General features: G+C 41.8%; 6 protein-coding genes and 2 long non-coding RNA genes across 17 annotated transcripts; 3 read left to right on the top strand and 5 right to left on the bottom strand.

The window, feature by feature from the left end:
• Positions 1 to 7,387: 7,387 nt before the first annotated feature.
• On the top strand, positions 7,388 to 10,461 carry LOC115165783 (uncharacterized). The gene is made up of 3 exons (XR_003870239.1): positions 7,388 to 7,676; positions 8,696 to 9,078; positions 9,413 to 10,461. It is a non-coding gene; the product is annotated as an uncharacterized LOC115165783 (long non-coding RNA).
• A 557-nt stretch (positions 10,462 to 11,018) lies between these two features.
• Positions 11,019 to 29,986, bottom strand: LOC115165780 (N-fatty-acyl-amino acid synthase/hydrolase PM20D1.2). The gene is made up of 13 exons (XM_029719138.1): positions 29,682 to 29,986; positions 29,471 to 29,557; positions 26,383 to 26,618; positions 26,076 to 26,162; positions 24,233 to 24,366; positions 17,573 to 17,692; positions 16,603 to 16,678; positions 16,404 to 16,465; positions 16,162 to 16,240; positions 15,318 to 15,389; positions 14,662 to 14,827; positions 14,415 to 14,514; positions 11,019 to 12,296 (listed from the first exon to the last, which is right to left on the bottom strand). Exons 1-13 carry the CDS (start codon positions 29,899 to 29,901, stop codon positions 12,167 to 12,169), a joined length of 1,569 nt encoding a protein of 522 aa, XP_029574998.1. The 5' UTR covers positions 29,902 to 29,986; the 3' UTR covers positions 11,019 to 12,166.
• Positions 29,987 to 30,100: 114 nt separating this feature from the next.
• lemd1 (LEM domain containing 1) lies at positions 30,101 to 49,658 on the bottom strand. 7 transcript variants are annotated; one of them, XM_029719143.1, is made up of 10 exons: positions 49,583 to 49,658; positions 36,356 to 36,461; positions 36,143 to 36,265; positions 34,435 to 34,499; positions 34,082 to 34,156; positions 32,308 to 32,403; positions 32,075 to 32,170; positions 31,815 to 31,904; positions 31,263 to 31,327; positions 30,101 to 30,943 (listed from the first exon to the last, which is right to left on the bottom strand). In XM_029719143.1, exons 1-10 carry the CDS (start codon positions 49,586 to 49,588, stop codon positions 30,664 to 30,666), a joined length of 1,002 nt encoding a protein of 333 aa, XP_029575003.1. In that variant the 5' UTR covers positions 49,589 to 49,658; the 3' UTR covers positions 30,101 to 30,663. The 7 variants fall into 7 exon arrangements, with proteins under 7 accessions (XP_029575003.1, XP_029575004.1, XP_029574999.1 ...); XM_029719144.1 differs by lacking the exon at positions 49,583 to 49,658 and adding an exon at positions 41,624 to 41,734; XM_029719139.1 differs by lacking the exon at positions 49,583 to 49,658 and adding an exon at positions 41,031 to 41,425.
• Positions 49,659 to 67,955: 18,297 nt separating this feature from the next.
• On the top strand, positions 67,956 to 71,799 carry mfsd4ab (major facilitator superfamily domain containing 4Ab). The gene is made up of 10 exons (XM_029719134.1): positions 67,956 to 68,325; positions 69,018 to 69,216; positions 69,315 to 69,563; positions 69,749 to 69,911; positions 70,111 to 70,226; positions 70,327 to 70,500; positions 70,678 to 70,825; positions 71,010 to 71,080; positions 71,160 to 71,280; positions 71,393 to 71,799. The coding sequence occupies exons 1-10, from the start codon at positions 68,096 to 68,098 to the stop codon at positions 71,485 to 71,487; spliced, it is 1,566 nt and encodes a 521-aa protein (XP_029574994.1). The 5' UTR covers positions 67,956 to 68,095; the 3' UTR covers positions 71,488 to 71,799.
• Positions 71,800 to 71,933: 134 nt separating this feature from the next.
• On the bottom strand, positions 71,934 to 80,076 carry LOC115165779 (acidic mammalian chitinase). Of its 2 annotated transcripts, XM_029719136.1 has the most exons (11): positions 80,027 to 80,076; positions 79,900 to 79,929; positions 79,183 to 79,384; positions 79,012 to 79,068; positions 77,974 to 78,139; positions 77,698 to 77,822; positions 77,391 to 77,514; positions 77,091 to 77,276; positions 74,350 to 74,469; positions 72,620 to 72,761; positions 71,934 to 72,485 (listed from the first exon to the last, which is right to left on the bottom strand). In XM_029719136.1, the coding sequence occupies exons 1-11, from the start codon at positions 80,049 to 80,051 to the stop codon at positions 72,178 to 72,180; spliced, it is 1,485 nt and encodes a 494-aa protein (XP_029574996.1). In that variant the 5' UTR covers positions 80,052 to 80,076; the 3' UTR covers positions 71,934 to 72,177. The 2 variants fall into 2 exon arrangements, with proteins under 2 accessions (XP_029574996.1, XP_029574995.1); XM_029719135.1 differs by lacking the exon at positions 80,027 to 80,076 and having other exon boundaries at positions 79,900 to 79,963.
• A 10,225-nt stretch (positions 80,077 to 90,301) lies between these two features.
• Positions 90,302 to 93,895, top strand: LOC115165776 (cell division control protein 42 homolog). 3 transcript variants are annotated; one of them, XM_029719133.1, is made up of 6 exons: positions 90,302 to 90,433; positions 90,889 to 91,019; positions 91,205 to 91,277; positions 91,380 to 91,489; positions 91,682 to 91,879; positions 92,128 to 92,551. In XM_029719133.1, exons 2-6 carry the CDS (start codon positions 90,915 to 90,917, stop codon positions 92,209 to 92,211), a joined length of 570 nt encoding a protein of 189 aa, XP_029574993.1. In that variant the 5' UTR covers positions 90,302 to 90,433; positions 90,889 to 90,914; the 3' UTR covers positions 92,212 to 92,551. The 3 variants fall into 3 exon arrangements, with proteins under 3 accessions (XP_029574993.1, XP_029574991.1, XP_029574992.1); XM_029719131.1 differs by lacking the exon at positions 92,128 to 92,551 and adding an exon at positions 92,583 to 93,895 and having other exon boundaries at positions 90,316 to 90,433; XM_029719132.1 differs by lacking the exons at positions 90,302 to 90,433; positions 92,128 to 92,551 and adding exons at positions 90,505 to 90,527; positions 92,583 to 93,895.
• A 2,096-nt stretch (positions 93,896 to 95,991) lies between these two features.
• Positions 95,992 to 120,394, bottom strand: LOC115165773 (F-box only protein 44). The gene is made up of 6 exons (XM_029719128.1): positions 119,669 to 120,394; positions 111,272 to 111,533; positions 111,045 to 111,162; positions 105,448 to 105,543; positions 105,213 to 105,348; positions 95,992 to 96,351 (listed from the first exon to the last, which is right to left on the bottom strand). Exons 1-6 carry the CDS (start codon positions 120,065 to 120,067, stop codon positions 96,205 to 96,207), a joined length of 1,158 nt encoding a protein of 385 aa, XP_029574988.1. The 5' UTR covers positions 120,068 to 120,394; the 3' UTR covers positions 95,992 to 96,204.
• LOC115165775 (uncharacterized) lies at positions 117,845 to 119,661 on the bottom strand. The gene is made up of 2 exons (XR_003870238.1): positions 118,314 to 119,661; positions 117,845 to 118,091 (listed from the first exon to the last, which is right to left on the bottom strand). It is a non-coding gene; the product is annotated as an uncharacterized LOC115165775 (long non-coding RNA).
• Positions 120,395 to 133,584: the final 13,190 nt, after the last annotated feature.

The raw sequence follows: 133,584 nt of genomic DNA, 5'->3' as shown, positions 1-133,584 counted from the left end.
GCCACACACACAATTGTCTCTAAGGTCCCTCAGTCGAGCATTTCAGTGAATTTCAAACACAGATTCAACCACAAAGACCAGGGAGGTTTTCCAATGCCTTGCAAAGAAGGGCAACTATTGGTAGATGGGTAAAACACGTAAAAGCAGACATTGCATATCCGTTTGAGCATGGTGAAGTTATTCATTACACTTCAGATGGTGTATCAATACACCCAGTCACTACAAAGATACAGGCGTCCTTCCTAACTCAGTTGCTGGAGAGTAAGGAAACCGCTCAGGAATTTCACCATGAGGTCAATTGTGACTTTAAAACAGTTACAGAGTTCAATGGCCATGATAGGAGAAAACTGAGGATGGATCAACATCGTAATTTCTACACAATACTAACCTAAATGACAGAGTGAAAAGAAGGAATTATATTCCAAAACATACATCCTGTTTGCAATAATACACAAACGTAAAACTGGGAAAAAAAGAGGCAAAGAAATTAACTTTATGTCCTGAATACAAAGTGTTATGTTTAGGGCAAATCCAACACAACACACCACTAAGTACCACTATTCATATTTTCAAGCATAGTGGTGGCTGCATCATGTTATGGGTATGCTTGTCATCGGCAAGGACTAGGGAGTTTTTTAGGATAAAAATAAATGGAATAGACCTAAGCACAGACAAAATCCTAGAGAAAAACCTGGTTGAGTCTGCTTTCCAACAGACACTGGGAGACAAATTCAATTTTTCTGGAGGATAATAATCTAAAACACAAGGCCAAATATACACTGGAGTTGCTTACAAAGACGACATTGAATGTCAGGCCTACATTTACATTACATTTTAGTCATTTAGCAGACGCTCTTATCCAGAGCGACTTACAGTAGTGAATGCATACATTTCATTTTCATACCATGCTCTACCAACTGAGCTACAGGGAAGGCACGAGGCCTAGTTACAGTTTTGACTTAAATCGGCTTAAATCTATTGCAAAACTTGAAAATGGCTGTCTAGCAATGATAAACAACCATCTGGACAGAGCTTGAAGAATGTATTGACTCAGGGGTTTGAATACTTTCTAATCAAGAGATATATTTTTTACAAATGTTACAATTTTTCTTACACTTTGAAATGACAGTTTTTTGTGTTGATAACATAAAATACAAATACATTTTAATTCCCCCTTGTAACACAACAAAATGTGGGAAATATCAAAGGGTGTGAATACTTTCTGAAGGCACTGTAAATATCTAATTGATTGTCTATTTAGTACATAGAGCTCTGATTAGGTTGTGTCATGCTATCACAAGTGTTGCTACATGAATAAAGTGTTTGTTTTTCAATCTCAAGAATTGTAGTACATTTAGTATACATTGTTTACATTTACATTAATTTATTAAAATCTAGTTGCAGATTTGCATACATGTGTGGCATGATGACAACAAAATAGTTGGCTAAAGCAGAGGCAGACTGACATCCAGGTTGAACCAGTGTGAATGGTTGTAAGTTATCTTGAAATGTAGTCAACTTCCTGTCTTTAAAGGTCGAGCAAACAGGTCACACTCAGTAGAATCCTCACACAGTATACACCCAACTGGCAGTAGACTCTCCAGGCATTGTCATGTTTTGCATTTACTGCGTTGTTCTGTTTTCTTGTCCTCAATGAATCAGTACACCCCTGTACAAGATAACATTGAGTGTATTATCGTATTATTGAGTGTTAAACCAAGGACAAACTTTTACAGTTTCAACAAAAGAAGAAAAGAAAATCTTAAAACCAATACGGGCATTTTTATGACTAGTTTATCTTGTCATGTGTTATGACTGTCCTGTGAGGATCTGAAAGGGTCAGATCAGCTTGGCAATGGATGACAGTAACCAGGCCCTCGCTCACCCATAGAGGGGGGAGGGAGCTGCTGGGGGGGTTGACAGTTCACACCCTGTTGTAAATTACAGGAGAAAGATACTTTCTCTCCCCCTCCAGTATCTAACCCAAGGAATATTCTTTGCTTCACAGAGGTTTTCCTGCCGAAACTCTAACACATCAAAAGTGAATACTGGAACAATAATTCTAACATAAGAATGTAGTGAATGGTTAGTGTGGAGCTATAGAAAACTAATGTCATATTGTTTTTCATTTTGTGATGTCATTATAAACTGTATGGATGAAATACTGTAACTTGGAAAGTATATCCCCTTTATATGTCAAGTTTCCATCCAATACGTTGTGCATATGATATGAAAAATTATGAAAGTATTTTTGTTAAGATAGGAATGTGATTTTAGGAAGCATAAGAGATAACTTCCAATCATATCCTTTGCACATTAAGTAGCCACGCCAGGAGTGAGGTCAGAAGAGCGTGTCAGCCTAATGGAACTGTCCTTTTTGACCAGAGTGCTTAAAAGGACTGGCTAAGAATTAACATTTCAGACCAGGAAAGACGGGCAGTTGCAGCCCACATCTAAAGTGGTTTAAACGCTGAATCTCAGAGACCAGGAAATGGGAGGTGGGAGCTGCACATTTGAAATGGTTAGAACTTTGAACCTCAACACAAGGTGAAGAAATAAACTCACCTTCCTTTAGACCAGAACATTACCAGGTTGCAGCTGTGCGTGTAAAGTGGTCTGAATCCTGAACACTGAATAATCAACACGAGCTGTAGGCAAGAAGCTCACCTCCCAGACAATCACTGGTATGGATGATTAGCTGTCCTAAGTCAGATATCGAGAATAGCGAATCTCACTTCTATACAACTACGCTCATCATACTACGCTCATCCTGTCTGGCTATCTTCCAGAGTGAACAACAGTAGAACAGACGGTGCGGACCCTTCCGGACAATCAGAGCCTTACAAGCGTGCCGCTGAAAGGCCAACCCACGTCGTTCCTAAGAAGGCCTGGTTCCAACAGAGATAAACGGTGAACAAAGGCCCTCACATGTAAATACATTCATGATTTCTTATTCCAAACAGGCGGCGGTTCGTGTGCAAAGTATATAATTAATGAGAGAATAGTTTTGAAAATGTATCCAAGATAAGTGTCCATTTTTCTCTCTCTCCCCACCCCACGCATATCCAATGCCTTTGTTGCCAGGCAGTCCACTCAGTAACTTAGCTCCTATTATCTGCCCAGTGACAGGAGAATGCTCAAACCACTTTCTAAAGGCTTTAGACAGCCAATGGAAGCCTTAGGAAGTGCATTGTAACCCCACAGATACTGTAGTTTCGAAAGGGACTTGAAAGAAGAACTACAATTCTCAGATCCTCCACTTCCTGGTTGACTTTTTCTCAGGTTTTTGCCTGCCATATGAGTTCTGTTATACTCACAGACACCATTCAAACAGTTTTAGAAACTTCAGAGTGTTTTCTATCCAAATCTACGAATAATATGCATATTCTCGTTTCTGGGCCAGAGTAGTAACAAGATTACATTTACATTTTACATTTTAGTCATTTAGCAGACACTCTTATCCAGAGCGACTTACAGTAGTGAATGCATACATTTCATAAATTCTTTCTCCGTACTGGTCCCCCGTGGGAATCAAACCCACAACCCTGGCGTTGCAAACACCATGCTCTACCAACTGAGCCACACGGGACCCGTTTTTCATCCGGCCGTGAAAATACTGCCCCCTATCCTCAACAGGTATAAGCACCTTTTCTGCAGTTCTACATATTTTTACATAGAGTGTAGCGAACACTTAGCAATTTTGCCATGAGGCCGAGAATTTGTTGTGTGTGCAATTTCACAGCTAATTCCCGGCAATTCTACCCATTTTGCCATGGAGTGGAGAGAAAAGGTTTTCAGTTTCACAGCTAATTGCCTGCAATTCTACAAATTTGCCATGACTTATGCCATGTTAAGGATATCTGAGTGACTAATAAAATCAATGGGGGCCCCCTGGAGGTCAGGGCCCCTGTGCATGTGCCCTGCATGCCCACTCGGTATTCGGCCATGATTACTACAAGTTTAGATAGCTGGCTAGACTAACTTCCCAATCTGAAAATGTTTAGCTGACATGGAAAAGGAATACCTAGTCAGTTGTACAACTGAAATGTGTCTTAATTGATTGACATAACAGAAAAATTGCTGATGCACAAACAAATTTCAAACCTTGTGTGTTCAACTATTCTAACTCTCAACAGTAAATTGACACCCTGACTGAGTCAGGTGGTTTATTTTAGATACTAATCATCCAAGGTAGGTAGACCATAAAGATGTGTCTCAATCTCTGGTACAGTTCAGACATTTCACTTAAGGCTATGACCTGACAAAAAATGGTATTTAGCCTTCGGCCCAGGCTTATCAGAGCGGTATAAAGGGTGAGATGTGTTCTCCTCCAGACACGGATCTAGCCTTTCACAGAGGAAGAGGTAGGACTTGGGCTCTATGTTTTCATCATTACAATATAGTTCTACTATTACCATTCATTCAGCTAGGTTTACAATTCTAAACTATAACCTTTTGGGTACTATCATAGCAAAATATATATTGCCTATGCTCCACTGATTTGAAGCTGGCCAGTGCAATCAGAAAAACTTTAGCCACAATATACAAACACATTTTTACCACCATGCTTCGTTTAATGAAAAAAAAGTCTTAATTTTTCCAGGTTCAACTTTGATTTTGAAAGGAGAGGCCGTGCAACTGCAAACCCATCATCGTCAAACTAACACTCCTTGCTGATAAGTCAAATTCTGACAATGAAATATTGTGATCAATTTAACATAATCGTGTATGGTGTTACTATGACACCATACTGTAGATTCCTCAATGACTGCATACAATGAAGCTTGTTTGGTTTTTCTAGTGAACAAATGTTTTGTTCCTGTTTTAGGCCTGTCTCTCTTGATGTGCCTTCAAATGGGTAAGTTTTGTGCTTATTATACTATTGAACGTCAATTCAAACCTTGTCTGTACAATACCTATACCAAAAATGTACTGTTTGTTGTTGGTTACATTCATAGTTTGAATAACATGGCCCAGTACAATCATACATGTATTCTTTAACCTTGTTCTGACGGAATGCCCGATACTAGTATTTTAATTCCTCAAGTGTCATCAACAAAACTAGTGTGCTATTTCCCAGTGCATGGTCTCAGTACAGACCAGGCACTGGGAAATACCTGCCTGGCAACGTGGACCCCAACCTCTGCACTCGTCCTTCTCAATCCTCAGCCACAACAACCAGCTGGTCACCTATGAGTGGAAAAATAATGTTCTCTACACGTCTTTCAATGGGCTCAAGACCCAGTGAGTTTTACATGCTGAGCTATATGTCTATGATCTCTTAGGGCCTTCAACAGCAATCCTTGCATTTACAATAATTGTTACATACAGTCACATTTCTCTTTAATTTATTTAAATGCATGACAATGGGTGTGTTAATTAATTCATCTCTCTTGTCTTGGACAGAAATCCTGCTCTGAAGACGCTATTGGCAGTTGGAACTTTGGAACCACCCAGTAAGTATTGTTGTCAGGAAGCAATGATTAAGTTTGACATGTTTCAGGAGATGTTACAGCAGAAAGAGAACATTTCTTCAATATCTACTGTTAAACCCTGGAGCACGAGGGAGCCCCCCAGAGGACAAGAATAGGTTCACATCGCTGTGCGGGGTCAGTTTGGCATTCACAGCCACAGTAGTAATAATCACACATATCTGGAAAGCATTATATTTGGATCCTGAGTAGCAGTATTTAATGGGTCCTCCATAATGATTATGTTCACCCTTATCTGATTCAGCACAACATTGTCATGATATTATTTAATGGATAAAAAAACATGAGCTGGCGCACACCCAGAATAGTAGTTTGTGTGGAGGTGCTGACTAACGGTGAATAAACTATAAACTATCAAAATAAAGAAAGTCGCATACTCCATGTATAATCTCTCAGCAATTTAATGGGTATTTACCAACGTTTCGGCATCACTGTGCCTTCCTCAGGGTAATGTCATGAGTACTTGAACCAGGTTATGTAGACACAGTGCAATTAGTGTAACCAATGACAGTAGTGAGGGGTGTGTCATAATGATTAAGTTAATTAAAATGAATTAGTGAAACTGTTAAAAAATAGTATATGGCATATTAAATATATTACGCTATTGTTATCATATAGAAACATAATGGAATATTGTACATCATATTAGCATCAACATACATTATTGTTTCATTCAATTTCACATAATAATTTCGTATTTAATTTTTGTTACATGTAATCTTTTGGTTCAACCTTAATATATAATGAACATCATCAACAGAGGGAACATATTAGGTGTACGCTAATAAGCTGGAAAAAATGTTTTTCAATGTATAAGACTTGTTCATAAAGGAAAATGTGTTCATAAGAAGGCCCTGAGATCAAAGTCCCTATTCAGACCACTAGGGGTCAATGTTTTTAGATAGGATATCCAGTAAGCCTCCCTTTGTAGTAGTAGGATCTCGATGTTACCTCCTCTCCTTGGTAGAGCAACATGCTCAATGCCTGTGTATTTGAGGGAGGAGATGGGATGGTTAGCTTCAACAAAGTGAGCTGCTACTGGAGAGTCAATGTTCTTACACCTGATTGAGCTGCGGTGTTCAGCTATGCGTTGTTTTAATTGTCTTTTCGTTTGTCCTACATAGGCTTTTCCACATGAACAGGTGATGAGATAGATTACTCCCTTGGTCTTGCATGAGATGATACCTCTAACAGGGATCTTTCGACCTCTATGTGGGTGTCTGAAGAAAGACGTTTTTATAGTGTTATTGCACTGTGCACATGAGCCACATTTGTAGTTCCCATTTGGGATAGGTGTCAAGAGTGTCTGAGTGGGCTCAGGGGGCATGTCAGATCTCAACAAACTATCTCCAAAATTGCAACCACGCTTATAGACCACCAGTGGGGGTTCCTTGAAGAGGTGTGCAATTTTTTTTGTCTGATTGCAGAATATGCCAGTGCTTTTTCAGGATTGCTTTCATTTTCTCTGAACCCTTGGTGTACTTAGTGCAAAAGACAGTTGCTTTGTTTTTCTTTTTGGTTGAGTTTTTAGTAATTCCGCTCTTGGTTTTTGAGATACTTTCATCACTGTAGCATCAAGAGTTTTGTCCTTGTAGCCTCTCATTTTGAATTTATGTCTTTTTTTAGCGCTGCTGTCAAAATCTGACTGGTGGCCACAGATTCGATTTAACCCTGCATAACTGGCTATATGGTAGACCATTCTAGGTATTGCGATCTGTTTATTTTTCTCTCATCAGTCTGCATGGTGAATTTGACGTATTCAGAGCTCTCGTTTAGTAGAGTTTGGAATTCATTTAGTTCCTGCTGACTTCCTTCCCAGAGCACAAAGACATCATCTGTGTATCTCTTCCATAGAAATATTTTAGAAAGTAAGGGGTGTGTCTCTGTTTTATAAAGGAATGCTTCTTCAAATTGTCCCACATACAGGTTAGCATAGTTGGGGGGAAAAGGGGAGCCCATGGCTACACCCCGAATTTGAAGAAAAGAGTCTGACTCAAAGACAAAGTAGTTATGGGATAATACCAGTTCAGTAAGTTGTAAGACGCAATCATTGGATGGAGCAAGGGTAGAGTCTCTCAGCAAGCCTCCAGTGTGTGGGATGTTAGTGTACAAGCTCTCCACATCAAAAGTGGCCAGCAGGGTGCCCTCTGGTATCCTTCCTAAACCCTCTATCAATGAGATCATGTGAGTAGTGTCTTTGACATAAGATGGGAGATTCTCAACCATCGGTTTAATGTGGTAATCCACAAATGTAGAAATGTTGGATGGCACAGAGTCGATTGCTGCTAGGAGGAGACTCTTGTTCGTGTAATTTAGCGACTGTATAGAAAGTTGGTATCTTGGGAAATTTCACACATAGAAATTCAACTTATTTTTATTGATTTGTCCTGATTCCAAACAGCTTTCCACTGTGGATGAGATATTATGCTGGAATTCCAGGGTTGGGTCACAATTCAGTTCGCGATAGAAGTCACCTTTAGATAGTTGTCGGCGACATTCATTCACATAGTCACATTTGTTTTGTATACAAATTCCTCCTCCTTTGTCACATTTTTTATGATAATCAAAGGATCTGACTTTAAGTCCTTAAGAGCCATTCTCTCGTCTCCACTCAGATTATCATAGGATTTGTGTTTCTGGTTGTCTTTCAGTAAGTCACCTACATCATTTTCAACAATCCTACAGAAGGTTTCTATGGATGCATTACATTTGGGGGGAGGTACAAATGAACTTTTTGCTTTAAATGTTGTTCTCTCAGATGATGATGTTCATTATATATTAAGGTTGAACCAAAAGATTACATGTCACAAAAATTAAATACAAAATTGTGAAATTAAATGAAACAATAATGTATGTTGATGCTAATATGATGTACAATATTCCATTATGTTTCTATATGATAACAATAGCGTAATATATTTAATACGCCATATACTCTTTAACAGTTTCACTAATTCATTTTAATTAACTTAATCATTATGACACACTCCTCACTATTGTCATTGGTTACACTAATTGCACTGTGTCTACATAACCTGGTTCAAGTGTTCATGACATTACCCTGAGGAAGGCACAGTGATGCCGAAACGTTGGTAAATACCTATTAAATTGCTGGGAGATTATACATGGAGTGTCTGACTTTATTTTGATAGCTTATATTATTTCATAACATTAACAAAATACACTGTCCCATTTGGTTCCAGCAGTTGCTCGAGGCATTTGAGAAGGAGGGTGCTGACATCAGGAGACCAAGGCTGCTGGTCACAGCTGCAGTGGCTGCTGGGAATGGAAACACTGACAACGCTTATGAGATTGCAGAGGTTGAAAGTGAGTTCAAAGGTTAAAACAGAACTCAAAAAGGCAGTACAGAGACAAAGTGGAGTCGCAATTCAACGGCTCAGACACAGAACGTATGTGGCAGTGTCTACAGACAATCACGGACTACAAGGGGAAAACCAGCTACATCGGGGACACCGACGTCTTGCTTCTGGACAAGTTAAACACCTTCGCCGGCCTTGAGGATAACACAGTGCCACCGACGCGGCCCGCTACCAAGGACTATGGGCTCTCCTTCTTCTTGGCCGACGTGAGTAAGACATTTAAGCGTGTTAACCCTCGCAAGGCTGACGGCCCAGACGGCATCCCAAGCTGTCTGGGCCGTGACCAATAAAATGTGATTTGTTTTGATTTACACACCACAACAGCCCTCTGTACTGCGGTGCTTCAGATTGAGAGGAAGGGGAGCTCAAGTACTACAATGTTGTAAAACACCTGATAAACTTTACTTTTTTTTTTTTTAACACAATACATTAATGCACATTTTCAGTATACTCAGGACCAATTCAAAACAACAGGTATTCTGCATGCCAGGATCAGCTTTCCAACACACATACAGTATGTTTATTTTTCTCTTCCACCAGATCTGCACTTTCTTGCAAGGAGCAACTGTCCAGTTGATTGAGGATCAGATGGTTCCCTAGACCCCACCAAAGGAAATTAGTGGGTGGGATTTGACAACAGGGAAAACTTTGAGACAAAGGTATCAACAGTGCAAAAAGGACTCTTTCAGTTGATGGCTGTAAATTCTAGCAATGGAATGTCTGTTGCTCATTTAAACCATAATGTCTTTGTTATTGGTTACATGGTGATTGGTTGATGGCTATATGGTTTCAGGAAATAAAATATTTTGTCATTTTATAGGCATGCTATCTTAAAGTGAACAAGTTTGTAGGGGCCTTTATCTGGGCTCTGGATGACTAGCCTCTGATGGGCGTTCTCTTCTGGCCTCAGATAAGCAGCCATTACTAGAATACAGAGGTAAAAGTCTCATAAGAGAAGCTTTAGTTAGTATAACAAAGACAAAGGGTGCGTTTGAGTGTTAAGGCGAAAGCAAACGACTGTAGGCGAAAGTTTAGGAGTGAAGTCGGGGGAGGTGCAGCTACGACAGCCGAAAGTCAGACACTGTGGTTTTCCAACAGCAAGGCTCAAATTAATAGGGCAGTGTTGCCATTGTTTCTAAACGTTTTTCTTTCTAATATCAAAATAAACATGGTTCCAACCCCCATATCACACACTCACAAACTGAAATCATGTCTGTTCATTGTACAAGAAATGACTGAGAGGCTCATATCACATTCATTTGTATATAGGCTATCCTCTGTATAGCCTACATGAAGTTGGTTCCTTTTTCAGTCATGTCTTTGGTCACATTCGCGTGGGTCAAACAAAAACACCCTAATTCCTTGACAAAAGTAATCCGCTCGAACGCACCCATTGTATCATTCCATGCTTGACAATAACACATCTTGTGTATGACAAATTTGCCACCCCTTCCTCCCACGACCACTTCACCACCCCTGTGCCTACGTTAGTTTAGATTTGACAATATGTACACCAATTACAATGGAATAACAATTATTGTGATATTCAAAAGTGAGCTAAAATAAAGTACTTGTGCAATGTTTGTATGTAATATTTGTTGCTGCTGATTGTGATTTGCCTTTCGTTTGAAATGTTTGTTGTTACGCCATTAACTCCAACTGTAAAGTAGGCTACTACTTAGTAGTAAGTATATAGTCTACAATAGGTGAATAAGAACACAATATTGTGAGGCTACTTGTTAATAATGTGGCATGGATTTAGACCTACTGTCTGAACACGGTTCCCTAACCGGGATTCCTTGGGACGTCCCTACCCTGAACCCTACCACAGGGTTTCCCAAACTCAGTCCTCGGGACCCCAAGGGGTGCACGTTTTATTTTTTGCCCTAGAACAACACAACTGATTAAAATATTCAACTAATCATCAAGCTTTGATCATTTGAATAAGCCGTGTCGTGTTAGAGCAAAAACCAAAACGTGCACCCCGAGGACAGAGTTTCAGAAACGCTGCAACCACTACCCTAACCATTTTAAATGTCAACTTCAGTTGGGTAGAGATGTCCCAAGGATCCCGGATAGCAAGGACTGTCTGAACACTTAATCATGTCTGACTACATTGTTCGGACACATCAACTGGAAACAAAGATTGCCGTCACCACAGTGCATCTTGTTTATTATCCATTATGTTCACTACACCCCCACATCAACAATATCTTTAGCGTCATTGGCACAGTACCTCTGACACTAGGCAGCAGTATTTCAAGAAAAATAGATTATCCTCTGTTTCAGATAACTGTGAAAGTATTGCACCTCAATTAACCTGTGTTTAATATTCATAATTAAAATAAAAAAATGCTCTCAAATACCTCATAGAAATGAGCAAGTAAAATAGCATGCAAAATTACAGCATATATTATGGCCCTTCTCCTTTTAAAAGCTCCCGATTTCAATCTTCATACCATTAATGTGCATTGAAAATAATTGATTTACATATCTTTATAATTTAATATTCATTTACAGATGCCATTCCACAGGGAGGAAATTTGGCCAGCAAATATCAGATAATACCTCTCTCACATGCATGCTGCATACACTTCATCAATCACCTACTTCAAGATTCATGTTGCCAATGACCAGTAACAAAATAATAGTAACATATCAAATAGATTTTGTACCAATTAAAACAGCTTTTCTATGGCCATACCAACATCTAACTCCATATCTCTAATGCAATACTGTCACCAGGGTAGGAAGTTCTTTTCTTTAAAAAAATGTAACCCAGATCAAAATCTCTGTATTATTTCTGTTCCTCGTAAGACTTTGACCCCTTTTGATGTCTTAGTAACATTGAATTGCTGTACTCATTGATAATACAATCCGATTGTCTTCATTCAAACTATAGCATTGATAGATGCTAATGTGCACATGGTTTGTTGCTTATCATATAGTATCACCACGAGACAACTGTGCTTCTTCCAAAATATAGGAGGGACCAAACCTGACAGGGTAAACATAATGTAACAACACAGTGTAATCTGGATTATGAATGTAAGAGGCTGCGTTTACACAGGCAGCCCAATTCTGAGATTCTAATTTGTCTTTTGACTAATCAAATCAAAACTTTTCACATCAGATATTTTTCAGATCTGATTGTCAAAAGACCAACAAGTGAAACAAATATAAGAATTGGGCTGCCTGTGTACACACAGCCAGAGTGGCATACACTTGCAGCAATGGAGAAGTGAACCACCAAAGCACAACCACCGCCCACAGTACCCATAATGCCCTACAACTTTAGAGCTCATGACCAGCACTGTGGGGAGAAGGGAGGTCCTTGATGTCACAGTTCTGGATTAGATTAAAGTAAAAAACCACCAGTTCCTCGTAGTTCTTCTTAGAAATCCTCTCGTTAATACCATGGAACCTGGAAATGTAGAGGGAAAAGATAGAAAGATAGTAGCCAAACTACATTAAGTTGAGACGTTCTCATTTGTTGAATGCAGTATAGTGCATTGTTTAACCCTCCTTGTCGGCACAGTGTGTGTATAGGGCTGACTTACATGTTATGGTTCCACCGTGTCATATGGCTAGATCATAAGACTGTGGAGTATTAGTCTCATGATCAACAAAAGAACAGGGCCTTGTGTTCAACAATCTTATGACTACATCGTTATGACTACATTCAAAACCGTGTTTCTGGACAAACTAAAACACCTTCTTCGCCCGCTTTGAGGACAACACAGTGCCACCGACGCTGCCCGCTACCAAGGACTGTGGGCTCTCCTTCTCCATGGCAGACATGAATAAGACATTTAAGCGTGTTAACCCTCGCAAGGTTGCAGAGCAAGACGGCATCCCTAGCCGCATCCTCAGAGGATGCGCAGACCAGCTGGCTGGAGTGTTTACGTACATATTCAATCTCTCCCTATCCCAGTCCGCTGTCCCCACTTGCTTCAAGATGTCCACCATTGTTCCTGTACCCAAGAAAGTAAAAGGTAACTGAACTAAATGACTATTGCGCCATAACACTCACTTCTGTCATCATGAAGTGCTTTGAGAGGCTAGTTAAGGATCATATCACCTGACACTCTAGACTCACTTCAATTTGCTTAACGCCCCAATAGATCCACAGTTCTTCGCCATCGCACTGCACCATCTCATCTGGACAAGAACAATACCTATGTAAGAATGCTGTTCATTGACTACAGCTCAGCATTCAACATCATAGTACCCTCCACGCTCATCATTAAGCTCGAGGCCCTGGGTCTGAACCCCGCCCTGTGCAACTGGGTCCTGGACTTCCTGACGGGCCGCTCCCAGGTGGTGAAGGTAGGAAACAACACCTCTACTATGCTGATCCTCAATACAGGGGCCCCAACAAGGGTGCGTGCTCAGCCCCCTCCTGTACTTCCTGTTTACCCATGACGGCGTGGCCACGCACGCCTCCAACTCAATCATCAAGTTTGCAGACGAAACAACAGTAGTAGGCCTGATTACCAACAATGCCGAGACAGCCTACAGGGAGGTGATGGCCCTGGAAGACTGGTGCCAGGAAAATAACCTCTCACCCAACGTCAACAAAACAAAAGGAGCTGATCGTGTACTTCAGGAAACAGCAGAGGGAGCACACCCCTATCCACAGACGGGACCGCAGTGGGGAAGGTGGAAAGCTTCAAGTTCCTTGGTGTACACATCACTAACAAACTGAAATGGCCCACCCACACAGACAGTGTGGTGAAGAAGGCACAACAGCGCCTCTTCAACCTCAGGATGCTGAAGAAATTTGATGCACAATTGAGAGCATCCTGTCAGGCTATATCACCGCCTGGTACGGCAACTGCACCACCCACAACTGCAGGGCTCTCCAGAGGGTGGTGCGGTCTGCCCAACGCATCACAGAGGGCAAACTACCTGTCCTCCAGGACACCTAGAGCACCCGATGTCACAGGAAAGCCAAAAAGATCATCAAGGACAACAACCACCTGAGCCACGGCCTGTTCACCCTGCTATCATCCAGAAGGCGAGGTCAGTACAGGTGCATCAAAGCTGGGACCAAGAGACTTAAAAAAACAGACTTTATTAGCCATCATTAGACGGCGTTGACCCGGTTACACAAACCCTGCACCTTAAAGGCTGCTGCCCTATATACATAGACATGGAATCACCGGTCACTTTAATAATGGAACACTAGTCACTTCAATAATGTTTACATACTGCTTTACTCATCTCATATGTATACACTGTATTTTAGTCAATGCCATTCTGACATTGCTCGATCTAATATTTCTATATTTCTTAATTCCATTCTTTTAGATGTATGTGTATTGTTGTGAATCGTTGTTAGATACTACTGCACTGTTGGAGCTAAATACATTATGATTTGAACACAAGCATTTCGCTACACCCGCAACAACATCTGCTAAATATGATTATGTGACCAATAAAATGTGATTTGTTTTTAGCTGGAGAGAGCGCTTCTATACAGAATATTTCCTTGTGGGTGTTATGGCTCACAGTACTTCTTTTACAGTGTGTGTCCTACCTCTGGGCATCCCCTGGTCTGAACCATGTAGGAGCAAAGCGATAGATGTCCTTGGCCAGGTCAGTGTAGTGACGGCTGTCTGTGTTCCCGATGCAGATACCTGCACATTGGAATATGATAGTTGGTCGACATAAAAATGCTAAAACATTGCCTGAACAACCCATTTCATAAGCAGAAAACATTTTCAACATCATGGTGGGCAAACCAAACTAATACCCTTCCCTCTCCACGTACTCCCATTTCTTACCAGGGGCAACAGTAACTTGTGGGAACTGGTCCAGCACAGTCTTCTTGATGATCTGGAACCCAAAGGATGTTTCATCGTAGGAGCTGACAGGCAGCGGGTCAAAGCCATCCACTAGCTCCATCTTCACCCTCTCATCTCCCACTGTGGACTGGATCAACTCCAAAACCTGACAAGAGGACAAATACACTATCATTGTGAAAACTGAACAGTTTCCTTCAACTGTACTTCAAAGTTGCCAGCATGACTAAATTAAATACATTTTCAATGTTTTACTTTTGTAAGAGGGCCATATGATTCTAGCTAATATAATAGATAAGTAACATGAGTTTTTAATATAGCATGTGGTTGAACCATATAGATAGCAGTAGATTTGCAATGCCGCAGCACCATTCATTAGACCAGGGATCACCAACTAGATTCAGCCGCAGGACAATTTTCTTTGAGCAGATGGTCAGGAACATAATTACAAATAATTTGTAGACTGCAAATTGCCTGCAAACAGATATCATATTTGACTAAAACAATAATTAAAAATATTTTTTGCTCAGAAAACTTTGGGTGCCAAATAAAAATCACCCATTGGCCAATTTGGTCCGTGGGCCACCAGTTGAGGAACCTGGCTTTAGACAGAGCTTGCAGTAAATACTAATCCCCACCTCTTGTAGTGACTGTGCGGAATGTATCCGCAGATTCACATAGGCCTCAGCTTGGGAAGGAAGAATGTTAACCTGTGAAGAAAGAAACATCTGTATGTAATTAAAGGACTCCCCCAGAGGAAGTTGCCGCCACTATTTCAATGTAATTTCCTGTCCTAGAGGTGTAATACACATTTAGGTTCCACAACTAAAGTATGACAAAGGCTACTTATACATATTCACAAATTGGGTGTGGGAATTTCCACTTGGAGTTTTTAAACATCCACCAATAGGGCACCGACAGCAGTATAGTTAGCATGCTAACATTATCTAGCTAGCTAACGTTATCCGTTGTTGCCGTTTATTTTTTTACTACACCGTATTCAAAAGATTAGCTAGCTGGCTCTAGGGCTGGTTCTGGAGCTGGATTTGTCATAAGCACTGATTTAGGGAAAACTTTGCCGCAGATGGAAACCACTGGACGTGAATCCACCATAGAAATAGAAAAGAATAAGATGAAGCTCAGGTAATACGGATAACTATTGAAAGATAGCTGATATGCATTTTTCTATATTTGGAATGGAAATGATGCAACTTTTGGTAGGCTGCTGACAGGCTTTGGCTGCGGTACAGAAAAGCCAAGTCAGACAGTGTTCAAGGTTCTCACAGGGGAAGTGAAATGATAGGCTACTGAAAATGACATGTAACTATAAGTTCCTTTGCAGGTGCCTTTTCATTATCTGGCTAGACACTTGTGGTTTCTGGCCATTGTCTTCCAGCTCCGAAAAGTGGATTTCTACTAGTGCGGGCATTTAACAGATAACTTCATGCACGATATATAATTTATCATGACTAGATATTGTACCTTAACTCCTGAGTTGAACATAGTGATTGCAGTTGTCGTTCTCACAAAAGCATTTGTATCAGGTCTTCTTTCCATTACTCTGTAACGCAAATAAAAGCTGTTTAATTAGGTTTCATAATTAAATCAACACCATAAATTCCCACTACATAAGGTATCTGTATATTTTATAGGAGTATAAATTTGCATGTTATTCAAATAATCAAAGATGGAACAAGCCAGTGAAATTCAGAGTGGAAAATTACCTTCCAAGGAGTGGGGAGAACAGCCACATATTCGACATGACAAATTTGAGTGGGAGCCTAAACTGTGAGAAAGAAAGTGATAAAAAAAAATGTTTTTAATTACTGACAAATAGATGTTGTAATTTGATGGAACTTTCCCTTTATCACTCTATAGCACTCATAGGATGTCTGAGGCCTGAGGTTAGAAACACAGCATTACCTTGTGAGCCAGGTGTTCAAAGGTCCCACGTTCAGGGCCTTCACCAAACAACCTGGGCATTGGGTTCTCCTCCAACCTGACGAAACAGATCACGTGTGCTTAGACTTAGAGAATGTGGGCTTAGCTTCAAAGGTTCCTCCCTTTACTGAGTTTCCTAATATTATTAACGGAAAAGGTCCTAAGAGGGAACTTGGACCTTGTAAAATGTTGTCTCATGCTCTATATACTGAGTATATCAAACATTAGGAACACCTTCCTAATATTAAGTTGATCCCCCCCTTTGCTCTCAGAAGAGCCTCAATTCATAGAGGCATTGTCTCTACAATGTGTTGAAAGCGTTCCACAGGGATGCTGGACCATGTTGACTCCAATGCTTCCCACAGTTGTGTGAAGTTAGCTGGATGTCCTTTGGGTGGTGGACCATTCTTGATATGGGAAATTGTTGAGCGTGAAAAACCCAACAGTTCTTGACACAAACCGGTGCACCTGGCACCTACTACCATAACCCGTTCAAAGGGACTTAAATATTTATTTAACCTGACATCAATAAGGGATAAAAGCTTTAACCTGGAATTGCCTGGTTGCATATATATATATATACATACACACACACACACACACACACACACACATATATATATAAATAAAATACATACATACATACATACATACATACATACATACATACATATATATATATATAAATAAAATACACTTACATATTACCACATTATAAAATTGATACTTTGACTCCAACTAACAATTTGTAAAAAAATTTTAAAAAAAAAATCTAGGTAGCGCTATTGGGCTGCAGTTTTCACTAAAACGGTGGTATTTTTCATCCTATAGCTTGTTCTCCATCTTCTTTTGAATAGCAAGCCAACCTCAGCACCTAAGTACTGTGATAATGTATCTGGAGGTCCCTGACAATTCCCAGCCGTAGCTGTGACGATTCACTAACCCCTCTTACCTTTTGACTGCTCCTGCCAGGATGCCTATGCTGCTCTCCCTGGGAGGCATGGAGGAATGACCCGGGGCCTTGGAAACGCTCAGCTTCACCGTGGCTAGCCCCTTCTCACTGATCCCAATCCTGACATATACACACACACACACACACACACACACAGGCAAAGCAAATAAAAATCAAATATTATGTCACATGTGCCGAATACAACAGGTGTAGACCTTACAGTGAAATGCTTACTTACAGTTGAAGTCGGAAGTTCACATAAACAAGTTTTAATGACTTCAACCTGTGTGTTTCAACCCCTCCACACATTTATTGTTTACAAACTATAGTTTTGGCAAGTCGGTTAGGACATCTACTTTGTGCATGACAAGTCATTTTTCCAACAATTGTTTACAGACAGATTATTTCACTGTATCACAATTCCAGTGGGTCAGAAGTTTACATACACTAAGTTGACTGTGCCTTTAAACAGCTTGGAAAATTCCATAAAATGATGTCATGGCTTTAGAAGCTTCTGATAGGCTAATTGGCATCATTTGAGTCAATTGGAGGTGTACCTGTGGATGTATTTCAAGGCCTACCTTAAAACTCAGTGCCTCTTTGCTTGACATGGGAAAATCAAAAGAAATCAGCCAAGACCTCAGAATTTTTTTTTTTAGACCTCCACAAGGCAGGTTCATCCTTGGGAGCAATTTCCAAACACCTGAAGGTACCACGTTCATCTGTACAAACAATAGTACGCAAGTATAAACACCATGGGACCACGCAGCCGTCATACCGCTCAGGAAGGAGACGCGTTCTGTCTCCTAGAGATGAACGTACCTTGGTGCGAAAAGTGCAAATCAATCCCAGAACAACAGCAAAGGACCCTGTGAAGATGCTGGAGGAAACAGGTACAAAAGTATCTATATGCACAGTAAAACGAGTCCATATATCGACATAACCTGAAAGGCCGCTCAGCAAGGAAGAAGCCACTGCTCCAAACCCACCATAAAAAAGCCAGACTACGGTTTGCAACTGCATATGGGGAAAAAGATCGTACTTTTTGGAGAAATGTCCTCTGGTCTGATGAAACAATAATAGAACTGTTTGGCCATAATGACCATCATGTTTGGAGGAAAAAAGGGGAGGCTTGCAAGCTGAAGAACACCACCCCAACCATGAAGCACGGGGGTGGCAGCATCATGTTGTGGGGGTGCTTTGCTGCAGGAGGGACTGGTGCACTTCACAAAATAGATTGCATCATGAGGAAGGACACTTATGTGGATATATTGAAGCAACATCTCAAGACATCAGTCAGGAAGTTAAAGCTTGGTCGCAAATGGGTCTTCCAAATGGACAATAACCCAGGGCATACTTCCAAAGTTGTGGCAAAATGGCTTAAGGACAACAAAGTCAAGGTATTGGAGTGGCCATCACAAAGCCCTGACCTCAATCCCATTGAAAATTTGTCGGCAGAACTGAAAAAGCGTGTGAGCAAGGAGGCCTACAAACCTGACTCAGTTACAGCAGCTCTGTCAGGAGGAATGGGCCAAAATTCACCCAATTTATTGTGGGAAGCTTGTGGAAGGCTACCTGAAACATGTGACCCAAGTCAAACAATTTAAAGGCAGTGCTAACAAAATACTCAGAGTGTATGTAAACTTCTGACCCACTGGGAATGTGAAAAAAGTAATTAAAGCTGAAATAAATCATTCTCTCTGCTATTATTCTGACATTTCACATTCTTAAAATAAAGTGGTGATCCTAACTGACCTATGACAGGGACATTTTACTAGGATTAAATGTCAGGAATTGTGAAAAACTGAGTTTAAATGTATTTGGCTAAGGTGTATAAACTTCCGACTTCAAATGTACAAGCATTTGAAAAAGGAACACAAAATAACAATAACGAGGCTATATACAGGGGGTACCGGTACCGAGTCAATGTGTAGGGGCACAAGTTAGTCGAGGAAATTTGTACATGTCAGTAGGGGTAAAGTGACTATTCATAGATAAACAGCAAGTTGCAGCAGTGTAAAAATAAAGAGAGGGTGGGGGGAAATCAATGCAAACAGTCTGGGTGGCCATTTGATTAATCGTTCAGCAGTCCTATGGCTTGGGGGTAGAAGCTGTTGAGGACCCTTTTGGACCCAGACTTGGCGCTCCAATACTGCTTGCCGTGTCTATGACTTGGGTGACTGGAGTCTTTGACAATTTTTGGGGCCTTTTTCTATAGATCCTGGATGACAGGAAGCTTGGCCCCAGTGACGTAATGGGACGTACGCACTACACTCTGTAGCGCCTTGCGGTCATATGCCGAGCAGCTGTCATACCAGGCGTTGATGCAACCGGTCAGGATGCTCTCGATGGTGTAGCTGTAGAACGTTTTAAGAATCTGAGGACCTATGCCAAATCTTTTCAGTCTCCTGAGGGGGAAAAGTCATTGTTGTGCCCTCTACATGACTGTCTTGATGTGTTTGGACCATGATAGTTTGTTGTTGATGTGGACACCAAGGAACTTGAAACTCACGACCCGCTCCACTACAGCCCCGTCGATGAGAATGGGGGAGTGGTCGGCCCTCCTTTTCCTATAGTCCACAATCAGCTCCTTTTTCTTGCTCGCATTGAGGGAAAGGTTGTTGTCCTGGCACCACACTACCAGGTCTCTGACCTCCCTATAGGCTGTCTCATCATTGTCGGTAAACAGGCCTACCACTGTTGTGTCGTCAGCAAACTTAATGACGGTGTTGGAGTCATGAACTACAAAAATCTCTGAAACTGGTAACACTTATCTCCCTCACTAGCTTTAAGCACCAGCTGTCAGAGCAGCTCACAGATCACTGCACCTGTACATAGCCCATCTATAATTTAGCCCAAACTACTACCTCTTCCCCTACTGTATTTATTTATTTTGCTCCTTTGCACCATATTATTTATATTTGAACTTTGAACTTTCTTCAAACTACAAATCTACCATTCCAGTGTTTTTCTTGCTATACTTTATTTACTTTGCCACCATGGCATTTTTTTGCCTTTACCTCCCTTATCTCACATCATTTGCTCACATTGTATATAGTCTTATTTTTTTTCTACTGTATTATTGACTGTATGTTGTTTACTCCATGTGTAACTCTGTGTTGTTGTATGTTGTCAAACTGCTTTGCTTTATCTTGGCCAGGTCGCAGTTGTAAATGAGAACTTGTTCTCAACTTGCCTACCTGGTTAAATAAAGGTGAAATAAATAAATAAATAAAATAAAATAAAATGCTTGGCCACGCAGTTGTGGGTGAACAGGGAGTACAGGAGTAGACTAAGCACGCACCCATGAGGGGCCCCTGTGTTGAGGATCAACGTGGCAGATATGCTGTTGCCTACCCTTACCACCTGGGGGCGGTCCATCAGGAAGTCCAGGATCCAGTTGCAGAGGGAGGATTCTAATCCCAGGGTCCTTAGCTTAGTGATGAGCTTCCTGGGCACTATGGTGTTGAATGCTGAGCTGTAGTCAATGAACAGCATTCTCACATAGGTGTTCCTTTTGTCCAGGTGGGAAAGGGCAGTGTGGAGTGTGACAGATTGCGGCATCTGTGGATCTGTTCAGGCGGTATGCAAATTGGAGTGGGTCTAGGGTTTCTAGGATGATGGTGTTGATGTCAGCCAAGACATGGGGCGGCAGGTAGCCTAGTGGTTAGAACGTTGGGCCAGTAACCGAAAGGGTGCTGGATCGAATCCCCGAGCTGACAAGGTAAAAATATTTTGTTCTGCCCCTGAACAAGGCAGTTAACCCACTGTTCCCAGGTACACCATCATTGTAAATAAGAATTTGTTCTTAACTGATTCGCCTAGTAAAGTAAAAAGGTTAAAAAAAAAATTTAAAAAAAAGGCCAGCATTTCAAAGCACTTCATGACTGCCGACGTGAGTGCTACGGGGCGGTAGTCATTTTGGCAGGTAACCTTTGCTTTCATGGGCACAGGGACTATGGTGGTCTGCTTGAAACATGTAGGTATTACAGACTAGATCAGGGAGAGGTTGAAAATGTCAGTGAAGACACTTTCCAGTTGGTCCGCGCATGCCCTGAGTACACGTCCTGGTAATCCATCTGGCCCCTCGGCCTTGTGAATTTTCTGTCAGGAGGATCGGGCCAAAATCCACCCAACTTACTGTGGGAAGCTTGTGGAAGGCTACCCAAAATGTTTGACCCAAGTTAAACAATTTAAAGGCAGTTGCTAGCCTTGAAGCAAGCATAAAAGGCATTTAGCCCTTCTGGTAGGCTGGCGTCACTGGGCAGCTCGCGGCTGGTTTTCCCTTTGTAGTCTAATAGTTTGCAAGCCTGGCCACATCCGTAGCGCGTCAGAGTCGGTGTAGTAGGATTCAGTCGTAGTCCTGTACTGACGCTTTGCCTATTTGATGGTTTATTTGAGGGCATAGCGGGATTTCTTATAAGCATCCGGATTAGTGTCCCGCTCCTTGAAAGCGGCAGCTCTAGATGTTGCCTGTGGCTTCTGGTTGGGATATGCATGTATGGTCACTGCAGGGACGATGTCGTCGATGCATTTAAGCCTGTGACTGAGGTGGTATTCTCCTCAATGTCATTGGGTGAATCTCAGAACATATTCCAGTCTATGCTAGCATAACAGTCCTGTAGCGTAGCATTCGCATCATCTGACCACTTCCGTATTGAGTGAGTCATTGGTACGTCCTGCTTGAAATTTTGCTTGTAAGCAGGAATCAGGAAGATAGAATTATGGTCAGATTTGCCAAATGGAGGGTGAGGGAAAGCTTTGTATGCATCTCTGTGTGTGGAAAGGTGGTCTAGAATTTTTTTCCCCCTCCTCTGGTTGCATATGTAACATGCTGGTAGAAATTAGGTGAAACAGATTTAAGTTTGCCTGCATTAAAGTCCCATGGCCACTAGGAGAGCCTCTTCTGGATGAGCATTTTCTTGTTTGCTTATGGCCTTATACAGCTCGTTGAGTGCAGTCTTAGTGCCAGCATCGGTTTGTGGTAAATAGATGGCTACGAAAAATATAGATAAACTCTCTTGGTAGATAGTGTGGTCTACAGCTTATCATGAGGTACTCTACCTCAGGCGAGCAATACCTCAAGACTTCTTTAATATTAGACATCGCGCATGAGCTGTTTTTGACAAATAGACAAACACCACCACCCATCGTCTTACCAGACATAGCTGTTCTGTCCTGCCGATGCATGAAAAATCCAGTCAACTGTATATTATCCATGTCGTCGTTCTGCCACCACTCGGTGAAACATAAGATATTACCGTTTTAAATGTCCCGTTGGTAGGATAGTCTCAAATGGAGCTCATCCAGTTTATTCTCCAGTGATTGCACTTGGCAGGCATATACACTTTTAATATACTGTGATAGCAATCTATGACGTAAACCATATTTAAGTTGTGTTTTATATCATATTGTACAACAGCTGATGAAACTAACACTGTAAAAGTGTAAAACTTTGATCAGTAACCAGGTTTCCACCCAACCATTTCATGCAGATGAACTACGTGACGCAAGGAAAAAAATCATGACCTGGTTGATGGAAACAGCTGGTACAATTTTATAAATGTGGACAGACAATTTATTCGTTCGACATAGTGGGATCTTTTTGTGTGCGGAAAATTAATTAGACGAGAATTGACACAAATATTGATAATAAGCATCATATCGAAGTAAACTTGGAGTCACGAGACGATATGTTGTGTGTTCCTTCCACTACGACTCGGGAAAGCATGCAGTTTATTAGGCTACAGATGAAAGAAGTTATGATGAACTTCACAGGGTGGTGAAAGTGCACAGTGATGATCTTGATGCTCCTTTCCAAGAAATATTGAGGATCTTATTCTAGTGACATGATGATCAATGCTTGGCTTCCATTTGACAATTAAAAATGATCTTGCTCTCATCCATAATCATCTCATCATGTAGGTAGCCTACCCCGCAATCTATCTGCAAGCCGTTGGCTAGAGTGGTCACATTTGCTATATAAACGCAACAGTTTGTGACAAAACCATCAATAGAGACCCATTTAACGTGTATTTTTTTATTCAGTAATTTAACCGCAAAAGTTGTGTCATCACACATAGCCTTTTATCCACAATAAGTCCGGTTGATGGAAACATCTCTGGTGGGAAAATGTGTATATTGTTGTATGCACATTTTTAAATAGTCGCATGAAAATCTGTCGCCAATTGGATGGAAACCAAGCTAATGTTATTTTCTGATAGTTGCTGGTTGAAAATACAATTTACGCAGGACCTTGTAATCAGCAGGTTTTGCATGGGTGGAGTTTTGGCTTGCCTGTTGACGTCACCAGGCAGTATAAGTTAATAGACCAATAAAAGAGAGTTCCAAACCTCTCTGCCAACAACAGAGTGTTTTCAGGTTACATATCCCTCCCATTAGGCCCTTCCAATTACACCCCTCACTCAGACCACTCCCAGACAGTCCTAACTAAATTCTTGCTTAAGAAATTATTTTTTGCTAAAAATCTATTTAGATTTTTGACAATTTTAATGGAAACTATTATAATGGTACTTAATTGTTACCCAGAAATGAGTTCATACTGAGATAAAAATGGCTACATTGGGCCTTTAATTGGGGCAGTGGTTATAATCACTTAGAAAGACACTAAATGTGAGAGAAGAGTGAATGAATGCTTACAGAGCAGCAGGCCCCTCCAGACCACTGATGACTCCATCCAGCACAGCCAGACCCTCATCCAGAACAAACGCCAGCTGTACCCCTTTCTTCTTCAGCACCCTCACTATGTTCATTGCCCCCTGGAAGCCACTCACCTACAGTAGACAGACAAAATCCTGTTTCTGATTTCTGTCCCTTTTCAGTTAGTGAAATACAGTTGAAGTCAGAAGTTCACATACACCTTAGCCAAATACATTTAAACTCAGTTTTTCACAATTCCTGACATTTAATCCAAGTAATTATTCCCTGTTTTAGGTCAGTTAGGGATCACCACTTTATTTTAAGAATGTGAAATGTCAGAATAATAGTAGAGATAATTATTTATTTCAGCTTTTATATCTTTCATCACATTCCCAGCGGGTCAGAAGTTTACATGCTACCAAAATACTGAGTGTACTGCCTTTAAATTGTTTAACTTGGGTCAAACATTTCGGGTAGCCTTCCACAAGCTTCCCACAATAAGTTGGGTGAATTTTGGCCCAATCCTCCTGACAGAGCTAGTGTAACCGAGTCAGGTTTATAGGTCTCCTTGCTCACACATGCTTTTCAGTTCTGCCCACAAACTTTCTATGGGATAGAGGTCAGGGCTTTGTGATGGCCACTCCAATACCTTGACATTGTTGTCCTTAAGCCATTTTGCCACAACTTTGGAAGTATGCTTGGGGTCATTGTCCATTTGGAAGACCCATTTGCGACCAAGCTTTAACATCCTGACTGATGTCTTGAGATGTTGCTTCAATATATCCATATCATTTTCCTCCCTCATGATGCCATCTATTTTGTGAAGTGCACCAGTCCCTCCTGCAGCAAAGCACCCCCACAACATGATGCTGCCACCTCTGTGCTTCACAGCTGGGATGCTGTTCTTCAGCTTGCAAGCCTCCCCCTTTTTCCTCCAAACATAACGATGGTCATTATGGCCAAACAGTCCTATTTTTGTTTCATCAGACCAGAGGACATTTCTCCAAAAAGTACAATCTTGTCCCCATGTGCACTTGCAAACCGTAGTCTGGCTTTTTTATGGCTGTTTTGGAGCAGTGGCTCCTTCCTTGCTGAGCGGCCTTTCAGTTTATGTCGATATAGGACTTGTTTTACTGTGGATATAGATACTTTTGTACCCGTTTCCTCCAGCATCGTCACAAGGTCCTTTGCTGTTGTTCTGGGATCGATTTGCACTTTTCGCACCAAAGTACGTTCATCTCAAGTAGACAGAACGCGTCTCCTTCCTGAGCGGTATGACGGCTGCGTGGTCCCATGGTATTTATACATGCGTACTATTGTTTGTACAGATGAACGTGGTACCTTCAGGCATTTGGAAATTGCTCCCAAGGATGAACCAGACTTTTTTTCTGAGTTCTTGGCTGATTTCTTTTGATTTTCCCATGCTGTCAAGCAAAGAGGCACTGAGTTTGAAGGTAGGCCTTGAAATACATCCACAGGTACACCTCCAATTGACTCAAATTATGTCAATTAGCCTATCAGAAGCTTCTAAAGCCATGACATCATTTTCTGGAATTTTCCAAGCTGTTTAAAGGCACAGTCAACTTAGTGTATGTAAACTTCTGACCCACTGGAATTGTGATACAGGAATTGTGATAAGTGAAATAATCTGTCTGCAAACAATTGTTGGAAAAATGACTTGTGTCATGCACAAAGTAGATGTCCTAACCGACTTGCCAAAACTATAGTTTGTTAATTAACAAGACATTTGTGGAGTGGTTGAAAAACGAGTTTTAATGACTCCAACCTAAATGTATGTAAACTTCCGACTTCAACTGTAAATACCTGTACCAACTTCACAAACCTCCTCATCATGACCCAGACCAATGAAGAATCCCCTTCGCGGTGAATAACCTCTTATCAACAGGTACTCCAGCGCCTGGAGAATTCCCTACAGTGAAAATATTGTCTGGTTAAATTCTCACAATGTGAAATCGTATTATTGGGTGAGAAAAACAGCAACCACATTGTTGATTAAGCAATGCTCTTGGGCCTCTAGCTCATAAAGATAAATCTATGTTTGGTATGTTTTATCTCTACAATCTGGTCCTTGTTCTTAGAACACCCAGGTTCCATGAACATATACCCACAGTCAACCCTCACGGCCTCACCATGACAGACTGCTTGTTATCGATGGTCCCTCTCCCGTAGATGAATCCATTTATCTCCTTTGCAGAGAATGGTGGGGCCTCCCATCCGTCTCTCTCCTCAGCAGGAACCACATCTATGTGGGCCAGCAGCATGTAGGGGACGAGGGCCAGGTCAGAGCCCGGCACCCAGAACAGGTGGCTGTAGTTGGCCACAACCTCATGCTGGACCAGGTGGGAAGAAAACACTGTAGGGAAAGCTGGCAGAGGGAAAAAAAAAATCTGTTAAGTGTTAGGAAATGCATGATACCACCCTTACGAAAAGAAATTGCACTCAGAGTGCAAATACTGCATCCAAAATACCACAGTCGACTGCAGTTACTGCACTTTTACTGCAGTTTCAAAACTGAAATCTTTTTTTTTAAGGGCATTTCTAATAAGCTTTTAAAATAGTGGATTTGACGTAAACTCAGATGCATTTCTGCTTGAGTATCAGAAAGCAGTGTCGAAATGCTAATTGGTAACTTTATGTGCTCAAAGCCCAAAGGCCGGCAGATGGCGATATTGAGTCGTTTCATCTTATGGTCTAAAGGGAATGCATGCAGCAGGCTATACACTAGTATCCCCCGTGGGGGATATACCATCTACTGCATCTGGCCATCTTGATGTAATGTATCACTAGCCACTTTAAACAATGCCACTTTTATATGTTTACATGTCCTACATTACTCATCTCATATGTATATACTGTACTCTATACCATCTACTGCATCTTGCCTATGCCGTTCTATACCATCACTCATTCATATATTTTTGTTATGTACATATTCATTCATTTACACTTGTGTATAAGGTAACTGTTGTGAAATTGTTAGGTTAGATTACTCGTTGGATATTACTGCACGGTCGGAACTAGAAGCACAAGCATTTCTCTACACTCGCATTAACATCTGCTAACCATGTGTATGTGACATAACATTTGATTTGGACTTTTTGTTGTTGTTGTACATTCTCCATTCAGGCTGCAAAGGCATCAATTTCCTCCTTAACTCATTTAATAGCGAGAAGGCAGAATTTCTTTGGGAAAGTATGCATACTTTCTTGATGAAACAACATTTTCCACTCCCATGGTAGTGGCTAATGCTACTTCCTGATGTTTAGCCAGGGTCGTGTCTAGACGGGACACAGCTTGTCAAAATTGACTTCAAAAGTTATTATTTTTACATTTTAGCTAACCGTCAGTTAAGAATAAATTCTTATTTACAATGACGGCCTACCCCGGCCAAACCGGACGACACTGGGCCAATTGTGCACCGCCCTATGGGACTCCCAATCCCAGCTGGTTGTGATATAGCCTGGAATCGAACTAGGGCCTGTAATGACGCTTTTTGCACTGAGATGCAGTGCCTTAGACCGCTGCGCCACTCGGGAGCCTAATTACCGTGACTAAGCGGTCACGTGGAATTAGACTGCCTTCATGACTAGTCACCACCGGTGTGACGGTAATATGGTCACCGTAACAGCCCTAGTCCACATACACATATGTCATGCTGCTGCTCCAGTTTCAACTGTTCTGCCTGCGGCTATGGAACCCTGACCGGTTCACCAGACCTGCTGTTTTGGACCCTCTCTCCCCCTCCCTCTACCACACAGGGGCGGCAGCGTAGCCTAGTGGTTAGAGCGTTGGACTAGTAACCGAAAGGTTGCAAGATCAAATCCCCGAGCTGACAAGGATACAAATCTGTCGTTCTGCCCCTGAACAAGGCAGTTAACTAACTGTTCCTAGGCCGTCATTGTAAATAAGAATTTGTTCTTAACTGACTTGCCTAATAAAATAAATAAACATCTCAACCTCAATGCTCAGCTATGAAAAGCCAACTGACATTTACTCCTGAGGTGCTGACCTGGTGCACCCTCTACAACCACTGTGATTATTATTATTTGACCCTGCTGGTCATCTATGAATGTTTGAACATCTTGAAGAACGATCTGGCCTTAATGACCATGTACTCTCATAATCTCCACCCAGCACAGCCAGAAGAGGACTGGCCACCCCTCAGAGCCTGGTTCCTCTCTAGGTTTGTTCCTAAGTTCCTGCCTTTCTAAGGAGTTTTAGCCACCATGCTTCTACACCTGCATTGCTTTCTATTTTAGGCTGGGTTTCTCTATAAGCACTTTGTGACATCTGCTGATGTAACAACGGCTTCATAAATACATTTGATTGATTTATAATGTTAGCTAAATGTAGTAATAAATAAATAGGCTACATTTATTTAAATGGACAATTCTGTGAACTGTCTTGTGCAAGTTTTAAATTGACACAATACCCATTAGTAAAGGTATCAGCTAGATATGACATGCAGGAACTTGCAGAGATTTGTAGTTTTGACATGATGTCTAAATTGATACCAATTAGCATTTTTTAATCTGAGAGTAAATAGAGCCGAATATATTGATATAAGAGAGAGAGATGTACATGGTTATCAAAACCTCAAGCCAAGGTAAGCCTACACAAAACACAGCCCTTATTTTTAAGTGTTTCTAAAATCCCTTATGGGAAAATGTTTGACTACTAGGTTTTATGGGTATTATGACACCTCCACTGTGGGATTCTACTCAGAGATGTGGTGAGGCTACAACTCAAATTACATACTAGTCATGAAAAACATGCTGTTACTTGCTGTATAACTGATGATAAATATAAATGTGCGCAATTGTTTTGCATGGAATAATAATACATTTGTAGTTCTGTGTTCTTCATGAGGAGATGACATTCCAAATAGTTAACATATGTAATATTTCCTTGAAAACGGCAGGCAGTTAATGCTTTCTGCGGAGCTGGGGGACTCCATGCCCCCCAGCAGGCAAATCGAATGCTCTCTTATTGTGACGTTTTATTGAGAACGACCAGCGCCATGCATTCCTTTCGTACAGTAAAATGAAAGGGATCCTTATCGCCATTTGCCGGCCTTGTGCTCAGTGGGCTAATGGGCCTTGTGGGCTAGTGTACTCAGTGAAAACATTTCCTACAGTAACCGGTTATAATATAACCGCCTATGCAGCATGTACCTGCTCCTAAACCAAGTATAACAGTAGGTATCCGGTAGCTTACCTTTCCTCAGGAGGCCGTCGAACTCGCGCAATGCGGTGGTGTTGAGCTGCGTCTCCGTGGTTGACACGGTGGGAATCCGGATTGCGTCTGCGTACAAAAAAAGCAGGCGGCGTTGAGCAAATATGGTGTCCACATTATAGCGATTATTCATTCACACAGCATAGGTTGACAAATCTGCTCAGCTTGATGATCGAATTAGTCCGGATCTCACCTCTGAAATTCGCTAGAAGCTCCTCTCTCTGGTGCTGGTTTATATCAGACGCAATATTGTTCGTCTTCTCCCAGTGTGCAAGTTGAAGTCCTGCATTCACATCAAACGTTAGTGTCCTTACAGTGGCTGCAACGAAAAAGCCTAATATAACTAATAACAAGCTAAACGACACAATTTTCACAAACTTGAGAATGTTCAATTTTGCACTGCGTTCGGTCATTTTTTAATTCGACAGTGCACAGCGTGTTGTTGTGAAGAGTGCAAGCTGCTCGTGACGTGTTCTGCTAATTTGATCTATGAATGATCGTTTGAGCGCCACCTTTTGGGCTGGAAATAGGTCACCAGATACTCATTTACCTTATGCACCGTCATGCACTTCCAATCAAATTGCCATGTAGAAAATAAGTGCTAAGACAGAACATGTCAAATGCTCTTTATTCAAATTAACTCAGACAACTACACAATAAGTAGCTCTTGAAAAATCAACAAAAAAACTTGCATGTTTCATATTACACTGAAATCCCTGACATTTTGTCTTGACCACATCTTTGGTGAGCTCCACATAATGCTTGACTTGTTTTTGATAACAAGGCCACGAACAAAACCAACAGTGTAACTTATACTGTAACTCCATGAATTTGTCATTGAGACATACTTTTATTAAATACAAAAACTCCATTTAGTTACAAATTTCATACACGTTTTTATTATTTAAAAAAAATGTAGGCCTAGTCACTTGTTTTCTGCACTTGCACTGATCCTGTATGCATTTGAACAGCACAGTAGGTTTCACTGTAACACTTTCGAACCAACAGGATTGTCCAAAGGAGAATGACACCAGAGCCATATATAGAGATTTAAAAAAAGGCTTTGAATGATGGTAACAAAATGATGTTCCACACAACAACTGTAAACCAATGTGTGGAGTATTGAGGAGGAGCAGGGGAATTATGCCTCCCTAGAGAACGAGCAGAGGAATATCCTAGGGATCAGCCTGGAGGGACAGCCCCTCAGTCTCCGTCTCCATGCTGAGGTTGTCCAGCAAAGCCACAAAGGGATTGGCCAAGCTATCCTCCATGGAAGCATAGATGAGGTAGAGGAGGCAGGCCACGATGAAGAAGACCAGGATCTGGACCCACAGAGGAACCAGGCGAGGCTCCACTGCCCATCGCTGTAGGGTCATGGGACTAGCAGGGAGGTCTGGGTATTTAAACTGGACCGGACGCCCCGCTGCACCCTTGATAGGCCTCCGACGTGTGGCACTGGAATAAAGGGGGGAATTAGCAACATCGTCGTACCCAAATACTATAGGTACATGGAATATAAGTAGACTTAGATAGGATGTAAACCAGAATTCTCTAACCCTGGTCCTAAAGAGCTGCTGGGGCTGATGCGTTTTGTTTTAGTACTGTATATGAAGGAACCAATAGATTGCAGAATAACCCAGACAGGGTACCTTTCAATTAAAATACCGGTAGCAACTGACTGCTTAACCAGGTTTGGACAAAGCCTGATGTGACTGCAGGCTTCCTTAATTTATAGTCTACTGTGTAGTGTATTTTTATGAGAGACTGGACTTACACAATGCCAGTTGGTGTGGGTTCTGTCTCTGGGAACATCTCCATCAGAACATCTGTGACTGGCTCCTAAAGACCAGACAAACAGAAGCACATATCAGAGACTGACACACACCAAAATAGATGAGAGGAAAGAGAAGTGTCCACACCAGTGTCCGCCCTCACCACCTTAAAACAGGTCAGGTGGAATGCCAAAAATAGGTAATTAAAAAAGTTAGGGGAAACAGGAAAGTCAGATAAAGACACTTGTGGTTATTGTGCTAGCTAGACCATAAGATTAAAGACCTCAAGTGAAAGTACAGTCAACTAATGTATCAACCTTTTCTTAGTAAAACATTAATTTAGGTATGAATGAGCACTAATTAAACCACTGGCTTGGTTATATACATGAAGACCCACCTAATTAAACTCACATACTGACAGTCAATTTATAAACAGAGTAATAGAGTGAGCCCTGCAGATCTGCATGTAGACATGAAAGCACAAGTATATGAACTGTTGAAAGAGCATAAAGAAAGAATCTAAAAGACTTGGGTAAACAAGCTAATGTATGTGCCTTGATTTGCCGTTTGAAAAGGGATGTCTTAGGGGTGATGAATAGGGATCTGTTTGTCATCGTATACTTGTCCACTGTCGCCGCTTCCTGCTAAAATAGGTGAGAAACAACGCAAATGAAATGTTACATCCTCGTTTCCCTCTCAGCCCTGTACACCCACACAATGTTTACCACAGCCCAGTGAATCACATAAACCCTATAACCACCAACACCAGCCTGTCACTGATAAGATTATTGAACTGTTTGTGAGTACTACTGACCCAGTAGGGCCTGGGGCAAGGTCCTTGATTACTACTCCTGTTGTTCCCTCTCTTGATTTCTGGTCCACTACTGGAGAGAGGGATCCGACTCTCAAACTGTAGTTCCAGAGGAAAAGGTAAATACAGCATATCACTCCCTCATCACTCCAGTGGAGATTGATAGAATTGCATATTTTACATAGTAAATATGATCATTAAGACTAGATACCAAAACCAGTTCAAAACAAACTTCCCTCCTCCACCATCTGAGTAATGCTGAAGCTCTGAGAGAACGAAGAGGAGGAGTCAACATCACAACCGCCTCTCAGAGACACAGACTGGGGCGACACCTGCAGGGGTTAGGACAGAACTTAAAAAGAAATATACACCAACAGCTTGCTTGAGATCCCTTAGAAGATACTCTCCATAAGTGAAAGAAACCCACCAAAATCCTTACACCATCTTTGGAGTGAGAAAAGAGTGCCCAGACTCATTCACATTTTATACTGAACAAAAATCTAAACGCAAAATGTAAAGTGTTTGTCCTATGTTTCATGAGCTAAAATTAAATATCCCAGAAATGTTCCATATGCACAAAAATCTTATTTCTCTCAAATTTTGTGTACAAATTTATTTACTTCCCTGTTAGTGAGCATTTCTCCTTTGCCAAGATAATCCATCCACCTGACTGGTATGGCATATCAAGAAGCGGATTAAACAGCATGATCATTACACAGGTGTACCTTGTGCTGGGGAAAATAAATGGCCACTCTTAAATGTGAAGTTTTGTCACACAACACAATGCCACAGATGTCTCAAGTTGAAGGAGTGTGCAATTGGCATGCTGACTGCAGGAATGTCCACCAAAGCTATTGCCAGAGAATTGAATGTTAATTTCTCTACCATAAGCCGCCTCCTTCATTTTAGAGAATTTGGCAGTACGTCCAACCGGCTTCACAACCGTAGACCACGTGTAACCACGCCAACCTAGGACCTCCACTTCCGGCTTCTTCACCTGCAGGATCGTCTGAGACTAGCCACCCAGACAACTGATGAAACTGAGGAGTTTTTCTGTCTGTAATAAAGCCCTTTTGTGGGGAAAACTCATTCTGATTGGCTGGGCCTGGCTCCCCAGTGAGTGGGCCTGGCTCCCAAGTGGGTGGGCCTATGCCCTCCCATGGCTGCTCCCCTGCCCAGGACTACTCTCTGTTTATTATCTATGCATAGTCACTAACTCTACCTACATGTACATATTACCTCGACTAACCGGTGCCCCTGCACATTGACTCTGTACCGGTAGCCCGTATATAGCCTCGCTATTGTTATTTTACTGCTGACGTTTAATTATATTGTTACTTTTGTTTTGTTTTTTACTTAAGAATATTTAAGAAAAATAAGTGTTAAAGCATCATTGGTTAAGGGCTTGTAAGTATTTCACCTGTTGTATTCGGCACGTGACAAAGAAAATTGTATTTCATTTTAATGAATTTATTTCAATTGACTGATTTCCTTATATGAACTTTAACTCAGTAAAACCGTTGAAATTGTTGCATGTTGCGTTTATATTTTTTTGTTCAGTATATATTAAATGAATTGCTAGCAGAAGGGGAGAGATCCCCTGCCCATTGAAGAGGAATGTCCTTAAAAAGTAAGTCGTTATGAAAGTGTTACAGTGGGAGGACGTTAGGTGAGTGTAGTGGTATATCCCTAAATATGTGGGCAGTCCTAGTACAGAGGATGTTCTGCTCAGCACATGCCCAGGGGTAACAGGTGAGGGGGAAGCTGCTGCCCCCACTCTGTTGTGGCAGACAACTCAGCCACATTCCCATGATACCATGCATTCCTCCTGGGATCGAATTCAAAGCGGCCCGGATCTCTTCGAAACAGCTGCCAGGGTGGCACCATTATCATCCCATTACACAAAAGCATTACCCTCATGAAATAATTCCATCACCCATTTTAAAACATTGAATTTGTGAATAAATAATACATAATGGTGCTGGTGGTATAATGAATAGGCAGATTTACCATTCTGGACAAAGGCATAAAACACTGATGATAGTGATAGTCCGTGTTTTTATTATTCCATGAGTGCGGTACCATCTATTAAAAGTAAGAAATAACTTAGCTGAGAACCACTCCTAAAATATAACATCTTTACATTGAGAGTTTTCATTATTAGATCCATGTCAAGAGATAACAATTACTGCCACCAGATGGCACTGCAGGCAATGTTCTCTCCTTTCATATCTTGAGGAACATGACATACTGTAACTGCAAAGGACATTTACTATTCTTAAAGAAAGGAATGAGAGGCTGAACATAGGTACTGATCTTTGCTTTGATCACAGGTCTTAATACCAGAGTATGAATGCACTCACCCGCATGTCAACGTGCAGGTTTTCCTCCATTAATGACACTGTCTCGTGGCTTCCTTGTTGTGAACCTGCAAAATCAGAGGCAGAAACCCATTCGATTAGATTGATTGCTGGTATATCAGCACAGTAGGAGGTAAATTTATTTATCAACACATATACATTACCAGTCAAAAGTTGACACATCTACTCATTCAAGGGTTTTTATTTATTTTACGATATTATAGAATAATAGTGAAGACATCAAAACTATGAACTAACACATATGGAATAATGTAGGAACCAAAAAAAAAAAAAAAAAAAAGTGTTAAACAAATCAAAATACATTTTATATTCTTCAAGGTAGCCACCCTCTGCCTTGATGACAGCTTTGCACTCTTGGCGTTCTCTCAACCAACTTCATGAGGTAGTCACCTGGAATGCATTTCAATTAACAGGTGTGCCTTGTTAAAAGTTCAAATGTGGGATTTATTTCCCTTAATGCGTTTGAGCCAATCAGTTGTGATAAGGTAGGGGTGGAATAAAGAAGATTTGGTAAAAGACGAAGTCCATATTATGGCAAGAACAGCTCAAATAAGCAAAGAGAAACAACAGTCCATCATTACTTTAAGACATGAAGGTCAGACAATCCTGAAAATGTCAAGTACTTTGAAAAAGTTTCTTCAAGTGCAGTTGCAAAACCCATCAAGTGCTATGATGAAACTGGCTCTCATGAGGGCCGCCACATGAATGGAAGACGCAGAGTTACCTCTGCTGCAGAGGATACGTTCATTAGAGTTACCAGCCTAAGAAATTGCAGCCCAAATAAATGCCTCACAGAGATCAAGTAACAGACACATGTCAACATCAACTGTTCAGAGGAGACTGTGTGAATCAGGCCTTCATGGTAGAATTGCAGCAAAGAAACCACTACTAAAGGACATCAATAAGAAAATATTTAATTGGGCTAAAAAACACTAGCAATGGACATTAGACCGGTGGAAATCTGTCCTTTGGTCTGATGAGTCCAAATTTGAGATTTTTGGTTCCATCCGCCGTGTCTTTGTGAGACGCAGAGTAGTTGAACGGATGATCTCCGCATGTGTGGTTCCCACCGTGAAGCATGAGAAGGTGTGATGTGTGGGGGGTGCTTTGCTGGTGACACTGTCAGTGATTTATTTAGAATTCAAGGCACACTTAACCAGCATGGCTACCATAGCATTCTGCAGCGATATCCCATCTGGTTTGCGCTTAGTGAGACTATCATTTGTTTTTCAACAGGACAATGACCCAACACACCTCCAGGCTGTGTAAGGGCTATTTGACCAAGAAGGACAGCGAAGGAGTGCCACATCAGATCACCCGACCTCAACCTAACTGAGATGGTTTGGGATGAGTTGAAGGAAACGCAGCCAGCGAGTGCTCAGCATATGTGGGAACTCCTTCAAGACAATTGGAAAAGCTGGTTGAGAGAATGCCAAGAGTGTGCAAAGCTGTCATTTAACACTTTTTTGGTTACTACATGATTCCAAATGTGTTATTTCATAGTTTGTCTTCACTATTATTCTACAATGTAGAAAATTGTAAAAATAAGGAAAAATCTTTGAATGAGTAGGTGTGTCCAAAGTACTATATATATATATATATATATATATATATATACACACACACACACACACACACTTCACCCTGATCCCAAAGTTGACATTAGAAAGTTACATCTTAATGATCATACCCGGCTCTTCCTCCCCTTCACTGTCTGAGTACTGGTCTGCATCCCCTGTGCCACCGTTCTGCCTGGGCTGGGCAGGTTTTAGTAGCCGCTGCAACTTCCTCTCATATATAGACCTAGTGGTGGCTATCACACAAATATTAGATGAGAATACATTGTATAATAATATAGATAAATAGACCGTCTGTAAACAGAGTAGCCTGGGAATAATCTCACCGACAATGGGTCCAGCTTCCACTCCATATTTGAGCAGTGTGGTCTTGAGCTTGTCATCTGTCAGTACACTGGGGTCTAACATCTCTGGATCTTTCTCCTCCTCTTCCTGTGGGGACAGGAAATTACCATGTATGATGAAAACACATCACACAACTTTTACCATAACTGAGAACGGTCTCTTAAACTAGACAGGGTAAAACACAGTCATGTTGATCATGATAGAAACATACATGTATCATGTCTACTATAATGACAATTGAATGCTGAATCAAACATCATGATAAGCTAGCTGTTACAGCAGAACATCAATATAACGGCAAGTTGTACAAAGTGGTTTAATAGCGGTTCAAATTCCACACCCATTACAGCTTCTATAGAAGACACCCTGTTTGTCTACAATTCAACTTATCCATAATGCTTGGTTCTAGCCTTTATTGAAAAATACTTCAGTGTTCATATATATTAATTGACAGACTAGCAGACTAGCTGACAGTACTGTAAGTTGCAAAGACGACAATCAGGTACAGCAGCAGCAGCCTTTGAAAGCATCAAGCATGTGTTCGACCAGAGAAAGCAGCTGAGAAGACATCTGAGAACACAACCCCGGGTGTCGCTAGTTACCAGAGCCAAAGTCACCATTACAGCTAAACCAAATCAAATCGCATTTGTCAAATGTGCTGAAAACAACAGGTGTACACCTTACCGTGAAATGCTTACTTACAAGCCCTTATCCAACAATGCAGTTAAGAAAATATTTACTAAATAAACAGAAAAAAGTAACATAATAAAATAACAATAATATACCGAGTCAATGTGAATGGGGTACAGGTTAGTCAAGGTAATATGTACATGTAGGTAAGGGTAAAGTGACTACGGATAGATAATAAACAGCAGTGTAAAAAAAAAAGGGGGGGGGGGGGCAATGCAAATAGTCCAGGTATCCATTTGATTAGTTGTTCAGCAGATTTATGGCTTGGGGGTAGAAGCTGTTAAGGAGCCTTTTCGACCTAGACTTGACGCTCTGGTACCACTTGCCGTGCGATAGCAGAGAGAACAGGCTATGACTTGGGTGGCTGGAGTCTGACAATTCTTTGGGGCTTCCTCTGACACGCCTAGTATAGAGGTCCTGGATGGCAGGAAGCTTGGCCCCAGTGATGTACTGGGCCGTATGATAGTGCTGCGTGGGTTGACTCATAACCCGCCAGTCCCCGCAGGCTGGGTTTAGGGTCATTAAATATTGTGTGGCTGTAGGGCGGGCGGGTGGCTGGCTGGCAGGTGGAATAAAGAGAAACAATACCTTTAAAAAAAACAAATGTATAATTATTGTGCAATTTACATAATGTACATTGAGGTTTTTCTTTCATTATTTTAGGCTATCTGGAATTAGTGCATAACCCTAAACTTTAGGGCTTAACTGTATGCTCGCCAAATTGCCTACACAGCTAATCCCCAAATGATGCTTTTGGGAATGGGAAGAAAACGTTAACATCAATCCACGGAGGCAAAAAGAATAAGATAAATGCTGCGAAAGGAGAGCTGAAAATAAAGAGAAGGGAGGGCCAGACAAGTAATGTTAGGAAAAGATTTGGTGAAGTGGTAAGAGGATGATAGCAGTGCCAGCTGTTATGTGACCCGATTCAGGAAACTAGGCGTATGTCACAAGTCACAACTTCACAGGAGAGCTGTTTGAATGTAAAAAAATATTTTTATGTGATGATTGTGAGGTGCTTTACAAATTTGACAGTCACAAGACTGGACTTCAAATAGGCCTATGGCATGTCAGGGGAACTGTAGCCTACTGTTGAGATGGGTTAAATGAAAACTGAAATCTGGACGACTAACCAGAGTAACCTACTGTTAATAATACTAGTCCTGTGTGAATCCACATCCCTGTGTTTTGAGACAAAATGTCTGAGTTTTACAGGTGTTGCTCGCGGTTTGAGCAAGGAAGCAAGACCTGAGTGGATAAATTGAACAAAGTGCTACGCATAGCCTATATATGAATGACGTACATGTAACAACTTTCACTGTGAATGCTTTTGTTTATATGTTTTGTGCGAATGAATTGAACATCGCCAAATGCATCAAAAACAAATGTTGTGCCTGTTTAATGCAACCCTTGCTGTTAATAGATCGCAAAGCAGCATACAACTGAGCTACACGTTTGGAACAAGTTCACTTTCTCATCCATAGCCTAAAAATGCATATCAAGTGCAAGTTAACTGTTAAACGCATCTGAAGGCTGGGGGGCATTTAGGAAGTCTTCTACTGCGGATCGGTAAAATATCCTAATGATTATGATCACACTTCCTCAATTCAAATATTATGGCGACACTATAATAAAGATGGTTTGGTATGGTTTAGAAACTTGGGAACCAAGCTCGAGTTATCAGTGTATCCTGTTATCGGCTGGACTTGTTGAAATATCTTCACACCTAGAAAAATTCAGTCAAAACGGTCAATTCTAAAAACAATAATTACAGGGGGCATATCCCGTCTGAATTGTCCTCAGGAATAAGGGATATAACGGTAATAAATACATAACCAACGTTCTCTAGTAAAAACTAGTCCTGTGCAAATTGGGCTATAGTCTTAAGCAATAAGGCACGAGGGGGTGTGGTATATGGCCAATATACCACGGCTAAGGGCTATTCTTAGGCACGACGAGTGCCTGGACACAGCCCTTAGCCGTGATATATTGGCCATATACCACAAACCACCGAGGTGCCTTATTGCTACTGGTTACCAACGTAATTAGAGCAGTAAAAATAACATGTTTCATCATACCTGTGGTATACGGTCTGATATACCACAGCTGTCAGCCAATCAGCATTCAGGACTGGTAGCACACAGTTTATAATTAATAATAACTCCTGCAAAATTAAGCATTTTTTGCAGTAAAATAATACACCAAATGTCAGCAAAATTTGGATTTGGGAACAGGAGTGGAGAAATATGATTGATTGATTTCTTCATCTTGAGAGAATGCAATGCTCAGTTAGATACGATCTGTAGAGGTGCTGTCTTCATCATAAAAGCATAATAAAAGTTGATAGTATTTCAACCACATAAAATATGCATTGCTTTATTGTATTTTCATCCCAGTCCATAAACGTCTTTGCTCCGCAAAAGATGACAGAGAAAACTTTACCGATGTCAACTACTATAGATTGATAGAATGAATTCTTCAATCTATTACATTATTATTTTGTGCAAGGGTATATTTAGTCGTCAAGGGCAACATATAATGACAAAAGAAAAGCTACAAGTATCTCATTATAGACAAGTTGACTAACAAATAGCCTAACAAAATGTTGTAAATTATAAGCAGAAACATATCTAAATCGGGCAAAACAAAATCCTGCACCCTCTGTCAAAAAAATCGTTCCGCAGTCTTTGACTGAAGCCTATAGCACATTTTCTATATTTGCGGGTTAGGGCCTCAGATTTTCACTTATCACATATAGTCGTGCGGTTCCGGATGGGTTATTAGAAATTGCGGGCCGGTGAACAAACAGCTGACCCGAGCACCACTACAGTAAGCACTTCCCTCTGTACCGCCTTACAGTCGGATGCCGAGCAGTTGCCATACCAGGCGGTGATGCAACCAGTCAGGATGCTCTCGATGGTGCCTATTTCTACAACGTATCTTCTTACAATCTGATTTGAAACCTAACCTCAACCACACTGCTAACCTTATGCCTAATCTTAAATTAAGACCAAAAAGCTAATTCTTGTTGAAAGCTTTAGTTAAGTGTGAAACCACACTGAATGATGGCATGGCATTGGTGACCCAGTTCTGGAAGACCCCCCCTTCATGGGCCCCTCCCTGCTACCTTCACCCTCCCCTGCCCCCCTCTGCAGACCAGCCAGCCAGTATAGCTGACCTTGCAGAGATCAGGGTATTAGTTGATATGGGGTTACAACAGCTGCATGCAACCTTGTGTCCTTCCTTTACTATAGGCAGTCACCCTGGGACAGTATCAAGAACATGTTTAACTTAGTTTACCAGAAGATCTGACCCCATAGACATAGTAAACACTGCATGCTAAAATGTTAGTATGGTATAAAGTACAGTAAAGTATAGTATTAGTTTATAGTTGACTACCTCTGCTAAGCTAAAACCATTTGAACGTCCCCTGGTGAGCAAATGACTGAATAAGGGAGGGACACATAACATTATACAACGGGTGGGTCTAATCCTGGATGCTGATAAAACCGAATAAATTACTTATGATCAGAGTTTATATGAGATCGATTCCTATTCCCAAATAGATTAGGAGGACTGGGTATAGAAAGCTCAATTGATCTAGATCAGAACACATATGTTGCCTTGATCCAGTATACTTTATAAAGCGTTTCACTCGAGCTACTTGATCCAAATAATTAGCTAGCCATCCGATTGACATGATATGGCATTACCATGGCATTTTTTTGCCTTTACCTCCCTTATCTCACATCATTTGCTCACATTGTATATAGTCTTATTTTTTTCTACTGTATTATTGACTGTATGTTGTTTACTCCATGTGTAACTCTGTGTTGTTGTATGTTGTCGAACTGCTTTGCTTTATCTTGGCCAGGTCGCAATTGTAAATGAGAACTTGGTCTCAACTTGCCTACCTGGTTAAATAAAGGTGAAATAAAATAAATAAATAAAAATATCTCTACTTACAAAGTCCTGACTGTCCTGTACTTCCACAACATCGTCATCTTCCTCATCACTAGAGAAATCTGCAGCACTTTTCTGAACGATATGTTTCAAATATAGTTCCACATAAACTTGCTTCTTGCTCTCCACCGCAGGCAGGGTGACGTTGTGGGCTATTAACTCCGACTTCAGTCTCGGCTTGGAGAACTGAGCGGGGTCTTCTACAAACACGGGCATGTCACGCGGGGCCGACCAATACACCAAAGCAAGCAATATGCCAACTTGTTTAGCAAGCTAGCTATTCAAGTAAAGAGACGGTCCAATGCCAATGAACCAGCAATCGTTGCTAGCTAGCTACGGCGTCACTCAGCCGGAGAAACAGGTGCTGCCTGGTAGAGGGCAGAGGGCACGAGTTACTTGATTTGCCAGGCAACAGTCAAGCAAGCAGCTGCAACTGTAGGAGCTACAGTAAGTTAGCTAACTAAGCTAATTGAATCAGACAAGTCATGATTCCTTAGCTACGTCAGTGGCATTTCACTTTAATAATATTAACTGACATTAGTTGTTGATACCGTTTTTATGCATTATTTAGCGCTCATACCCTTTAAAATAGTTACCTTTGTTTGGCTGGTACTGCAGTGAAGGCAAGGTTCGGTTGTCGGCTGTTTTTCTGATTTGGCGCCAAATGACTTTTGTGTCGCTTCTTGATTAAATGCTTTTTCAAATCACACTTTGACTAAATACTTTTCTACATTTACATGTGAGGCTGGCTGGGGCATCATTTGGGGAAGCAACAGGTAGATTTTTCTACTTTACCAGGTTTGTCATATATATATATATATATATATATATATATATATATATATAAGTCGGAAGTTTACCTACACTTTAGTCAAATACATTTAAACTCAGTTTCACAATTTCTGACATTTAATTTTTGTAAAAAATCCCTGTTTTAGGTCAGTTAGGATCACCACATTATTTTCAGAATGTGAAATGTAAGAATAATAGAGAGAATGAATTATTTCAGCATTTATTTCTTTCATCACATTCCCAGCGGGTCAGAAGTTTACATACGCTCAGTATTTGGTAGCATTGCCTTTAAATTGTTTAACTTGGGTCAAACGTTTCAGGTAGCCTTCCACAAGCTTCCGACAATACGTTGGGTGAATTTTGGCCCATTCCTCCTGACAGAGCTGGTGTAACCGAGTCAGGTTTTTAGTCCTCCTTGCTCGCACAGGCTTTTTCAGTTCTGCCCACAAATTTTCTATGGGTTGAGGTCAAGGCTTTGGGATGGCCACTCCAATACCTTGACTTTGTTGTCCTTAAGCTATTTTGCCACAACTTTGGAAGTATGCTTGAGGTCATTGTCCATTTGGAAGACACATTTGTGACCAAGCTTAACCTTCCTGACTGATGTCTTGAGATGTTGCTTCAATATATCCACATAATTGTCCTTCCACATGATGCCATCTATTTTGTGAAGTGCACCAGTCCCTCCTGCAGCAATACACCTCCACAACATGATGCTGCCACTCCCGTGCTTCACGGTTGGGATGGTGTTCTTCGGCTTGCAAGCCTCCCCCTTTTCCTCCAAACATAACAATGGTCATTAAGGCCAAACAGTTCTGTTTTTGTTTCATCAGACCAGAGAACATTTCTCCAAAAAAGTATGATCTTTGTCCCCATGTGCAGTTGCAAACCGTAGTCTGGCTTTTTTATGGCAGCCTTTCAGGTTATGTCAATATAGGACTCGTTTTACTGTGGATATAGATGCTTTTGTACCTGTTTCCTCCAGCATCTTCACAAGGTCCTTTGCTGTTTGTTATTCTGGGATTGATTTGCACTTTTCGCACCAAAGTACGTTCATTTCTAGGAGACAGAATGCATCTCCTTCCTGAGCGGTATGATGGCTGCATGGTCCCATGGTATTTATACATGCGTACCATTGTTTGTACAGATGAAGGTGGTACCTTCAGGCGTTTGGAAATTGCTCACAAGGATGAACCAGACTTGTCTACAATTTTTTTCTGAGGTCTTGGCTGATTTCTTTTGATTTTCCCATGATGTCAAGCAAAGAGGCACTGAGTTTGAAGGTAGGCCTTGAAATACATTCACAGGTACAATTGACTCGAATTATGTCAATTAACCTATCAGAAGCTTCTAAAGCCATGACATAATTTTGGGGAATTTTCCAAGCTGTTTAAAGGCACAGTCAACTTAGTGTATGTAAACTTCTGACCCACTGGAATTGTGATACAGTGAATTTTAAGTGAAATAATCTGTTTGTAAACAATTGTTGGAAAAATGACTTGTGTCATGCACAAAGTAGATGTCCTAACCAACTTGCCAAAACTATAGTTTTTTAACAAGAAATTTGTGGAGTGGTTGAAAAATGAGTTTTAATGACTCCAACCTAAGTGTATGTAAACTTCCAACTTCAACTGTATGTGTGTATATATATGTGTGTGTATATATTGTATGTATGTATTTGTATGTGTGTTTGTGTGTGTATATATACATATATGTGTGTATATATATACATACATACATACATATATATATATATACATATAGTGTGTGTGTATATATATATATGTGTGTGTGTGTGTGTGTGTGTGTGTGTGTGTATGTATGTATATCTATGTGTATGTGTGTATATATATGTGTGTGTGTATATGTATATATTTGTATATATATATATGTATATATATATTATGTATGTATGTATTTGTATGTGTGTTTGTGTGTGTATATATATATGTGTGTGTGTGTGTGTGTGTGTGTATGTATATATATATATATATACGTACGTACATACATACATAGATACATACATACATACATACATACATACATACATACATACATATATATTATATATATTATGTATGTATGTATGTATTTGTATGTGTGTTTGTGTGTGTATATATATATATATATGTGTGTGTGTGTGTATGTGTGTGTGTGTGTGTGTATGTATATATATATATATACGTACGTACATACATACATACATACATACATACATACATATATATTATATATATTATGTATGTATGTATGTATTTGTATGTGTGTTTGTGTGTGTATATATATATGTGTGTGTGTGTGTATGTATGTATGTATATATATATATATGTACGTATGTACATACATACATACATACATACATACATACATACATATATATATACATATATATAGTGTGTGTGTGTATATATATATGTGTGTGTGTGTGTGTGTGTGTGTGTATATGTATGTATATCTATGTGTATGTGTGTATATATATGTGTGTGTGTATATGTATATATTTGTATATATATATATTATGTATGTATGTATTTGTATGTGTGTTTGTGTGTGTATATATATATATATGTGTGTGTGTGTGTATGTATATATATATATATATATACGTACGTACATACATACATACATACATACATACATACATACATACATACATACATACATATATATATAGTGTGTGTGTATATATATATGTGTGTGTGTGTGTGTATGTATATCTATGTGTATGTGTGTATATATATATGTGTGTGTATATGTATATATTTGTATATATATATATATATATATATATATATATATACTCACACATTATATATATATGTTATAGATGTTTCATTGTCAGGATAAACCTAAACATGCCCATACAGTACCTATGAGGAGGTCCACAGGTGATGTAACCTACCTCTGGCCCCGTCGTTTTCCATATCCTCCGGACCCTTCATAGTTATCCATTTTTCCTGCCATCTTCTGTCATTTAGGCTGGCATAAAGAATGCAAGACATTGGAAGAATGTGGAAGCTTGAGCATACAGTCATGCTTGCAGAAGAAAAGAGAGGATGCTTACTTGTTTACCGGCTTCGAAAGGTAGGCCTAAGCTATGCCCTATAGTATAGTATAGGACTTGAGTAACAAATATCCTGTTACCAGTTTGCCTACCTGTATGTAGGCTATGTGTCTGGGTTTGGTTTGTTTCCCATGAAGTCAAAGTGTTGGGCTTGGGTCCTCGTTTTGTTACAATTGTCTTACATTATTACACCCAGTGGCTACAGCAGCCATTCCCATCTTCCTGGCAGTTTTCTCAGAGACAGGTTTTATTTACTCCTTGAAAAGGTGGATGATGTGAGTATAACAGCTGTTTAAAAAGGATACACATGCCAAACAAGGTGACTGAGGCAGATTTACTGGCATGTGGACATAGACAGTGATAGAGTACAAACCTCATTGCATTTGCTCCAGGCAGGGAGGAGTGCCAGGTTTTTAAACAGTGCTCTAGGCATCTAGGCAGATGTAGATAGGGGACTGAGCAGCTGGAGGGAGGATAAGGATCTGACAGGATACTACATCCTATCTCCAACACAAAGCATAGAAGGTGTTTCTGCTTTAGGCTATCACTAAATGATGGACAGCTGATTTGATACATTTTCTGACAAAAAATATTTTTTGTCTATTTAAAATGTTATATGAAGATCCTATTGTTGATTTGGAGACCAGATTTTGTGATATCGATGGTTATTTTTTATTTTATTTAACCTTTATTTAACTAGGCAAGTCAGTTAAGAACAAATTCTTATTTTACAATGATGGCCTACCCCCGGCCAAACCCTCCACTCATCCGGACAACGCTGGGCCAATTGTGCGCCGCCCTATGAATCAATAAATAATAGATGTACAATAATTAAAGAGGCTATGACTATATGCAAGTGATAGAGGCAAAATGATATTCCTTCCTCATGGTCTATGTTTAGAATACAGTCGGTGCCCTGGTTGCGTTTCCACTCTGTACACAATGGCTTTAAACCCTACATGACATACCAGAGAGAAATCACATAGGAATAGAAAGCCATAGAACACAGGCGTGACTAAATGATCAGGGAAAACAACAAACTTCTGAATCATCCCAATGTGCTTCTTTTGTTTATTAGCCTCCACAATGTTATGCAGCAATATGTCGAGACAGATTATTTTAATATCAAAAGCTGGAAAAAGAGTAATTATAACAAGGGCAGGTTGCAGGTTGCACTGGTCAGGATTTAAAACTCATATCCCTTTCAATAATTGACCAAAGAAACTGTACTGTTAGTATTCAAGGCCTCGGAGGAAATAAATTATAGTATCTCATTATTCTTTTATTTTTCCAACTGATTCCTCGGTGAATGAACAAGACTTGTGTTTTTGACGGAGGAAACTCAAATATTAGGCTATATGTACAGTGATCCCTATTCAATGCATCATTCTAAAATATCTATCTGCAAGCCATTTAATACCCAATTACAGAAATACTCTTTCCAAATCTTTCAATCAATGTCTAAAGGGAAAAGGTAAAGCGTTAATCAAAAGGGTGTTTGTGGTTTTAAAGGGAAGCAGTGAATACAAGACAGATTACGTAAACAGTCATTTCTATTCAGTGGCAGGCCTCTTCCTGACGTTTGGAACCACAGACAAAGGATTGGAGAATGACCTCAGCATTGATTCATTCATGACTGAGACACAGAGAACTAAGCAGTTTTGGGTAATTAACTAAATCTTTGTGCAAGCAGAGGCAATATTTGGGATTGGGAACTGGACGATAAGCTTTAGTTGTATGGACAGAACAGTCTGCCCATTTAAGATATGCTATTTTTAGAGACTCAGCCTTGTTCAATCAAAACTGGTAGCCTAACAGTGTTTCCAGGATAAGTCCAAAACACACAACTCTCACACCTCAAGAATATTTTTTAATCAAAAACAATGCAATAGAAAGGATTTTTCTTCTGTTGCAAACCAATTCCCTTTACAGCATACCCAAAGCTATAGAGAAAGACATCCAAAAACGTTATTTAACAAAGGGGCCAACTGTACCTACCATTAGTGCAATGTCTTCTGTGCAGCCCTTCTGACTGAAATACATAAATCACTGTTAAAGGTCCAATGCAGCCATTTTTATCTTAATATCAAATCATTTCTGGGTAACAATTATGTACCTTACTGTGATTGTTTTTGTTTAAAATGTTCAAAAAGTAAAAAAAAAATGTGCTTCTTAGTAAAGAGCAATTTCTCAACCAAGAATTTTGCTAGGACTCTCTGGGAGTGGTCTGGTGGGGAGGGGGAAACTGAACACTAGCTGTTTTTGACAGAGAGGTTTGGAACTCTTTCTTATTGGCCTATGTACTAATTCACCGCCTGCTGATGTCACCAGGAAGGCCACAAGAACAGGTGGAAATTCAGGCTCTATTTTCTAAATGTTCTTACACTAAAATGGCATTATCATAATTTTCACAATTTCATAGTGTGGAAATATATATAAAACACAGGGAAATCATGTTTTTGACTACATTGGGCCTTTAACTCAATCACTGTTAACTCTCCCCTTCTCTTTATTGGTCTGTACCAGTCAGACACTTCCCCTGTTCACTTTATTCAGGTCATTCAAGCTGGCCATCTCTGCTGAGGAAAAAGTACAAACATAAAATGCCTGGATGCTGTAGTCTAGCTCAGGGAAGAAAATGGGGAACTGAGGAGGACAGAGGCAGTATTTGTTGAAATTGTATCGAGAGCAAAGCTGAGGTATTTGAGGCACAGGGGGGCCAGGTATTTGTCAGTCAGTGTTCAGGGTTTCTGGTGCTTTCTGTGTCTCCAACTCAAACAACAAAAGCCCCATTGAGGCAAGCTTTTTTTTCTCTGAACTCGAGCACAAAGCTTCCTGTACGGCTGTGACTGTCCACTGCAGAACAGGGCTTCTGCTCTGCAGTGGACAGTTATTCAGACAAAACACAAAGAGGGTAGGACGATTATAGACTGCCAACCAATTTTGTTCTTAAACCTGCACTTTGTCCATGTGGGGTTTGTAGACTGAGTATATTAAAACATTAAGAACACCTGCTCTTTCCATGACATAAACTGACCAGGTGAATCCAGGTGAAAACTATGATCCCGTATTGATGTCACTGGTAAATCCACTTCAATCCTTGTAGATGAAGGGGAGGAGACAGGTTAAAGAAGGATTTTTAAGCCTTTAGACAATTGAGACATGAATTGTGTATGTGTGCCATTCAGAGGGTGAATGGACAAGACAAAAGGTTGAAGTGCCTTTGAACGGGGTATGGTATTAGATGCCAGGCGCACCGGTTTGTGTCAAGAACTGCAATGCTGCTGGGTTTTTCATTTTCAGTTTCAATTTCCTGTATGTATCAAGAATGGTCCACCACCCAAAGGACATCCAGCCAACTTGACACAACTGTGGGAAGCATTGGAGTCAACATGGGCCAGCATCCCTGTGGAACGCTTTCGACACCTTGTGGAGTCCATGCCCTGACAAATTGAGGCTGTTCTGAGGATAAAAGGAGGTGCAACTTAATATTAGGAAGGTGTTCCTAATGTTTGGTACACTCAGTGTATATGGCTGTATTATAGGTGCAAAAGAGCCAGGCCATCTTCAGACCGAAAGTGTTCAGAGGACAGGTCAAAATACAATAGAACTAAGGCTACACTACAGTACATTCAGAGCTTGATTTGCACTGTCCTTTGTACCTGGAATTAATGCTTTAGATATGAAGGCCCTACAGTACCTAAAATATATGACAATGTTCTAGTAACTTACTGTACCATCTTGCCTGCCATTGTACTATTGTCCCATCTCATTATTATTCTGTTCTAATAGTCTCCCAGCCAGCCAGGGTGATCATTCATTTGTCCGGCAGACATTAGATGGCTATTATTGGTGAGAATATTCCCTGCTCACTTTTTTGGAAGGCAGTGAGCTCTCACACCCCTAATAAGTCTCCTTTCCCCAGACACCCAATTCAAACCCTGGGATGACAGCCCCTCTGGCCCCCTCCCTCCTTCAGATCCCATAACGCCAGGGAGCCTACTGATGCATGTCCAGGCATAAATTAGCAAGGCCTCTGCTCTGCTCTGCTGTGAGTCAGACACTGGCCAGACGATAAGGTGAATCTCAGGGAAGCACAGCCAGGAGGATTAGCACTAATCCCAAACATCCTACAACGTTTCATCTCCACTGGGAGCCAATTGAAGTCATTGTCACACTGTCAGACACACCAGAAGTGTGTGTCAGTGTGCATGTAATATATGTCTGTGTGGAATGTAATCACACATACTGTGGAGTAATGGACAAAACAAAATGAAGATAAAAAGAGATTCTAAGTGCAGAGGTTCTGGGTTGCCCTTCACTATTACAGTGCAGGATACGATACATTCCATTATTTGCAGTTGTGTTTTAAACTCCATCTCACAGAGGTATTTGCTTGTTTCCCTAATACACAGGAATAAGGGACAGCAATCAAATGTCTAGCGAGTCACATTGCAACCCACTATTCATTCAATACACATGCACCTACTACTGTCAGACTACACAGTCACTATCACAGACCAAACACTGCATTCTGTAAGCAGAAGAACAACAGTAAGATCTTCTTATTTGAAGCTGCTTTTTTCTTACAACCAGATAACAATTACCAAAACATGGACAAGTAGCTTTCACACACTAGCCCTAAGCCCACAGTTTACTGATGGGCAGATTTATTCGATGTAATAAATCTTTCACTTACCTCCATTTCCTCATCTTCTGGCTATGTCCTCGCTGGAGCGAGTAGGCTATGGCATCCCCTCAGCCTGATACTGTAGAGAGACAATGGGTAGTGGGGGGGAGGAGTTAATGTGTAAGCAGGAGGCGAGAGAGGAGTGGAGAGACCGAGGGAGTAAAGCAGAATGAAAATTGAAAGAGAGAGAGAGACCTTTGGAGGATCAATTGCTGACAATACTCACAAATTCACAAATCTGACGAAATGCTGCTGGAATGGCAATTTTAGAAACCCCAGTTGCCATGATGGAGAATAATCAAGCAAAAATTCCTCTTCTCGTGGGGAAATGAAAGGGGAAAAACACAAGGACTGGGAGAGAGAATGTGTCCTGGCTTTTAACAAGTCCTTATTTTAGGGGGTTTCTTTGAATGAGAGTTCTTAAGATTCCGAGTTGGCAGTGTGCCCATGTGTGTTGGATGGAGAGGATAAAAGAGAGGGTTGAGGTAGGGGGGTGTCTATTGTGTCCCCTTCCTTTCAACCATAGCACTCCAGTTGATCCTTGCAGGCAGTGGGCGGCTGCTGATTATTCTCAAAGAATCTTAGTTATCAACCTCCAGATTGGAAAGTTTTGTACATTTTGTTTAATCTGTTAGATTATAACTGCCGAAATTGAGATGATCTTCGACATCTTCTCCCAGCATAGAAAATGAGTGGATTTACAGGGAAGAAAAGAGCAGGCAATCCAAACATGTCAGAGAAGCACTGGGACTCAAATCAATGCAGGAAAATCCTCATTCCTCAAAGAGCTTTTTCACTATTCTTTGTTCAGGCCTTCTTTCTTCCTTCTTTGTCCTCTTAAACAGTCCATCACTGGCAGAGGAAGAATGCAGTTTGCAGTGTGCAGGGATGAAGCCAGCAGGTGCTGTGCCCCTCTCTGAGCCACATTCACACTCTCTCTCTCAGCTTTCTCCTCCCTCCTCTTCCATCCGCTTCCCCTGTTAACACATTCCCCTTTGAGAAAGCGGGGTGAAGGGAAGGGGGGAGAATATGAGCTACTGTATACGTAAGTAGAAGGGGAGAGAAATAAAGGGCAAGAAACCAGAGGGAAGAAGAAATGTGTGTGAATTGTTGAAGATTGAATTAGTAAAAAGGTTTAGGTCACGATGTCCCATGAGGCTCAGTTGGTAGAGCATGGCGCTTGCAATGCCAGGGTTGTGGGTTCGACGTCCACATTGCGACTAGTAAGAAAAAAAAATGAACATGGATGCACTCGCTCTGGGTAAGGGTGTTTGCTAAATAACTAACATGTAAAATGTCACGACATCTTGATCAGCTCTGTAATACAAGACTGATGAGGAAAAGGAGAAGAGAGTGTGTTGGAGAATGGTTAGATGGTGGGGAGAAATTAATCTGCATCCCTCCTCTTCTCCCCAGCTCCCTGTACATTCAGATCACAGCTTGTACCGCATCAGTGCTTCAAGAAAAGCCCAGTTTCACTGTCTCCCTGCCGCTGCCAGCCCCAGACCCAACTCTATTCTGTTTCTCCTTCTCCCTTTCCATCAAATAGACACACAGGCTCAGTTCATTACTATTCACCAGGTCTCACTAAGACATGCTTCACTGCCCCACTCACTACCACTGGGTGCAGGGGAGGGGAGGGGAGGAGGGAAGGTAGAGACATAGATAAATCTTACAATGAAGGAGAATAAATCACAATAGACTATCCAGATGTGTGTAAAAAAAACACTTACTAGACTGTTATGTGCTATGCATCAGCTGGTGGTTTGTTTTTCTGTTGTGTGACAGCATATATCCAGGTAAACAACAAGGCTAGTTTTATTCTAATCCGCACCACCCCTAATATCCCTGAGTCTTGCAACAAATGCAGTGAACTAATGGAGCTTTCTGCTGTTTAGATTGAATCTCCATTACTAACGCACAATACAGATGTATACAGTTCATTCAGAAAGTATTCAGACCCCTTCCCCTTTTCCACATTTTGTTACGTTACAGCCTCACTCTAAAATTGATTAAACAAAACATTTTTCCTCATCAATTTACACACAATACCCCAGAATGTCAAAGTGAAAACAGGTTTTTAGAAATTTTAGCAAATTTATTGAAAATAAATAACAGATTACTTATGTAAATAAGATTTCAGACCCTTTGTTATGAGACTTGAAATTGAGCTCAGGTGCATCCTGTTTCCATTGATCATCCTTGAGATGTTTCTACAACTTGATTGGAGTCCACCTGTGGTAAATTAAATTGATTGGACATGATTTGGAAAGGCACACACCTGTCTATATAAGGTCCCACGGTTGACAGTGCAGGTCAGAGCAAAAACCAAGACATGAGGTCGAAGGAATCGTCCGTAGAGCTCCGAGACAGGATTGTGTTGAGACAAAGATCTGGGGAAGGGTACCAAAATATTTCTGCAGCATTGGAAGGTCCCCAAGAACACAGTGGCCTCCATCGTTCTTAAATGGAAGAAGTTTGGGACCACCAAGACTATTCCTAGAGCTGGCAGCCCAGCCAAACTGAGTAATCGGGGGAGGAGGGCCTTAGTCAGGGAGATGACCAAGAACCCGATGGTCACTCTGACAGAGCTCCAGAGTTCCTCTGTGGAGAGGGGAGAACCTTCCAGAAGGACAACCATCTCTGCAGCACTCCACCAATCAGGCCTTTTATGGTAGAGTAGCCAGACGGAAGCCACTAATCAGTAAAAGGCACATGACAGCCCACTTGCAGTTTGCCAAAAAGCACCTAAAGGACTCTCAGATCATAAGAAACAAGATTTTCTGGTCTGATGAAACCAAGATTGAACTCTTTGGCATGAATGCCGCTTTGGCATGAGTGCCGCTTTTGATACCATCGATCACCACATTCTTTTGGAGAGATTGGAAACCCAAATTGGTCTACATGGACAAGTTCTGGCCTGGTTTAGATCTTATCTGTCGGAAAGATATCAGTTTGTCTCTGTGAATGGTTTGTCCTCTGACAAATCAATTGTAAATTTCGGTGTTCCTCAAGGTTCCGTTTTAGGACCACTATTGTTTTCACTATATATTTTACCTCTTGGGGATGTCATTCGAAAACATAATGTTAAATTTCACTGCTATGCGGATGACACACAGCTGTACATTTCAATGAAACATGGTGAAGCTCCAAAATTGCCCTCGCTAGAAGCCTGTGTTTCAGACATAAGGAAGTGGATGGCTGCAAACTTTCTACTTTTAAACTCGGGCAAAACAGAGATGCTTGTTCTAGGTCCCAAGAAACAAAGAGATCTTCTGTTCAATCTGACAATTAATCTGGATGGTTGTACAGTCGTCTCAAATAAAACTGTGAAGGACCTCGGTGTTACTCTGGACCCTGATCTCTCTTTTGAAGAACATATCAAGACTGTTTCAAGGACAGCTTTTTTCCATCTACGTAACATTGCAAAAATCAGAAACTTTCTGTCCAAAAATGACGCAGAAAAATTAATCCATGCTTTTGTTACTTCTAGGCTGGACTACTGCAATGCTCTACTCTCCGGCTACCCGGATAAAGCACTAAACAAACTTCAGTTAGTGCTAAATACGGCTGCTAGAATCCTGACTAGAACCAAAAAGTTTGATCATTTTACTCCAGTGCTAGCCTCCCTACACTGGCTTCCTGTTAAGGCAAGGGCCGATTTCAAGGTTTTACTGCTAAGCTACAAAGCATTACATGGGCTTGCTCCTACCTATCTTTCCGATTTGGTCCTGCCGTACATACCTACACGTACGCTACGGTCACAAGACGCAGGCCTCCTAATTGTCCCTAGAATTTCTAAGCAAACGGCTGGAGGTAGGGCTTTCTCCTATAGAGCTCCATTTTTATGGAATAGTCTGCCTACCCATGTGAGAGACGCAGACTCAGTCTCAACCTTTAAGTCTTTACTGAAGACTTATCTCTTCAGTAGGTCCTATGATTAAGTGTAGTCTGGCCCAGGAGTGTGAAGGTGAACGGAAAGGCTGGAGCAACGAACCGCCCTTGCTGTCTCTGCCTTGCCGGTTCCCCTCTTTCCACTGGGATTCTCTGCCTCTAACCCTATTACAGGGGCTGAGTCACTGACTTACTGGTGTTCTTCCTGCCGTCCATGGGAGGGGTGCGTCACTTGAGTGGGTTGAGTCACTGACGTGGTCTTCCTGTCTGGGTTGGCGCCCCCCCTTGGGTTGTGTCATGGCGGAGATTTTTGTGGGCTATACTCGGCCTTGTCTTCGGACGGTAAGTTGGTGGTTGTAGACATCCCTCTAGTGGTGTGGGGGCTGTGCTTTGGCAAAGTGGGTGGGGTTATATCCTGCCTGTTTGGCCCTGTCCGGGGGTATCATCGGATGGGGCCACAGTCTTCTGATCCCTCCTGTCTCAGCCTCCAGTATTTATGCTGCAGTAGTTTATGTGCCGGGGGGCTAGGGTCAGTCTGTTTCATCTGGAGTATTCTCTTGTCTTATCCGGTGTCCTGTGTGAATTTAAATATGCTCTCTCTAATTCTCTCTTTCTCTCTTTCTTTCTTTCTCTCGGAGGACCTGAGCCCTAGGACCATGCCTCGGGACTACCTGGCATGATGACTCCCTGCTGTCCCCAGTCCACCTGGCCATGCTGCTGCTCCAGTTTCAACTGTTCTGCCTGCGGCTACGGAACCCTGACCTGTTCACCGGACGTGCTTGTTGCACCCTCGACAACTACAATGATTATTATTATTTGACCATGCTGGTCATTTATGAACATTTTAACATCTTGACCATGTTCTGTTATAATATCCACCCGGCACAGCCAGAAGAGGACTGGCCACCCCTCATAGCCTGGTTCCTCTCTAGGTTTCTTCCTAGGTTTTTGGCCTTTCTAGGGAGTTTTTCCTAGGGAGTTTTTCCTAGCCACCGTGCCTCTTTCACATGCATTGCTTGCTGTTTGGGGTTTTAGGCTGGGTTTCTGTACAGCACTTTGAGATTTCAGCTGATATACGAAGGGCTATATAAATACATTTGATTTGATTTGATTTGAATGCCAAGTGTAACGTCTGGAGGAAACCTGGCACCATCCCTACAGTGAAGCATGGTGGTGGCAGCATAATGCTGTGGGGATGTTTTCAGCAGCAGTGACTAGGAGACTAGTCAGGATCGAGGGAAAGATGAATGGAGCAAAGTACAGAGAGATCCTTGATGAAAACCTGCTCCAGAGAGCTCAGGACCTCAGACTGGGGCGAAGGTTCACCTTCCAACAGGACAACGACCCTAAGCACACAGCCAAGACAATGCAGGAGTGGCTTTGGGACAAGTTTCTGAATGTCCTTGAGTTTTCCAGACAGAGGCCGGACTTGAACCCGATCGAACATCTCTAGAGAGACTTTAAAATAGCTGTACAGCAATGCTCCCCATTCACCCGACAGAGCTTGAGAGAATCAGCAGAGAAGAATGGGAGAAACTCCTCAAATACAGATGTGCCAAGCTTGTAGAGTCACACCCAAGAAGACTCGATGCTGTAATCACTGCCAAAGGTGCTTCAACAAAGTACTGAGTAAAGGGTCTGAATACTTATGTAAATGTGATTTTTCAGTTGTATAGTTTTATACATCCCATTTTTGCTTTGTCATTATGGGGTATTGCATGTAGATTGATGAGAAAAAACAATTTTATATATTTTAAGATACGGCTGTAACGTAACAAAATGTGGAAAAAGTTAAGGGGTCTGAATACTTTGCGAATGCCCTGTATGTTCATCCATGGAAATTGTTAAAATGCTTATGCCTTTTGTGCATGATATGCATACATTATTCACACATCAATTTAGCCTAGTGTCACATCCAAACTAGAGTTCACTATAGCTGACCCAATGATACGACTGTTGCTTTCAACCACATAAAACATCTGGGTTTTCAGCCATGAACTCACCTCCAACGTGAGCACTTAAAAGATACTGGAAAAAATACCTTTGATATAAAAGTTTGTCAAGGACAATTTTAATGTTGTGGCTCTTCACAATAATCTAAAAGTATGTCTTAAAGAGGATCTTGATATGATAATGGACTTACACTGAGTATACAAAATATTAAGAACTCCTGCTCTTTCTATGACAGACTGACGAGGTGAATCCAGGTGAAAGCTATTGTCCCTTATTGATGTCACTTGTTAAATCCACTTCAATCAGTGTAGATAAATGGGAGGAGACAGGTTAAAGAAAGCTTGAGACAATTGAGACATGTATTGTGTATGTGTGCCATTCAGAGGGTGAATGTTCAAGACAAAAAAATGTATGTGCCTTTGGCCGGTGTATGGTAGTAGGTGCCAGGCTCACCGGTGTGTCAAGAACTACAACGATGATGTGGTTTTCACGCTCAACAGTTTCCTTGTGTATCAAGAATGGTCCACCACCAAAAGGACATCTAGTCAACTTGACACAACTGTTGGAAACGTTGGAGTCAACATGGGCCAGCATCCCTGTGGAACACTTTCAACACCCTGTAGAGTCCATGCCCTGACGAAGTGAGCCTGTTCTGAGGGCGAAAGGTGGGGGTGCAACTCAATATTAGGAAGGTGTTCCTAGTGTTTGGTATACTCCGTGTATGATGCAGCAGTGACTAGGCTGCCTAATCTTAACTGCTTTTTTTGGGGTTCATTCGTGTCCTTTGTGACATCAGTTGTTCCAGTTTTACTGTTGTTCAATTAGGTGAAATCTTACTCTAAGAAATTGTTGATTACGATTTCTATGAGCAACGTTGAAGAGTTAATGGAATGGCACCACAGAATAGCCATTACTGCTGTTGTAAACCTGTTCCATGGTTTCATACAGTTCGCTTATAGACTGTAGAGGGGAAACTAGCTGCTGCATTGTATTGTTTTTGTCTTTAACATTGGTTTGCTGACGCTGTTCCTGTCTCGTTCTATGTCCGTCTTTATTAAATGTTTTACTCCCCGTACCTGCTTCATCTCTCCAGCGTCAAACCATGTGACAGAATGCATCAGCCATCACACGAAGCATCGGGGAGTACTGGCGTTCTGGTTGGTATGGTGGCATCGGCTCTGGGTCGCCACCGATGGAACCAGGGGTGCCTAGCCAGCTTATCGGGCTTCCACGCCCTAGCTGGCTCGAGAGGTTTCCTTGCCCCAGTTGGCTCGGATGGCGCCCAGTCAGCTCTTGTTCGCCCAGCCGGTCCAGGAGTTTTTTTTGTTTGTTTGTTTTGTTGGTGACGTCGGGGTGGATTCTGCCGCCGATGAAACCGGGGGTGCCTAAACCAGCCCGTCGGGCTTTCACGCCCTGGCTGGCTCGAAAGGTTTCCTTGCCTCAGTTGGCTCGGCGGCTCCCCATCCCACGTCACAAACCACCGGATCTTTGGGATCCCTCTCTGCAGCGGGATCAACAGGTGTCTTGCCTCAGCCGGATCCTCGGTCTTCCATGCCTCACCCGGCTCGCCAGGCTCTCATGCTCCTGCCGGTTCATCGGGCTTCCACGCCCCAACCGGCTTGCCCAGCGCCCATGTCTCGGCTGGTTCGCCCAGGTGGTACGCTGGGTGGCGCCCCAAGAGGGGGAGGTACTGTCACGTCTGCTTCCGCTCTTCCCTCCCCCTGGCGCTTGAGGGCGCTAGGTTGCCCTGCATCACGCACTCCTGCCATCCATCACGCACACCTGCCTTTCCTCGTCACGCGCATCAGCATTATTGGACTCACCTGGACTCACTTATCACCTGTTCATTTCCTCCCCTACATTTGTCAGTTCCCCAGCTCTGTTCCCCACTGCTGCCTTGTATTGTTTTTGTCTCTAACATTGGTTTGCTGATGCTGTTGCTGTCTCGTTCTATGTCCGTCTTTTTTAAATGTTTTACTCCCCGTACCTGCTTCATCTCTCCAGCGTCAAACCATGTGACAGCTTGGGTGATCAGAGCTGCTTCACTGAACTTTAATCTAGTATAAGGATATCGTGGGAGGACTTTTCAAGGAATTATGCTTCATGCTCATTTGACCACAGCCATTTTCTAGTGTAAGTGACACTTCTCACATTCAACCACATTTTGACCCCCATCCCTGAGACTGATACATTAGTTGACTTGTTTCTATGAAACATGGTTACAAAAACGGCTCATATTAGTCTTTTGGATAATTAATTTTTCATCGTGTTGTTATTTTAAGTCTGTCATTGTAATTCACCAGAAATTAGTCTTATTGAACCCCTAGGATTCATTCATTGCAACCGCCATGGTCCTGTAAAGATGGAGAACTTGCAGGCATTTGTTGCTGCCACTTAAGAACCTGATTAAATTAGCTTCTACCTAGCATTCAGAATTAGGAAAATATTTTACCAGACTTTTCAATAAAATAGATTTTCAGTTTTTTTCCTGAGTGGTAATGCTATTTTGCTCTGCAGTGCTAACATTATGCTAATGCTCAGCTGACTGTCTTCTGCATTCAACATATCCTTGGCTCTATTTTTGGCCATAGAGAGGGGTAGCATGGGGGCATCTCTGTCCGAGGGGGGGGGGGGACTTTCAAATATGACTTTCAAGCCCTCCAAAGCACCGAAGGGTGAGTGAAAGATTCTCCATTGCTAGAAGCGTGAAGAGTCCATTTCAATTCCAGAGCCCATTTAGAAACTAAATTGAACATGGACATTTATGGCTTATCGTTATAGCTCTCTGGACAATCTGAACATTACCTCAGAATGGAGCCCTGTCTGGTTGGGACAACAAATCTTTAGTCTTATAACTTGTTTACTCTTTAAAAATCATTGGCACTCTTCTCTTTAGGCATTTTAGTCAATTCTAATTTCAAAGTAGGCCTACATTAAAATGTACTTTTAGATAATATAGCTAGTGCTATTGACATTTATCTTAAGGGATTGTAGGGCTGGTGTGAGTTATATCAGTATAAATGTCTCTTGATTAAAAAAAGGTGAGGCAACCTGTTCTCCTTCTTATTACAGTGACAGCTTCAACAGCAAAACAATCTGCAGTCCCTCCCCCTTACTGCAGCCAGTTTTACTAGAACCCTGGGGGAAATACAAGAGAGACCCGCAGCCTGCAGCAAAAACAGAGTGAGGAAGAATAGGGGGCCGGGAGTGAAAAAGGGAAGCTAGCAGATTCAGATTCCATACACAGTTTGACCTCGCACTGTCTTAGGCCTCTGATTAAGTGTTGGCTAAATGTCAGACTATGGAGATGAGACGGAGAGGAGTTGAGAGGCCTGAGACGCTTCTCTCTAGTTTATGCCCGGCTACTGACGTTGATGTGGCCAGCATACTAAATGTCAGAAGGCTTCAACAGAAAAACATGTGTTTGTGTGTGTGCGTGTGTGTGCATGAGTGAATGTGTGCCTATATGCGACACACCGAGACAAAAGAGGTGACAGAGAGAAAAAATATTAGAGGTTGATTCATGGGCATTAATCCTGCAGAGAAAATGAAAAACTGTCTGCCAGAACTCAGTTTGTTTTCATTTAATATGATCGATAACGTATGGATCAAGATACGTGACAAAGTTTGTCTGCTATTCAGAGTGTAAAAGTGTTCATCTCAGAAATATTCAGTATTAGACATCTGACTTGCAGGATTAATCAGCATATTTTCTCTTCACTAAATCTATTTACAGAACATCTACTATGGCTAAATAAATCATTCTGTGTCATAATCTTATTTCATTTCTACATTCTGTCGCCAACCTTATGAAAAAGGGCCATCTTTATGTTGATATTGCCATAATTGGCATTTAATTTCATTGGATACAATTACTGAGCAGTAAATGTAATTTCATGTTGACAAAACGCAACCACCCAACCATCCAATGATGGGATTTATAAATCAATTATCTGGGCTCCCGAAAGGACTGATCTCTATAATATACAGTGTAAACAACTTTTGGAAAGCTCATATTCTAAGCCATTAAAAAAGTATGGTTCACAGACCTAATTGAATCTGAACAACGCTTTAAGTTAACTGGAACAGAGTATGGAAAATATGAGTTTCAAGTTTTAATGTCACGTGCACAAGTATAGTAAAATTCCTTTCTTGCTAATTTAAGACACAACAATGCAATAATCAATAACAATGTATTACTAGAAAAAAACACAGAAGTAATATGAAATACACAAAGTAAGTAAGTATGCATACTATATAAAGGAAAAATTTTTTTTAAATCAGTTCCGATACCATATTTACATATGCAGGGATACTGGAGTTGTGGAGGTCAATATGTATAGGGGTAAGGTGACTATGCAACAGGATATGAGATAAACAGAGTAGCAGCTGCTTGTATGTGTGCGGGTGTGTAGAGTCAGTATAAATGTATGCACGAAAAAAGTATGACAATGTATGCACACAGTACTGTAAGTCGCTCTGGATAAGAGCATCTGCTAAATGACCAAAAAGACAAATGTGTGTGCATATTATGTGTGAGTGAGCAGATGATGGAGTGACAGTGTGTGTGTAGGCCCTGTCAGTGTGCATAGAGACAGTGCAAATACTGAAATAAAAGGTCAATAAAGATACAAGGCTAACTCAGTCTGTGTAGCTATTTTGTTAACTATTTATCAGTTGTATTGCTTGAGGATAGAAGCTGTTCAAGAGCCAGTTTGTCGCACACTTGATGTACTGGTACCTCTTGCCGTGCGGTAGCAGAGAAAATAGTCTATGGCTTGGGTGGTTGGAGCCTATGATGATTTTCCAGGCCTTCTTTTCACACCGCCTGATATAGAGGTCCTGGATGGCAGGGAGCTTGTTCCCAGTGATGTACTGGGCGGTCCGCACAACCCCGTGTAGCTCCATGTGATCGAGGGTGGTGCTATTGCCATACCTAGGAGTGATGTTCGTGACTTCTTCACGACTGTGCGTGTGTGTTTGGACTATTTTAAGTCTTTAGTGATTTGGACACAGAGGACAGTTTTTTTTATTTTTAGTGGCAGTCTACAGGTACATGTTTCATAAAAGTATAATTTGAAATGGATAATGTATCCCCAACAACAAATGGGGTCCAATTTTTTTTTAAGGTCAACTGTAAAGGAAAGCAACGTGTGTGCACCATCTAGTGTTTAAAGTCAACAACCTCAACCCAACTATAATCAGAGCGTTAGTAAGCAAGTGGTACTTCATTAGACGTGATATTTTGATGATGTAGTTGTGGATTATAACTCTGGGATATAATAAAAACAATATACAGTATTAACACTTTAAAAAATATATATATATATATATATATATTATAATAGTAGTATGTAACAAATAGTGATTGTGATAGTGAGACCAGGTTTCTTAACCAAATATTTGAGAGATTGAGTAAAAAAGAATACTTTGTTTGCAATAGACACCAATTCTTATAATTCTGCTTGTGACAACTTTGGCAGAACCAGTTCTACCAACCATGGAAAACCACCATCTTCAGCCTCATTCAAATTACAATGCAGTTGAAATTTAACAACTGCCTTACAAATCTCTGCAAGGATGTTAGTTTGTTGACATTGTTAGTTGACAATTACCTAAAAAGTTACTTGTGTGTTGGTGTAACCTTGAAAGAGGAAGTGTGCCGGCTGATTGTTGTTAATCAATGCCTTTTATATCATGAAGCAAGATGCACACCCTACAGAATGAAACACCATAACTGGTTACGTTCCTGTTCAGGAATAGGTGAAACTGGCCTACATTCATGGATTATTTGTTATTTCTCAGGGGCCATGACTCAACCAGCATCTCCGCTCCAAGGAATAGACTTGGCAAATCAGTTACACATATGAACCCAGCAAGTTGTTCAATTTTGGGCACAGTTTATCCACTTGCACACACATGGAACTACATTGCCTACGGAATATATTCAGACCCCATGACTTTTTCCACATTTTGTTACATTACAGCCGTATTCTAAAATAGATTAAATAAATAAAAATCCTCAGCAATCTACACACAATACCCCATAATGACAAAGCAAAAACAGGTTTGTAGACATTTTTGCAAATGTATAAAAAATAAATAAATAGAAATCACTTATTTACATACAGTTGAAGTCGGAAGTTTGCATACACTTAGGTTGGAGTCATTGAAACTCGTTTTTCAACCACTCCACAAATTTCTTGTTAACTATAGTTTTGGCAAGTTGGTTAGGACATCTACTTTGTGCATGACACAAGTAATTTTTCCAACAATTGTTTACAGACAGATTATTTCACCTACAATTCACTGTATCACAATTCCAGTGGGTCAGAAGTTTACATACAGTGAGGGAAAAAGTATTTGATCCCCTGCTGATTTTGTTTGCCCACTGACAAAGAAATGATCAGTCTATAATTTTAATGGTAGGTTTATTTGAACAGAGAGAGACAGAATAACAACAAAAAAATCCAGAAAAACGCATGTGAAAAATGTTATAAATTGATTTGCATATTAATGAGGGAAATAATTATTTGACCCCCTCTCAATCAGAAAGATTTCTGGCTCCCAGGTGTCTTTTATACAGGTAACGAGCTGAGATTAGGAGCACACTCTTAAAGGGAGTGCTCCTAATCTCAGCTTGTTATCTGTATAAAAGACACCTGTCCACAGAAGCAATCAATCAATCAGATTCCAAACTCTCCACCATGGCCAAGACCAAAGAGCTCTCCAAGGATGTCAGGGAAAGATTGTAGACCTACACAAGGCTGGAATGGGCTACAAGACTATCGCCAAGCAACTTGGTGAGAAGGTGACAACAGTTGGTGCGATTATTTGCAAATGGAAGAAACACAAAAGAACTGTCAATCTCCCTCGGCCTGCGGCTCCATGCAAGATCTCACCTCGTGGAGTTGCAATGATCATGAGAACGGTGAGGAATCAGCCCAGAACTACACCGGAGGATCTTGTCAATGATCTCAAGGCAGCTGGGACCATAGTCACCAAGAAAACAATTGGTAACACACTACGCCGTGAAGGACTGAAATCCTGCAGCGCCCGCAAGATCCCCCTGCTCAAGAATAGATATACATGCCCGTCTGAAGTTTGCCACTGAACATCTGAATGATTCAGCGGACAACTGGGTGAAAGTGTTGTGGTCAGATGAGACCAAAATGGAGCTCTTTGGCATCAACTCAACTCGCCGTGTTTGGAGGAGGAGGAATGCTGCCTATGACCCCAAGAACACTATCTCCACTGTCAAACATGGAGGTGGAAACATTATGCTTTGGGGGTGTTTTTCTGCTAAGGAGACAGGACAACTTCACCGCATCAAAGGGACGATGGACGGGGCCATGTACCGTCAAATCTTGGGTGAGAACCTCCTTCCCTCAGCCAGGGCATTGAAAATGGGTCGTGGATGGGTATTCCAGCATGACAATGACCCAAAAAACATGGCCAAGGCAACAAAGGAGTGGCTCATGAAGAAGCACATTAAGGTCCTAGAGTGGCCTAGCCAGTCTCCAGACCTTAATCCCATAGAAAATCTGTGGATGGAGCTGAAGGTTCGAGTTCCCAAACATCAGCCTCGAAACCTTAATGACTTGGAGAAGATCTGCAAAGAGGAATGGGACAAAATCCCTCCTGAGATGTGTGCAAAACTGGTGGCCATCTACAAGAAACGTCTGACCTCTGTGATTGCCAACAAGGGTTTTGCCACCAAGTACTAAGTCATGTTTTGCAGAGGGTTCAAATACTTATTTCCCTCATTAAAATGCAAATCAATTTATAACATTTTCGACATGCGTTTTTCTGGATTTTTTTGTTCTTCTGTCTCTCACTGTTCAAATAAACCTACCATTAAAATTATAGACTGATCATTTCTTTGTCAGTGGGTAAATGTACAAAATCAGCAGGGGATCAAATACCTTTTCCCCTCACTGTACACTAAGGTGACTGCCTTTAAACAGCTTGGAAAAGTCCAGAAAATGATGTCATGGCATTAGAAGCTTCTGATAGGCTAATTGACATCATTTGAGTCAATTGGAGGTGTACCTATGGATGTATTTGAGGCCTACCTTCAAACTCAGTGCCTCTTTGCTTGACATCATGGGAAAATTAAAAGAAATCAGCCAAGAATTCAGAAAAAAAATTGTAGACGTCCACAAGTTTGGTTCATCCTTGGGAGCAATTTCCAAATGCCTGAAGGTACAACGTTCATCTGTACAAACAATAGTACGCAAGTCTAAACACCATGGGACCACGCAGCCATCATACCGCTCAGGAAGGAGACGCGTTCTGTCTCCTAGAGATGAATGTACTTTGGTGCGAAAGTGCAAATCAGTCCCAGAACAACAGCAAAGGACCCTGTGAAGATGCTGGAGGAAACGGGTACAAAAGTATCTATATCCACAGTAAAACAAGTCCTATATCGACATAACCTGAAAGGCTGCTCAGCAAGGAAGAAACCACTGCTCCAAAACCGCCATAAAAAAGCCAGGCTACGGTTTGCAACTGCACATGGGGACAAAGAACGTACATTTTGGAGAAATGTCCTCTGGTCTGATGAAACAAAAATGGAACTGTTTGGCCTTAATGACCATCGTTATGTTTGGAGGAAAAAAGGGGGAGGCTTGCAAGCCGAAGAACACCATCCCAACCGTGAAGCATGGGGGTGGCATCATCATGTTGTGGTGCTTTGCTGCAGGAGGGACTGGTGCACTTCACTAACTAGATCGCAAATGGATCTTCCAAATGGACAATGGCCCCAAGCATACTTCCAAAGTTGTGGCAAAATGGTTTAAGGACAACAATGTCAAGGTATTGGAGTGGCCATCACAAAGCCCTGACCTCTATCCCATAGAAAGTTTGTGGGCAGAACTGAAAAAGCAAGGAGGCCTACAAACCGGACTCAGTTACAGCAGCTCTGTCAGGAGGATTGGGCCAAAATTCACCCAACTTATTGTGGGAAGGTTGTGGAAGGCTACCTGAAATGTTTGACCCAAGTTAAACAATTTAAAGGCAATGCTACCAAATACTAATTAAGTGTATGTAAACTTCTGACCCACTGGGAATGTGATTAAATAAATAAAAGCTGAAATAAATCATTCTCTCTACTATTATTCTGAATAAATAAAAGTGGTGATCCTAACTGACCAAAGACAGGTATTTTTTATTAGGATTAAATGTCAGGAATTGTGAAAAACTGAGTTTAAATGTATTTGGCTAAGGTGTATGTAAACTTCCAACTTCAACTGTATGTATTCAGACCTTTTGCTATGAGACTCCAAATTGAGCTCAGGTGCATCCTGTTTCCATTGATATGTGGTAAATTCAATTAATTGGACATGATTTGGAAAGGCACACACCTGTCTATATAAGGACCCACAGTTGACAGTGCATGTCAGGGCAATAACCAAGACACGAGGTTGAAGGAATTGACCGTAGAGCTCCGTACCAAAAAATGTCTGCAGCATTGAATGTCCCGAAGAACACAGTGTCCTCCATCATTTTTAAATGGAAGATGTTTGGAACCACCAAGACTATTCCTAGAGCTGGCCGCCCGGCCAAACTGAGCAATCGAGGGAGAAGGGCCTTGGTCAGGGAGGTGACCAAGAACCCGATGGTCACTCTGACAGAGCACCAGAGTTCCTCTGTGGAGAGGGGAGAACCTTCCAGAAGGACTACCATCTCTGCCCACTTTTTTTTGTATCCATTTTAGAATAAGGTTGTAACATAACAAAATATGGAAAAAGTTTAGGGGTATGGAAACTTTCCAAAGGCACTGTATTTAGCCTTTCACAAGGATATGGTTTCAGAGCTGGTCATGGGTGCACCTCAGCCACGCTCAAGGTCCTAAACGATATTGTAACCGCCATCGATAAGAAACAATATTGTGCTGCCGTATTCATTGACCTGGCCAAGGCTTTCGACTCACCACATCCTCATCGGCAGACTCAATAGCCTTGGTTTCTCAAATGTTTGCCTCGCCTGGTTCACCAACTACTTCTCTGATAGAGTTCAATGTGTCAAATCGGATGGCCTGTTGTCCGGGCCTCTGGCAGTCTCTATGGGGTACCACAGGGTTCAATTCTTGGGCCAACTCTTTTCTCTGTATACATCAATGTTGTCGCTCTTGCTGCTGGTGAGTCTCTGATCCACCTCTACGCAGACGACACCATTCTGTATACTTCTGGCCCTTCTTTGGACACTGTGTTAACAACCCTCCAGACGAGCTTCAATGCCATACAACTCTCCTTCCGTGGCCTCCAACTGCTCTTAAATACAAGTAAAACTAAATGCATGCTCTTCAACCGATCGCTGCCTGCACCTGTCCGCCCGTCCAGCATCACTACTCTGGACCGTTCTGACTTAGAATATGTGGACAACTACAAATACCTAGGTGTCTGGTTAGACTGTAAGCTCTCCTTCCAGACTCACATCAAACATCTCCAATCCAAAGTTACATCTAGAATTGGCTTCCTATTTCGCAACAAAGCATCCTTCACTTATGCTGCCAAACATACCCTCATAAAACTGACCATCCTACCGATCCTCGACTTTGGCGATGTCATTTACAAAATAGCCTCCAATACCCTACTCAATAAACTGGATGCAGTCTATCACAGTGCCATCCGTTTTGTCACCAAAGCCCCATATACTACCCACCACTGCGACCTGTACGCTCTCGTTGGCTGGCCCTCGCTTCATACTCGTCACCAAATCCACTGGCTCCAGGTCATCTACAAGACCCTGCTAGGTAAAGTCCCCCCTTATCTCCGCTCACTGGTCACCATAGCAGCACCCACCTGTAGCACGCGCTCCAGCAGGTATATCTCTCTGGTCACCCCCAAAGCCAATTCCTCCTTTGGCCGTCTTTCCTTCCAGTTCTCTGCTGCCAATGACTGGAACGAACTACAAAAATCTCTGAAATTGGAAACACTTATCTCCCTCACTAGCTTTAAGCACCAGCTGTCAGAGCAGCTCACAGATCATTGCACCTGTACATAGCCCATCTATAATTTAGCCCATACAACTACCTCTTCCCCTACTGTATTTATTTATTTATTTATTTTGCTCCTTTGCACCCCATTATTTCTATTTCTACTTTGCACTTTCTTCCACTGCAAATCTACCATTCCAGTGTTTTACTTGCTATATTCTATTTACTTTGCCACCATGGCCTTTTTTGCCTTTACCTCCTTTATCTCACCTTATTTGCTCACATTGTATATTGACTTATTTTTCTACTGTATTATTGACTGTATGTTTGTTTTACTCCATGTGTAACTCTGTGTTGTTGTATGTGTCGAACTGCTTTGCTTTGTCTTGGCCAGGTCGCAATTGTAAATGAGAACTTGTTCTCAACTTGCCTACCTGGTTAAATAAAGGTGAAATAAAAAATTTAAAAAATATGTAGCATATTGCAGCATGAATGTGTAGTAAATGTGTAGCATAAATACTCTCTTCCAAATTACATTAAGGTCGTTGTGTTAGCATCTATGTGGAGGATACTGGCCTGGGTGCAATATGGTAAATGGTAAGGAATAGGATTCAATAAATGCTTGTGATTCTTCAATTTGCTACCATTTGTTGGTCCCCATTCCTACTCTTTGACCTTGTTGTGACCCGAAAATTTATAACTGGCCTCTAGCCTCAGTAAATCAATTCAGGGATGAGTTGTAAGCCAGCAAACCAAGACGCTCACCAAGTCCTGTCTTGGGACATCCCCGCTGCTAAACAATTTTCTCTTCCTGTCATGGTTGAAGTTTTACAACAAATGTAAGGCAATATAAAACTAGTGGTGTTGTGTGATACACATCCTCCAACCCCAGTCAACCTCCTAGACTTTAGACCTGCAAACAAGTTCATGTTGGTATACTTTATTTTACCTATATTTAGCCGGGGAGTCATTGCTAAAGTCTGCCATTTTAAATATACAACTGACAGCGAGTATAAGTGACACTTTGTCAATGACTTGCGATATAATTTTCCCCACCTTGACTCTCATCACCAGTACTTTCCCTTGCCGCCCACACAGAGAAAGTCTCGGATAACAAACCCTGGTAAAGGAGGAGGAGAGCCTGCCATATAAATGATCAATGAGCATGTTGTAGTCCTTTTGAAGTTATATTCCAATAATATCTCAAGTATGATGCTTTTACATGTAGGGGAAGTTATTTTGAGACCTCCACAGGTTAGATCCCCTAAACCCTCCTGGTGATACAACTCCACGATGGCACCAAGGGAAGCCAAGGCACCCTTTCATCCTGTGTCATTTCCTGACCTACGTGAATGAATGAATGGAGGGACATGAGTGACTATGACAGATAAGACAATAGTTAGCTTTAAAATATAATTTTGACACAGTTCGACGCTTAACAGCAAATCATTGACACTTGAAAGATACCCAATGTTCATAGAATCTCCTCTACCCATTAACTACAAAGGACATCCTTTCAGTTAAGTCATTTTGGTGGGAACTTGAAAAGATTTAAAAGAGAGCGAATCACTCAAATATTATACTGCAAGACCTTCAGCAGGTAGAGACTGTTGACTGGACACCCAATAACATAAAGGCTAGTTAGGTCTACTACTGGACAATTCTCTTTGCAAAATTGTGGACTGACTTTTGATCATAATTTCTCTATTTGAATTGCTGAAGCTTGTGGAACAATAATGTTTATAGAAGAGCGGATTACAACACTTTTTAAAAGGAACTTTCACCACACCTGTACATACTGGAGTGTGTTCTTCAGTTTTGGACTGTGTATAGCCTTCCTGGGACCCACCATATTGGACTTGCGATGTCAAACCCAGTCTACACTGAGCCAGATCACCTGGGTCTTCTTCTCCCAGCAGTTCTGCCTGCTCATCGGCAGCTCTATCGGAGGGGTCTTCAAGAAAACGTGAGTGACTATTCAAACAATTCTCTGATCCCTGTGTGAAGCATAGGGTCGAAACATTCCGGGAACTTTAAAAAAAATCTCTGGTTTTCCTGAAATCCTGGTTGGTGGATTCCCGAAATCCATAATGTGCAACCCTGCACTTTTAGAAAAAAAGGTGCTATCTAGAACCAAAAAGGGTTCTTCGGCTGTCCCCATAGGAGAAACCTTTGAAGAACCCCTTTTGGGTCCAAGTAGAACCCTTTTGGGTTCCATTTAGAACCCTTTCCACAGAGAGTTCTACATGGAACCCAAAAGAGTTCTACCTGGAAACAAAAAGGGTTCTCCTACAGTATGGGGACAGCTGCAGAACGGTGTTCCTTGGATTCACACTTTAAACCAATTCATTACAAAAAGATAGCTGTAATTTAAAGGGCTTTCTATGCAATGCAAACAGAGTTCTGTAGCTTCTTTTTGCTTAAACTGTGAAATCACTGTGCAGAGCCCTTAAGAGTGTGAGGGTTTGTGTATGCATCAGTTGGCAATTATCTCTATAGCCTATTCTATCAACAGTGAGCCCCTAGCCAGCAGGCCTTTGCATATTTCAACCATAGTGTTGGCTAACATCTTGTTCAATGTTTGAGCCATTCAATCCTCTAGTATATGTGTATGTTATTTATCTCTAGAAGTAATAACTCCTCCCCTCTCTCCCAAAGGTTGTTCAGTGCTCTAGCTGCACTGTTCTTGTCCTCGCTACTCATCTCTATAATATTTGCCATCATCCCCCTCTGCCATAATGTGCTGCTGTTGGCTATTGCCATGGCTGTGTCCGGTCTGGCCATGGGCATCATTGACACCATCGCCAACATCCAGCTGGTCGCCATATATCAGAAGGACTCGGCTGTCTTTCTCCAGGTGAGAGAGTAACTATGCCCAGTTCAGTTCAGCTTTCAGAATATACCCAAAGTGCATTATATTTAGAATGAATGATAGAAACGTTGTTGTTTTTGCAGGCCCTCCACTTCTTCATTGGGTTCGGGGCGCTGGTGAGCCCTCTGATTGCTGATCCCTTCCTGTCTGAGACAGGCTGCAGGGTGGGGAATGTGACAGAAAATGTGACCGAGATCATGCACCACTTCAGGAACACGCTGAGGAACAGCCCCATTGTGATGCACAATGTGTCTGTGGACCACCTGCCTCTAGCAGAGGAGCCAGAGGAGTCCATCGTGTCCTACGCCTTCTGGATCATGGCAATGATCAATGTAAGATCTTGGAAAAGCACAGTGAGGTGAAATATAGTGTGTAAGCTCAAGCATAACGCTCCTAATATTGATTCCGCTCACTCCAAATTTTTTATAATGTTGACTGATTATTGCAAAGGCTTTAATCCAAGATTTTACATTTTTTTCCCATGATATATCATGTGAATGATATTTTCCTCTCCCAGCTGCCAGTGCCAATGGCAGTGTTATTCCTGATGTACCAGGAGCAGTTGATCCCCTTCTGCCGCAGCACCACACCTCATTTGCTGGACAAAGACGAGCTGGCCATGGAGAACCAGGGGGCCGAGGGGCCTGACACAGAACCTAAAGACCAGGAGGAGGGAGGAGGTAAAGGGCAAAACTTAGTGTTTTGGATGTGATCTGAACTCCTCATTTCCTCTATAAGATGACAGTATAACCAAGATCATTTGAAAATGATAATACTTGGATCACATCAAAGTCTCAGAGTTTGGATCAGTTGAAGATTCACGCCTACTGTTCTAGCCAAGTGGTTTAGATCTCTCCTAATGTTTCTCTCGGTTTGCAGGTCATGGGGATATCTTCAGCTGCTGTCAGAATAACAACCTGCGTGAGTTGCCTGTGTCCTTCTTTGGGATTCATATCGTTGGTGGAATGGTCCTGTTCATGACCGATGGCATTGTGGTGAGTAGCACAGATTCTGTTAGAACTATGCAGTCTGCTCCATATTAGTGTATGTATGCAGCAATGGATTCATCTGTTGACCTCCACTTTCTATTCCTAGGGTGCGTATGCAGGCTTTGTGTACACATATGCAGTGTCTCCCCCCATTTCTCTACCTAATAAGACTGCGGGATACCTGGTTAGTATCTTCTGGGCAGCCATTACTGCAGGACGTCTGGTGTCCATCCCTCTCACCTTCCGCTTCCAGCCCGTTCGACTGCTCATGATTAATCTGGTAATGCCAATGATAGAATATTTTATTAATCCCTAAGGAAAATAAATGAACATTAATGAAGGTGTGTAATAAAATATTTATTGTCTTTCAATTCCAATATGTTTATATTTAAATGGGCATTTCTCTCAATAATTGATTGTCTATATATCCAATTGAAGTCTTTCTTCATCTCTGCAGGCTGGTGTCATTGTCACAGTGTTGTTGCTGCTCGTCCTCGACACCAGCAGTATATTCCTGTTTGTTGGGACCACTCTACTGGGCCTGTTCCTCAGCAGCATCTTCCCCTGTATGCTGGCTTACACTGAGGACATCCTGGACTACCAAGGTACATTCATCAATCGCTAGCACAATAAGTGTCAATGACTCAGTAACAACACAGTAACGACTCAGTAACAACACAGTAATGACTCAGTAATGACACAGTAATAGAGTGGCGTGATAAATGATGATGAGATACTACAGTATATAATCTCTCTGTCTTACTCTGCTTCTCTTTTCTCTCTTGGCAGGATGTGCAACCTCAGTTCTGGTAACAAGTGCTGGGATGGGAGAAATGGTCATGCAAGTCCTTGTTGGATCGGTAAGACTGCACAGAGACGTAGTATATGTTAAAGAGAGGGGAAGATAAACAGTCTAATATTGTGCTTTGCATTCTACAGATCATCCAGAGTGAAGGCAGCTATAGTTTCCTGCTCTGTGGCATGATCATTGGTTGTATGGGCTCCGTCTTCTTCTTAGGGCTGCTGTTCTTACATCGCATGCACAGGAAATACCTCACTGGTACTAGGACCACCTCAGCCATATCACAGTTGAACATAATGTACATAGAGGAAAAATTACATCATTTATCTGTAACCCATCTGTTCACATTCTAACCTTTCTCCCCCCACAGGAACCTCAGTGAAGTCAGCCATGGTGGAGGAGCTCCCAGCAGCAGCAGCAGCAGCAGCAGTAGACAGTAAAACAGAACAGAAGGAAAGTAGCTGAGAGGATATGTAGCTGGGGCCATTTGGTGCTCGGTATTGTTATCGACCAACAATGTGAAGAGGAAGAAAACACGCTGTTAGTGAAGACAAATACATACAGTACCAGGACCTGTGTAACGTTTTAGCCAATCTGAAGGCTGCAATAGCCAGAGGAGTGAATAAGTCATGTTTAAGTTATTTATATATGCCAAATGATTTAGTCTCTCCTTTTTTCCTTCCTGAAAATGCCGCTACTGCTTCTGATTCCAATCATCATCATCCCTTTAGATATGCTAATGTTCTGTTTAAAGCCCCTATAGATAATGACTTTGTAATAAGCGTGTGAGCAAGGGGTAGTTAGGTTACAGTATATGATAATAATGTGCTTTATTTTCAAGACATTTGGATTGGTATGCATTGTTGCTCATTGTCACAATATTGAAATGTTTTAAAAAATGTGAACATGAGTTGAATGAGTACTTTTTTTTATTTCAACAGATAAGACAGTGAACTCTATTTTGCTTTCATTAATAGTTGATCACAAGAAGGGGATAATTCAAAACATTTTAGAACAATTTATTGAAATAAGTAGTTTTTTTTTATTGCTATCTGAATTATAATGTAGGATATATACTCAAAAAGGGATGCCTCCAGTTCTAAAATGGAGGATATCTGACCATGAAATGTCGCCTGTCATTCTGAAATATGGACTTTAGGACCAGTTGCAGCAAGAGCATGAGGTGTCGAAGACCAGGCCAGTAGCACAGTACTGGAAGTAGGTCTTGCCCTGACTGCAGTTGTAGAACTGGTTCTTGTTCTTGGGGTCGGCGTACATCCCAGTGGCCTTGCCAACACAGAAGTTACTGTCCATGCCACTGGTCCCACTGGTGGTCCCACCGCTGGAGCTGCCTCCACTGGTGCTGCCTCCGCTCGAGCTGCCTCCGCTCGAGCTGCCTCCAGAGTCACCACCATTGGTAGTTCCCTTAATAAGGGGCAGGGGAGTTGCAGGGGGATTGCAAGCTAAAATGGGTATTAAAAAAAATATCATGAATTGAAAGAACATATTTTAGGTGTTTGATATAATTCTGTAGCACAGCAGTCAGAGATGTCAAACATTTCTGCTATTGAACCCAATCTAGTGTGCAGGTCCTTACGTGCTGATTCCAGATTGAGGCCTTTCTTGAGGACGTTGATGAGAGGATATTTTCCCTGGCCACAGTATGTGCCGGTATAGTCATCCATATCGAGAGTCCAGACCATGGCTCCTCCAAAGTTGTTCTTCTTCAGCCAGTCAACCTATAAACAGTGGTGTAAAGTAACTAAGTAAACAGTCTTTGAACTACTACTTAAGTAGTTTTTTGGGGTTTCTTACTTTTACTTCACTACATTCCTAAAGAAAATATATACTTTTTAGTCCCATACATTTTCCCTGACACCCAAAAGTACTTGTTACATTTCGAATGCTTAGGCAGGACAGCAATATGGTCCAATTCACGCACCTATTAATATAACGCATTGTCATTCCTACCCACTGGGCACACACTGGTTGTTTCCACATCATTTCAATGAAATGACCTTGAACCAACGTGGAGTAGACATTGACGTGCCCAGCGTGTACTGCCTCTGATCTGGAGGACTCACTAAACACAAATACTGCATTTGTAAATTATGTCTGAGTGTTTGAGTGTGGCCCTGCAGTCCGTAAATAAATAAAAACTAGAAAATGTTGCCATCTGGTTTGCTTTATATGAGGAATTTGATGTATAGCTTTTACTTAAGTATGACAATTGAGTACTTTTTTCACCACTGTACTTAAGTACCAGAAACATTTAGACTTTTACTAAAGTAGTATTTTACTAGCTGACTTTTAGTCATTTTCTATTAAGGTATCTTTACTTTTATTCAAGTATGACTATTGAGTACTTGTTCCACAACTGCCTATAGACAGCAAGAGGCACAACTTAAAATGTTAGCTGGCAAAAAGGTGCAACATTTTTTGTGGAGTTCAACACATGCAGAAAAACCCAGTTGAACAACTTGATGCACTACTATAAGGTAATCCCTAGAGAGCAGCCACACTAATCATTTCCATGTTATGAATGCACATTCATGTGCAACGCAATATTGATGCTGGCGGGTGTGTTGAATTTACTTGTGTATTTAAAAGCATGCCATAAATACATATTTTTCATATTACCCTCTTAAAGGTGTGTGTGCTGGAAACACATTTAGCAGACTTTTGATCTAGTCTCGCCACTCACGTTTTATACACTGAGGGTACGAATCATTAAGAACACCTTCCTAATATTGAGTTGCACCCCGTTTTGCCCTCAGAACAGCCTCCATTTGTCAGGGCATGGACTCAACAAGGTGTTGGAAGAGATCTACAGGGATGGGGGCCCATGTTGACTCCAATGCTTCCCATAGTTGTGTGAAGTTGGCTGGATGTCCTTTGGGTGGTGGACCATTCTTGATACACATGGAAACTACTGAGCGTGAAAACCCATCACCATTGTAGTTCTTGACACACTCAAACCAGTGCGCCTGGCACCTACTTCCATACCTCGTTCAAAGGCGCTTAAATCATTTTCTTGCCCATTCACCCTCTGAATGGCACACATAGACTATCTATGTCTCAATTGTCTCAAGGCTTAAAAAGCCTTCTTTAACCTGTCTCCTCCCCTTCATCTACACTGATTGAAGTGGATTTAACAAGTGACATCAATAAGGGATCATAGCTTCCACCTGAATTCATCTGGTCAGTCTATGTCACGGAAAGAGCATGTTCCTAGAGTTTTGTACACTCAGTGTATGTCACCATAACGCTTAACAAAAGTAGTTTCACAATGCAACAAATACATTTTTTTTATTGTATTGTTCTTACCTTGATCCCAAAGCTCTTGACATTGTCATAGCCCACCCACTGGGTTCCTTTGTAGGCGTACGGCACGTCCTGTGGTGTGTCCCAAACCTTTGTGGCTCCGTCTTTCAAAAACCCACAGATCTGTGATACAGTTGAAGTCGAAAGTTTACATACACCTTAGCCAAATACAATTAAACTCAGTTTTTCACAATTCCTGACATTTAATCCTAGTAAAAATTCCCTGTCTTAGGTCAGTTAGGATCACCACTTTATTTTAAGAATGTGAAATGTCAGAATAATAGTAGAGAGAATGATTTATTTCAGCTTTTATTTTTTTTCCCAGTGGATCAGAAGTTTATATACACTCAAATAGTATTTGGTAGCATTGCCTTTAAATTGCTTAACTTGGGTCAAACGTTTCGGGTAGCCTTCCACAAGCTTCCCACAATAAGTTGGGTGAATTTGGGCCCATTCCTCCTGACAGAGCTGCTGTAACTTAGTCAGGTTTGTAGGCCTCCTTGCCCTTGCACACTCTTTTTCAGTTCTGCCCACAAATTTTCTAGGGTTGAGATCAGGGCTTTGTGATGGCCACTCCAATATCTTGACTTTGTTGTCCTTAAGCCATTTTGCCACAACTTTGGAAGTATGCTTGGGGTCATTGTCCATTTGGAAGACCCATTTGCGACCAAACTTTAACTTCCTGATTGATGTCTTGAGATGTTGCTTCAATATACCCACATCATTTTCCTTCCCTCATGATGCCATCTATTTTGTGAAGTGCACCAGTCCCACCCCCACAACATGATGCTGCCACCCCCGTGCGTCACTGTTGGGATGGTGTTCTTCGGCTTGCAAGCTTCCCCCTTTTTCCTCCAAATATAACGATGGCCATTATGGCCAAACAGTTCTATTTTTGTTTCATCAGACCAGAGGACATTTCTCCAAAAAGTACGATCTTTGTCGCCATGTGCAGTTGCAAACCATAGTCTGTCTTTTTTATGGTGGTTTTGGAGCAGTGGCTTCTTCCTTGCTGAGCGGCCTTTCAGGTTATGTCGATATAGGACTTGTTTTACTGTGGATATAGATACTTTTGTACATGTTTCCTCCAGCATCTTCACAAGGTCCTTTGCTGTTGTTCTGGGATTGATTTGCACTTTTCGCACCAAAGTACGTTCATCTCTAGGAGACAGAACGGGTCTCCTTCCTGAGCGGTATGATGGCTGGTGTTTATACTTGCGTACTATTGTTTGTACAGATGAACGTGGTACCTTCAGGCGTTTGGAAATTACTCCCAAGGATGAACCAGACATGTGGAGGTCTACAATTTTTTTCCTGATGATTTTCCCATGATGTCATGCAAAGAGGCACTGAGTTTTAAGGTAGGCCTTGAAATACATCCACAGGTACACCTCCAATTGACTCAAAAAATATGTCAATTAGCCTATCAAAAGCTTCTAAATCCATGACATAATTTTATGGAATTTTCCAAGCTGTTTAAAGGCACAGTCAACTTAGTGTATGTAAACTTCTGACCCACTGGAATTGTGATACAGTAAGTTATAAGTGAAATAATCTGTCTGTAAACAATTGTTGGAAAAATGACTTGTGTCATGCACAAAGTAGATGTCCTAACCAACTTGCCAAAACTATAGTTTGTTAACAAGAAATTTGTGGAGTGGTTGAAAAACGAATTTTAATGACTCCAACCTAAGTGTATGTAAACTTCCGACTTCAACTGTACATGAAAACACAGGGAATCAACAACACCTATCTCCATCAAGTATCATCACTTTCTTTTGTTGTTCTTGAAAGTACACTGAACAAAAATATAAACGCAAAATGTAAAGTGTTGGTCCTATGTTCCATGAGCTGAAATAAAAGATCCCAGAAATGTTCCAGACGCACAAAAAGCTTATTTCTCTCAAATTGTGTGCACAAATTTGTTTACACCCCTATTAGTGAGCATTTCTCCTTTGCCGAGATAATCCATCCACCGGACAGGTATGGCAGATCAAGAAGCTGATAAAACAGCATGATCATAACACAGGTGCACCTTGTGCTGGGGACAATAAAACGCCACTCTAAAATGTGAAGTTTTGTCACACAACACAATGCCACAGATGTCTTAAGTTTTGAGGGAGCATGCAATTGGCATGCTGACTGCAGTTATGTCCACCAGAGCTGTTGCCAGAGAATTGAATGTTCATTTCTCTACCATAAGCCGACTCCAACGTAGTTTTAGAGAATTTGGCAGTACGTCCAACTGGCTCCATAATCGCAGACTACGTGTATGGGCGAGTGGTTTGCTGATGTCAACGTTGTGAACAGAGTGCCCCATGATGGCGGTGGGGTTATGGTATGGGCAGACATAAGCTACGGACAACGAACACAATTGCATTTTATCGATGACAATTCAAATGCACAAAAATACTATGATGAGGTCCTGAGGCCTTTAGTGAGGCTTTAAAGGTATCTGTGACCAACAGATGCATATCTGAATTCCCAGTCATGTAAAATCCATAGATTAGGGCCTAATGAATTTATTTCATCATATGAACTGTAACTCAGTAAAATCAATTAAATTGTTCCATGTTGCGTTTATATTTTTTTTCAGTATAATTTCCCTTGTTATGATGAAGCCATCAAATAAGAAGCAGTTGAGTCGAAGTTGAGATACAATTGAAACCAGATCATAAGGAGGCCCTCAACAGTTAGAGTTCACTCAAAATGATGTAAGAAATAAATATCACCATTTAAAGTACCTCAAAGTAAGCCAGCTCTCCAGCCTCCTGTGTGTATTTGCCTGGAGTTCCAGCCCCGGCAATAGATGCTCCGATTCCGTTGTTAGCTGCATTCGTCAGGGTGAATGTGTTGCCGTAGGTGGGGAACCCAACCATCAGTTTCTCTGCTGGGGCTCCATGGTTCTTCCAGTAGTTCATAGCATAGTCCTGGAACACAATAGCTTTATATGTTAGTGTTTGCTGCCTGCTGGGTTAACTTCGCTCTTCAGCAGACTCATCACACCCACAAAGAGCCATCCACCCTTGTCCTGACATACTCACCACATTGAAGTAGATGAAGCCACCATTGTCAGCAGGGCTCTTGTACAGGGGGCTGCACTCTCCAGTGAAGGGATCCCAGGAGCCGTGGAAGTCATATGACATGACATTGATCATGTCCAAGGCCCTAGAGGTTGCAAAAGTGGCAAACTGTTATTAAATGGTCAGTATCATAGCCTGAATAGCAGTAATATTTTTGTTGAGAAAGACAATGACTGTATGGCAGTATACAGGCTACAAAGTACAGTAGATAGGCCACTACAGAGTGAGTGTAAAGTGGATAGGTAACTATAGAGTGGATGATGCCTACTGTCCAAGCTTGGGGATTTCATAAGCAGAGCTGATGGTATCCCTTCCAGCGGAGACAGCAGCAGACAGCAGGAGACGGGCCTTGTTAGTCTGCTTAGCCTCCTTCTCAAATGCTGCCCTCATTTCCTGTTATCAACACGTTTTTATTTTTATTTAACCTTTATTTAACTAGGCAAGTCAGTATTAGGGCTTTACTATTTACTCAATAACTATTGCAACAGAAAAATATTAAACTCTCTCAGTTGTATTATTGTTGTTCTTGTTTAGTCAACTTTACCTCCACAAGAACAGAGTAGAGCTGCTGATCCTGAGGAGGGCTCCCTCTGTTGGCTGGGTACTCCCAGTCGATGTCCAGACCATCAAACTCATACTTTCTCAGAAACACTATCACAGAGTTGATGAAGGTCTGGCGGTTGGTGGGGCTGGCCACCATGGCAGAGAATCTGATGGGGGAATAGAATGACTCAAATCACGTTTCCATCCACAGTTTTTAGGCGAGTAAAGTCATACCTTCTAAAATAAAATCACGACAGCTGTGATGGACACATTACCTTTGGCTAAAATGTTATAAAAACCTACAGATAATTTGTTCTTTTGACATGGTGGAATCGTTTTGTATCTGTAAAATTATTTTTTGCGAGAAATGGCGGTGGAAACGCCTTTATGCTCAAATAATAATATAATGACCATCATATTGAAGTAAACTTGGGCGTCACGCGATGATATGGTGTGTGTGGTCATCCCACTACGACTCGGGAAACCATGCAGTTTATTAGGCTACATATTAAATACAGTATGAACTTCACAGGGTGGTGAAAGTGTACAGTGATGAGTTTGATGCTCCTTTCAATAAATATCGAGGGAATTATTTTATTGACATGATGATTGATGCTCTTAACCATAATAATATCATAATGTAGACTGGCCTACCGGCGCTGTCGGCCTATCTGCCAGCTGTTGGATAGATCGCACATTCCAAGACCATAGTAGACACATTTGCTATTTTGCGCAACAGTTTTTGTGACAAAACTATCAGTAGAGTCGAAATGCAACGGAGACAGATTGAACTTCAGATTTGTATTCGGTACATGAAAATGTAAGCGAAAAAGTACATCTTATCTGCAACAAGTCTGTTTGTGGAAACACAACTGGGGGAAAATACATATTTTCATCATGCCGATTTTAGAATATTCGCATGAAAAAAATCTGCCAATATTCTGATGAATATACTGATGATCTATGGAGGAAAATAGAGAGACACTGATGGCCGTTATCAAGAGGAAAGTATGCGAACAGATATAACGGATCATCTTACCCAGAAGAGCCGAAGTTCCATCCTCCAACAGACAGAAGAGTCTTCAAGTTGCCATTCCTGTTGAAATACAATATGTTATTCTATATTAAGGGAAATTAAAGTAGCAAACTGATTACATTTGTCTCTCTTGACACAATCTCATGAGGTGTTAGTTTCTCAGTAGGGGCTCACTGGTTCTTCAGGCCATTGAACTGGCTATAGAGCTCTACGTCATTCCACTCGAAGGTGGCCAGTTCGTTGTTCTTCATGGTGGCGAAGGCATAGAGAAGATGGGTACACAGACATGGGTCAATGTCATTGGGCATGTAAATAGCGGGGGGTGGTCTGTACTGTGCCCAGTTTGTGAAGTAGCATGACAAAATGTAGGAGGACCCTGAGACACAAGTTAAAACAGGATATGAATAGTTTGATATTTGCTCATTCACTTGTTTATAGAATTGAATTACTTAATTTTCAACTATAGTCTCATAATCCACTTAGTTTACATATTCTATTGCCCCATATTTAGTAAATTACAAATGTAGGATCTTAATTTGATCACCCGGTTGCAGGAGAACTTTCCATCAATGCAGGAAATGTAAAACATGTAGTGTATTTGAGGTTTAAAAAGGCTTCTGAAGTTTGTAATTTTCACTTAGACATTTCAGACTAGATTTTACCTTGTGAAAAATGCATAAACCACTACAAAAATGAATGTAAATTAATTATAATCCACATAATAATTCACATTTCCTGTTACTGCAGGATTATTTTTCTGCTGTAGTAAACTGGCTCAAATTAAGATCCTACATACAGTATGTACTGTACTTGGTCTATGGACCACAACTGAGTTCAATTGAGACCCCTATCCCCAGCCTACAAAGAGTTTGTGTTCTGGAGTCCACTTACCAAGCTGTGCATGCAGCAGCAGGGCTAGAGCTATGGAAAGAGAAGACATAGATGACATTTTGTTATGCATACGTTGGATGCATACCATACAATAATGTAGTGTTGACCTTTCACCATAACTACTTACCCGTTACAAACAGTACTTTGCCCATGATTGCCTTGAATAAAGACTGTGTCTACGGTTACCACTTTTATACAATCTGCATTTGCTCAAAACGCCTTGACATGCATTTTTGCAAAAAAAGGGAATATTTACTAAAGATTGTTGTACATTACCAAAGATTAACATATTTGCTGGCGTAAGCTGTGAGGTGTGATTACCTATCTTTCCATTATGTTCTGCAGGTACACTGCCAAATTGGATTTCTCCTTGTGTGAAGGACCTTTATGGGTGATTGTTTCATGAACATACTGATCATAACAGTAACTAACAAGTACATGTGGCCTACTTTGGACCTTGTTTTGGATGATACTTGGTACCTATGTATGCACATATTGGCACTGAGAATTTAGGGGAACACAATATATATATATAGTGGTTAGAGCGTTGGGCCAGTAACCGAAAGGTTGCTAGATCCCTGAGCTGACAAGGTAAAAATCTGTTGTTCTGCTCCTGAACAAGGCAGTTAACCCACTGTTCCCCGGTAGGCCATCATTGTAAATAAGAATTTGTTCTTAACTGACTTGCCTAGGTTAAATAAAAAAAATAAAACACATATTGACTGGAAAATGTGTTGAAGATTCTGCTGTGTTTTATTATTGCACTATAAGCCAGAATAATGTACATTTTTCTGTTTGAACAGCTAAGTCGTAACCTAAAAAACATATACAGTTATCGCACTGCTAACATAAACAAGGCACAAAACAGAGGTGCTTACACTGTAGCTAAAGAATTCAACCTATTTATGTGATATGTTAAAGTCAATAGATAACTTATCTCAATCTTTCCTTCCTTATTTCAGGCTTCCGTTATTTCAGACTGCATACATCAGATTATGCAACAAAAATGCTGATGCTAATGGAACATGTTGAACAGTGATAGTTATAGTGGGAGTAAACACCTTAAAGCAAAAGTTATTTTAATAAGTGACCATTTGTTTTTTCTATTTCCCATAGAAACCTTGTTTGTTCTGCTGGAGGCGTTTGTAAAGTGAAAAGGGAAGCTAACCAGATGTTAGTGGGACAGCAGTAGGAGATCCCTCATAGTATCCTCATTGGATCTGAACTTACTTTGGCCAAGGTCAAATGTAGGCCATGTTAGTCAGGAGCAGCTGTGTGCAACTACAGTATGTTGTTAAACACTGGCCACAAAAAACCAAGGTCCTCTATTAAAACCTGGTGAATTCATGGTGAACTAATCTCTGAGGTCAGATTCACACCAAACCAGGTTTCAACATCTGTTATTGGCCTATTATTACTGAAGTTAGTCCTTGGTGGGTGATTATAATGCGAATGGATAAATGTTACATAATGAATCATTAATAACCACACACTTCTCAGCTCTCTCATTTGCTGCGTTCTTGCTTAAGCAAATAGCAAATGTCCTATTTCTCATTTTGGAATCACTTCCCTTACTTTGAGCTGACGAAACAGTCATTTGAAGGAATACTTGTGATTTTGAGACATACATTATCACAATACTGAGATTATAGGCACATTAATAACGTCAAACTTGGCTCAGATTGTTAAAAACATTCTAGAAGTGTTACTAAAGGTAAGAACATTTATATTTTGGGGAATGTCTGCATATTCTCCTTATAACCCCTTAAACCATAATAGTATACAAGTCTACTTAGGCTACTGTATAACCAGAGACAAATAAGGTTTTCAGCTTGATTAAAGCATTACGCCATGTAACATTTTCACGGTTAGTTTAGACTAAAATCAAAGATGTGTTGAAATACATTTGAGGCTTCAAAGGATTATTCATCTCCCTGTGTGTGCGTCACTAATTTGTTCCGTTAACTCATAGAAAACAACAACCTTTTCTGATGAAAATGGGAAACAAACCATCAAGTAAGTCATTTCCCAAAATGAGATAGAAAATCCAAAGTATCCCTTCGATCAAGGTTCCCCAACTGGCAGCATGCGGGCCGAATATGGCCCGAGGGGGATTTTAATCTGATCCAAAGTTTTCCCACATATAATAGAGAGAGAGATAATATCATATACAAATGTAAGCAAGGTTTGAAACGATTATGTTTTAGTCAAATAATATCTGTTTGGGATTTTGTGATCAATTTGCAGTCTTCAGTTATTTGTAATAATGTTCCGGCCCCCTGACCATCTGCTCAAGAGAAAATCGTCCCGAGGCTGAATCTAGTTGATGATCCCTGCCTTAGATAATATAATGTACACAACATACATCTTTACATTGTGATATGATCAAAGGTGTGTATTTAGTTGTAATAGTCTACATGTGGGACTCACACCTCAGACTGGTTAGTGGTTTTGCATAATTGTTTTGGTCCTTGGCTGTGCATGGATAAGTAAAAGGTGACCTTGTGGTGGCAGTGATTGGGACTATCATAAACAGGCAGTATTAGTCAAACAAAAGATACTGTATGATTTTTATATTAAATTGTCATGAACACGTTTCTGTTATTTTGTAGTATTCTTTTGACAATATTTTAAAGCACTAAGTGGAATGTTGCTCTATTTTTCATTCTTTGGTATTGTGTTATTAAGCTAGCCTACTTCAAATGTACTAATATCCTTTATACCAACAACAACTATTCCTACAACCACATACATGCCAACAACACCATTCATTGACCAAAGGTCAGCATTGAATTCTACGACTAACTCATACAGTCACTCAAATTCATACATTTTCTTCACACACACCGAGTCAGATAAAACAATGTTTAAGGCTTATACTATCACTCTTAAATCACAGTTTTTCTCATTCCCTTTTACTATTCAGGCCCGTATCAGCAGAGCAGATCATAATTGGCCTGTATTTGTCTATTTGTTGTTGTGGCTGCATCAGGTCTGTTTGTTTAAACCCTCTGGAGAAAGACAGCTTTGCGTGAGTAACATCATCTTATTTTAAAACATATTTAACCTTTTCAACCTAACACAGACAGAGATGTATATTGATTTATTCTAAGAAAGATTCTAAATGTTTTCCTTTTCGTTTTTTGTTTCCTTTTATGTTTTTTTTCTCCAGTATGTCAAAATCAAGAGAGTTAGATGATGAAACAAAAACCACAGACAAACCACAGGTACAGAAATGCATCACTCAACAATATGATCACAAACGCAGACCCTATTCCTAAGCATTTAGACAAATTGATATTATTTGTACAGGAGATAAAAGCAACATTTTAACTGTCTGTCATGAAAGACACATTTAGTCTGTAACTTGGTTGTATATCATTTTTCAGGTGTTTGTTATTGCAAATGAGCACACACATTCGAACGCTGGTAAATCCAAGGTGAGGAGGATGGAAGACCACATTACTTACCTGACCATCCTAAGGGCTAACGCCAAACCATTGCCAGCCACAGAGGTGACTGAATATGCCAGTGTTAGAATCTGCACTTCTGAAGTTTAACATGCATAATAATGCACAAATATGAATCTCTTCAAGGATAATGCTCTAAAGTCACAAGGGTGGGGGCAGCTCAGAATTGGAATCTTTTGAAGTTTATTTTGTATGGTTTTGATGGGGTTACTAAAAATATGATTTAGATTGCAATGATTCTAATTATCATATTGTTTTGTATCCTATACATTTAATATGTTAGAATTAGTATGTATCCTTTTTGTAAATGTTTTGAATCATGAGAGTAAAGTAGCCTATAATATAGTTTAGATACCATGTACTGTAGCTTAATGAAGAAAACTGCATTACATTTAGTGGTTTTCTCACAACTTTACCAATAAACCATTGTTTATAAGTAAATCAAACCTAACTCTTTACGGGAACACCTTGGCTCTGGTGTCATTCATTGGCCTTGTGGCTCAGTTGGTGGAGCCCCTTACGAAAAAAAGACATGTTTTGCACACGTAATGTTTCATTTCACATGTGAAATCATGTGAAACCATGTGGTTTTGGAACACTTCACATGTGATGATATTTCACATGAAGTTTCACATCTGGATTTTTTTCACATGATATTTCACAGGTAAACAAAAATGTCCCCTGAATGTCACGTTATTGCAGTGTTTTCAGTGTACAGTACATTGTGTATGTTTATTTATACAGTATTTTTTTATTCAACATGTCCTCACCTGGGATTTGAACTCACAACCTAACCTCTTGGTTCATGGCATTTTGAGCTTCCTGCTACGCCACCATGTCTGTGTCAATAACTGATTTCACCTATATTCCTACACTTTGGAATTCAAAATAACTCTCAGCTTTGTTAAAAATACACTCAAGTAAAACTATTATATTTATCATAGTGATTCAGGAGTTACATAAAAACAACATAATATGCACACCAACTATACAAAAAAAAACTCAAATTGGTGAAATTATCACATTTAAGGGAAGACAGTGTTGAAGTAACAAAAGTTTATTACTAGAACAGGGGCAGGGAAAACGACAGGTCAAGGGCAGGCAGAGGTCAGTAATCCAGATCAGAGTCTAAAAGGTACAGAACGGCAGGCAGTGTCAGAGCAGGCAGAGGTCAATAATCCTGATCAGAGTCTAAAAGGTACAGAACGGCAGGCAGTGTTAGGGCAGGCAGAGGTCAATAATCCAGGGAGGTGTGACAAGGTACAGAACGGCAGGCAGTGTCAGAGCAGGCAGAGGTCAATAATCCAGGGCGGTGTGACAAGGTACAGAACAGCAGGCAGACTCAGGGTCAGGGCAGGCAGAATGGTCAAAACCGGGAAAACTAGAAAACATGAACTATAGAAAAAGACAGGAGCAAGGGGGAAACCGCTGGTAGGCTTTACGGACAAAATGAACTGGCAACAGACAAACAGAGAACACAAGTATAAATACACTGGGGTTAATGGGGAAGATGGGCAACACCTGTAAGGAGGTGGAGACAAGCACAAAGACAGGTGAAACAGATCAGGGTGTGACAGAAATAAATAAATGAAAGCAATGATGAGAGAAAAGTCAGATGTACTGTAACTGATAACTAAAAGCAGTGCAGATGGCAATTTTTTGCTAAGTGCAGAGATGTATTATGAGAATACTACAGACTTCGTAACACAGCAGATCAGTTTACCCCAAATCCCAGGTCGGGTCATAAAAAAAAGTCAGCACTAAGTGATCATGTCAAATGTAATCATATTACACTATTTTAGCTGAACAGCGTACCACTAACCTTAAAACTCCTATACCATTTAATTACTTCCCATCCCCCCCAAAAATATTAAAATGTGTAAATCTAATTTGCAGTTCTACATGTGAAAACGTTCAAATTATGTCACATGAAGTTTCATGATATCACTTTTAAGTATTTAAATGGTGTCTCTCAAAATCAATGATATAGAGAAGCCAAGATAAATTATATATAAAAAAAGTTTTTTTTAAATGTAACTACTTTAAATGTAATTATAGGCAGAAAGACAAATTCAACTCCATCTTTAATCGAATCAGATGGTTTATTCATCACAAAACCATTTGATGTTGCTAATTGTTTTTATGATTACTTCATTGGTAAAGTGGGCAAACTCAGGCAGGAAATGCCAACAACGAACAGTGAGCCACTGTATTCATGCATTTTAAAAAATGTATATGAAAGAAAATTTTTGTAAAGTTAGTGTGGGAGAGGTGGAAAAAATATTGTTATGGATCAATAATGACAATCCTGGCATTGACAACTTAGATGGAAAGCTACTGAGGATGGTACTGTAGCTGACACTATAGCTACTCCAATCTGTCATGTCTTTATTCTGAGCCTAGAGGAAAGTGTTTGCCCTCAGGCCTGGAGGGAAGCCAAAGTTATTCCACTACCAAAGAGTGGTAAAGCAGCCTTTACTGGTTCTAACAGCAGACCTATCAGCTTGCTGCTAGCTCTTAGCAAACTGTTAGAAAAAAATGTGTTTGACCAAATACAATGCTATTTCTCTGTAAACAATCGAACAACAGACTTTCAACATGCTTATAGAGAAGAGCACTTAACATGTACTGCACTGACACAAATTACAGATGATGATTGGTTGAAAGAAATTGATAATAAGAAGATTGTGGGAGCTGTACAGTTAGATTTCAGTGCAGCCATTGATATTATTGACCGTAACCTGTTGTAGAGAAAACATGTGTTAGGGCTTTTCAACCTCTGCCATATTGTGGATTCAGAGCTATCTATTTTATAGAACTCAGAGTTCTTTTTTTTAATGGAAGCTTCTCTAATGTCAAATATGTAAAGTATGGTGTATCGCAGGGCAGCTCTCCAGGCCCTCTGCTCTTTTCTTTTTTTTACTAATGACCTGCCACTGGCATTTAACAAAGCCTGTGTGTCCATGTATGCTGTTGATTCAGCAACCACAGCTAACGAAGCTACTGAAACCCTTAAAAAAAAGCTTCAGTAATTTTTGGAATGGTTACAAACCTTTCCCTAAATTCTAGACCTCAGCTAAATCTGGTAATGAATGGTGTGGCTGTTGAACAAGTTGAGGAGACTAACTTGGTGTTACCTTAGATTGTAAACTGTCAGGGTCAAAACATATAGATTCAATGATTGTAAAGATGGGGAGAGGTCTGGCCGTGACACCACACTCCACAAAGTAAGTCCTTCAGGCTTTAGTTTTATCTTGTGTGCTGCAAAGAATGACCTAGTTAAGTTGCAGCTGGCCTAGAACAGAGCGGCACGTTTTGCTCTTCATTGTAATCAGAGGGCTAATATTAATACCATGCATGCCAGTCTCTCTTGGCTAAGAGCTGACGAAAGACTGACTGCATCACTTCTTGTTTTTATAAGAAACATTAATATATTGGAAATTCCAAATTGTTTGCATAATCAACTTACACACAGCACTGACACAAACCACTTACCCCACCAGACATGCCACCAGGGGTCTTTTCACAGTCCCCAGGTCCAGAGCATATTCAAGGAAACATATAGTATTATACAGAGCCATAATTGCATGGAACTATCTTCCATCTCATATTGTGAACAACACCTCACAGCACAATGCCGCTCCATCATGTGACCTACTTGTTGTGTGTATGTACTGACATCTATGTGTCAGATACATGCACACACTTGCACACTACATGTTCATGTTTTTAAATGTATGTAAATTGTAAAGTTCTTTGTCTGTAATGTATTTTTCCAGTAAGACAAACCCAAGTAAGACTAGCTGTTGCCATTGGCGTCGGCTAATGCGGATCCTAAAAATATATACACTACCGTTCAAAAGATTGGGGCCACTTAGAATGTCCTGGTTTTTGAAAGAAAAGCAATTTTTTTGTCTATTAAAATAACATCAAATTGATCAGAAATACAGTGTCGACATTGTTAATGTTGTAAATGAAAGTGAAGATCTCGTACAACGCTGTGTACTACTCCCTTCACAGAACAGAGCAAACTGGCTCTAACCAGAATAGAAAGAGGAGTGGGAGGCTCCGGTGCACAACTGAGCACGAGGACAAGTACATTAGAGTGTCTAGTTTGAGAAACAGACGCCTCACAAGTCCTCAACTGGCAGCTTCATTAAATAGTACCCGCAAAAGACCAGTCACAACGTCAAAAGTGAAGAGGTGACTCCGGGATGCTGGCCTTTTAGGCAGAGTTCCTCTGTCCAGTGTCTGTGTTCTTTTGCCCATCTTAATCTTTTATTTTTATTGGCCAGACTGAGATATGGCTTTTTCTTTGCAACTCTGCCTAAAAGGCCAGCATCCCGGAGTCGCCTCTTCACTGTTGTCATTGAGACTGGTGTTTTGCAGGTACTATTTAATGAAGCTGCCAGTTGAGGACTTGTGAGGTGTCTGTTTCTCAAACTAGACACTCTAATTTTATTTATTTTAGGTAGGCAGAGATTTACTAATTGGTTTGTATTTGGAATATTGCTATGCACCAAATAAATGACTATATTACTCAAGAATTGTGTGCCAATTAATTTCATCAGTGGAATGTATTATTGTGTCTATCACTAAATGATGAACTACAAACACAACTGAAAATTGAAGGCATTCAATTAGTGAAAGAGGTGAAAAAAAGTACAAAAAAAGTATGAAAATGTATGTACTCACTACTGTAAATCAGTCTGGAGCATCTTCTTAATGACTAAAATGTAAATGTCAAATGCCTTTAAATCGATGATCTGCCATGAGAAAACACATTTCAGAAGGAGGCCTTTACTGCCACCTACTGCAGATAAATTGTCTAAGCAGTACACTCAGAGTAGTGCCCATCATTTGAATGAGGAACATGATATTACACATAAAGATACCAGTTGGAAATGGGTAAAGAAAATTGTACAAATTGACTAATTTAGACTTAAGTATTTTTCCAAAGTTTAGTTTGCATCTCCTGACCATGTTAAATGTTTGTACAGCTCTCTTCATTCTCCTCCCTCTAACATGGAGGAGTGTGGACTCGATTCAGCTGTCTGCTCCCAACGTGGTAACTGGAGACCAGGATGGATCTATAACCATCTCCTGCCAGTACAATTCCTACTACAGGCAGAACACAAAGTACTGGTGTAGGGGACCAGTATATGATTATTGTCAGATTGTGGTGAAGACCGGCAAGCCCAGAGTGAGAGAGAGGAGATTCAGGAAGCTGGGGTCTTCACTATCACAATGAGTGCACTGAGGTAAAGTGATGAGGGGAAGTACTGGTGTGTCATCTCCAGACCTGGGAGGAATGTATACACAGGTTTGAAGCTACAAGTCCTCAACGCAGGTAATGCCACTCAGATTGTCCTGCTTCAACTTCAGAATGTTCTACCCACAGTGTGGGTAAGACCATGCAATAAGCCAGATGAGTATGATCTGAATGAAGTTTATCATTGAATTTAAAGTCAACTACTGTCTTCCTTGCACATAGCTTACCGGAGAAAATGAGAACATGCAAACACTGTATGTCCTTGTATTTGATCATATTGTAAATTATAGCATGGCATTTTTATTTTTTGCATATATTATTTACAGGCATATCTTCTTCAACTGCTACAACTGCATCTATAAATTCAACAACAAAACTGGAAGAGAGGAAAATGCAACATCGTGAGTCCTAAAAAATGTATATTTTTAATGGTTAGAATGTTAGGTCTATAGGGGAAACACAAAAAGTATCATTGTATCCTTTCAATATTTATAGGGTAACCAACTCAAACAAGCAGATCCAGGAGTTTGGTAGACAGACACCCCAAGTCAGGTAATTATACTAGACTACTTTTAGTTTTTCCTGATTTAGTTGGTGGGCTATTCTTCGGTGGATCCTCTTCATTTTGCTGCTGGGTTATTTTTGGCAACAGGTGTTGAAGACAAAAGCTACATGCACCACTACCACCACCAGTAATTGCGAGATCACCGCAGGGACAGCACAACTCCTACGTGTTTTTATGCACTGTAAAAAATCAGGGTGGGCCAGATTGATGAGCTCTGAATTATTTTGTAACGTATCTGCAGAAAAAAATTGTTTTGATCTCAAAAAGCAGTGGAAGCATTATGCAAACCAGCAGAATGCAAATATTTCACCGACGTGATACGGCACCCAACTTTCACCAAATAGATCAGTTCAAAAAGAGCCATTCGTTAGTGAACGACCCATCACTAGTGTAAGGTACGTTTTCTGTGGATCCCAGCTCATGCTGGGGTAGGGGGAAATGAGGCAGTGGATAAGGTTGCAAAGAAAGCTCTGAAGAGGTAGGAGATATATGTGGTGTTCCCGTTAGGGGGGATGGAATGTAGGAGCATCATAGCAGAGTGGTTGACACAGGAGTGGGAACGTGAGTGGAGGAACGGGGGATTCTATCCAGAATTCTGTGAGGAAGGTCAGTAGGTATGTGTGGAGTGAAAGGAGGGATGAGGTTATGTTGACAAGGCTGAGGTTGGGTCATTGTGGATTGGAAGTGGGTTATTGTTAGTGGGGAAACACCCAGATGAGAAGTGGAAGGAATGTGAAGAGGTAGAGACTGTGAAGCATGCCCTGTTATATTGATGAGTGGCGCAGCAGTCTAATGCATCCTAGTGTAAGAGGTGTCACTACAGTCCCTGGTTTGAATCCAGGCTGAGTCAAATCTGGCTGTGATTGGGAGTTCCATAGGGCGGTGCACAATTGGCCCAGTGTCGTCTGAGTTTGGCTGGTGTAGGCGTCATTGTAAATAAGAATTTGTTCTTAACTGACTTGCCTAGTTAAATAAAATATATTGCTGAGTAGAGGATGACACTTTTCTGCGAGTTGGGTGTAACTGCATTTTTGCTTGTAACAATTTTGGGCTCAAATGACAGGCAGAGACAAAATAGAAAGGAAACTGTTGTCGTCCTTTATTGCACCAGCCTGCACCAACAGTTGAGAGGCTATTAGATATTTAAATGTGTAATTCTCCCTCCGATCTGAGACCGGCAGCAATACAGCGTCTAGTCTGCCGGAAACGCACAAGAAGAAGAAAGAGGTAAGGGAAATCTTTTGAATTACATGTTATCATCATCAATAGGGTAACAATTGAAATTATACCAACGCTGTTCATGAAGGTGTTTTAGCTATAGGTGTGTCATTCATCGTTAGTAACAAATAAAATGAATAGGAAATTGAGAATGAGAACTGCTAACACCAACCCAGATAGCTAGCAAACGTTAGCTACGTCAGTTTAAATTAGTTAGAGCAAAGTATCAACTGTAGCTAGTTAACGTTATCTTTTGTCATAGATTTCTATTGAGTCTGTAGTTGGTTGTTGCTACAACTTCTTCATTTAGACATGGCTTGCTAGCCACATAGGACACCAGTTTCAGACGTTAGCTAGCTAACGTTAGTAGCATACAACCAGCTGGATACGTCTTCCCTGCCACTCGTCTGAAGTCTTGTAGCTAACTTATGCTGAACTTTTTTTCTTTGTAATTTCTCTTTCAGACATACAGTAAACGGAGAACACAAATATGCAGACGATTAAATGTGTTGTGGTTGGAGATGGAGCAGTGGGAAAAACCTGCCTTTTGATTTCATACACAACCAACAAATTCCCCTCTGAATATGTACCAACAGTATGTATATCTTCTATACATTGGGTTTATCTCAGTCACAGTGATTATTGATCACCAGAGTTAGGTGTCTCATTCTCATGTTTCACACGCTTTAAAGAGACTTAGCTGGCTCTTCTCAATAACTACCATTCAGAATCATCATGGAACAGGACAGATATCTCATTCTCTTCATTTTCTCATCACAGGTGTTTGATAACTATGCAGTAACTGTCATGATTGGAGGTGAACCGTACACCCTAGGATTATTTGATACTGCGGGTAAGAGTGGATCCTTTTCAAGGACATGTTCACAACTTGAATAAATCCTATTTTTGGTTGAATGCTATTCACATTTAATCAACACGTTATCTGTTTCCTTAGGTCAGGAGGATTACGACAGGTTACGGCCTTTGAGCTATCCCCAGACTGATGTTTTCCTAGTTTGTTTCTCTAGTGTTTCACCCTCTTCATTTGAGAATGTTAAAGAAAAGGTGAGTATAATGCCAAGCCCTTGAAGCATACAATGCACACGTTTTAATAAAGGAATATTGACTAAATTATACATTATTTCTAGTAGGTTAAATTGGTAACATGTGAAGTGATAGGGAAGATACTAGTTATGACACTATCTGACGGACTGACTTTTCTGATTGTTTGAACATAATGTTTCCTCTCTCTTGCAGTGGGTACCTGAAATCACTCACCACTGTCCCAAGACGCCATTCCTGCTGGTTGGAACTCAGATTGACCTGAGAGATGACCCTTCCACAGTAGAGAAGCTGGCCAAGAACAAACAGAAGCCCATCAGCCCAGAGACAGCTGAGAAGCTCGCCCGTGACCTGAAGGCAGTCAAATACGTTGAGTGCTCTGCCCTAACACAGGTGAGACTTCTATCTAAAACATATAGAAAACAGGGAATAGAGAGATGACTTGCATGATAGCAACTTATGTTAGATGTACATCTAGTCTGTGTTGTCTTTGTGCTAAGCTTGTCTTGCCTTCATTCTTTCTGTGTTAGTGGTGGCCTAGCATTGGAAACCCATCCGAATGCACTTTACTCTTGTATGTCTGCTAACTAACCTCTATCTAACACTGGTCATATTCCCCTCTTTCTCCTCCCTCTCTATAGCGAGGTCTGAAGAATGTATTTGATGAAGCTATCCTAGCAGCTCTAGAACCCCCTGAAACACAGAGAAAGTGCTGTCTGTTTTGATGGCGGTCTTTTAAAATATTTGCTTTGGCTCTGATTGTCTGCTGCGTCTTTTAATGTAAAGGAATGACTATTTGTCAAGTAAATATCCAAGATGCTGTTTTTAAATGCGTGCCTATTAACTTCTTTCATTTCAATGTCGATTTTGTTTACACCTAGCCTAGTCATATTAGCCCATACTACCTTGGCCTTCATGGCAAGGATGTTAACCTGTATTGTTCTATGGGAAAGAACATGTCCAGTTTGGCACATAATTGGCAAGTTTACGTAAGGCTGCAGCTGAGTTTTTCTTTTTAAAAGATGGTATTACCAATTGTGGTTACACACTGCAAGGTAAAAAATGTATTTGGTACATTCATGTTTTGTGTTTGCAGAAAGGACTAAAGAATGTGTTTGATGAGGCAATACTGGCTGCCCTGGAGCCTCCGGAACCCAAGAAGAGGCGCAAATGTGTGCTGCTCTGAGCATTTCCTCTCTTCTATTGGTTAGAGCATTTCATCAACACTACTTGGAGAAAAGCAAACCATTATTGCACAACGTTACTTCATCCTATTGGTAACTGATACAAATACTTTTAAAATGTTTGCAAAGTAGTGTGTGAACTTAATTGAACTAGATTGATCTCTACTAGAACCTCATTCCTAGAGCCATCGCAGTATTTTTCAGTTAAACAGATTGGTGGCTGCATGGTCTTATCAGAAGTGTGAAAGGGGCACAGACACACAGCTGACGATTGGGACCAGTGACAACAGGACAAAACAATTTTACCTTCAATACTGTCAGGGCAATGTTTCCCAAAAGTTTTTTTTGTTTTTAATGATTCACTTTTTTTCAGATGTATATGTTTCAATGAACACCTGAGGTGAACATAAATCCCCTTTCAATTGGGAAAGTGATAATAGATTCTGTAACAGTCGGTAGTAACAATGATATGTTGGTGCCAACCCAGTTACAACATACATGCTATGTATGTCAGGGCAGTATAGTAGGTTTTTTTTGTCTTTTAAATCAAATGCCTTGTCTGATGTCACATACTGTATTGCATTCTAGGCACTTTAGTCTTTACTGCTCTGAATGAAACAGCTCATTGTTGCAGTGTAAAACCACCATGAGACTTTTGCTTTAGAATTTCACTCGGTCGACAGATTGTTCCTCCTTTGACAGGAACAGAATCTTACAGGATGTTTATTTGTTTTATCCAAAAATGTACATCTCCCATTGTCACAATCTGAGTATAAGTGAATTTCTTGAAATGTATTAACCAAATAAAGTTTAGAATTTAAGTGTGCATTCTTTTCTGATTCATACTCAGAGTAGGAGTGCTGATTTGCCCCTGATTTAAGTATGGGCTCTCAGTATATTGTATTGTCAATGTTCTGGCTTAGAGGATGAAACTCACTCCACACTAGTTAAAGAAACAAGGACAGTCCACTTACATTTATTTCATATTCAAGAGGCAAAGCATAAGAAGCAATCTTGACAGGGTAGAAGTACAACCAAATTAGCCAACATTATATTATTGAATTCAAATGTATTAGTTTCACAAACAGTTAATACAAACACTTCAAATAATGATCTTCATACATATAGTAAGGTAGTGCACTATGTTCTGTGTATCCTCTATATACTGTACATGTTAATTACATTCTTGTGTTTAGAAATAAAATATGTTTACAAAAGTGTTCAACTACGTTTCTTAAGGTGTTGTTTGTCAAAGTGGGTCAGATGTTTATGTGCATACAAATTTACATTCAAGTTCACTTTGGTCTGTCTGCCTTGTTTTAAAGCCTCCATGCAATCTTTTTAATAAAAATGAAATCATTGTCTAATTCACATACAGTTGAAGTCAGAAGTTTAAATACACCTCAGCCAAATACATTAACTCAGTTTTTCAAAATTCCTGACATTTAATCCTAGTAAAAATGCTGTCTTACATCAGTTAAGATCACCACTTTATTTTAAGAATTTGAAATGTCAGAATAATAGAATGATTTATTTCTGCTTTTATTTCTTTCATCACATTCCCAGTGGGTCAGAAGTTTACATACACTCAGTATTTGGTAGCACTGCCATTAAATTGTTTCGAGTAGCCTTCCACAAGCTTCCCACAATAAGTTGGGTGAATTTTGGCCCATTCCTCCTGACAGAGCTGGTGTAACTGAGTCAGGTTTGTAGGCTTCCTAGCGCGCACACGCTTTTTCAGTTCTGCCCACAAATTTTCCATGGGATTGAGGTCAGGGCTTTGTGATGGCCACTCCAATACCTTGACTTTGTTGTCCTTAAGCCATTTTGCCACAACTTTGGAAGTATGCTTGGGGTCATTGTCCATTTGGAAGACCCATTTGCGACCAAGCGTTAACTTCCTGACTGATGTCTTGAGATGTTGCTTTAATATATCCACATTTTCCTTCCTCATGGTGCCATCTATTTTGTGAAGTGCACCAGTCCCTCCTGCAGCAAAGCACCCCCACAACATGATGCTGCCACCCCCGTGCTACACGGTTGGGATGGTGTTCTTCGGCTTGCAAGCATCCCCCTTTTTCATCCAAACATAATGACATTATGGCCAAACAGTTCTATTTTTGTTTCATCAGACCAGAGAACATTTCACCAAAAAGTATGATCTTTGTCCCCATGTGCAGTTGCAAACCGTAGTCTGGATTTTTTATGGCGGTTTTGGAGCAGTGGCTTCTTCCTTGCTGAGCGGTCTTTCAGGTTATGTCGATATAGGATTCGTTTTACAATGGATATAGATACTTTTGTACCAGTTTCCTCCAGCATCTTCACAAGGTCCTTTGCTGTTGTTCTGGGATTGATTTGCACTTTTCGCACCAAAGTACGTTCATCTCTAGGAGACAGAACGCATCTCCTTCCTGAGCGGTATGAAGGCTGCATGGTCCCATGGTGTTTATACTTGCATACTATTGTTTGGACAGATGAACATGGTACCTTCAGGCATTTGGAAATTGCTCCCAAGGATGAACCAGAGGTCTACAATTTTTTAGGTATTGGCTGATTTTTGATTTTCCCATGATGTCAAGCAAAGATGCATTGAGTTTGAAGGTAGGCCTTGAAATACATCCACAGGTACACCTCCAATTGACTAAAATGTCAATTAGCCTATCAGATGCTTCTAAAGCCATGACATTTTCTGGAATTTTCCAAGCTGTTTAAATGCACCGTCAACTTAGTTTATGTAAACTTCTGACCCATTGGAATTGTGATATAATTCACTGTAAGTGAAATAATCTGTCTGTAAACAATTGTTGGAATAATTGTGTCATGCACAAAGTAGATGTCCTAACCAACTTGCCAAAACTATAGTTTAATAACAAGAAATGTGTGGAGTGGTTGAAAAACTAGTTTTAATGACTCCAACCTAAGTGTATGTAAACTTCCGACTTTACATTACCAGTCAAAAGTTGACACCTCATTCCAGGGTTTCTTTATTTTCTGCATTGTAGAATAATAGTAAAGACATCAAAACTATGAAATAACATATGGAATCATGTAATTACCAAAAAAAATATTCAATAAAAATATTTGGAGATTCTTCAAAGTAGCCACCCTTTGCCTTGACGACAGCAGCTAGATGTGGTTGGAATAAACAGTGGTTTCTGTTTTCTTACTACAAATGTGGCTATATCCTTATTACGGTTTAAGCTACAAAAAATTCTAACCCCATCACTGAAAGATAAGACTGAGGAACACGTTCTTGTCTTCTGTTTCTCTCTACAGTGTCCACAAGGACTCACTAGAACAGAGTGGACAACAGGCACTAAATCAGACAAGGGGAAAATGTATTTTAATATATAAAAAAGTATATATTCTATAGCTAGAATCGTCTATATCCATATGGAAACAGTGTGGCAAAGGCAGAAAAGACAGAATAAGGTGTACACTATGCTAAGGTAAGTTTCAGATGCTAAAGTGAAGCTTGCAGGTGGGCACAATGTTCACGTAACCTCTTGGGAGAGTAAATGGGAACACCGAAATCTATCTGTCCACCGATGGGCAGATCTCGATGCTACTGTTGGTGACCCGAATTCCATACCAGCCGGCCCAGTACAGAGTGTCCTTTCCTCCATGAATGAATCGGATGTACCGCACACCTGGTCCATAATTCTTGAACACATGAGTCATCTGAAACATGGAAGAGGATCATTGAAGAGACCATATTTTCATGTTCAATTGTAATTAGTATGCTTTGTTTAATTGGGAACAATCTGTTTTGTATATACAGTTGAAGTCAGAAGTTTACATACACCTTAGCCAAATACATTTAAACTCAGTTTTTCACAATTCCTGACATTTAATCCTAGTAGAAATTCCCTGTCTTAGGTCAATTAGGGATCACCACTATTTTAAGAATGTGAAATGTCAGAATAATAGTAGAGAGAATGATTTATTTCAGCTTTTATTTCTTTCAACATATTCCCAGTGGGTCAGAAGTTTACATACACTCAGTATTTGGTAGCACTGCCTTTAAATTGTTTAACTTGGGTCAAACGTTTTGGATAGCCTTCCACAAGCTTCCCACAATAAGTTGGGTGAATTTTGGCCCAATCCTCCTGACAGAGCTGGTGTAACAGTCAGGTTTGTAGGCCTCCTTGCTCACAAATGCTTTTTCAGTTCTGCCCACAAATCTTCTATAGGATTGAGGTCAGGGCTTTGTGATGATCACTCCAATACCTTGACATTGTTGTCCTTAAGCCATTTTGCCACAACTTTGGAAGTATGCTTGGGGTCATTGTCCATTTGGAAGACCCATTTGCGACCAAGCTTTAACATCCTCACTGATGTCTTGAGATGTTGCTTCAATATATCCACATCATTTTCCACCCTCATGATGCCATCTATTTTGTGAAGTTCACCAGTCCCTCCTGCAGCAAAGCACAACCACAACATGATGCTGCCACACCATGCTTCACGGTTGGGATGGTGTTCTTCGGCTTGCAAGCCTCCCCTTTTTCCCTCCAAACATAAAGATGGTCATTATGGCCAAACAGTTCTATTTTTGTTTCATCAGACCAGAGGACAATTTTCTCCAAAAAGTACAATCTTTGTCCCCATGTGCACTTGCAAACCGTAGTCTGTCTTTATGGCGGTTTTGGAGCAGTGGCTCCTTCCTTGCTGAGCGGCCTTTCAGTTTAATGTCGATATAGGACTTGTTTTACTGTGAATATAGATACTTTTGTACCTGTTTCCTCCAGCATCTTCACAAGGTCCTTTGCTGTTATTCTGGGATTGATTTGCACTTTTCGCACCAAAGTACGTTCATTTCTAGGAGACAGAACGCGTCTCTTTCCTGAGCGGTATGACGGCTGCGTGGTCCCATGGTGTTTATACTTGCATACTATTTTTTGTACAGATGAACGTGGTACCTTCAGGCGTTTGGAAATTGCTCCCAAAGATGAACCAGACTTGTGGAGGTCTACAATTTTTTTTTCTGAGGTCTTGGCTGATTTCTTTTGATTTTCCCATGATGTCAAGCAAAGAGGCACTGAGTTTGAAGGTAGGCCTTGAAATACATCCACAGGTACACCTCCAATTGACTCAAATGATGTCAATTAGCCTATCAGACATTTTCTGGAATTTTCCAAGCTGTTTAAAAGGCACAGTCAACTTAGTGTATGTAAACGTCTGACCCACTGGAATTGTGATACAGTGAATTATAAGTGAAATAATCTGTCTGTAAATAATTGTTGGAAAAATGACTTGTGTCATGCACAAAGTAGATGTCCTAACCGACTAGCCAAAACTATAGTTTGTTAACAAGACATTTGTGGAGTGGTTGAAAAACCAGTTTTAATGACTCCAACCTAAGTGTATGTAAACTTCCGACTTCAACTGTACATTGCCAGTCAGTGTACAGTGCTTTTTGGAAAGTATTCAGACCCCTTAACTTTTTCCACATTTTGTTTTGTTACAGCCTTATTCTAAAATGGATGACAGTATTTTTCCCCTCATCAATCAACACACAATACCCCAAAATGACAAAGCAAAAAACGTTTTTTTAATTTTTTTGTTTAGAAATGTATTTATTTAAAAAAAACTTAAATATCACGTAAGTATTCTGACTCTTTACTCCGTACTGTGTTAAAACTCCTTTGGCAGCAATTACAGCCTCGAGTGTTCTTGAGCATGACGCTACAAGCTTGGCACACCAGTACTTGGGGAGTTTCTCCCATTCTTCTCTGCAGATCCTCTCAAGCTCTGTCAGGTTGGATGGGGAGAGTTGCAGCACAACTATTTTCAAGTCTCTCCAGAGATGTTAGATCGGGTTAAGTCCGAGCTCTGGCTGGGCCACTCAAGGACATTCAGACTTGTCCCGAAACCACTCCTGCGTTGTCTGGGCTGTGTGCTTAGCGTCGTTGTCCTGTTGGAAGGTAAACCTTCACCCCAGTCTGAGGTCCTGAGCGCTCTGGAGCAGGTTTTCATCAAGGATCTCTCTGTACTTTGCTTCGTTCATCTTTCCCTCAATCCTGACTAGTCTCCCAGTCCCTGCTGCTGAAAAATATCCCCACAGCATGCTGCTGCCACCACCTTGCTTGACCGTAGGGATGGTGACAGGTCTCCTCTTGGCATTCAGGCCAATTATTGGTTTCATCAGACAGGTGCCTTTTGGCAAACTCCAAGCAGGCTGTCATGTGCCTTTGACTGAGGACTCGCTTCCGTCTGGCCACTCTACTATAATGGCCTTATTGGTGGAGTGCTGCGGAGATGGGACAACCTTCCAGAAGGATAACCATCTCCACAGAGGATCTCTGGAGCTCTGTTAGAGTGACCATTGGGTTCTTGGTCTCCTCCCTGACCAAGGCTCTTCTCCCCCGATTGCTCAGTTTGGCCGGGCGGCCAGCTCTAGGAAAAGTATTGGTGGTTCCAAACTTCTTCCATTTAAGTATGATTGAGGCAACTGTGTTCTTGGGGACCTTCAATGCTCTAGACATTTTTTAGTACCTTTCCCCAGATGTGTGCCTCGACACAAACCTGTCGTCTCGGAGCTCTACGGACAATTCCTTCAACCTCATGGCTTGGTTTTGCTCTGACATGCAGTCAACTGTGGGACCTTATATAGACAGGTGCTTGCATATCCAAATCATGTCCAATCAACTGAATTTACCACAGGTGGACTCCAATAAAGTTGAAGAAACATCAAGGATGATCAATGGAAACATGATCCATCTGTGCTCAATTTCGAATCTCATAGCAAAGGGTCTGAATACGTATATAAACAAGGTATTTGTTTATTTTTTATAAAATGTGCCAAAAAATTCAAAAAACCTGTTTTCGCTTTGTCATAATGGGGTATTGTTTGTAGATTGCTAAGGAAAATGTTTTGTTTAATCCATTTTATATCAAGGCTGTAACGTAACAGGAAGTACCCATCCTAAGGACTATTCAAGACTGGTCTGACCAATTGGAATCCACGCTTCAAGATTGTTTTGATCACGTGGACTGGGATATGTTCCGGGCAGCCTCCGAGAATAATATTGACGAATACACTGAGACGGTGACTGAGTTTATCAGGAAGTGTATAGGAGATGTTGTACCCACTGACTTACCCTAACCAGAAACCGTGGATAGATGGCAGCATTCGCACAAAACTGAAAGCGCGAACCACCTCATTTAACCACAAGGTTACTGGGAATATGGCAGAATACAAACAGAGTCGTCATTCCCTCCGCAAGGCAATCAAAACAGGCAAAACGTCAATATAGAGACAAAGTGGAGTCGCAATTCAATGGCTCAGACAAGAGACGTACGTGGCAGGGTCAACAGACAATCACAGACTACAAAAGGAAAGCCAATCATGTTGCGGACACCAACGTCTTGCTTCCTGACAAGATAAACCTGTTCCTTGCCCGCATTGAGGATAACACAGTGTCACTGACCCGGTCCGCTACCAAGGACTGTGGGCTCTCCTTCTCCGTGGCAGACGTAAGTAAGACCTTTAAACGTCTTAACCCTCGCAAGGCTGCCGGCTCAGACGGCATCCCTAGCCGCGTCCTCAGAGCTTGCGCAGACCAGCTGGCTGGTGTGTTTACAGACATATTAAATCTCTCCGTATCCCAGTCTGCTGTCCCCATATGCTTCAAGATGGCCACCATTGTTCCTGTACCCAAGAATGCAAAGGTAACTGAACTAAATGACTAAATGGCCCCATAGCACTCACTTCTGTCATTATGAAATGCTTTGAGAGACTAGTCAAGGACCATATCACCTTCACCTTACCAGTCACCCTAGACCCACTTCAATTTGCTTACCGCCCTAATAGGTCCACAGACGATGCAATCGCCATCACACTGCATAATCCCATCTGGACAAGAGGAATACCTATGTTAGAATGCTGTTCATTGACTAAAGCTCAGCATTCAACACCATAGTACCCTCCACACTCATCATTAAGCTCGAGGCACTGGGTGTGAACCCTGCCCTGTGCAACTGGGTCCAAGAAAACATGACGGGCCACCCCCAGTTGGTGAAAGTAAGAAACAACACCTCTACTTCGCTGATCCTCAACACTGGGAACCCACAAGGGTGCGTGCTCAGCCCCCTTCTGTACTCTGTTCACCCATGACTGCGTAGCCAAGCACGCCTCCAACTCAATCAACAAATTTGCAGACAACAACAGTAATAGGCTTGATTACCAACAATGGCGAGACAGCCTACAGGGAGGAGGTGAGGACTTTGGGAGTGTGGAGCCAGGAAAATAATCTCTCACTCAACGTCAACAAAACAAAAGGAGATGATCGTGGACTTCAGGAAACAGCAGAGGGAGCACCCCCCTATCCACAGACGGGACAGCAGTGGAGAAGGTGGAAAGCTTCAAGTTCCTCGGCGTACATATCACTGACAAACTGAAATGGTCCATCCACACAGTGTGGTGAAGAAGGCGCAACAGCACCTCTTCAACCTCAGGAGGCTGAAGAAATTTGGCTCGTCACCTAAAACCCTCAAACTTTTACAGATGCACAATTGAGAGCATCCTGTTGGGCTGTATCACCGCCTGGTATGGCACAACGTATCACTGGGGGCAAACTACCTGCCCTCCAGGACACATACAGCACCCGATGTCACAGGAAGGCCAAAAAGATCATCAAGGACAACAACCACCCGAGCCACTGCCTGTTCACCCCGCTATCATCCAGAAGGCGAGGTTAGTTACAGGTGCATCAAAGCTGGGGCCGAGAGACTGAAAAACAGCTTCTATCTCAATGCCATCAGACTGTTAAATAGCCATTACTAGCACAGAGAGGCTGCTGCCTATATACACAGACTTGAAACCATTGGCCACGTTAATAAATGAATACTAGTCACTTTAATAATGTTTACATATCTTGCACTCATCTCATATGTATATACTGTATTCTATACTATTCTACTGTATCTTATTCTATGCGGTTCTGACATTGCTCGTCCATATATTTATATATTCTTAATTCCCTTCCTTAGATTTGTGTGTATTAGGTATAGGTTGTGAAATTGTTAGATATTACTTAGATATTGCTGCACTGTCAGAACTTGACGCACAAGATTGAGCTACACCCGCAATAACATCTGCTAAACACCTGTATGTGACCAATACAATTTTATTTGATAACAAAATGTGGAAAAAGTCAAGAGGTCTGAATACCTTCCGAAGGCACTGTATATACAGTACCAGTCAAAAGTTGGGACACACCTACTCATTCAAGGGTTTTTCTTTATTTTTACTATTTTCTACATCGTAGAATAATAGTAAAGACATCAAAACTATGAAATAACACATATGGAATCATGTAGTAACCCCAAAAAAATCTATATTTGATATTCTTCAAAGTAGCCACCCTTTGCTTTGATGGCAGCTTTGCAGACTCTTGGCATTCTCTCAACCAACATCACCTGGAATGCTTTTCCAACAGTCTTGAAGGAGTTCCCACACATGCTGAGCACTTATTGGCTGCTTTTCCTTCACTCTGCAGTCCAACTCATCCCAAACCATCTCAATAGGTTGAGGTCAGGCGATTGTGGAGGCCAGGTCATCTGATGCAGCACTCCATCACTCTCTCTCTTGGTCAAATAGCCCTTACACAGCTTGGAGGTGTGTTGGGTCAGTGTCCTGTTGAAAAACAAATGATAGTCCTATAAGTGCAAACCAGATTAGATGGCGAAATGCTGCATAATTCTGTGGTAGCCATGCTGGTGAAGCGTGCCTTGAATTCTAAATAAATCACAGACCGTGTCACCAGCAAAGCACCCCCACACCACCTCCTCCATGCTTCACGGTGGGAACTACACATGCAGAGATCATCCGTTCAACTACTCTGCATCTCACAAAGACAAGGCGGTTGGAACCAAAAATCTCAAATTTGGACTCATCAGACCAAAGGACAGATTTCATCTGGTCTAATGTCCATTGCTTGTGTTTCCTGGCCCAAGCAAGTCTCTTCTTCTTATTGGTGTCCTTTAGTAGTGGTTTCTTTGCAGCAACTTGACCATGAAGGACTGATGCATGCAGTCTCCTCTGAACAGTTGATTCTGATATGTGTCGGTTACTTGAACTCTGTAAAGCATTTATTTGGGCTGCAATCTGAGTTGCAGTTACCTCTACCGAACTTATCTTCTGCAGCAGCGGTAACTCTGGGTCTTCCCTTCCTGTCCGGGTCCTCATGACAGCCAGTTTCATCATAGCGCTTGATGGTTTTTGCGACTGCACTTGAAGAAACTTTCAAAGTTCTTGAAATGTTCCATGTCTTAAAGTAACGACGGACTGTCGTTTCTCTTTGCTTATTTGAGCTGTTCTTGTCATAATATGGACTTGGTCTTTTACCAAATAGGGCTATCAACTGATTGGCTCAAACGCATTAAGGAAAGAAATTCCAAAATTAACTTTTGACAAAACACACCTGTTAATTGAAACGCATTCCAGGTGACTACCTCATGAAGCTGGTTGAGAGAATGCCAAGAGTGTGCAAAGCTGTCATCAAGGCAAAGGGGTCGCTACTGTGAAGAATCTCAAATATAAAAAGTAATGATTCCATATGTGTTATTTCAGAGTTTTGATGTCTTTGATGTATTAAATAGTAAAAAGAAAAGAAAAACCCTGGAATGGGTAAGTGTCCAAACCTTTGACTGATACTAATATATAGTTTACAACCTCACATGCACGCCTTTTTACCTTGTTTTTATCTGCACTGTTCGGCTTTAAATAGTTTTTTTTGTGCAAAAAAACCGCCAAAAAACATCTTGCAATGCAATCACTGAAAATGTCTAATGCACACAAAATCTTAGTAAAACAAGACAAGGAGAAACCACATTGTTGATTGTGTACTCAGCTACAGTCGTATGATAAAGTTTGGGCACCCCTCTGAGGCTGCATAATAATTTACTCTGTCGTCACAGAAAATGATCACAGTGGCATGCCATTCATTTTCTAATAAAAGCTGAGTACTGGGGTATTGTCCAGACAAAGATTTTTAGTGTAGCAATATTAAATTGTATGAAATTAAATCAGATGTGAAAAATAGGCTATGCAAAAATGTGGGCACCCTTGTCATTCTGTTGATTTGAATACCTGTAACTACTTAGCACTGATTAATTGGAACACACACTTGGTTTGGTGAGCTCATTAAGCCTTGAACTTCATAGACAAGTGCATCCAATCATGAGAAAAGGTATTTAAGGTGGCCAATTGCAAGTTGTTGTTCTCTTTGACTCTCCTCTGCAGAGTGGCAACATGGGGGCCTCAAAACAAATCTCAAATGACCTGAAAACAAAGATTGTTCAACATTATGGTTTAGAGGAAGGCTACAAAAAGCTATTGCAGAGATGTAAGCTGTCAGTGTCCACTGTGAGGAACATAGTGAGGAAATGGATCACAGTTCTTGTTAAGGCCAGAAGTGGCAGGCCAAGTAAAATATCGGAGAGGCAAAGGCGAAGGATGGTGAGAACGGTCAAAAACAGACCACAGACCACCTCCAAAGACCTACAACATCATCTTGCTGCAGATGGTGTCACTGTGCATCGTTCAACAATTCAGCGCACTTTGCACAAGGAGAAGCTGTATGGGAGAGTGATGCGGAAGAAGCCTTTTCTGCACACACGCCACAAACAGAGTCGCTTGAGGTATGCAAACGCACATTTGGACAAGCCAGCTTCATTTTGGAATAAGAAGCTGTGGACTGATGAAACAAATCATTTTATTTGGTCATAACAAGGGACGTTATGCATGGCGGCAAAAGAACACAGCGTTCCAAGAAAAACACTTGCTACCCACAGTAAAATTTGGTGGGGGTTCCATCATGCTGTGGGGCTGTGTGGCCAGTGCCGGTACTGGGAATCTTGTTAAAGTTGAGGGTCGCATGGATTCCACTCAATATCAGCAGATTCTCGGGAATAATGTTGAAGAATCAGTCACAAAGTTGAAGTTACGCCGGGGATGGATATTTCAACAAGACAACGACCCAAAACACTGCTCAAAATCTACACGGGCATTTATGCAGAGGAACAAGTACAATGTTCTGGAATGGCCATCCCAGACCCCAGACCTGAATATCATTGAGAATCTGTGGGATGATTTGAAGCAGGCTGTCCATGCTCGACAACCATCAAACCTAACTGAACTGGAGATGTTTTGTAAGGAGGAATGGTCCAAAATACCTTCATCCAGAATCTCATTAAACGCTATAGGAAGCGTCTAGAGGCTGTTATTTTAGCAAAAGGAGGCTCTACTAAATATTGATGTTATTTTTCTATTGGGGTGCCCAAATTTATGCACCTGTCTAATTTTGTTTTGATGCATATTGCACATTTTCTGTTAATCCAATAAACCTAATTTTACTACTGAAACATTACTGTGTCCATCAGTTATTTGATAGATCAAAATTAAATTGCTGATCCAAACACCCAATTATTTATAAATGGAAATCATGGAAATTGTCAGGGGTGCCCAAACTTTTTCATACGACTGTATTTACAGACCCATGTATATGGAGAATTATCTTTAAGTCTGAAGGTTTTACCTGATTCCATTTATGATCATCCCAGTTCTGAAAGATGACAGTTCCTGGACTAAACTTCTTAATTGGCTGCTTCTTATGATTTAGCAACTCAACACAGATCTTATATTTAGCGCCACATTCCCTCCGTGGAGCATACCTGATATGGACACAAACATACAAGTTGTACAGTAGTCTATTCCTCTGACAAGTATAGAGTAGCAGACACTGAATGACAAAATCCTAATATTCCTCTCACCAGTCGGATATTATGATGTCGGGTTGAAAGTCATCCATGAAAGAAGGCCTGTAACCCTCTTTCTCCAAGTCAATCAGCTGAGACTTCCTGCAGGTCCTGAGATGAACCAAAGACGAGGACACACACAGCAAACACATTTACAATTGTTGATAGTAAGCAGCCATCTAAGTGTCCATATAGGCTAGACCAGGGATGGGCAACTGGTGGCCCACAGGCCGCAAGTAGGCCCGCAGGTCAATTTCCAAAGACCAAAAAAATATATAAAATCAGTCGGGATCTCGATGTCCTCCCAAGTGGTGCAGCGGTCTAAGGCACTGCATCTCAGTGCTAGAGGCGTCATTACAGATCCTGGTTTGATCCTGGTGTGTTGTGTGTTAATAACATTCAGACTACGTTACCCAGCAGGCTATGCAGGGGGGGGGGGGGGGGGCAGGTTGTTGAAGAATGCCTTGCATGGCTAAACAAGGAGTTTTCTAGCTGAAGTTTATGTTCATTAAAAGTACTTAAACCTACGAACCGGTTTATCATTATACAAGGAACAAACATAACATGGTGTCAGATTGGTAGTCGCTATGAAGACACAGAGAAAAGGAGTAACGCTGCAAATTTCCACGACAAAAATTGAACATTCTACCACAAGTCAAGTGACGTGAGTAGTCGAAGATGCTAGCTTGCAAGAGCAAGGGCAACTAGCCGCAGCAGCGAGAGTGACAGCAGAGAGAGCGAGAGTGACAGCAGAGAGAGCGAGAGTGACAGCAGAGAGAGCGAGAGTGACAGCAGAGAGAGCGAGAGTGACAGCAGAGAGAGCGAGAGTGACAGCAGAGAGAGCGAGAGCAGAGAGAGCGACAGCAGAGAGAGCGACAGCAGAGAGACCGAGAGTGACAGCAGAGAGAGCGACAGCAGAGAGAGCGAGAGTGACAGCAGAGAGCGACAGCAGAGAGAGCGACAGCAGAGAGCGACAGCAGAGAGCGACAGCAGAGAGAGCGACAGCAGAGAGAGCGAAAGTGACAGCAGAGAGAGCGACAGCAGAGAGAGCGACAGCAGAGAGAGCGAGAGCGACAGCAGAGAGAGCGAGAGCGACAGCAGAGAGAGCGAGAGCGACAGCAGAGAGAGCGAGAGCGACAGCAGCGAGAGCGACAGCAGCGAGAGCGACAGCAGAGAGAGCGACAGCAGAGAGAGCGACAGCAGAGAGAGCGAGAGCGACAGCAGAGAGAGCGAGAGTGACAGCAGAGAGAGCGACAGCAGAGAGAGCGAGAGCGACAGCAGAGAGAGCGAGAGTGACAGCAGAGAGAGCGACAGCAGAGAGAGCGAGAGTGACAGCAGAGAGAGCGACAGCAGAGAGAGCGAGAGTGACAGCAGAGAGAGCGACAGTGACAGCAGAGAGAGCGACAGCAGAGAGAGCAAAAGTGACAGCAGAGAGAGCGACAGCAGAGAGAGCGAAAGTGACAGCAGAGAGAGTGACAGCAGAGAAAGTGACAGCAGAGAGAGCGACAGCAGAGAGAGCGACAGCAGAGAGAGCGACAGCAGAGAGAGCGACAGCAGAGAGAGCGACAGCAGAGAGCGAGAGCGACAGCAGAGAGAGCGAGAGCGACAGCAGAGAGAGCGAGAGCGACAGCAGAGAGAGCGACAGCAGAGAGAGCGAGAGCGACAGCAGAGAGAGCGAGAGCGACAGCAGAGAGAGCGACAGCAGAGAGAGCGACAGCAGAGAGAGCGACAGCAGAGAGAGCGACAGCAGAGAGAGCGACAGCAGAGAGAGCGAGAGTGACAGCAGAGAGAGCGACAGCAGAGAGAGCAAGAGCGACAGCAGAGAGAGCGACAGGAGAGAGAGCGACAGCAGAGAGAGCGAGAGCGACAGCAGAGAGAGCGAGAGCGACAGCAGAGAGAGCGAGAGCGACAGCAGAGAGAGCGAGAGCGAGAGCGACAGCAGAGAGAGCGACAGCAGAGAGAGCGAGAGCGACAGCAGAGAGAGCGAGAGCGACAGCAGAGAGAGCGAGAGCGACAGCAGAGAGAGCGACAGCAGAGAGAGCGACAGCAGAGAGAGCGACAGCAGAGAGAGCGACAGCAGAGAGAGCGAGAGTGACAGCAGAGAGAGCGACAGCAGAGAGAGCAAGAGCGACAGCAGAGAGAGCGACAGCAGAGAGCGACAGCAGAGAGAGCGAGAGCGACAGCAGAGAGAGCGAGAGCGACAGCAGAGAGAGCGAGAGCGACAGCAGAGAGAGCGAGAGCGACAGCAGAGAGAGCGAGAGCGACAGCAGAGAGAGCGACAGCAGAGAGCGACAGCAGAGAGAGCAAGAGTGACAGCAGAGAGAGCGACAGCAGAGAGAGCGACAGCAGAGAGCGACAGCAGAGAGCGACAGCAGAGAGAGCGAGAGTGACAGCAGAGAGAGCGACAGCAGAGAGCGACAGCAGAGAGAGCGAGAGTGACAGCAGAGAGAGCGACAGCAGAGAGAGTGACAGCAGAGAGAGCGACAGCAGAGAGAGCGACAGCAGAGAGAGCGAGAGCGACAGCAGAGAGAGCGAGAGCGACAGCAGAGAGAGCGAGAGCGACAGCAGAGAGAGCGAGAGCGACAGCAGAGAGAGCGAGAGTGACAGCAGAGAGAGCGAGGCTGCATTGGAATCTGTTGACGAGCAAGTTGATGAGCAACATACTGAAGTAAGAGAAATGGACACTGTTCCTGTTCTCCGTCATGGATAGGCTTAGTCCTCCTACTCCTATGCAGTTAACAGGCAATCTAGCTGACGATTGGAAATGTTTCAAGCAGAGATTCAATATCTCCCTAGCAGCCAGTGGAGCAGGGGGAGATGACAAATTGAAAGCTTCCATTTTTCTGCATGTTATTGGAAAGGATGTATTGGACATTTAAAACAGCTTTTCGGCAAGACAAGGCAAACTTGACATTGACTGTGCTAATGGCTGAATTTGATGAGTACTTTGTATCAAGCCAGAACGTCACGTTTGAGATATAAGTTTCTCTCATGAACAGAAACAGGGAGTCAGTTTTAACCAGTATTTGGTTGAGCTGAACACACTGAGAAAAACGTGTGAATTTGAAAATCTGAAGACTCACTAGTGAAAGACAGGATAGTCTGTGGCAAACTTGATAATGGACTCAAGGAGAGATCGCTGCGTGAGCAAGATTTAACTGTGGATAAAGCAGTGAATATGTCTAGCAGCTGAAACCACCAGCTGAAACCACCAGAGCACAAGCTAAAGAGCTGTGCAGGGATGAGACGTCAGCGCATGCAATACAAAGAGGAGCACCACACACAACGCCTTACAAAACAAAAACTAGCAAAAAGAAAAAAACACTACATGTGGAAAACGTGAATTTATCCACAAGCCAAAAAAATTGCCCTGCATTTGGCAAATCATGTAACAACTGTGGGAAAAAAAGATAATTTCTCAAAATGCTGCAAAGCTGAGGCTACAAACAAAAAGGTTCACACAGTCAAGGAGGAGATTGAAGAATTATTTGTTGATTCTGTGGAAATATGCAATGCAGTAAAAGCTGAATAGATTGTGCCATTAACTGCCATTATTCAAGCTTGATACTGGAGCACAGGTAAACCTGTTGTCGCTGGATGACTACAAAACACTGAAGGTGAAGAGCAAAATACACCCGGTGAAAATTAAGGTTACTGGTTATACTGGGGAGAACGTACCAGTCAAAGGAAGCTGCATAGTAACTTTACAGCACAAAGGAAAACAGTTCAGAGCACAGCTGCTGATCGTGGAAAAGAGTGTACAGCCTATTCTAGGAATCAATGCATGTGAAATGCTCCATTTGTTGAAAAGAGTATGTAGTGACATCACAGACTGAAAATGACCAAGAATCACTACTGGCTGAGTATGAGGATGTGTTTGAGGGTCTTAGATGTTTACCAGGAAAACACAAAATATGTACTGATGACATAATTAGTTGTGCATGCATGCATGCATGCAGAAAAGTTCCATTTGCACTGAGGAAAAAGCTCAAGGAGGAACTCGGAGGCATGGAAAAGATGGACGTCATCAAAAATGGATGAACCTACAGACTGGGTAAGCTCACTGGTTATTCTGGTGAAAAATAATGGCAATCTCAGGATATGTCTAGACCCGAGAGACCTCAACAAAGCAATCAAGAGAGCATTTCAAGTTGCCAACCAGAGAAGAGATAATGTCGCAGTTTGCTGGAGCAAAGTGGTTCAGTAAGCTTGATGCCTCATCAGGATTCTGGCAAATGAAGCTAGACGATGCAAGCTCAAGGGCAGGTACAGATTTCTTCGTCTACCATATGGGATTCTCTCAGTGCCAGAGTTCTACCACAAAACAATCCACATGATCTTCGAGCACATTCCAGGAGTGGAGACCATGATGGATGACATCATCGTCTGGGGGTCCACAAAAGAAGAACACGACGAGACAGTGAGACAAGTGCTGGACCTGACACGGAAAGTCAACCTAAAACTAAACAAGGACAAATGCAAGTTTGGTGTGAAAACACTTACCTTTGTGGGAGACGTACTTTCAGAGGATGGAGTCAAACCAGACCCGAGGAAAACACCAGCCATCAACAACATGGAGCGCCCGAAGATCAAGGACGACGTGAGATGCTTCATGGGCATGATCACCTACATTGCAAAGTTAATTTACCCAGCAGGCTATGCCCAGCAGGCTATATGTTCATTAAAAGTACTTAAACCTATGACCCGGTTTGTCATTATACAGGTGACAAACATAACACCTGGGCTGTATCACAACTGGCCGTGATCGGGAGTCCCATAGGGCGGCGCACAATTGGCCCAGCGTCGTCCGGGTTAGGGTTTGGCCATCAATGTAAATAAGAATTTGTTCTTAACTGACTTGCCTAGTTAAATAAAGGTTAAATAAAATTTAAATAGTAGAATACACAAGATGCAATCTCAAAATTAGGTTGTGCATCAGCAGTTTCTCTCTTATGTCAGTCACTGACAGTCACTCGATTAGCCTACGTCAGCAAAATCTTTTAAGGTTGGTAAGTTAATCCAGCGGCCAGCTATCTAAACTTGTCTTAATCATGGTCGTATTACCGACCTGGGCCCCCATTGATTTTGTTCGTCACCATCATTCATATTAAATACCGCAAACATTTCTCTCCACCCTATGGCACAAGTTGTAGAATTGCAGGAAATACGCTGTAGAACTGCATTTTTCTCTCCGCCCCATTGCAAAATGCCTTCTTGATTTAAAACCACTACAATTTCTCTATGCCCCATGGCAAAATGTGTAGAATTGCAGGAAATTAAATCTAAAACTTTTTCTCTCCACTGTCAAGAGGAGGGCCGCTAATATGTTTTGCTCGCAAGCTGGGGGTCTGGAGGCCCACGAGCCACTGTGGACTCCCATGATGAGTTCAGATTTTTTTATGGCTCCCACCCCCATCAAAGTTGCCCATCCCTGGGCTAGACAGCAAGGTCATTGTCAATTGCACTGTATCCATTTTGCATCATAGGTATTATTACCATTCAAATGTATTAGAGCTGGAAAAGAAATACAACACCAATGTGGATGTGAAACAAAGTGGGACCAAGTGATATTCTCTCACTGAAAAACTAATATGGTATAGTAGTATACTCACGAGTAAGAAGTCGCAAAGTATTTTTGGACCGTGTTGTCAGGATGCGGCACTTCTTCCACTGACTCTATTTTCCATCTATCCCCTCCATTCTCCATAATTTCCCAGCCCTTGAATTTATCTGGAGAAAAATAGTAAGGGAAGGATTTGAAATGTGGGTTCTGGGGTTAACAACAGGACCCCCCATACACCAACAGAGAATTTAGACATTTCTGTGGCTCGACTCTTACCATCTGCTCTGGGGTTCTTGAGAAGATTACGTCTGTTCTTACACAAGAAGTAAAACAAACGCCAGTCTTTAGGCAATTTAGTGGCATCACATGTCTGGTATCCTTCTCGTCGGCACCTCTCTCTCCAAAGAGAATCACTGTCCACCACTTCTTTCCACTCACGACACACAAGTCGACAGACACACACCACCTGCTGTGGAGGGACATTTAGGAGCATCTCCTCCAGGACATCAAGAGGGAGCACAGGTAGCATGCCTGTGAACTGAACAAGAGAATGGATGTTTTCGTTGACATGGGAGACATTATGTACTATGGACTAATTAAACAAAATTATAGCTCTTTGGCAATACAGATCAGTGTTGTGTTTACTTACGACCAAATTAAGCGTTCAATGAAAATAACTCTCCCTAGAATAAAAGATGGGGGAGGTTTGATAATTCTGTGAGGTTGCTTTGCTGCCTCTGGTACTGGAGGCCTTGAATGTGCACAAGGCATCATGAAATCAGAAGATTACCAGCTGTTTGAGTCCAATGTTCAACACAGTCCAAAACTGGGTCTCCATTAAAAGTTGTAGATCTTCCAGCAGGAGAACGACCCCAAACACACATCAAAAAGCAACCAGGAATGGTTAACAAGAGATGCTGGACTGTTCTGGAGTGGCCAGCGACGAGTCCAGATCTGAATCACATCCAAAACCTATAGCGAGAGCTGAAAAAAGCAGTTGGCGGAGGGCACCCCTCAAACGTTGAAGAATTAGAGCAGTTTGCTGCTGAAAAATTGGCAAAATTGTCAGTAGCGGGTGCAGCAAGCTCATTGATGACTACAACAAACGTTTGTTTTACTCTTTCAATGAGCTTATAATATAAACTCCAAAGTGAAAGGTACTGTTTATTAATAATAATAATAACAAGACAATCTCTTGTTCGTATTCTGATAATAGCTTTGCAGCACTAAATTGTTATAGGTTAGGATGTCTCTGGGCCTCCTCTGCCAGGCTGAACCCCCTGTCCTCTTTGGGGTCTCCCTGAAGACAGGTTGGCACTTCTTCACAGTGAAGTTTCTATCAGTCTGACCCTGTTCCTCACTATTATCGGATACTAGCTGTGTGCTGCTCTGTCTGCTCTCGTCATCCATAAGTGGCCTGTTGATGAATACTGGATAAGAATCCTCATCTGAGCTCTCAGACTCAGCGCTCTCAGCATTTCCCTTCTCCACAGACCTCTACGCTGGGGCGGTTCCCTTCTCCACAGACCTCTACGCTGGGGCGGTTCCCTTCTCCACAGACCTCTACGCTGGGGCGGTTCCCTTCTCCACAGACCTCTACGCTGGGGCGGTTCCCTTCTCCACAGACCTCTACGCTGGGGCGCTTCCCTTCTCCACAGACCTCTACGCTGGGGCGCTTCCCTTCTCCACAGACCTCTACGCTGGGGCGCTTCCCTTCTCCACAGACCTCTACGCTGGGGCGGTTCCCTTCTCCACAGACCTCTACGCTGGGGCAGTTCCCTTCTCCACAGACCTCTACGCTGGGGCAGTTCCCTTCTCCACAGACCTCTACGCTGGGGCGGTTCCCTTCTCCACAGACCTCTACGCTGGGGCAGTTCCCTTCTCCACAGACCTCTACGCTGGGGCAGTTCCCTTCTCCACAGACTACTCGGTGCTTGAAGTGGTTCCTCAAATGGTAGAGAATTATCTGACAAGAGCATATTGAATCGCAAAACCCAGACCCTGTCTGTACCCTCTCGGGTTTGACCTAGACAGGGCGGTCACCTTTCCTAGTTACTACCACGTGTATTTGGTCCTCCCAGTGTGATCTTAGCTTTCCCAGTGTGATCTTAGCTCTCCCAGTGTGATCTTAGCTCTCCCAGTGTGATCTTAGCTCTCCCAGTGTGATCTTAGCTTTCCCAGTGTGATCTTAGCTTTCCCAGTGTGATCTTAGCTTTCCCGGTGCCCCACGTTCTGACATGTTCCTCACCAGTACATGATCCCCTGAGAACAGAACCAAACAAATGTTCTTCCGATCGTAGTAGGCTTTCAACTTTGCTGTTGATTTCTCCATGTTTCTTATGGCGATATCATAGTCTTCCGCCATCAATTGCTGCAACTTCTTAGCATGATTTCTCCTGTTCCTTTATCTGTAACCCAAAGAAAAGGTCAAAAAGGTAGCAGTGGAGCCCTTCCAAATAGCAGGAAATGTGGTGAGAATCCAGTAGGTTCACTTGTGGTACAATTATATGCATGAATGACCTTGTTTAGATATTCACCCCAGTTTGCCTTTTTCTCGTCATCTAGTATGTGCAACATTGACAATAGTGTAGAGGTTCTGGAAGGCTCTGAAGAACTGATTTTCAAACTCTCTTCCCTGATCGTGATGGTTAATGACAAAGCCAAAAACTTTATGATAAAGTCCTCGAAAAGCTTTTTTGCTGCAGTTTTCCCTGACTTATTTCTGGTGGGGCAGGCTTGTGCATATTTTGTAAAGTTATCTAAAATAACTAAAATGTACTCGTAGCACCCTCTGCTCTTCTCCAAATGCACAGTCAATTGAAATCATCTGGAAAGGAGCTGTAGCCCGTACATGTTGCATTGAGGCCCTAGTTATTACACTGGGTTTATTTTGTTTGATACACACTTTAGTGATAAATTGTTCAATGCCATGTTGCATGCGTGGCCAATAAAAGCTTTGTGTTAAGTTCAACACTCTTTCTGTTCCTAGATGGGCCATTTCAGTGCGTAAGTACTTGTCATTTAGTGTTCTGTACGGACTTGGTACCACAACTTGTGTCCTTTTTGCTGTTTCCCTTTGTAATAATCCCTCTGGTGAGACATGGAGCCTGTTACACTCTTGCAGTAACTGACTTAGCATGACTTTTGTTGACATTGTTGGTTTTGGCTTAGTCCTTTGCCTTTTCAGTTCCAAGATACTCCATACAGCTGCATCCTTTAACTGAGCCTGCGTGAGATCGTGTGGAGACAGTCGGTCTGTAACTGTTCCCACCCACCTAAACAGCTCCTCTTGCACGGATGGCCTTAGTGTGACTGCGGATATCCAAGTTACACAGTCATTCTGTTGTGTCTGAACATTATTGAGTGTTGCTTTAACCATCTCAGGTGAGTGTTTCTCTGTGCATTCTTCCATGTAATGTTCAGCATGCAAAGAAGAACGTGACAGAAAGTCTGCGTCAGTGTTTAACATTTTCAGGACGATACTTCAGTGTGAGATTAAAGTCAGATAGCGCCTCCACCCAGCGATGACCGGTGGCATTCAGTCTTGCTGTAGTTAGTACATCATCACTGTATACTGTCACAGATGGAGCGTAAAAGAGGTCATCTCGGAACTGCTTAGTCACTGCCCATTTGAGGGACAAGAATTCCAGTTTCCCCGGGTGAAGGTGATAGTTTCTCTCTGCTTGTGTCAGGGTGCGGGAGCCATATGCAATGACTCTCAGTTGTGGGTTTTAGCTTGCTTGAGCCTGCTAACTGAGGAGTGTTAATTCACCTGTTTCCATACATGTTTCATTTTAAAACATGCATCTTACAAAGGAGTCGTTTAATCTAACTGCTTAACTATTTATCTGTACATGGAAATGTATTTGTTGTTTTTTTTTTTACTCATTTTTCTTCTAATCTATACAGGAAAATGCCACGGGCACTATCTGATGTGTGGACACATTTCACGGCAGCTAATGTAGAAGGAAAAGCTGTGTACATTTGCAAATACTATGCCAAATCATATGTGAAGAATTCAATAAAGAAGCAGAATCATCTGGCCAAGTGCATAAAGGTCCCTCAGCGCTCACAAAAAGCAACCTCTAACAAAAGTCCCTCTACTTCTATTCGAGTTGAAAATTATGAATCAGACACCTTATCGATAGCAACAGCTCAGGGTCCTCCTGGAATCAGAAGTTTTTTTTGACTCAATGGAGGAACGTAGTCAGAGAAATGCTGATGAATGTCTTGCTTGAGCTGTGTATGCAACTGGTTCACCTCTGATGCTCACAGGCAATGTGTATTGGAAGAGATTTCTGAATGTTCTTCGCCCAGCATACACCCATTCAACCAGACATGCTTTATCTACTCATTTGCTGGATGCAGAGTTCAACAGAGTTCAAGTGAAGGTCAAGCAAATCATAGAGAAAGCAGACTATTGCAATCATCTTTGATGGGTGGTTGAATGTTCGTGGGCAAGGAATAATTAAGTACATCATCTCCACCCCTCAACCAGTATTCTACAAGAGCACAGACACAAGGGACAACAGACACACCGGTCTCTACATTGCAGATGTGCTGAAGGCAGTCATCAATGACCTTGGACCACAGAAGGTATTTGCACTGGTAACAGAAAATGCTGTGAACATGAAGGCTGCTTGGTCTAAAGTGGAGGAGTCCTACCCTCACATAACACCCATTGGCTGTGCTGCTCATGAATTGAATCTGCTCCTCAAGGACATTGTGGCACTGAAAACAATGGATACACTCTACAAGAGCGCCAAGGAAATGGTTAGGTATGTGAAGGGTCATCAAGTTATAGCAGCGATCTACCTCACCAAGCAAAGTGAATAAGAGCACCATATTGAAGCTACCCGGCAAAACACGGAGTGGTGTCATCATGTGTGACAGTCTCCTGGAGGGGAAGGAGTCTCTCCAAGAAACGGCCATATCACAGTCTGCCGATATGAACAGTCCCATCAAGAGGATCCTCCTGGATGATGTATTTTGGGGGAAGAGTGGTAAGCAGCCTGAAACTCCTGAAACCTATAGCAGTAGTCATTACACAGATTGAGGGAGACAATGACATCCTGTCTGATGTTCAGACTGCTTGCAGATACAGTGGGGTGAAAAAGTACTTGATCCCCTGCTGATTTTGTACGTTTGCCCAGTTACAAAGAAATGATCAGTCTATAATTTTAATAGTTGGTTTATATGAACAGTGAGAGACAGAATAACAAAAAAATCCAGAAAAACGCATGTCAAAAATGTTATAAAATGATTTCCATTTTAATGAGGGAAATAAGTATTTGACCCCTCTGCAAAACATGACTTAGTACTTGGTGGCAAAACCCTTGCTGGCAATCACAGAGGTCAGACGTTTCTTGTAGTTGGCCACCAGGTTTGCACACATCTCAGGAGGGATTTTGTCCCACTCCTCTTTGCAGATCTTCTCCAAGTCATTAAGGTTTCGAGGCTGACGTTTGGCAACTCGAACCTTCAGCTCCCTCCACAGATTTTCTATGGGATTAAGGTCTGGAGACTGGCTAGGCCACTCCAGGACCATAATGTGCTTCTTCTTGAGCTACTCCTTTATTGCCTTGGCCGTGTGTTTTGGGTCATTGTCATGCTGGAATACTCATTCACGACCCATTTTCAACGCCCTGGCTGAGGGCTGTCCTAGGAGTGTCATCTGATGAAGATCTTCAAAGGTTAGTGCTGCATTTAGCTGTGGTTTTGGTTTTTGTGACACATATGCTAGCTTGAAAAATGGGTGTGTGATTATTTCTGGCTGGGTACTCTCCTGACATAATCTAATGTTTTGCTTTTGCTGTAAAGCCTTTTTGAAATCGGACAACGTGGTTAGATAAAGGAGAGTCTTATCTTTCAAATGGTGTAAAATAGTCATATGTTTGAGAAATTGAAATTATAGCATTTTTAAGGTTTTTCGTATTTCGCGCCAGGCACTACCATTGGATATTGGTGAGGCGTTCCGCTAGTAACCAGATTAAATCGGGTACGTTTTTTATCCGGCCGTGAAAATACTGCCCCCATCCCTAACAGGTTAACATGCAAATCAATTTATAACATTTTTGACATGCGTTTTTCTGGATATTTTTGTTGTTATTCAGTCTCTCACTGTTCAAATAAACCTATCATTAAAATTATAGACTGATCCTTTCTTTATCAGTGGGCAAACATACAAAATCAGCAGGGGAGCAAATCGTTTTTTCCCCCACTGTAGATGTAAGAGCAGAAATCCGTACAGCCATGCCCACTTCACTGTTGCTCCGAGCAGAGGAAACTGCAGTTCTGAAATACATCAAAAAGCATGAAGACTTCTGCCTGAAGCCCATACACGCCGCAGCGTACATGTTGGACCCCAAGTATGCCGGCAAGAGCATCCTGTCTGGTGCAGAGATCAACAAGGCCTATGGTGTCATCACTACCGTGTCTCGCCACTTTGGCCTGGAGGAGGGAAAGGTTCTTGGCAGTCTGGCAAAGTACACTTCCAAGTGGAAGGATTTATTCATTTGCAATTATGTCTACTTATGATAAGATAAAATGTGTATGTTTCGGTCTCCATATGATATGGTAAATATATCCAATGCAAAAAACATCTACATTTAAATGGTATTAATATTAATGTGCATATATTCCCACTGAAAGTTTCCACCTCTGAATATTCCACAAAATGTGCAACCCTAGTATTGCTCATGATTTCTGCCAGTGGTGTAATTTGTGTGTGGCAAATTCAATCTTCTCCATTCCTCACTTATGATGGATACCTGATTCCCTGTGTCCCATAGTGCTCGTCTTCTCACTTATGATGGATACCTGATTCCGTGTCCCATAGTGCTCGTCTTCTTCATTCCTCACTTATGATGGATACCTGAGCCCGTGTCTCATAGTGCTTGTCTTCTCCATTCCTCACTTATGATGGTTACCTGAGCCCGTGTCTCATAGTGCTTGTCTTCTCCATTCCTCACTTATGATGGATACCTGATTCCCTGTGTCCCATAGTGCTCGTCTTCTCCATTCCTCACTTATGATGGATACCTGAGCCCGTGTCTCATAGTGCTTGTCTTCTCCATTCCTCACTTATGATGGATACCTGAGCCCGTGTCTCATAGTGCTTGTCTTCTCCATTCCTCACTTATGATGGATACCTGATTCCGTGTCCCATAGTGCTCGTCTTCTCCATTCCTCACTTATGATGGTTACCTGAGCCCGTGTCTCATAGTGCTTGTCTTCTCCATTCCTCACTTATGATGGATACCTGATTCCCTGTGTCCCATAGTGCTCGTCTTCTCCATTCCTCACTTATGATGGTTACCTGAGCCCGTGTCTCATAGTGCTTGCGTATTTACACCCTGCAAATAACACCACACTTGACATTTTTTTCCAATGAGCTGTGCTACATTACAATGTTCTGGGGTAGCTGGAGTAGTTGGTCCCCACTCTCTCTGTGTCATGGGACAAGGTGAGTTGTGGTCGTTCATTTTGTGAGCAGTCTTAAATGTAGGTTGGTGCTGATTCTAATGATCCTGTTGGAACAATAGGCAGCTTTATGAACACAACTTAAACTGTGAGGTTCTCTCTCCCTTTACACTGCAGCCGCTGCAACACTGGATGGAACTAGACGTATCTAAGGTCACACACCGTTCCATGGTTGTGACCCTCAGGCGTTTCCCGATGGCTGTGCGTTGCCCCCGATCCTACATCCTACTGCCCAATGGATATCACTGCCACATTTGTAGCAATGCTGGCAAGTCTGATGACCAGTCTGTTGACCAGTCTCATAACTTTTGAATTTTCTTCTCTCTCCGTTGGTTGTACTTGGTTTTCTGTTGGAGCAATTCCTAACTGTCACCCTGGCCTTCCACTGACTGTACGAATGATGCTACATGTCAGTTCTTTGATCGCGTGCATCAATTTTACTCATGAGGGGCATTGTATTTATTTTGTATTTAATGTGGTCTGTGGGGGCTCTGCCTGTGCACATTCCACTCCGTTATCCCCATTATCCTCACGCTGTACTGCGTTCACTCATGTGGGTGTGAATTCACGTCAAATTCCGGCCTTTTTTATGTTTTTGCTTTCATTGCCCTGAGCAATTTGCATTTTCTCAAGCAACAGTTCATCACTGGTGTTAATATTCTGGAGATGCACTCTCATCTCTGTCCTGACGTTATTGTTTGTTAATCCAGAAACAATGGTCTGCAGGCATTGGCTCTTGACTAACTCACCCATATTTCATTCCTGATTGGGCACGATCTGAGGCTGATAACACTGTCTCAGGTCGAAGACTAGGAAGTCCAAGGCAGACTCTCCCGGCTCTTTTTGTTGCCTTAGTGAACTTGTGATACAGTTCAGTGGCGTCCTTCTCTGCATAATGTGTCCTCAAGATTTGCCTTAGTGTGTAGAATGTTATGTCTGTTTTTCCCTCCAGATAACACCTCATCTTAAAGCCCTGGGCTCACAGCTCTGATTACTGCTTCTATGATTTCTAATTCAGTGTATCCTTTTCTCAGTACATTTTCAATCTGATGTTCTAGGCTTCTGAAGCTGAGCTTACCTTTCTGATTCTGATCTATCTGTCCATGGATTTTAAAAGTCTTTATGACTGGGCATATTAACTCCACTCTCGCTCTCTCTCTGTGGTGTGTGCCTTTCAGTAGCTGGGCTCACCTTTCTGCTGGACTGAGGAGCCCCTACCTCCTCTTTTCGTCCTGCTGCAGCTCCTGTCTCTCCGCTGGGTTCGCTGTCCAATTGCGTCGTTGGCGCCGACTGGCTAGGACTTGTAGGCAGACGTTTTGCAGCATCCTCCGAGTCCAATATTACTTTTATTTCGTCTTTCAGTTGTAACAGGCAAAACATTCCCTCGTCCTCTGATTCCATTAAATCCTCCTTCTCACAGAAATCTTGAATCAGTTTGCGCCGCAATGCGCGACGGCTCTTTCCTTTCACTTCAGAGTCATCTACACCTCCTATTCCACAACGTACACACAGGTGCCGTAAATTGTCCTCAGTTAAAGTCCATAAACTCTGTTCGATTTCATCCAACAACGTTTCCCTTTCTCGATTCATATGTTCCTACTCACGTGGAAACAACGACAATGCAGGCAATGGCAAGATAGCTAGAAATCCGTTCCGTGGTTAGCCCGCTAACGTTAGCTAGCTAGTTCCTCTCAAACGTCTCTCACTCGTTGTCCGTACAAGGAATATGGGCCGGTGCTCACATGTAAATAACTCCCAGCTGTGCCTCCAAATGTGTTACCCTTTCTATGAGCTTGAACTATGAACTCCAACGCGAAAGGTACTGTTTATTTGCATTTTAATCACGTCAGCACGACTTAACATAAGTTTACAGCGTTTATGTTCGTTTTCCTTCCTCGCCCCTGTCCTTCTTCGATGAGGTTTAACGGCGGTTGGCATCCAATAAATGTTGCATTACCGCCACCTACTAGACTGGAGTATAACTCCCTTATGCTTTGATGAAATAAATACAAATACCCTACCATTTACAATACACTCACACAAAAAACTACATAAAAACACACACCACCCTACTACACTATTTAAATCTATTTAGTCCTACTTCAGGCCAACAGCATGAAAGGTTGGGACACCACCCCTTAACACACCCTGTACATTTTCTGATGTCAACCCAGCTAGCACAGTGGATCTGGGCCAATTCCATCTGAGTCTGGGCACTCGAGAGTCAGACTCGGCCGACGTCATGTGGCCCGAGTCTGGGCCACCTTAGGCAGTATTACTTATGGCTAGGATGCGGGGATTGAGCTCGGGCCGATTCCATTTGAGCTCGGGCCCAAATGTATTACTTTGGGCTCGGGACAATTCCGGTGAGAGTTATCTGGCCCAAATGTATTACTTGGATCTTGGGCCGATTCCGGTGAGAGTTATCTGGCCCAAATGTATTACTTTGATCTTGGGCCGATTCCGGTGAGAGTTATCTGGCCCAAATGTATTACTTGGGTCTCAGGCCGATTGGGGCTACTCTCTGGCAGATGATTACACGGGCTGCTTTATATAACATTTCATTATTTATTTATTGTTCCATATTTTCTCATTGTTTCTGTGATCAAAAAATTCCAGCTTAAGTAGTATTTTAGTATTTTTATACTTTGTGCAAGGCAATTGATAAGCATTAAAAACTTTGTGGATGGAGCCTCCCGAGTGGTGCAGCGGTCTAAGACACTGCATCGCAGTGAAAACTGCTTTGCCACAGATGCTAGTTCGATACCCGTGCCGGCCGCGACCGGGAGACCCATGAGGCAACGCACAATTGGCCCAGCATCGTCCGAGTTAGGGGAGGGTTTGGCCGGCCGGGATGTCCTTATCTCATCGCACTGTAGCGACTCCTGTGGCGGGCCAGGCGCATGCACGCTAACAGGGTCCCCAGGTGTACAGTCCGACATTTTTTTTTAGGGGGTGGATGGGTATAATTTGTATGCATAAAATGTATAATAGTAATATTTAAAATTACTAAATCAGGTAATTTTGTATACATTTATTTACATTTGCATCGGGCCGCTTCTGGGGGGATTCTGGTAAGATGCCGGCAAAGTCGGCTGAATTCCGGTAGACGGAAACGGCCCGATGTACTTGGGCCGATTCTGGGCAGTCATTCATTTTGATTCCAGGCCGAGTCCGACACTGAGCCGATTCAATCAGTTCCGGCCCCCCGGAAGAGGGCCGGCTTCTGGGCCGATTCTTCATTGCTAGCTGGGAAGTCTCGCACACCCAAATACCTCTCTGCAGATGCCACCACAACTTAAATTTTCTGTGACTTACATTCCATCCCTGCAGTACAGTTAATAACCATTGCTATAAATGCTAAAAATCCAATCTTACTGAAACATATATCACTTGTTGGTTTATCCCTCTGTACTGGTACAGATCTACTCCTCACACCACTCCTCTCAGGATCCCTCCTCCTTGACCCATCTTCCTCTACTTTCTTCACTGCCTCAGCATATGACAACTTCTGCACATCTCTAACCGTGGAAACCTCAACCTGCCTCTCTCACACCGGACATTTCTGATCCCCAGCCCATAGGCACCCCTACAATTAACACATACCAATACTGTCCCCAATGCTACACATTTCTTTGCTTCATGCCCTTCTGCACACTTCTCACACCTAGGAACCTCCCTCCTTCACACTTCTGCCACATTCCCATAAGCTTGACACCTGTAACAACGTAATGTATTTCGGCACAAAAGATCGTACAGGACAACTTATATATCCTAATATCTCTTTATCAGGCAAAGACACAACATCAAAACTCAAAAGAACAGACAACGACACTTCTGTTTCACCACTCACGCCACCCTTCCTGTGCGCACCAAACGACGAGCTTCACAAACACCAGGAATCTTCCCCTTTACTTGGTAAACTTTCACATTTACCGCTACCCCAGTAATCACTCCTTTCTTGGGAGCAAAACAATTCACATCTCTTACCCCATTCGTTTAACACAGAGCGCCTGCTCCCTCTGACCAGCAGAAACAATGATCACAAGACCACTTCTGATTACCCTCATCGATTCCACAGCACCCAACTCTGTTTTCACCCACCCTGAAATTACAAATAGATCAGCCAAAAGGCTAGGGTCCACTTTTTCCAAAAACTTCACTCCTACTGTCACAGACTCATCTTTATCCTGACCCTCGGTGCAAGCCTCGGGCTCTGAGAACTTCACCACACCTACCACCTCCGATCATTCACTTCCATTTATCCTCCTGTCTCCAGCTCATCCGACTCAGCTTTAGAATCTTAGTGAAACATTCATGGGTGTGTTAGGCCAAGGCCAGAGTGACAACCCACAGGACGGCAGACCCCCAGGGCCAGGACTGAGCAGCCCAGCAGCTAGGGATAGCCTAAACAGGTATCTCTCCTGACATGGGCATTTTCTCAATACAGACTCCTTTAGTCGTACTGTATTCTATTTAAGGCATCCAGGCCTTATGAAAGTTGCCCAGTTTACCCTTAATCTTGTAATAAATCAAATCTAGTGATACATAACCTTGACATTGTGGGAGGATAACCAACCCTTGGTTACACAGTTTCTTCAGATAACAGTCTCCAGTATCAAGATTTCCAAGCAAACAAAAACAGGAAGAAGGGAGAATCTGTAGACATGCTAAGATAAAATAAGATACTCTTTGCCAGAATTCAGCCAGCCTTCACAAGACCATAACGTGCATAACGAGGATCTCGTCATGTTCTCTCTAGGCATTCAAATTGCCATCGATAAAATGCAATTGTGTTTGTTTTCTGAAGCTTATGCCTGCCCATACCATAACCCCACCACGACCATGGGGCACTCTGTTCACAATGTTGACATCAGCAAATCGCTCACCAACACAACGCAGTACACATCTGCCCGGTACTGTTGAAACCAGGATTCATCCGTGAAGAGCACACTTCTCCAGTGTGCCAGTGGCCATCGAAAGTGAGCATTTGCCCACTGAAGTCGGTTACGACGCCAAACTACAGTCAGGTCAAGACCCTGGTGAGAACGACGAACATACAGATGAGCTTCCCTGAGGCGGTTTCTGACAGTTTGTGCAGACATTCTTCAGTTGTGCAAACCCAATTTTATCAGCTGTCCGGGTGGCTTGTGTCAGATCCCACAGGTGAAGAAGCTGGATGTGGAGGTCCTGGGCTGGCGTGGTTACATGTGGTCTGCAGTTGTGAAGCTGGTGGGACGTACTGCCAAATTCTCAAAAATCACTTTGGAGGCAGCTTATGGTAGAGAATTAACATTCAATTCTCTAACAACAGCTGTGGTGGACATTCCTGCAGTCAGGATGGCAACTGCACACTCCCTCAAAAGTTCAGACATCTGTTGCATTGTTGTGTGACAAAACTGCACATTTTAGAGTGGCCTTTTATTGTTCCCAGCACAAGATGCACCTGTGTAATGATCATGCTGGTGAATCAGCTTCTTGATATGCCATACCTGTTAGGTGGATGATTATCTTGGCAAAGCAGAAATGCTCACTAACAGGGATGTAACAAATTTGTGGACAAAATATGGAACATTTCTGGTTTATTTTATTTCAGCTCACGAAACATTGGACCAACACTTTACATGTTGTGTTTTCATTCTGTAGGTGATTAAAACAACTTGTATTGTATTTGAAAGTACAACTGCAAACTGTTTCCATTACTGCATTCAGTTAACAGATAATAATAATAATACAAATCTATGTAGTAATATTGTTGTAACAATCACCACCTTCCAGAGACACCTGAAACCCCACCTCTTTAAGGAATACCTGGGATAGGATTAAGTAATCCTTCTAACCCCCCCCCCCCCCCAAAAAAGATATAGATGCACTATTGTAAAGTGGTTGTTCCACTGGATATCATAAGGTGAATGAACCAATTTGTAAGTCGCTCTGGATAAGAGCGTCTGCTAAATGACGTAAATGTAATGTAAATGTAACAAGGCAACGTGCTGACTATGAACTGATACTTGGATAATGAAATACATTTTGTCTCCTCTCACAATAACTAATACATTTCTTTGATCTAGAATCAAGCTAATAAATCAACTTGCTTTTAGGGCCCATAGGGTCAAGAGTTACATTAAAAGTCTGGGGTGTTCAGAGTTTAGAAATACAGCCATCCCTAAAATGTCATTTTAATGATGCAGTGCAAGACTATCAAGACAATTCCACACAGGTCTTCAATTCATTTTTATTCTCCATCATTTTGTTACATCCAAAAATGGAAGAAATTAGATTACAAATGGACACATTGTTCCAGGCCTAAATTACCCTGCGGGCAAAACTGGTTGAAATGACGCCATCACAACCATCACATCCTTATAACCAGATTTGCCTGGAGGTTACCTGCCTTTTAGAACAGGGTTTAGGGAAGGGACGTCCCACGGATCACAGATATTGTGGCGGAAGAATCAGAATTAGCTTGGTAACATAGATAATTAAGATGTCTTATCTGCATAATGTCACACCTTGATCTGTTTCCCCTGACTTTGTGATTGTCTCCACCCCCCTCTAGGTGTCACCGATCTTCCCCATTATCCCCTGTGTATTTGTACCTGTGTTCTCTGTTTGTCTGTTGCCAGTTTGTTTTGTTTCGTCAAGCCTACCAGCGTTTTTCCCTCTGTTCCTGTCTTTCGATTGTTCCTGTTTTCTAGTTTTCCCGGTGTAGACCTTTTCTGCCTGCCCTGACCCTGCCTGCCATCCTGTACCTTTTCCCCACCTATCTGGATTATGACCCCTGCCTGCCCTTGACCTGTCTTTTGCCTGCCCCTGTTGGATTAATAAACTGTTGTTACTTTGACGTTGTCTGCATCTGGGTCTTACCTGAAACCCGATACATAATATGCTTATATGATTGAACTGTTGAACTCTTGTTATCAGAATGTATCCCTTCGGACTCTGGTGTTGGCAGTTGCACTTCCTCCTTCATATGGGCCTCAGTCACCTGGGGCCCAGAGAGGGGAGAAGTCAGGCTTGTCTATCACATGTCCCTGTTGCTATGCAAAATATCAGAACGAAAAGAGGACAGGAGGGAACCTTGTCTTCACATGTAGATGTGTATCTTTACCTATTACAAACCATGTGAAGGGATGGCGTGATTAATGGGGAACCAATTACTTGTCCCCACAATGTCTGTGCGCAGTCACTCCCTCCTTCGGCTTTGGGGGAGATAAGGTCTGAGACAGGATGTGTGGGGTAGTGTCTGGAACCATTGTAAGTCATCTCTGATGTTGCACCTATCCTGGGATAGTGTAGGACCTAGAGGCTCACTCCCCTCAGTGAGCTGGTCTAGGCGTGTGGTCAAGGACATGAGTTTTTCTTGAGATAGGGGTATCTGGAGTTGACAATTAATTTCAGTCTTGTCTTAGACGCCAAATTCTGTACAATAAGAACAGTCTTCATGGCAAATGCTATCTGCCTGGGGGATACCTCTTTCTCATATATCAAGTCTAACCTTGTGACCCATTCCACACATCTGCTGTTTGTCATGTAGACTAAGGGGGTGTATCCTTTGTGTCGGGGCTCTCAACGAATCATCTAAGAGTGGTTCGTCGACTAGCCATTGTTATCGCACAGCACTCAATCGTGCCCTCACCCGTCTGAGCGGTCGGCTGTGAATGCCCTCACCCGCTATATAAACTCAGCAAAAAAGAAACGTCCCTTTTTCAGGACCCTGTCTTTCAAAGATAATTCGTAAAAATCCGAACAACTTCACAGATCTTCATTGTAAAGGGTTTAAACACTGTTTCCCATGCTTGTTCAATGAACAATAAACAATTAATGAACATGCACCTGTGTAACGGTCGTTAAGACACTAACAGCTTACAGACGGTAGGCAATTAAGGTCACAGTTATGAAAACTTAGGACACTAAAAAGAGGCCTTTCTACTGACTCTGGAAAACACCAAAAGAAAGAGCAGGGTTCCTGCTCATCTGCGTGAACTTGCCTTAGGCATGCTGCAAGGTGGCATGAGGACTGCTGATGTGGCCAGGGCAATAAATTGCAATGTCCGTACTGTGAGATGCCTAAGACAGCGCTACAGGGAGACAGGACAGACAGCTGATTGTCCTCGCAGTGGCAGACCACATGTAACAACACCTGCACAGGATCGGTACATCCGAACATCACACCTGCAGGACACGTACAGAATGGCAACAACAACTGCCCGAGTTACACCAGGAACGCACAATCCCTCCATCAGTGCTCAGACTGTCCGCAATAGGCTGAGAGAGGCTGGACTGAGGGCTTGAAGGCCTGTTGTAAGGCAGGTCCTCACAAGACATCACCGGCACCAACGTTGCCTATGGGCACAAACCCACCATCGCTGGACCAGACAGGACTGGCAAAAAGTGCTCTTCACTGACGAGTCACGGTTTTGTCTCACCAGGGGAGATGGTTGGATTCACGTTTATCGTCGAAAGAATGAGCGTTACACCGAGGTCTGTAGTCTGGAGTGGGATCGATTTGGAGGTGGAGGGTCCGTCATGGTCTGGGGCGGTGTGTCACAGCATCATCGGACTGAGCTTGTTGTTATTACAAGCAATCTCAACGCTGTGCGTTACAGGGAAGACATACTCCCCCCTCATGTGGTACACTTCCTGCAGGCTCATCCTGACATGACCCTCCAGCATGAAAATGCCACCAGCCATACTGCTCGTTCTGTGCGTGATTTCCTGCAAGACAGGAATGTCAGTGCTCTGCCATGGCCAGAGAAGAGCCCGGATCTCAATCCCATTGAGTACGTCTGGGACCTGTTGGATCGGAGGGTGAGAGCTAGTGCCATTCCCCCAAGAAATGTCTGGGAACTTGCAAGTGCCTTGGTGGAAGAGTGGGGAAACATCTCCCAGCAAGAACTGACAACTCTGGTACAGTCCATGAGGAGGAGATGCACTGCAGTACTTAATGCAGCTGGTGGCCACACCAGATACTGACTGTTACTTTTGATTTTGACCCCCCCCCCTTTGTTCAGGGACACATTATTCCATATCTGTTAGTCACATGTCTGTGGAACTTGTTCAGTTTATGTCTCAGTTGTTGAATCTTGTGTAAATATGTGTATGAACATAACATTAAGTTTGCTGAAAATAAACGCAGTTGACAGTGATAGGACGTTTCTTTTTTTTTGCTGAGTTTACTTATAACTTATTGGTTTGGTTCTGTCCTCTATAGTGCTGTCCGGTTAGAAGATGATGTTGAGGCACATCACTGTAGTCTTGATATTCACCACACGCATGCACGCACGCATGCACACACACCTGTTTCCATTTGAAGATGTTTATATGATTTAGTCATCTGTACGACTTGGAATCTTATAGTTGTGGTTCTATAAAGACAAAGATAAGCACACATGTAAACAATTAGTTCATGGGTATAACTATGCAATATACATATGTACATGCAGGGGCACCCTCTCTCTTCAGCCTTGTGTGAGAATCTGCAAGGCTGAGAATGTGCAACCAATGCAATAACACTTATGGCAGTATGGAATAATACTACATATGACACAATAGGCAAAGCAGTATTGGAAACGCTAACATTAAAGAAGAGTAACAGCGATGAAGTAGGACAAATGTCTGAAAGTTAAAGTAACAGTAAGTAATTAGTGGTAATTATTATTACACAGCATGTAAAACCCCCAATAAACCCCTCTGCAACTTACATTTCGTTGTACGCACAACAATCAGACATTCGTGTTACTGTCAAAAACAGAAAGTCCTCAGAAACATGTTTCTTCTCCCTCTTCGGACAAGATAACACTCTGACCTGAGTGGGTGGGTGCAGTGTCCAGATGCACATTTCCAAGCGCTCTGATGGTTGGGAATGGCAGGGCTATGTAATTTAGTTTGATGCTCCATAAGTTTGTGCTATTATTGAATAGAAATGAGAGACTGGGTTGCTTAGGTAGGCAGAGGAGCCAAATGAATGAGACTTAAGGGAAATTGAAGGAACTGTGAGGGGAAGTTAGGTAGGGGAAGTTAGGTAGGGGAAGTTAGGTAGGGGAAGTTAGGTAGGGGAAGTTAGGTAGGGGAAGTTAGGTAGGGGAAGTTAGGTAGGGGAAGTTAGGTAGGGGAAGTTAGGTAGGGGAAGTTAGGTAGGGGAAGTTAGGTAGGGAAGTTAGGTAGGGGAAGTTAGGTAGGGGAAGTTAGGTAGGGGAAGTTAGGTAGGGGAAGTTAGGTAGGGGAGGAGCAGGACGGCCTTTTTTACAATTCGTTTAAAATGGCCCACGACATGGTTTGTGAAATTATCTAAAATGTGCACAAATTCCATTATTAAGAAAAAAAAAAGGTATCTCTGGTCATACGGGTCATATTGTTGTATCGTTTAGGCTAGACACAAGCTGCTCTCTTCGCTTTGAAGCTGCTCCATTTCGCCTCTCTGGCACTCTGAGGCTGCGTGACAGCAAACTTGCAAAGTCTACTCAAGCTGGCCTGTGCGCTTGGTTATAACAGGTGATACATTGTATAATTGTATCAACTTTGCTCGCTCTGTGCGCTGTTCCAATGTAACACATTTACAAATCTAACAGAACCCATCAGGGTCAGCATCCCCGCTCGTTATTACAGCTAAATTATATTTTAAAAAACTGATGGAGGAATAGGTGCTGTCGTGGAAAATTACAAGTCATGCTATCCTGTGTTTTACTGCTTAAAGAATAATCTCTCGTTATTCTAGTGTTTTTCTAACTTGATACAAATTTGTCTTTGTGTGACTTAGTCATAAGACTGGGCATAGAGCTAAAAGAGACGTTTGGGTGCGACCGTAGCATGTGACATCCTGTGGGTTTACTATCTACAACAAGTCACATGTATGGAAACCTGCAGAAAGGAGCACATTATAGTGTTTGCTGTTGTGAATGCAGTTACACGGTTGAGCCCTCGGGCTATCAACCTCGTGCTATCTTAAATCTGCACAGACAACTAATTGCCTTTTACACACACACACACACACACCATCTGCTGAATGCCACATATACAAAAAGTATGTATTTTTCTATAAAAGCAGAGACCCGACTATGCTCGTTAAGCTTTTGAAGGGTTAAAGTTGATTTTGGGGGTCTTCTAAAGACCCCCACCATTGATTGTTGTTATTAATTTGCTTATGTGTCATTGTACTTATGCTCACTGTATAGCTGAATATTGAGACCTCTGTCTGTGTCTAGCTCTCTGCCAAAACCCGCAGCCCCACGTCTGTGAGAAAAGGTGAGAAAAGGGACTGCGGGTGATAGCGAGACACAGAGAGACACCGTCTGTTTTGCTCTGAAACAAGGGCAGATTTGCATACCGCTGAGACAGGTTCTCAGAAACCTTGTGTTAGGTATAAGTTTTGACATAGATCACACCATAAGGTGTGATCTCGGGTATATAAGATCCTGTCTTTCTTTTGTTCGGGGCAGAAGTCAGGAGAGACATCAGTTGTATGTCTGACGTTTGATCTTTGACTTCTGTCTACAGCTGTATTTTTATTAAAATTGTTATGATTTATAAGTGCACATTTTGAGTATTCCTTATTTGTTAAGTAAATAACAGAGCCCAGAAAAGTGGAACCAACACTTTCAACTCTGAACCATTCTTGGTGATGATTGATTGCTTCATTTTTGCAAATCTTCTAAAAGTGTTGTTTCCTTTGATTATAATTTCTACAACAATGCACAGGAAGAGCGGACGGAGAGAAGCAGGTGAGTGAGGGCAGGTAGGGGATGCGGCTGTCTGAATACAGTTGAAAATGAATTGGATATTATTGGACTGGCGCATACAAGAGACTATTGGCTGTTGCTTAAATTCAATTGAATTTATTAAAATACTTTATAATCATTTATAACCAGTGTAAGCAGGTTCTTTAGATTGGTAGGGCTGAAAAATTAGGTAGTATCATATGAAACGGTACTACGGTATTCTAAAACGTTGGTATCATAAGTATCATGAGGTTTTGGTACCCTAATTTAACCATGGTAACGGTTTCCATGCAAAAAAGGAGAACAAAAAAAAACAAGCCGTTTCAGTTATTATATATAGATTTTTAAACCAGGCCATTTTCACATAACTATTGGCCACAAGGTACACGGACCTTCTGTCAATTGGTCAAAGTATCCAGAAGTAGACTTCTGTTGATTTTGTGAGTGTCTTCTGCCCAGAGGGAGAGGGCACTACACCTTACGATCCTCAGGATGAGAACTGTGTCTGGCTTTGCTCTCCAAAGCAGAGCGCTGCTGAAGGGAGTGATAATTGGGGCGTATTCAATCTGCTGATTCTGTTGCAAAATGTTTCTTAAATGAAGCAAACAGAACAAAACAGGGGGGGGGACCTACCCACTCAGACGGGTCTCAAAGACTAGATGTAACATCGTTAACGTAAATCCGGGACACTCAAATGAGTATGATATGTTACTTTTTGGTATGGTTACATAAGACAGATCACTTAGGGCATATTGTATAAATTGCAACTAGTAACATATACAACGAAATGGATGATGGACAACCACAAATTAACATATACAGTACCAAAGGAAATGTAACAATTTATGTACAGAACAATACATAATGCTCACGTTGACCCACTACCAAAACATTTCTGCAACATTGAAGCTCCCCAAGAACACAGTGGCCTCCATCATTCTTAAATGGAAGAAGTTTGGAATCGCCAAGACTCTTCCAAGAGCTGGCCGCAAGGCAAAACTGATCAATTGGGGGAGAAGGGCCTTGGTCAGGGTGACCAAGAACCCGATGGTAACCCTGACAGAATTCCAGAGTTCCTCTGTGGAGATGGGAGAACCATCCAGAAGGACAACCATCTCTGCAGCACTCCACCAATCAGGCCTTCATAGTAGAATGGACAGATGGAAGCCACTCCTTAGTAAAAAGGCACATGACAGCCCGCTTGGAGTTTGCCAAAAGGGACCTAAAGACTCAGACCATGAGAAACAAGATTCTCTGGTCTGATGAAACCAGGATTGAACTCTTTGGCCTGAATGTCAAGCATCACGTCTGGAGGAAACCTGGCACCATCCCTACAGAGAAGCATGGTGGTGGCAGCATCATGCTGTGGGGGCGTTTTTCAGCGGCATGGACTGAGAGACTAGTCAGGATCGAGGCAAAGATGAGCTGAGCAAAGTACAGAGAGATCCTTGATTAAAACCTACTCAAGAGCGCTCAGGACCTCAGACGGGGGGGAGGAGGTTCACCTTCCAACATGACAACGACCCTAAGCACACAGACAAAACAACGCAGGAGTGGTTTCAATGTCCTTGAGTGGCCCAGCCAGAGCCCGGACTAGAACCTGATCAAACATCTCTGGAGAGACCTGAAAATAGCTGTGCAACCAATCCAAACTGACAGAGCTTGAGAGGATCTGCAGAAAAGGATGGGAGAAACTCCCCAAATACAGGTGTGCAAAAGTTGTAGCATCATACCCAAGAAGACTCAAGGCTGTAATCGCTGTTAGGTGCTTCAACAAAGTACTGAGTGAAGGGTCTGAATACTGTGGCCACTGTGTTCTTGGGGATTTCAATACTGCAGAATTTCTGACATGCACTGTCAACTGTGGGACCTTATATAGACAGGTGTGCCTTTCCAAATCATGTCCAATCAATTGAATCTACCACAGGTAGACTCCAATCAAGTTGTAGAAACATCTCAAGGATGATCAATGGAAACAGGATGCACCTGAACTCAATTTCAAGTCTCATAGCAAAGGGTCTGAACACTTATGTAAATAAGGTATTGTTTTTTTATGCATTTGCAAAAATGTCTAAATAACATGGTTTCAATTTGTCACTATGGAGTATTGTGTGTAGATTTAACTGGTTTCCTCATCATGTAATCAATTTTGGAATAAGGCTGTAACGTAACAAAATGTGGAAAAAGTTAAGTGGTCTGAATACTTTCCGAATGCACTTCAAGTATGGGGGCCTCAGTATATTGATGTAGTGCCTGTATTGTTCTTGCATAGAGGATACAAATCACTCCACAGAAGTTGAATAAACAATAAGGACAGTACACTTTTAAAATGTGTGTATGTAGTTAAACAAGTGCAACTGCAGGAAGCTAGAGTGGAAACCATCTCTTTAAAGAAGCAGAATTAAAACAGAACAGAAATGTCCTATTTTTTTAATATTAATAGTTAGCAATTAATACTTAAATCAGGTAAACATTTTTTTTATTTAAAAAAAAATATGTTTAGGAGTAAAAAGTTGTTTAACAAGTCATAATCTTGCATGGACTCAATGTGTGCAAGTGTTTAACATGATTTTGAATGATCTCTGTACCGCACACATACAGATAATTGTAAGGTCCCTCAGTTGAGCAGTGAATTTCAAAACACAGATTTAACCACAGACCAGGGAGGTTTTCCAATGCATTGCAAAGGGCACATATTAGTAGATTAACATTGAATATCCCTTTGAGCATGAAGTTATTAATTACACTTGTGTATCAATACACCCAGTCACTACAAAAAAGATACAGGCGTCCTTCCTAACTCAGTTGCCGGAGAGAAAGGAAACCTCTCAGGGATTTTACCATGAGGCCAATGGTGATTTTAAAACTGTTACAGTTTAATGGCTGTGATAGGAGAAAACTGAGTATGGATCAACAGCACTAGTTATTCCACAATAATAACCTAAATGAGTGTGAAAAGGAAACCGGCACAGAATAAAAATATTTCAAAACTTTCATCCTGTTCGCAGTAAGGCACTAAATTAAATTGGAAAGAAAAAAAGAAAAACGTGGCAAAGAAATTAACGCTTTTGTATTCGGGACAGAAGTTATGTTTGGGGCAAATCCAACAACACATCACAGAGTACCACTCTTCTCATTTTCAAGCATGATGTTATGGGTATGCTGGTCATCAGCAAAGACTAGAGGTTTTTTATTTTTATTTAAAGAAACCGAAGAGATCTAACCACAGGCAAAATCCTAAGGGAAAACTTGGTTCAGTCTGCTTTGCAGACACAACAGAGACAAATTCACCTTTCCAACAGGACAATAACATAAAACACAAGGCCAAATATACACTGGAATTGCTTACCAAGACACCATTGAACATTCCTGAGTGGCCTAGTTAGTTTT

This window comes from Salmo trutta, chromosome 28 (genome assembly GCF_901001165.1).
Source record: "Salmo trutta chromosome 28, fSalTru1.1, whole genome shotgun sequence".
In the NCBI taxonomy this organism is placed as follows: Eukaryota; Metazoa; Chordata; class Actinopteri; order Salmoniformes; family Salmonidae; genus Salmo; species Salmo trutta.
Note: the sequence above shows the minus strand (reverse complement) of the source record. Positions and strands in the feature narration are given on the sequence as shown.

Coding starts and splice junctions, on each gene's coding strand:
- LOC115165780 (XM_029719138.1), bottom strand. CDS start 29,901: ATGACCGAACGCAGTGCAAAATTGAACATTCTCAAGTTTGTGAAAATT. Junction 26,163..26,382: donor ATAACAAGCAGTCTGTCATG/GTGAGGCCGTGA, acceptor TTTTCACTGTAG/GGAATTCTCCAGGCGCTGGA. Junction 17,693..24,232: donor CTGGAGGGGCCTGCTGCTCT/GTAAGCATTCAT, acceptor TGTATATGTCAG/GATTGGGATCAGTGAGAAGG.
- lemd1 (XM_029719139.1), bottom strand. CDS start 41,243: ATGCCCGTGTTTGTAGAAGACCCCGCTCAGTTCTCCAAGCCGAGACTG. Junction 32,171..32,307: donor TTACTCAGATGGTGGAGGAG/GGAAGTTTGTTT, acceptor CTGGAACTACAG/TTTGAGAGTCGGATCCCTCT. Junction 30,944..31,262: donor CCCACACCAACTGGCATTGT/GTAAGTCCAGTC, acceptor CCTTTATTCCAG/TGCCACACGTCGGAGGCCTA.
- mfsd4ab (XM_029719134.1), top strand. CDS start 68,096: ATGTTTATAGAAGAGCGGATTACAACACTTTTTAAAAGGAACTTTCAC. Junction 70,826..71,009: donor GGACATCCTGGACTACCAAG/GTACATTCATCA, acceptor CTCTCTTGGCAG/GATGTGCAACCTCAGTTCTG. Junction 71,281..71,392: donor GCACAGGAAATACCTCACTG/GTACTAGGACCA, acceptor CTCCCCCCACAG/GAACCTCAGTGAAGTCAGCC.
- LOC115165779 (XM_029719135.1), bottom strand. CDS start 79,957: ATGTCATCTATGTCTTCTCTTTCCATAGCTCTAGCCCTGCTGCTGCAT. Junction 78,140..79,011: donor TGGAACTTCGGCTCTTCTGG/GTAAGATGATCC, acceptor TTCCCCCATCAG/ATTCTCTGCCATGGTGGCCA. Junction 77,277..77,390: donor GCTTCATCTACTTCAATGTG/GTGAGTATGTCA, acceptor ATTGTGTTCCAG/GACTATGCTATGAACTACTG.
- LOC115165776 (XM_029719131.1), top strand. CDS start 90,915: ATGCAGACGATTAAATGTGTTGTGGTTGGAGATGGAGCAGTGGGAAAA. Junction 91,490..91,681: donor TTGAGAATGTTAAAGAAAAG/GTGAGTATAATG, acceptor TCTCTCTTGCAG/TGGGTACCTGAAATCACTCA. Junction 91,880..92,582: donor AGTGCTCTGCCCTAACACAG/GTGAGACTTCTA, acceptor TTGTGTTTGCAG/AAAGGACTAAAGAATGTGTT.
- LOC115165773 (XM_029719128.1), bottom strand. CDS start 120,067: ATGAATCGAGAAAGGGAAACGTTGTTGGATGAAATCGAACAGAGTTTA. Junction 111,163..111,271: donor CAAGAACCCCAGAGCAGATG/GTAAGAGTCGAG, acceptor ATTTTTCTCCAG/ATAAATTCAAGGGCTGGGAA. Junction 105,544..111,044: donor TACTTTGCGACTTCTTACTC/GTGAGTATACTA, acceptor GGTTCATCTCAG/GACCTGCAGGAAGTCTCAGC.